At 33.7% G+C, this 144,179-nt stretch overlaps 9 protein-coding genes across 17 annotated transcripts; 7 read left to right on the top strand and 2 right to left on the bottom strand.

The window, feature by feature from the left end:
* Positions 1-16,470: 16,470 nt before the first annotated feature.
* On the bottom strand, positions 16,471-23,987 carry RHD2 (NADPH/respiratory burst oxidase protein D). 2 transcript variants are annotated; one of them, XM_020367928.3, is made up of 12 exons: positions 23,257-23,986; positions 22,744-22,906; positions 22,376-22,424; positions 22,096-22,209; positions 21,554-21,976; positions 20,942-21,325; positions 20,656-20,751; positions 20,412-20,527; positions 20,174-20,276; positions 19,891-19,964; positions 17,263-17,807; positions 16,471-17,012 (listed from the first exon to the last, which is right to left on the bottom strand). In XM_020367928.3, the coding sequence occupies exons 1-12, from the start codon at positions 23,840-23,842 to the stop codon at positions 16,903-16,905; spliced, it is 2,763 nt and encodes a 920-aa protein (XP_020223517.1). In that variant the 5' UTR covers positions 23,843-23,986; the 3' UTR covers positions 16,471-16,902. The 2 variants fall into 2 exon arrangements, 1 of the variants encoding a protein (XP_020223517.1); XR_002240342.3 differs by lacking the exon at positions 16,471-17,012 and having other exon boundaries at positions 17,666-17,807; positions 20,164-20,276; positions 23,257-23,987.
* A 34,112-nt stretch (positions 23,988-58,099) lies between these two features.
* On the top strand, positions 58,100-65,002 carry ERD1 (Clp ATPase). The gene is made up of 12 exons (XM_083076557.1): positions 58,100-59,035; positions 59,730-59,890; positions 59,986-60,215; positions 60,325-60,433; positions 60,541-60,671; positions 62,236-62,337; positions 62,426-62,707; positions 62,798-62,892; positions 62,986-63,280; positions 63,448-63,681; positions 63,863-64,096; positions 64,443-65,002. Exons 1-12 carry the CDS (start codon positions 58,353-58,355, stop codon positions 64,737-64,739), a joined length of 2,853 nt encoding a protein of 950 aa, XP_082932683.1. The 5' UTR covers positions 58,100-58,352; the 3' UTR covers positions 64,740-65,002.
* Positions 65,003-67,551: 2,549 nt separating this feature from the next.
* FRI (FRIGIDA-like protein) lies at positions 67,552-71,773 on the top strand. Its single transcript, XM_020358256.3, has 3 exons — positions 67,552-68,534; positions 70,492-70,667; positions 70,750-71,773. The coding sequence occupies exons 1-3, from the start codon at positions 67,562-67,564 to the stop codon at positions 71,545-71,547; spliced, it is 1,947 nt and encodes a 648-aa protein (XP_020213845.3). The 5' UTR covers positions 67,552-67,561; the 3' UTR covers positions 71,548-71,773.
* A 1,396-nt stretch (positions 71,774-73,169) lies between these two features.
* LOC109797726 (pentatricopeptide repeat-containing protein At4g21065) lies at positions 73,170-76,200 on the top strand. Its single transcript, XM_020357845.3, has one exon. The coding sequence runs from the start codon at positions 74,407-74,409 to the stop codon at positions 76,114-76,116; it is 1,710 nt and encodes a 569-aa protein (XP_020213434.1). The 5' UTR covers positions 73,170-74,406; the 3' UTR covers positions 76,117-76,200.
* A 6,419-nt stretch (positions 76,201-82,619) lies between these two features.
* On the top strand, positions 82,620-86,641 carry LOC109798106 (GDSL esterase/lipase At5g08460). Of its 4 annotated transcripts, none has more exons than XM_029271205.2 (6): positions 83,006-83,527; positions 83,625-83,740; positions 84,089-84,331; positions 84,445-84,700; positions 84,910-85,126; positions 85,879-86,637. In XM_029271205.2, exons 1-6 carry the CDS (start codon positions 83,281-83,283, stop codon positions 85,901-85,903), a joined length of 1,104 nt encoding a protein of 367 aa, XP_029127038.2. In that variant the 5' UTR covers positions 83,006-83,280; the 3' UTR covers positions 85,904-86,637. The 4 variants fall into 4 exon arrangements, with proteins under 4 accessions (XP_029127039.2, XP_029127038.2, XP_029127037.2 ...); XM_029271204.2 differs by having other exon boundaries at positions 83,015-83,527; positions 83,613-83,740; positions 85,872-86,636; XM_029271203.2 differs by having other exon boundaries at positions 83,016-83,527; positions 83,613-83,740; positions 85,879-86,635.
* A 4,399-nt stretch (positions 86,642-91,040) lies between these two features.
* On the top strand, positions 91,041-97,714 carry LOC109796094 (protein SUPPRESSOR OF GENE SILENCING 3). 4 transcript variants are annotated; one of them, XM_020355723.3, is made up of 6 exons: positions 91,041-91,199; positions 94,421-95,457; positions 95,613-95,907; positions 95,986-96,230; positions 97,028-97,188; positions 97,289-97,714. In XM_020355723.3, the coding sequence occupies exons 2-6, from the start codon at positions 94,438-94,440 to the stop codon at positions 97,485-97,487; spliced, it is 1,920 nt and encodes a 639-aa protein (XP_020211312.1). In that variant the 5' UTR covers positions 91,041-91,199; positions 94,421-94,437; the 3' UTR covers positions 97,488-97,714. The 4 variants fall into 4 exon arrangements, with proteins under 4 accessions (XP_020211312.1, XP_020211314.1, XP_020211311.1 ...); XM_020355725.3 differs by having other exon boundaries at positions 91,044-91,199; positions 94,426-95,457; XM_020355722.3 differs by lacking the exon at positions 91,041-91,199 and adding an exon at positions 91,532-91,674 and having other exon boundaries at positions 94,426-95,457.
* Positions 97,715-100,086: 2,372 nt separating this feature from the next.
* On the bottom strand, positions 100,087-103,390 carry SLG1 (Tetratricopeptide repeat (TPR)-like superfamily protein). The gene has a single exon (XM_020357241.3). It carries the CDS (start codon positions 102,986-102,988, stop codon positions 100,361-100,363), a length of 2,628 nt encoding a protein of 875 aa, XP_020212830.1. The 5' UTR covers positions 102,989-103,390; the 3' UTR covers positions 100,087-100,360.
* A 15,314-nt stretch (positions 103,391-118,704) lies between these two features.
* LOC109796958 (uncharacterized) lies at positions 118,705-126,852 on the top strand. Its single transcript, XM_020356828.3, has 12 exons — positions 118,705-119,036; positions 119,567-119,713; positions 119,834-119,948; positions 120,038-120,132; positions 120,886-120,995; positions 121,129-121,166; positions 121,727-121,962; positions 123,832-123,925; positions 124,035-124,225; positions 124,618-124,837; positions 125,455-125,622; positions 126,382-126,852. The coding sequence occupies exons 1-12, from the start codon at positions 118,839-118,841 to the stop codon at positions 126,537-126,539; spliced, it is 1,770 nt and encodes a 589-aa protein (XP_020212417.1). The 5' UTR covers positions 118,705-118,838; the 3' UTR covers positions 126,540-126,852.
* Positions 126,853-136,785: 9,933 nt separating this feature from the next.
* Positions 136,786-139,708, top strand: INH3 (inhibitor-3). Of its 2 annotated transcripts, none has more exons than XM_020355250.3 (3): positions 136,786-136,945; positions 137,037-137,139; positions 139,046-139,708. In XM_020355250.3, the coding sequence occupies exon 3, from the start codon at positions 139,163-139,165 to the stop codon at positions 139,496-139,498; it is 336 nt and encodes a 111-aa protein (XP_020210839.1). In that variant the 5' UTR covers positions 136,786-136,945; positions 137,037-137,139; positions 139,046-139,162; the 3' UTR covers positions 139,499-139,708. The 2 variants fall into 2 exon arrangements, with proteins under 2 accessions (XP_020210839.1, XP_020210840.1); XM_020355251.3 differs by having other exon boundaries at positions 136,787-136,945; positions 137,032-137,139.
* Positions 139,709-144,179: the final 4,471 nt, after the last annotated feature.

Genomic DNA, 144,179 nt, shown 5'->3' with positions numbered 1-144,179 from the left:
AGAGTTCTCATCATATTCCATAATCATCTGTTAAAGATTCAGATGAAAAAAGAATGTTTTAGACTAATAATTTTGTTTTGTTACAATCTTGTGCTGTGGATTTGAAATCCCTTTTCACCGCAAGGTTTCATCTTCAAAGCAAAAGTATCAAAAGTCAAAAAGATTTGAAATCTCTTTTTATGCACATAAGCACCATGGAGTAGCAAAGTCCGATCTGACAAGGATAATTACAGTACTACGAGCCAACGACTCAAGGAAGGGATGACACTTTATCTCTTTTTCCTCGACAGTGATGAAGATTAGGATTTTGGTAAAGATAGACTGGAGAGATTATGCGTACCAAGGAGAATGGGTGTCTGGGTGATGGTTGTCGAGGAAGAGAAAAAGGAATAGTTTGAGAATAATAATGAAAACGAAGATGTGGAGAACGCATAAGGGTATAAACGTCACTATTTTATTATTTTTTTAAAAACTAAAAAACAAATAAAAAATATTTTTTTATGGTTCACACATGAATCACTTGAAGTAGTTCTTCACCGTAGAAAACACCTTCTTATAGCATACATTTAGGTTTCAAGAAAATTTAAAAGTATAAATCATCTCTCACACTCGTATCAATATTTTTACTAAAAGAGTTTTCAATACATTTATAAAATCGATTGAAATGATCATTTGTCGATTTAAGGTCTAACATTTGACTTTTCTCCAACAAATTTAAAAGTCTACAATGTGATTCAAGGAAAACTTATTTTTTTAGCTTTAAAAACATATTAAATGTCATCAAACTCACCAATAATCATCTAAGAAAAATAATAAAGAAATAAATATAAGTTGAGTGACATTACAATAGACACCAATTATGTATATTGGACTCACATGTATAACTCATTAACTAACATTAGCAATGCCAAAAAAAATAACTTAGGTTATTGTTTGAAAAAACTATTAACTATAAAACAAGGAAAATTAGAATAAGAAGAAAAAACCCAGATGCTCCAAAAGTGGTCTCTTTTATTTTATTTTTAGAAGTAGTAACATCATAGTATCTTAACCTTAGAGAAAATTGCTTGTGTTTCATTAATAAAAAACCAAAGATGGCCTACATTTTGGCATAAGTTCTTAATCTAACCTTCTAGTTGAATATTTAAAGTTACCTTAATATTTCAAAAGAATAAAAAAAAAACTAGAAATTTCTTATGAAGTTAGAAAGTGAAAAAACGGTTTAAGCTATGATATAAATATCATAATGCATTCCAAATGTTTCCACCAAAGGAGTATCCACCACTATCTCCATAGCATTCGCCACCTGGCTTTCTATCAATTCCATGACAACTAGTTGTTATCTTTTATAAATAAAGACAATATTTTTTCCTTATCTTAGTTGAAGGTTAAAATTATATCATTTATTCGTGTCCATAATATTTACATAGCGAGTCATAATTACATCAGTAGTGTTTGTCTTAGGGGACCATTAATTAATCCTAACACTTACAATCAAATTTTAAACCATTTAGAATAATGATTTTTTTCTCTTTCGTGTCTTTATTTAATGATCTCGTGTAGGTTGACTTCAGGATGTAGAAACAACTGTATAAATGATCTTTTATTGGGCCAACTACATAGTTATTTCCCATTTATGCTCGTATTATTGACTTTGGAATGGAGTATCAGAATTCATACATACAATAATTATTTTGTGTACTTTACAAACTAAAATGCTAATTTTTGTAAGTGAAATAATAATGCTCTTACAAAAGAACTATTTATAATTGAATTTTGATTTTAAACATTTTTTTTATTTGCACATAACATTTCAGTTTGTGCAATACTCAAGTTAATTATTTATTTATATAAGTATAATTAAATTTGCAATAAAAAAATACATTTTTAATTATATATATAGTATTATAATTAAATTTATAATAAATAATTAGTTTTGAATATATAAATATATTTTATATTTATATTAATAATTAAAATAAGAGGAGGGTTCAAACGACACCGGTGTAACTTTTACTAAGTGTTACACTGCTCAATAACTTTATATTAAATGTGAATTTTAAAAATCTAACCGTTGGATTGAAAGTTCATATATCTTAGATCATATATGTCAAATTTTGTTAAATTTGAACCACAACTTGAAGGTAAACAATGTATTCATATTTTAGTATATTTTAAAATGAATATATTACGTCAATTTTGTTTTATGAGAATCAAGTATCAAATAATCTTGGGTTAATATAAAATTTTGTATATATGATCTAAGAGATATGAACTTTCAATCTAAGAGATATTATATTAAATCTAACTAATGCTGCATAACTATTTTAATCTGCCACTTTCAAATATGTTATTAGTGACTTAAAAGACTAAAATAATATTTTTAAAATTATAGAAATTAAAAATAACAATTTTAAATTTAAGAGATCAAAATAAATTTTCTTTAATAAAAAAAAACACATTTAAGCCATTAATTATCATATTGAACTAGCGTTTCAATATAAAATTTGTAATTAATATTCATTTTAGAATATATATTTTAATTATATTTAATATTTTATTTAATTTTAAAAGAAAAGATGTATACTAATCACTTTTTTTTTTGACAAAAACTATTATTTATTAGTAGTATTTTAATTTGTGCATCTCTCATGTTAATATTCATTTTATGTAACTAAAATTTATTAATAAATTATATATATAAATATTATATTGAATATATTAATTATATTATATTTAATTATTAATTATTGATAATTTATTTTAAGATTATTAATATTTAAATTTTAAAAAAATATTATAAATATAGATTGAAATAGATAAAACAAAGTTAAAAAATCTTTAAAATTATCTCATTGAGTAAATACATCAAAAAATAACCTCGTTAAAAATAATTTTAAAACTAATGACAATTATTTGCATTTAATATATAAGATGGATTTTAATAATATTTTGTATGCTAAAATTATATAAAGTAAAATGTAATTTTTGGTTGATTAGTGCACTCTCAATTATCATGCTTTGCTAAGACTCCACTGAACTTCTTTTCGAAGTTTAATCCGTTGAACCTTTTATAAGAGGTAGATAAAATCAGTATGATCCACTACCTTATAGCTTAGATCCTATTAATTTACATGATTTGCACTACTTCAATAAATCATAAAAATGTATATCACGATCAAAATTAAGGTTGATTTAATCAGTAGAAAACATGTTCACATCCCACAAATACGTGAATTTGACTTTTGTTAATGAAATAAAGATTTTGTTAGTCACTATTATGTACATGTAAGTGTTCCGTAAATGTATTTCAGATATTGCTCCAGGGGCGAAGCTCGTGAAGTTCATCATTCTTAGTCATGCATTCGGTGATATGGAATTAAGTAGATTTCACCAAGTATATATCCTGTCCTTACTTAGATTCAATATATATATGTATGTCCTCAACAATTGTATCTGTGATTGGAATGTTCAGGATGGCTTCTGTATCTTTGTTGTTGAAGATACTTGATATTAACTCCTTATTCCGGCTTGATTGGTTATGATCCATCAGTTGGCTAACCTTCATGTTATGATAGTTTTGATTAGGACTGGATTATATCTGAGGGTTGCCTGCTTCGTGAAGCCAAGAATCCTTCCAAACAAGAATGTTTTCATCATTTCCAACATGCCCCCTGTAACCATCACAAATTAGAACTTGGGTTGATCATATGCTATGCCATGTATAACTTCGATTGTTTTTTAAATTTAAAATTATTTTTTTAATTCTATAATTTTTTAAAATTTTATTTTAATTTTTCAGGTCACTAATATATATATGTATATTATAGAATCCCTTTTTAGTTGTTTTGGTTAGGTGTTTTTGTTTTCCTTGATGGTCAGTGGGAAAAGAGAGAAGATTCTTTGCAACCTGAGCTATCTGATTCTATTCTATACTGTGCAAGGGGGTTAGGAATCCCATACAACCCAAGGAAGATGGTTGTAATACAATAAGTTTTGTGGAATATACATATTATTCAATAACATAAGGCCCATAGGTTGTTCATATTTTTTGCTGCGCCGGTGGCTTATGCATACTGCTTATTAGTTTCGGTCCTTACTCCTTATCTTCATCTCCTCATCTCAAGAGAAGTCTTTCTGATTTCAACGTCGATTCATACTCCAAGATATCATTTTATATTTATAAGGATCTATCTAGTAAAAAAAGCTAATTATTTATTTTTTTATACAAAAAACTTCATCAGTAGTTTTCTCCTTGGAAAATGATATGGCTGACGTATATAAACAAATACTGCTATGTTTGATTTATGGTTTAGATATTTAAACGGATGTACACTTGTTAAATAATTTTAATTACTATTATCCAAATAAGTTTCTATTTTAATAAAAGTAATTTTAGAATAAAAATATTAAAAATTAAATTAAATTAAATTAAATTAAACTCAATTTAAATTAAACTTAAAATTTAAAAAATAAATTGAACTGAAATTAATTTTCTAATTATAATCTAAACACACATCTATACTTTTTACTTTTACCTCAGTTACATTTATGGCAATGTACTATCTATACTCCAACAATTTCATACTTTTTATTTTTGAAGTTTTTAAATAAGTATCGTAATTATATACTTCTTATATTTAAATTTTTATAATTTAAAAAACCCACTTCTATGATAATAGTTCTATAAAAAATTGTTATATGGGTTTAATAAATAACTCAATACTTTTTATATTTTATTAATATTTTATAATATATATATATATATATATATATATATATATATATATATATATATATATATATAATGAATGAGTCAATAACAGATAAGATTTTGTGATTATATAAACACCTAATATTTCACGATAAGAGATAAGATAAAATAAAAATTAAATTAAATTTATAAAAGTTCCATTGAACTAAAAAAAAGTTTATCTGAATTGAGCAATAATCTAAACGAATTAAATTTTTTTTTTCTGTTTCACTAAAATAAATTAAATTACATTTTAAAAATTCAAACTAAACTAAATTATATTGATGTTTTGAATTGAACCTGTTTTGACTCATTGGTCAATGAAAACAGGTTAAATTCATCCCATTTTATTTATTTTCTATTTTTATTTAAAATTTTAAAAATATATGAAAATATCAAATCAAATTGACCCAACAATCTTCAAGCATAGAAATTAGTGTCCAATCCAATGTAGTTGGCTTGCTAAGTGCAACTAAATTAGCACATTTTCTTTTACATATTTTTTGAAGCACAAGTTATCAAGTCATCAAATTAATTCATCGAAACAAAACATTTTTACTATTCTAATTTTACAAAAAATAATTTAATTTTTATAATTCAATCTAATTTAATTTATTTTTTTATGAGTACAGTTCACTTCAGTTTAATTTACAAGTAGTTCAGCTCATTTAAGTTTTTTTTTTCATCCCTGTTCATGAGTACTTGATAAAAATCTAATCGGATGGACATTTCTTAATTGACACCGGTGTTTATAAAATTTAAAGATGATTAGGGGGTGTTTTAGTCCATTATCGCATAAAGGATAACTTTTTTTTTTTTGTATAAATTGATTTTATCTATGTTATATATCATTACAAAGAAAGTATATGTTTTGTATAAAATATTTAAATAAGTAAATAATGTTCCCTGCCGATCATATATTGAGTAGAAACTTCAAAATAGTGGTGTTGTGGATTGGGTCCTTGAGCAAGCTCAATTTATTTGACAGGATATACTCATAAGGGATGAGTTATTTTATGGTATTTGTCTGAGAAGATATTTTATGAGGGTTATTTTTATAAGAATATTGCACACAAGTCTGCTTTGAATCTGAGTCTTCACGATTTTATTTTTGGTTATTATCCAAAATGTTAGGTAAGAAAGCAGAAACATGTTAATAAAACCAGCCATTTAGGCGGATCCAGCCATATAGGCGGCAACAAATAAATAAAACTAGCTAGATGATGATAGACAAAGAAAGAAAAGAAAGTAGACAACACAAGAATTTTACGTGGTTCACCCTTACACTAGGGCTACATCCACGGGACCAACTCCGAAAATATTTTATTACCACCTTCCACAAATTGTGGGAATACAGAACTCTTCACTCAACAAACACTCACTCTACAAGAGGAAACTTGTGTTTTTGAGTAATTTCTGAGTTGATTTACAAGTGAAATGGGGAGGCCTATTTATAGTTGAAGCTCCAAGGACAATCTCGTAAATATCCTAAAGCTTAGGGGCAAAATCGTAATTTTCCCTTTTGATTTTTTTTCACCAGCACCGAAAGTTGTTTGGCTGGTTTTGGTGGCTGGATTCTTCTACAAATCTCCCCCTCCAGCCACAGTCATCCCGACAAGCTCGATACATCGTCTGAGCTTTTCTCTGGTCACATTCTTTGTTAGCATATCAGCAGCATTTCTATCTGTATGAATCTTCTTTAACTGGAATAACTGCTTTTCAATGGCCAATCTGATCCAGTGATACCTTACATCAATATGTTTAGTCCGAGAGTGGTACATAGTATTCTTGCTCAAGTCTAAAGCACTTTGACTATCGCAATAAACTATGTATTCCTCTTGCTTCAACCCTAGTTCTTGAAGAAATTTCTTCATCCACAACATCTCCTTTCCAGCTTCAGTAGCCGCAACATATTCTGCTTCAGTTGTGGATAAGGAAATGCATTTTTGCAACTTAGATTGCCATGATATAGCTCCCCCTGAAAAAGTAAATATATATCCTGAAGTGGATTTTCTATCATCAAGGTCTCCAGCCATATCTGCATCTGTATAGCCTTCAAGAATTGGTTTGGCTCCTCCAAATCTTAAACACAGTTTGGATGTTCCTCTCAAGTATCTCAAGATCCATTTTACTGCTTCCCAATGTGTCTTCCCGGGATTTGATAAATATCTACTCACGACGCCAACAGCATGAGCGATATCTGGTCTTGTACACACCATAGCGTACATTAAGCTTCCGACTGCTGAAGAGTATGGAATTGTTGACATTTTCTCCCTTATTGTTGGACATGATTTCTTGCTGAGTTTGAAATGCCCAACAAGTGGTGTAATAACAGGCTTAGCATTTTTCATATTGAACCTCTCTAGAACCCGTTCAATATATCTTTCTTGTGATAACCACAATTTTCCTGCTTTCCTATCTCTGATGATGTCCATTCCTAAGATATGCTTTGCTGCGCCCATGTCCTTCATGTCAAATGCCTTTGACAATTCTACTTTCAGATTTTTGATCATTTGAACATCTTGGCCTACAATTAGCATATCATCCACATATAGGAGAAGGATAAGGAATTTACCATTTGGATATCTGTTGATATACACACAAGGATCTGCATCTGTTCTTTTGAAACCTTGACTCTTTATGAATGAGTCAAACTTCTTATACCATTGTCGTGGAGCTTGTTTTAATCCATACAAGCTCTTTTTTAACTTGCAAACCATATCCTCTTTTCCTTTGACCTCAAAGCCTTCAGGTTGCTCCATATAGATCTCTTCATCTAAATCACCATGCAAAAATGCTGTCTTTACATCAAGCTGCTCCAACTCCAGATCCATGCTTGCTACTAGTCCTAGTATGACTCTGATAGAACACATTTTAACAACTGGAGAAAAGATTTCTTCAAAGTCAATACCTTGCTTTTGGCTGAAACCCTTTACCACGAGTCTCGCTTTATGTCTGACTAGCTTATCACCGTCTTTCTTTAGTTTGAATACCCATTTATTTTTGAGTACTCTTCTTCCTTTTGGCAGCTGTACTAATTCATATGTATTGTTCCTTTTTAAAGAATCCATCTCCTCTTGCATTGCCTTCACCCAGCAGCCTTTGTCTTTATGAGACTGCACTTCTTGGAAGCTTTCAGGCTCTCCCTCATCAGCAATGAGGATGTATTCAGAACTGGGGTACTTTGTAGATGGTTGGCGTTCTCTGGTAGATCTTCTTATTTGTGGTTCTACTTGCCCAGAGGTATAGGATGGCTCCCCCTGCTCATTAGCCTCTGTATCAGGTACAACAACTTCTTCATCTACGCTTTCTTCATCCCCAAAAACTGGCTCTTCTGTCTCATGTTCTGGTTCTTGGGTTTGTCTTCCATCAGTGGCACATTCTGATGGAACATGAGATGTTGGATTAACACCATCTTCCATAGGTTTTGCAGCTTCCCCACCTTTTAGATCTTCTATCGTCTCGTGCTCATGGAATATTACGTCTCTGCTTCTGACAATTCTCTTCCTTTCTGGATCCCATAGCTTGTAACCAAATTCCTCATTTCCGTATCCAACAAAAACACAAGGAATGGCTTTATCATCCAACTTTGATCTTTGTTCCTTTGGCACGTGCATAAATGCTTTGCAGCCAAAGACTTTCAGATGAGAGTAACTTACTTCTTTTCCTGCCCAAACTCTCTCTGGAATATCAAAACCCAATGGTACTGATGGTAATCTGTTGATGAGATAGACAGCAGTCTGTACAGCTTCTCCCCAAAATGGCTTTGGTAGTTTAGCCATTCTGAGCATACATCGTACCTTCTCCACAATTGTACGATTCATCCGTTCTGCAATGCCATTGTGTTGAGGTGTGCCAGGAACAGTTTTCTCGTGACGAATACCATACTTGGAGCAATAATCTTTAAACTCCTTTGAGATGTATTCTCCACCATTATCTGTTCGGATACACTTCAACTGTTTTCCTGTTTCCCTTTCTACCATGGCATGAAACTGCTGAAAACATTGGAATACCTGACTTTTTGCTTGTAGCAGGTATACCCATGTCTTTCGTGAAGCATCATCAATAAATGTGACAAAGTATTTATTGCCACCAAGTGATTCTACCTCCATGGGACCACATACATCAGAATGTACTAGCTCCAACTTATTCTTTTTCCGATTGGAGCTCTTTTTGAATGATACTCTATGATGCTTACCGAATACGCAATAATCACAAGGGTTCAAAAAATCTCCTTTGGCTTGAGGAATAAGGGACTGCTTGGCCAAAAGTTGTAATCCTTTCTCACTTATGTGCGCCAGTCGTCTGTGCCATAAATTAGGTGAAGCATCATTTTCCACTGCATTTAGTTGTCCTTTACACACCTTTACATATGTCTTGTAAAACGTGCAACATAACTTCCCTTTTGCTACCACCAAGCTTCCCTTGGTGAGTTTCCATCTGCCACCTTTCATGGAATGTTCATATCCTTCCTTGTCCAGCACATTCACAGAAATCAGGTTCAAACGTATATCTGGAATATGCCGCACATCTTTTAGTATTAATGTGCACCCAACACCAGTTTGTAAGTGGATGTCACCAATTCCCACTATTTGTGAAGTACTTTTGTTCCCCATGTTCACGTGGCCAAAATCTCCTTTTCTGTAGGTGGTAAAGTATTCCCTCTTGGGAACACAATGGTATGAGGCAGCCGAGTCGATAATCCATTCCTCATCTGGTTCTGCAATATGACAACACTCTCCTTGATTACATAAGAGTGTTATTTCATCATCACTGGCTGATGTTGCTGCTGCAGTGTTTCTGTCATTTGCCTGATTCTTGTCCTGGATTTCCTTCTTCAGGAATCTACAATTTTTCTTGAGATGGCCTGGCTTGCCACAGTTGTAGCAACTGCGTCTCTCCCTGGACTTGGAATGATCTCTATGCCCTCTTGGTGTTCTGCTTTTACTTCGACTCCTGCGTTCTGTGACAAGAGCATGAGTCTCATTTTTGACAGCATCTCTTCTTCGGATCTCCTCATTGAGTATGCTATTTCTTACCATATTCAATGATACTTTGCCTTCTGGTGCAGAATTACTTAAGGATACTACTAAAGTATCCCAACTGTCTGGTAATGACCCCAAGAGTAGCAATGCTTGCATCTCATCTTCAAGCGTTAAGCCTGCTGAAATTAGTTGCATGACTAGGCCTTCGAAGTCATTCAGGTGCTCCGCTACGGCTCGTCCTTCTTGTAGTTTCAAATTCATGAGCTTTCGCATCATGAATATTTTTGATTGAGCATTCTTTGTCTCGTACATACTCTCTAGCTTCTTCCAAAGAACTTGGGGATCTGTTTCTTTGGACACTTGATTATAGAGAGTAATATCCACCCATTGACGGATGGTACTTAAAGTCTTCTTCTTTAATTTCTTCCAATCACCATCGGACATCTTTTCGGGCTTCGATCCATCGCCTTCAATTGGATCGTAAAGGTCCAATAAATTAAGACGATCCTCCATCATTGACTTCCACAATGAATAATTTGTTGCCGTCAATTTCACCATGGTGCCTGTGTTGCTCTCCATGACTTATCTGCTTCTTCTCGGATCGCTTCTGCAAACTTCTGCCAAATTGGTGATGAAGACCAATTTGCACTATTCACTATTCACGTAAATAGTATTTTTTTTTTTTTTCACAAAATACTATTTACTTGAACAGTACTCTCGCCAGCTGTTTAGCAGAAACAACCGGCTCTGATACCAGTTGTTAGGTAAGAAAGCAGAAACATGTTAATAAAACCAGCCATTTAGGCGGATCCAGCCATATAGGCGGCAACAAATAAATAAAACTAGCTAGATGATGATAGACAAAGAAAGAAAAGAAAGTAGACAACACAAGAATTTTACGTGGTTCACCCTCACACTAGGGCTACATCCACGGGACCAACTCCGAAAATATTTTATTACCACCTTCCACAAATTGTGGGAATACAGAACTCTTCACTCAACAAACACTCACTCTACAAGAGGAAACTTGTGTTTTTGAGTAATTTCTGAGTTGATTTACAAGTGAAATGGGGAGGCCTATTTATAGTTGAAGCTCCAAGGACAATCTCGTAAATATCCTAAAGCTTAGGGGCAAAATCGTAATTTTCCCTTTTGATTTTTTTTCACCAGCACCGAAAGTTGTTTGGCTGGTTTTGGTGGCTGGATTCTTCTACACAAAAGACCTCTCTAACATTAGAGTATATACATGTTTTATAAGTTGTTATTTTTTCTCTTATTTTATAAGATGTAGGACTTGTTTATATCATAACAATCCTCCCCTCAGACCTAATTTGTCTTTATATATCACATTATATGTTATGAGTTATGAAGGTGGGGCTCTGATACCACTAATGAAGTTATTTTATGATATTTGTCTGAAAGGATATTTTACGATGGTTCTTTTTATAAGATTATTGCACACAAGTCCGTTTTAGGCCTAAGCCCTCACGGTTTTACTTTTGGTTATAATTATTCAAAAGGCCTATCTAATATTAGAGTATGTGTGTGTTTTATAAATTATTATTTTTTCTCTTATTTTATAAGATGTGAGACTTGTCTGTATCCCAACAAAAAGATACACGTTTATTTGAACATATGTTTGAGAAATGTAAAATTACGTCTACTTCTTAATTTTTTTTTTCTTTTTTCCTTTCACTCTCCCTCTTGCATCTATGCAACTCCATGAATTTAAACCTTGACCCACCACTAACAACCACAGAGTGCTACCTAGATAAGACTTTGATCCATCAAGAAAACCACCATGTCATTATCTCACTATGAACTTGGAGCGAACAAAATTAGTTCAAGAATATAGAAATGCATATTACCAAAATTTGACAGGTATAATTGGCAAAAATGTTGTCTTTTAAGTTCGTGGTTAAAAGTAATCTGCATCTGTAAGAAAATATAAATCAAAAGATGCAAGTTCTTTCATAGATTTCAGTATCTCGTGAAATTATTCTTTGATTTTTTCGTTGAGAAATACCTTGAGTTCCTTTGATTATACAAACACATGAAATCTCGAATTGATGTTAATTTTTATTATTGAAAAATTAATTTGATATGATGGTATTCATTGCAAACATTTTTTATAAATTAATTGATATCATTTATTTTTTTAAGGGATCAAATTAATTTCGTTTTTTTTTTTTATGTTCAGAAAATAAGGTGGGGATTTATTTAAAAATGTACAGGATGGTCGCAGAAGCCCAAAACTGGTATTTACTACTTAGACAGGTAAAATATAAAAATTAAAATAAATATATATAAAAAGGTGAGAAAGGTCTTTGGGGGCAAACTCAATTTCAGGTTATGGAAATAATTTTTTCTTCTCATAACAACATTTTTATAGAATATAAGTTGTTTAGGTGTGAGCTTAGTTAGGATAGAGATGATTAAGATATTTAATTGTGTACTACACTAGAAAAGGGCCTATCATGAAAAAGTCTTTGTTTCTACTATTATGATTGCAATAATCGTGCTTAACTGCTTATTTCAACTTGCGTCACTTTTACTGGCCCGTTTCTACCACTACTCTTTCAACCTTTTGAATAATTAATCTCCTCTTTCATTCCGTGGAAAACATCATTACATGATAATATTAAATAAGATCATTTTTATAGCATCAGAAAAATAGAATTTTTTTTACGAGTTAAAGAGAATATGTCATTTTAAAAATACTTTTCAATTGCAAATATATAGTTAGTTTAAGGGTCCTCTTAATAAAAATATCATATTCAAGTAAAGTAAATTAGTGACATAGCTAACCTCAAATCCTTTTTAACCTCTCAAAAGATTTCTTTACGATTTATCGAATAATTATCTTTGTTATTTTCAGATATTATTTTGAGAAATAATTATTATGTAAGTTCCATTGGTATCTATTTATAACTCCTTATTCGATAGTCAAAATTTATTTTCAAAATTATTTGTATTTGTAAGATAATTGATTTATGTAAAGAGTTTACATTTAATGATCACTTATGTTACATGCATATTCTATTTGAATCATTTGTAACTGCTCTCTCTTTTATCGAATCATTTCTTAAAAATTATTTTGGAACATATGTATCAAAATAGTTTTTCTTCTTCTTATAAATGAGAAGATAGCAAATAGTTATTCTAGAAGCAAATTGAATCACTCACTAATCAAAGCCTCCACCACCACAAGTGGCTAAACCTAAACTAAAATAAAACTAGCCTATCTTGCTGGTGCTCGTCAAAGTCAAAAACCATGTTGACATGTCCATAAACATTTTGTCCTTAATAGAGAGAATCATTAAAAAAGGAAACCCACCTACCGCGGCAACTTCCTGGCTCCTATTCTTCAATCTCCTCAACTCACATTTTTCTTTATATCTCTCATTCCTTCACAGGGGCTGAACAAATCAATTAAGAGGCATAATGGAGGGTCTTCTACCTCTGGTTTTCAAAGCAATCAAGAAAAACAGAACACGACGCCACTACGAGTGTCTCTCATCAGGCATCAGCATGGCCGAGATATCCATGTACCCTCAAACTCACGACCCTACCCCACATGCCCACAACCACAAAGTGCCTCATCATAACGAACCTCACAAAGTTGGTCATAGAAGATATAAATCTGTCGAAGATTTCGGTAGTGGTTTCCAATCACCCCAGATGAAAACAGCTGTTGATTCCCCAAAACTTGTCCGGTTTAGGAGTCAGAGGATGTTTTCATGTATCACTGGTGTCTAAGGTATATAGTAGTATATGCATAATCTATAGTCACATATATGTAGTAGTTTTCTGGATCGCATGTTGCACAATGTTGTGGCCTTAATTCAAACCATGTTGTGATTCTTGATTTAGTCTTTGAATTTGCTGGGTTTAGGTGCTTAGGGTTAGGGGAGGGGTATGAATTGTAAAGCTTTATTTTTGAAAGAAAAATAAAATATTTTTCAAGAGCTTTATGAGAAAATGATTTTAATTTAAAGCATATGGTCTCTACGCGGGGTGGTAGGTTGCTGGCATTTATTGTCCTCTAGCAAGTAAGTCACCGACTCATGAGTCCTTTCATAAGTGAAATAATTCAAACTTAGGTACAGATGAGATTCGAAATTCATAATTCTAATCCTAAGCATATTTCTTTTTCATCTTTTTTTTTTTAGTCGTGTTAATTATCATATTTATTACTTTTTTTTGTTTCTTGTCTTTCTCTTCATAAACCATGTTTATCACCACTCATTTAAATAGTGATATTTAAACAATTACTGAACCTTTGCCAATAAAAGAAAGGTATCTCTGTACAGTGTGTAATTTAGCGTTTAGACTCCAGCTAAATTCAAGTACACTGCGTGTTTTGTTTATTTTCTTCTCGATGTAACTATATTTGGAAAATAAGTACTTATTTTTAGTATTACGTCCAAACACATAGTACGTATTAAGATATATGTTTGGCTGGATATGAATTTTAGAAAATACAGTTTATTTGGTTTGATTTAAAGTTTAAATGATGAATTCTCTTATTTGTTGTCGAGATTTTAAAACATGTTAACGTTTTTATTTTTTATTTTTTTATTTTTTTATAAAGCTTAACGTTTGTCTTTTCCAATGAAAAAATAAAAGAACAATACTAGTTGCATTGCTATATAACCGTTTGCTGAAAATATATTCTACAAGGAATGTCTTTATACAAGATAAGTGAGACTACTAGGGTTCGGTTGCGAAAAATAAAGAGCTCGAATATCTCTAAGTAGTGTAAGTGGATTTCATTAGAAGATTATATAATCATCCCTTTATTTTTTTTTTAATTCATAACATAAATATTATATATATATATATATATATATATATATATATATATCTTAAAATATTTATTTTACTTTGAATTTTAGAGTGATAAAAGAAAATTTTATTTATTTATTTTACATGGACCAAAGAAAAATGTTTATAAATTCTAAAAAGATAAAAAAAATATTTTTTTACTAGAATTAAAATAAAAATTCACTTATCTTACATTAATTAAAAATATGTTTAAGCCATAATTTTTTTTACTTATTTAATTATAATGGAGTTGAGAAATGGATCAAGAGATTTGTATCTCGAAGTATCAGACCCAACTAATTTAATAGTTAAAATCAAAGGGTGATGTGATATGAAACATTTATCCCAAATCTTCCAAGGGAGCCCAAAATAAAAAATCAAGTTGAATATAACAGAATCACTATCAGGAAGCTAGAACTGAAATTCATCCATGATCTAATGAAAAAAAGAAAAGAAAAAAGATGACGATCCTCATTTATTAATAATATAAAAATTACTTGCTATGCTACAATTTAAACTATTGGGGGTAATCTAGAGCCAAGGAAGTTGAATACGTTGCCAAAGACTACATACAAAAACCTATCATTTGAATAATTATGTTTACGATAATCATATATAAATCTTGCACATTTAATATTAAACAGGGTAATTGTTTGAGATAAGTAAGGTTGGATGCAACAACTTAAAATATGTAGATCTTATCCTAAAAAGAGTCATGGAACTTTGGACTCATGAAGAAGTAGCATACGTTGACCACGACACATGATTCGATTTGAAAGGGAAAATCCAGCATGGGTTGGGCCTGTGGAGTGTGTTGGGCACTGGGCTTCTCATAAAGCTTTGTCAAGCCCAACGTAAGGATTGGATCAGGTTACCAATTGGGCAGCTCATAAATGTAGCTTTTACTCAAGTAGGAACTGAATCCCATTATCTAGGAATAAACACATGATAGTTATCACTACACTAATCTTGATAATAATGAAAATTTTAAAAATTCTAATAGTAAACAAGTTTTTTAGTATGTGGACTTAGAATAAGGCATTGATTTCCTTATGCTTGAGTCTGTTCTAAAATGATCTAATGAAGGATGAGTAAGAGTTAGGGATGATAATCAAACATGGCATAAGAGAGTTTTGCCTAGTACAAGAAAAATTGAATTGGACCCCAAACCTGGTCAAATTAAATTTTCCCTATTAAAATTCGTGTGAAATGGAACAAGTAGTTTCAGACATGATCTATTTATTTTATTTTATTTTTTTATTTAATGTCTAGTAATAGTTCTCGAAGATAAGACACTGATGATTACAACTTAGTGACTTATATCGCAAGAGACCTAAATGTCAAAGGGATAATAAATTAATAATACTTAAATGAGATATCAAAATTGAATTTAGTAGTATGTGAAAGTTTCCATTCTTATAATCGATTTTTGTTTTACAAACATCTTTTTCTTATCTTTCTATTTTCGTCATACACGTTACATGATATTTTTTTTATTTATCAAAATTATAATGACGATATTAAAATTCAGATTTAAAATCTTACACATCTTACTCTGTCCAAACCGATGCCTGTGATTCATGTTACATGAGACTATCTCTTATTTGATTAAAAAAATTTAATTAAAAAATTTCAATTCCTTTTTTTATATAAAGTAAATAATTTTTTTTCTTTAGAAACTTTACCGATCATTTTTAGTTAAGTCTCTCTTCTGTTAATTACAATACATTATTATGTTTTTATGTTTTTTTTTCAAAGACTTCCTCTCAAAACAGTAATCTTCTTGTTGACCTTATCTTCGAATATCTCATAGACCATCCATCAATGGCAGTGCTAAAAAGATCTTTATATCTCCGTTTGGTTAGTCATCCTAGTCATGTATCATAACTAGTGATTAACATAGACTTTGCCCCCAAAACAAACAACTTTTCTCAATGCAAAATGTTACTTTCTACAATGGTTATAGGTCTTCATTTTAAGCCATAGATTGATTAATATTTAAACAAAATCAACCTGTAAGAGTTGATGATGCACTAATGCACTAATTCATTGGAATGTAAGTGCTGCCACCTACTCCACTTGGATATTTTATTTCCCCTGCGCGAAAGGTCCATGTAATCTTGTGATACATCTCGCTGTGATGCCGTTGCCATCCAAATCCAATCACACCTTTGGTATTACTATTTGGTCATCAACCCTTTGGTAAATGATACAAAGCCATAATAATTCACACATTGAAACACATGGATTAATAATTATGAACAAGGACATGGTGTAATAAAGTGGAAGACTCTGTTCCTCTCAATTGTCCTTTTGTCTTCAATAAACTCCATCTTACTAGAAATTTTCTTTGTGGAAATCATATTTGGTGGTTGTGTTGTGAGAAAAATCCGACGCTAACTGACGAAGCTGTTTGGTTAGAGCTGGTGGCCCACAGTAAAATACCCCTGCATTGCATAAACATGCTTTTGTCATTCGTTTATGTCCTTATCTTTGGCAAGTTAGATGATAATCATTCAAATTTTGGAAGACTTCATTTTATTTTATTTTATTTTGTGCTATTTTCAAATAGAAATGAAATTTCAGTTTATTAGTCTCGATCATTTAGAAAAGATAGCACTATATCATCCTTTACGTGACTGAACAAAAAAAAAGGAGAAGTGAAGCAATTATGTTGGATAAAGAGTGGGAACTCACCAACACGTGCACGTGGATGACTAACCGCAATGCGCTTGTAGACGTTGCGCCAATTGGGTTTAGCAAAGTGCGACTTAACTCGCGTGCCAGAGACTATGTCCACGCCATTCTTAGCATGGTTCAAAGATTGCAGCATAGCAATAAGAGCCGAACGAGCATCACCCTCTTCATACACACTAGTGCAATAGTTATGAAGCTCAATAACCCCCCTATGATCCTCTTCAGCCACTTCATTCATCACCCCTTTGAACCAATCAAAGGAACCCTGTTCCCTCGTGACCCAATAGAAGTAGGCCCTAGTAGTCCTAAAGTTGCTAGGAGCACTCTTTTTGTGTGGTGATTTGCCACCATACCCACTTGCTCCTTGTTCTATGTTGGTCCCCTCTTCATCCTCCATGGCCTTGATGTTGTTCACTATGTCCTTTAGAATGCTGATCATTGGGGTGGCTCCAATTCCTAGCCCCACCAGTAAAACCACTTCATATTGCTTGTAGTCTTGGGCTGGTGCTCCATATGCACCATCAATTAGGACTCTTGGGAGGCCACTACATAATATTATCAAAATTACTTGCGTCACTAAGCAAAGAATCTTGTCTATGAAATTATGCATCATTCGTTTGGGATAAGTCATGAAAAAACCCTTTGCACGATGGAATATGGAGAAAATGACAATTTGCAAGTCTCATTCAGGACATTTTAAATAGTTTGAGTTACGTGTTTAGTTAACACTTTCGTGAGTTCAAAATTAATTAAATAATAGTAGTACAAATTTTCCAAGTCCAAGATCTAAATCCAAATAATAACATTTGCGTACGAATAGGATGCCAAAATATCTAAGCGCGTGGGAAGGTGGCGTCCAGAATGTCGGCAACAATTATTATTGACACCCAAACAAAATAACCACCAAAAAATCAAGTTGATAATAGTTTCTCCAAAAATCTAAAGTTAGCTTTGGAGAATGAATTTCAGATAAGAGTTATGTAGTAGAAAGAGCCTCTTTATATCTAAACTGATATGAATCCAGTAGGGTAAATTTGAAGACTAACAAGTCCAAAGTCATACGATAAAGAAGAAGGATTAATGGACTGGAATTTAAGTAGTTTGAGGCCGAATAATTAAATAAGTCCATTATCTTATTTTTAATGTAATTTTCGTTTTATTTTATTTTATTAAATAAATCTGATGGATTTCCTTGTCTTTTAGGTTGCTAAGGGGAAATAAATGCTAGTGGGAATTTATTGCTTAGTTAGTGGGTTATTGAGGATTTAATTCTAGTAGATATTAAGTGTTAGTGAGAATTTATGTCATCTTACCCATCTAAGCTTATAAATAGGAACCTTTTGTAAAAATTTTAGAGGAAGAAAAAATAAATTATTCAGAATTTGGATATTTTTTCAACCGAGAGGATTTTCTCTCTAGGTTCTTAGGAATTACTTTTGATTCTTATCCTTGAATTTCTTAATTCAAAGTGGCGAATCTTCTTCAACTTATCAATCTTTAGGGATTGTGACGTTGTTCTTCCATTTCTTACCTTAATCCATATTTTTTTCTTTTAATTTCTTAATTATGAGCTTTCCAACCTAGATAGATCTGTATAATGAATTCATCCCTTTAGGTTCACATCATAAACTAAAAGAGATTTTGAGAATTTCTTTATTAAAAATAAAAATATTTTTTAATAAATAAATTCTCAGAAATATTTTTTAACGTACATTCGAACAGGCTAAAATTTGATAATATATATATATAGTCTTAATTCAAATTCTATATTCATAATTTATTCGAATAAAAAAAATGAGAAACTAGCAGGAGAGATGTATGTGCCATCTACAGTTTCACCTTGAATTTAAAAAATAAAGTTTTACCAAATTTTAGTTACTGCAAATATTTGATTTCGACTAAAAGAAATATTTTTATAATAATAAAGAGTCTCTTTATTTTGTTTAAAAAAATTATAAATTAAAAAGTAAGTCTAAAAATGAAAAAAAAAATGTAGTACTTAAAAAAGAAATTTCAAAAAAGTTATTTTGTTAGTTTTCATAAATTAAAAATTCAATATAATATTTTAAAAATAAAGAATATCATAAAAATATTTTTTAAATACAAACAAACTCATCGAAATCATGTGAAATGTTTTTAATATCCAATTCATGACTTATTTAAGGTATATTTCAATAAATTTATTCATAAACACCTCCTGTAGAAGAAAATATAAAAATGAAATAAATTTTTAATAAGTAAAAATTAACTTATACATACAATTGAAAAAAATATTTTGAAAAAGTTAATATTAAATAATTTTACAAATTATCTTATACATAAGTTAATTTTAACTTTTAAATTTTTTTTTACTCTTATTTTCTTCTTTGATGAGAGTTTATATAGAAATTTATCTAGACTAATCCTAAATCAAATACTGGGTTGAGTGTTAATTAGATTTTGACATGCCTATCTATCACTTTTTTTTAGTAAAGTTATTTTCATAATAAAGAGGTTAAAAAAAAAGGATTATACAAGATAAGGAAAATGATGTGATTACCCAAACAAAAAATAAAATAAAATAAAATGATGTGACCAAAAGAGAATTAAAAAGAAAATAATTTCTAATGTTAAATGTAGCTTAATTACCTCGGACTGCTATCTCCTTGCGAGTATTCAGCTCTTAGAAGTCCACTATTTCCGTTGTTAGGTGGCTGGCAACACTGAAAGAAACAACCTACCTAATTAGGAAGAAAAAAGAGACCCTCCATTTGAAAAAACATGAGATAACACGTAGAATTACAACTAATTAAAATTCTCGTGATATTGCACCCACATGAAAAAACATATGTAACAGTGTAAGGACTATGAGTTTTGCCATGTAAATTGTTGTCCATATAACATTATCCAACAAAAATTAACCTGAATTCACCTCTGAGAACTTCACTCTGAGGCTCCGAGTCCAATCACCAAGTGTTCTGATATGAACGCTAAGGTAATCATCACCAGGGGCTGAGGTTATAGAAAATGGATGCCTATCATATCACAAACAACATTTTACTATGAAGGACTTGACAGTGGGGATTAAGAGCAGAAAAAGAGTAGGGGGTCCATGCACCTTGAGAGTATTAAAATGCAAAGTTAGAGATATTGAACTTTCGAATTCATACCATTCAAATGGAGACACAGCAGCACAATTGAGAAACATGTATTGTCCACTCTTGTATCTAAATCCCTGAGGCTTTGACATATGAAGAGCCAACACATTTCCAGGATAAACAGCCACCTTCAAATTGGGCAGTGAAAATGTGCTTAAACATACATTTTGATAATCCTTTTATGTACCGAACTTTATCTAAAAAATATTTAGTGTATATTTTTCATATAATGAGTGATTAATCATTTGATGCTCACCTTTAATATTCTCACAGGCTTGATGCTTGATCTGAGTAATCTAGTCAGTCTTTCTGATACATAAATGATTATGGGGATAGCCAAATACATCCAGGTCTACAAAACAAATACAATAGGTTCCCACAATATCATTAAGAATAAACTCAGTGTAAGATTCTACCACTATCATTCGCTCAAAGACCGTCATATATGGTAAGTTTATTGAATTTTATAACTATCTTAAAAGTCATATCATTAGCTCAAAAAGAACCGGATAAAAAAGGATTGACCGAAGGAAGGTGCTAACCGTTTTCTTGTACCAATCCTTGGTCAAGTAAAGTTTGATTCCATGCACAATGAGCAGGGCGTAGACAAAGACAAAGAGATGATGTGAATACCAAAAGGCATTGAAGCCTGTTAGATTGTTGAAGGGTTTGGGTAGCTTGATTCGGCCTCTCCTGAACCAAGGGGTGGCTAGAGTGAAGGCTATTGCCATTAGAACAACCATTATAATCCCTGTTACTCCTTCCCATGATTTAACAAAATGCCAATAACTTGATGCTTGATCTCCGAAAAAAGGTTGCATGAGCTTGTACTTTTCACTACTTGCATGAAGAAGGCGAGGAAAGTCACAAGCCAGATGATAGATACCATGTATACCAACTCCAATTGTTATTGCCACAGCTATCAACTGCAAAAAAAATACTATATGTGATTACTGCTACAAATTTCTTTACCTTGTTCACTTATGAAAACTACGAAATGCTTTTGAAAATTTCTCAGTTGGAAAAAGTTTTTTATTTTCAATAAAGAAACTCTTCTAAAATTATATTCTAACAGACTCTAAGTCCAACAGCAAACATTTGAACAAAGTAAGTACCTTTTCTCTTCTAATAGCTCTCAAATCAGTAAAAATTACCTTGTGGAAGTTGAGGTTGTCATCAAAAGGAACCATAATGCCAAGCTTGGTCTTATTCCTGAGCCAGGTGATGGTGTTTCGGCAAACCGGTAACAAGATAATAGCCATGTTCAATTTAAGTGTCTCAGCTGCACCTTTGGCCATGCATACACAATGTCCCATCACCTCATATGCAGCTTTTCTCCGATACTGCACAAATTTGTAGGCAAATAGACCTAACATCACACCAATCCACAGCACCAATACCCAAGTTCTCTGCCAATTGTCCTCCAAGAAGTACTTGGTGAGTTTACCCCATCTTCTAATAGGATTTTTTTCATACGTAGGCTTAAGATTTAAGCTTAGCATTTGGCTGAGGTACTTGCTATCTCCTCTTGTAGAATGAGTTGGTCCATGCAGCAACAACATCTCTAGTTCGTTTACCTGTTTTCCCAGTAATAATCACCAAATGGCCAAAGAAATTTGGCTAAGATGAGAATCTACAATAGTAGAAGTATTTTGGTTTGTATGTTTGAGACTATGAAATAGGCTTATGCAATTACCATGATGAATCCTGTGTCATCAGGGTCTAGTTCTTCCATAATCAAAGCAGCATATTCCTCTGCCTGCTTCTGTATGTTTGAGAGTTTGTTCGTAGTGGCACTAAGGCAGATAATCTGAAACCAGAATCGATCACATGATCAAGGAAAATCCTATCCCAGTGGGAACAAAATGCAAACAAGAAAAAGCTTCCCATAAAACTACTATGGTAATTTTATCAGTTAATGAGACTAAAATGTAACCATATTTGATTTCCTGAGTGGTGAATTTATGATGGCATACCTCCTTAATTTCTTCCTCAGTGATTCTTCCATCCGCATCTTTATCAACCCTGCATTCCAAATTAATCTTGGTAACACACTTCAGGACATTCAACACATCTTTTTTTCGTTTACACTTCATAAACATCAGAAAAGACAAAGAACTAGCGCATGTTTGGACTAAAGTTTGCAAACTTGAGTTTGAATGAACTTCAATTTGCAAAAGCAACCCTCTCATTTCTTTTTTTTTCAGAACCGAGTTTTAAGGCAAAGTTAAAGCAAAACTCAGTTTACAATCGGGCCAACTGAAAACCAACCAAGAGGCTTTTTCAGCTTCATTTTCTGATCAAACATTGGGATCTACCAACTGAAAACCAAACATAACCTTACATGTCAAAGAATGTTCTGAGCCTAGAATCAAAACTCTGGTCAGAAATCTGGTCCCAAAAGTCCTTCAACTGGACCTTGTTAATAGAATCCCCCTGAATTTCCCTCTTCCTAGCAAGAGCATCAAAAAGCTCCCCTGCAAAGGCCTCAGACTCCTTGTTCATCCCTACAATCAAATCCAAACACATCACAAAAACCAATCTGCACACCAACAAACATTTGAACCAAAAAGGTAAAAAGCTTCTCCAAATTATTACGTAATCAGAACCATCACCAGATGTTCATGGTCCTCATTAATTTACATGTGACACATAACCGAAATTTCTCAATTCACAGGAAAGAATTTATAAAACTCGACTAGATATCATGTGTATGAGTCTGAGACCTTGTCATGTCATTAGTCTTAGAATTAATAAAACTTATTAGATGTCATGTGTTTGGGTCTAAGACTATGTCATGTCACTAGCCTCAGACCATGTAATGATTTCTTTCCATTCATGAAACTCAAATAAATACCTATGCATTTGGCAAAGAGAGAGCGATGCAGAAAGCCATTAGTGGAAGCAGTGAGAGCATCAAACTTCTTTTCAACCTCACCCCAGCCTGCACCACCATCAGTCATGCTGATAAACTTGAGACCCTTGAGAGCATGACTCGCTGCAGATTTGGTCCTATCATAGTGCACTCTCGCAGGTGCCGGTTGCTTAGAAAGCGAAGCTAAACGCTTGAGCTCCTGAGACACCTGCTGCATGCGAATGGAGGCACTTCTCACAACGGAGGCACCAAAGGACCTCTTCTTCTCCATGCCTTTGCCGAGCAAAACCAGTTTCTCATCTTCCCCTTCATGGTTGTTGCTCCCTTCCACGGCTGTCACACTGTGGAGAGCCACAGAGTCACCTTGGATGTCCATAGTAACCTCAACGTAGTCTCCATCCTCTTGTTCCTGAGACTTGTTGATGTCTGAGCCCGAGGTGGAGGCAAAAGAAGAAGTGTTCAACTTGGTGCTTCTTCTGCCAACCCTTTTGCTCAGTGGTCCACTGTGAGTGGTTACTCTTTCGAGTTCTATGTCTGCAGAAGATCCTCCAACCTCGTCTGTTCCCATTTTGTGATGAGGTTTGTAGATGCAGATTCTGATGCTGGTTACTCACTGGCTGAGATACTTAAGATCCTTCTTCACTCTCTCTCTCTCTTCACACCCATGGAGAACATGATAAGGTTTTTCTTTTCTATGTTGCATTTTTTCATAAATAAATATGCACTAGGCTAGACTGTTGTGCTTTAATATTAATGTTGTCCTTTTCTTTATAAAATAATATTAAAACAAAGACTTTGTAGTCATAAAAAAGTACACTGTTTTTTACTCAGAAATATCGAAAACTACAATAAAGAGAATGTATTGTTATATTTTTAGTAAAATAATTATTTTTAATTTCTTAATTAGTTTCATGTATGGATAGAGCTATTAAAATTGGTTCGGTCTTATGAGTCAATTGTCTCGTTTAAAATTAGGTTTGAGAGGTATCAACTTATTTGGTCCCATACTTTTTCTTTTTAAATTACATAAAAATTAATAAATAAATAAATAAGTGATCCAATCTAACAAATTAAGACAGACAAAAACAAATTAAAATTTGATAAGTCAAACTAATTTACTTTTCATACTATTTTCAGTGGATCCACCGATCTATTTAATATTATATAAAACTCCTCACAGTTGGAATGTTTCAAAAATAAAATAAAAAAAACTATAAAATTCGAATCAACCGATCTGTTTTATAAAATTTCTTCTGTTAATTGAACTGAAATAATAATTAATAATTATTTCATATCTATGTGGGGACAAATTAGTATGCGATGGACATAATGTGAAAGCAACGGTGTAGTATTTCTAGAGAGAAATGGTAGATGCATTACTTGTTGATTTCATTTGATAACACATGTGATCTCTCTTCTTGAATTCAAGACACAAGAGTGTGAAGTGAAAAGTGACATGAGATTTTGGTCAATTGCGTTGCTGGTTAGAAATGAGTTAAGATCGAAGACTATGAAAGATATTTCAGAAATTTCCAAAAGTACCAACAATGATATATGTCGCTGGCTACTAAGGATTAAACGCGTGGGTGATTTTATTTTATTTTGGTGAATTTAATATAAGCTATTTAGTAGCTTGGTGATGCTTAAAAAATGGTGAATTCCATCACCAAAACTACTGCTTTCGTCTTTACCAGTGACGCTTTCATTTTCTTTGGTGAAACTAACTTGCAACTTGGTGAACTTTCTCAATTAAGAACCTTACAACTTGATATTCTTAAATTTGTTCAAGAATAAAGGGTAGGTAGGTACTCGTACGTTTTATTTGCTTACTAATGTTAATCGTTTAATATATTCTTCTTTCTCTTCTATTATTTAATCTCGCCCTTACCAAAACGTGATGTATTCATAAAAAATATTACAGTTAACATTGAAATATCATTAGACCTGATAGATTCGTTAACTGAGTTGTTGTGAACTTGTGGTACATATGTATATTCTTTGGTATACATTCTTATTTAATTTTATCGTTAATTAATGCATATAAAAGAACATTTACTATTTAGTATTTTTGGATTGAGATCGGTATTTCAACTAGAAAGTATTCTGCCTCTCACATATGTTTTTAGACTATAGTAAAAATTAAAAATATAAATAAAAAAATAAATATTTGAAATTATATGAAAAATATACGTAATTAAATTAATAAACAATAGAAGTAGCTTAGAATATCTCCAACGGGAGGTTTTTAGCTGATTCTTAAGTTTAAGCTCCTATTGCTTATAAGAAAATTACATTGGAACATGTTGACATAGTAGTGTAAGTGCTTAAAATTTAAGCATCGTTCATTATATAAAACATTGTTGCTTAAGAATAAAAAAAATAATTTAATATCTACTTCCTTCCAAATTCAGTCTCCACACAAGTCATATACACACTTACTTTTGAAGAAAAAAGTATATGTTAGAGGGTCTGTGATATTTAGTTAGTGCATATTTATTATAAATTTTTTTTATTATCACGTTTCTATTTATTAGGTAATTTTTTGTTTTATATTTAATATTTCTTAACGCATTATAATGATTATTTTTTAAAAAAAATTATTCATATTTATATGTTATCAATGATAATTAAATTTTTTTAAATTTATCAAAAAATGAAGTATGAGTTGTCAAAAAGTGGAGGTGCTTATAAACAATTCTTATTGGAGAAAAAATTGTAAAAATATAATATGAATTGCTTATGAGTGATGTAACATAGTGGGACTCATTTAAAGTAGATGAGAGTTGCTTATATTTAGAAGGAAAATATTAAATTTAATAAATGGAAAAAAAAAAGTAAGCGCATAACTACATAAGTTGTTAAAAGTAATTAAAACCAAGATCGAAGGAAAAAGAAATCTTAAGATAAAAGAAAATTTTGAAGAAAAAAATAGTTTAAAATTTTAATATATATGACATTTCAAACGACAAACTTTTAAAAAATGAAAATAAGAACTTTCAATGATAAGCACTTTTACTATAATTTAATAAAAACAATTCTTATAATGTAGGGATTTTCTATGTCGATTATTTTTTATATTTTATGTTGGCTTAGTACATGACATAAATTCTAACAGCATAAAAAATATCCAAACATTTTTATAACGAGCGTTGATCATGTGAAATAGAATGTTACATTTTTTGTGTTGTGTGGTCAACTTCCGTTATAATATGAATACTAAATATGATGATTTAATCACATTGACACTCACATTTTATGATAGATGTCATCACATGTGACATAGAAAGTGTATATTTTATGTGTCGCGTGTAATCGTATCTGTCATAAAATATACCACATTTTATGACAAGTATAGTCATATCTGTCATAAAATATATACTTTGTTTTAATGTCATGTCTGTTTTCTGAATTTTTTCAAACCTATACAAAAGACATACATTCTAAATAGTTCAAAATAACATATTGATGCTCAATTTAATACAAACTTATACAAAATATAATATCTATCATTTAAATTGAAATAATATATAAATTAAACTACATAGTAATGAAAGAGAAATGACAATAAAGCTAAAATTAACAATAATCGTCATTAATTAATAATAATATACACAAATAAAACTAAAACAATATACACAAATATGTACTGAGATGATAAAACCAAAACAATATACAAAAGCATAAATTAATCCTCAAATTGACTTAAGAATGGCAGATCGATAGTAAATCAAGCAAATTGTTGTTAAAGTCAATTGATGGATAGAAGAAAACTCAGAAGATGTTACACATGTAATAGCAATTGTTTTCCCCTATCGAAAATCAACTTAAGCATCATAGAATACAAATAAATAAGTTAGCAAAATACAAATAATTAAGGACATCATTTAGAATGCACCTTAGGCAAATGATTAAACACAAATAAATAAGTTCATTGATTACTTTTGGCACATGGACTTTAATTAGCCTGCTCGGCCAAAGAATAAAGTTATCCAAAGTTTGTCCCACTATCTAAACCTCTATAGTGGGCACAAGGACTCAAAGGTTTTGCTCTCTAACATCGACAACCTCCACCCGTACCATATCATCTAGAATCATCTAGCGGTAGATGATTAACCTCAACATGTTACCTTACTTATGGTCACCAATTACTCTAGGGTGTCGTCAATTTATAATTGCACCTTCGATAGTGTCTCATCAATTGCATCCTCCTTTAATGTGTCAAGAGAAGCACAATTCTTCTAATAAATAAGCCAACATCTATCATAAAATATTTTAATATATTTACAAGTATATCACCGTAACATTTTAATAACATCCAACATAAAAAAAAAAAAAGCATAAGAAAGTCATCTTTTTTTCTAATGATTCCACTTCATGTTTAGGACTTTATTAATTAGTTGAACCTAGAGAAAAACAATAAGAGAAAAGTACTTCATGTGCTCTATAGTTGATATTCAAGCGTGAATACGAGATAATGGTGGGGTTTATCTAGCTACTACACTTCCAACCACCCAATCACGCATATTAAAATATGGAAAACAATGGAATCTAAATAATGTTTTCGTTATTCCTCAAAACTGACCTTAAATTATTCTCCATTGAAATTACAGAAATGAAGATGTACCCGTCTATTTTAAATTAAGTAAAGAGAATAAAATAAGCTCATATTTCAATATTTCATCTTATTCCATTTCTTGCTCGTAAGAAAAAAAAATATATATATATATATATAACAAAAGAAAAAGGTTTAGTTCAAAATCATGATTTTGAGACTTTTCTTTAACGGAAATAAAAATTACACCAAGTTGTATTTTCATTTTTTTTTTTGGGATTAAAACATTTCTAAACCAGCAAATCTTCGTCGGTGCAGACTGCTGAATGCCAAAAAATTTCACAGCCACGAACTTTGTTATAATATCACCAAGTGAAGATATTTACCATAATACCATGTAAATATCACGAGCAAATTAAAATGTGTACTAGATATCAGATATGGATTCTTTCCTAGATTGGCCCACACCAATTCATCGCATTTCATGCCATGATATTCGAGACACAGATTGAATATTAAATAACATCGAAGCATTGGAAGTTCTCCATTTTTTATTTTTTTTTGTACTCATAAAATGAACTTTTCAAATGTCAAATGTCATGATAGTACGAAATAAATAGCCAAAATATGAGACTCGTACAAAAGAAGTGTCCATGGAGACTAGGACATACCCAAAATTTTGGTTTCTTGTCCTTCTTATTGGCTGGAGTCTATGCTCATTAAAACTGTGTTGAGAAATTTGAATGTGAAACTTTGAAAGAAATGGACAAATTTTGTATATATGCATATAAATTTCCTCTAAAACGTTGGAAAAAAATAGAAAAAACATAAGAGAAAAATGGTCAAAGATATGTTAAATGATACAGTACTATAAATATTTTAATGATAAAGAAATACACTAGTGAAAAATCAGTCTTTTACGTTAGTATTTTTTCTTCGGTCATAAAAATATTCAACATAAAAAATACGCAATGACATTTTTGAAATTAATCCAAACTTTTTTACGTTGGACCAAAGGAGGTCTGACGTAAAAATTAAAATCTACGTCGAATATAGAGTACAGTCCGACGTAGATTCCAATTTTTACGTCGAACCTCCTTTTGGCTCAAGACTTGTTTTATACTTTTATTCCCTCTCAGCACCATTGTCTTCTTCGTGTGCGTGAGTATTTTTACATTGTTTTCCTCTCTAGGAATTTTCGGCGACAATGGTATGAGACCTCTAGGCGTTTTTGGGTCACGGTGAGCGGCGATGATAGCGGCAACGAGACCCATTTTTGATTCTGAACCTATCTCTCCGATTAGGTTAAAGCATTTAATTGTTTTCACGGATTGATGTTAGTGCTTTCATGCATGTATTGATCTTTCTATGTAAAAAAGTTATTTTATTCCTGCGCGAGTGTTTTGACACTGTTTTCCTCTCTCGCGGTTTCCGACGACAACAATGCGAGACCTTTGGGCGTTTTTTGTTCACAGTGCACGGTAGCAAGACCCATTTTTTATTTTGGACCTATCTCTCCGATTGAATTGAAGCATTTGGGTATTTTTTGGACGTGTTCACAGATTGAGGTTTTTTTTTAATTTGTTTTTCAACCATTTTACGTCGAACATGGAGGATGCCCGACGTAATTTTACATCGACTAAAATACCCAATGTAAATTTATGTCTCCCGCATTGACGGTAAACTTTTTTTCAACGTAAAAAGTTTAAAATAATAAACGTAAAATGTCTCTTTTATACTGGTGATATATACAAAGTTAATTAGGACAGACTTACATGAGAGGTAGTTTTTGCCTGAATTTTTCATAATTTATTTTTTTAATATATTATTATATTTTAATATTAGGATAATTAAGACAATTGTTTATATTTAATTTAAGAGTTTAGTTGTGAAGATAATGATATTAAAGTTTATATATATTTATTTTATATATTTTATAATGTATTTAATTCTCTTTTAATCATAATCATTTTGTAGATAATGAAGATACTGATATTTTTTTTGTTAAAAAAGAATTACTTTATTTTTATGGTCTTTGTTACGGATATAATTACATTTCCCCTTTGAGTTGTCTTTTGTTATGTCTCCATGAGATTTAAATAAACTTCCCTTTTGTTCATATTTCATAATCTTGCCCTTCACAATCATTTTCTCAACATCTTGATAATTTTCTATTGCATAAGTAAATCAAGCAAATTAAAATTTTATTCGATAGTAACATTAAATACATGGATGAACTAGTATGTGATGTTTTAAGTTAATTAATGATTTCGAATTTGAATATAAAATATATTTAACTACTTAATTAGAAAAAGAACTTCATCACCTATAATAATTATATTTTAATTATCTCTCTAATGAAGAATAATTATGGTCTTAAACTCAAAATGTATCTTAGATATTTTTTTTGTAAAACCATTAGCAGAACACTAAATTAAACAAAAGACTGAGAAACATAAGTTGAATAGGTGCCTTCTCAAAAGAAAAAAAGCTGAATAGGTGCAAAATCAGTATTCAAAAGTATTTATTCAACATATTTATTAAAATGGTAAATCATAATGAAACAAAAATGAGTAACGTGCATAATAACTGTACCTGTCTGAGGGCACACTCCTTTTCTTCTGGGTGAAAGGGGACCGAATAAGAGCTTCAACGATATCTCCAAGGGATGGGGGAGGTACCTGCAAAGGGTACTCCGACGCTCAAGTCAGTATATGCACGAATATCTAGGGTAAAAATGAACAGTGACATACCTCGTTATGTGTGACCTATTTATAGTGCCTGACGTGGGCCTGAGCATTGTGGGCCTTTTCAGGTGTTTACTAAATTAGGTAATACGATGTTAATTACTTACTTACTGTCTTAACCATGCGCTTACCTGCTAATCATAATTAATAGCCGTCCTTCACCTATCGGTACGGTATTTCGCCGATCCGATAGGTAAAGGGATGGAGCGCTATTATTAATTGGGTTGATCAACAGTTGTCTGACTATCTTGCCCTACGGGTGGACTCTTCGGCTCGGTCTTATGCCGAGCCGTTAGTAACATTCGTCTCGGACGTTGGCTGGACCGATGTTTCCGACATCATGGCGTAGGTGTCTGACAGAACGGCACGTGTTGGTCAACGTGACCGATAGGGACCTTCCGGTACACAAGCCCCCCAGCCTTGAGGAGGGAAGCGACGCAAAGGGTTAATTGTTCCGATTGGGATACGATGAAAGATTTAGGAATGTGAGGGGTTATGATTAAAGTGCCTCTCTGATGCGTAGCTGGCAAGCATTAATTTCTCTGGTGCATAACTGACAGACATTAATTACGCGTGAGGGGTTACAACTGCTGATGGGATGTCAAGGGTTGCCATCATTATGCATGGAATGGCGCATGCTAGGGTTCGCATCAAGTGTGGAACGCCAAAGGTTGTGTCAGTTGGGCTTAGGTGGAGCATACGAGGGGTTGCATATTGAGGATCGTTGGATTAAATTGATCCAACGGTTTCCCAAGGCTGCGACGTTTGAATGTGTAACATGCAGGGTCTATAAATAGGCATGAAGAGGGGGCTTCACATACGCGCACAATCATTATCTCCGGATCCGAATTAGTAAATCAGCATTCGAGTGTTCGTCGAAGGAAGATCTGTGAAGTTTAGCATTCAGGTACGTAATGGCAAATTTAAATATTGTTCATATCGACTCCTCCGGTGACGAAGGGGAATCGGGACGAAGAGTATCTCCGGTCCGGGACGCTGCCTCAGCTTCGGCCTCTAATGGAGATCGCACCGAGTCCTTTTCTGGATCTGAGCAGGCCCAGAGCGGTAGTGGAAGTGGTTCCGCCTCGGCTATAGGTTCTGATGACCGTCCAAGTGGGGGTGGGGGTTCATCAAGAAGCTTTCCTCCCGTATCGACTCCTGGATTTTCATGGGTACACGGGGAAGTTGGTAGTGTGTACTCCCGGTATACGACCAAGAAATCACTTGTTAACTTCGTATCGGCAATGAAATTTTTAAACTTTCCCGAAGACGAGGAGCCGTCTGCTATCTTTTTCCAGCCATGCCGAGGTGATGGGGTTCCTAATCCGGATTTTGTTTATCTAGACCAGGGGTCGTCCAAATACCCGTTCTTTTATGTGTATGACTAAATGTTTCGGGATTTGAAGATATCCCTCCCCTTTGATAATTATTTCTCGGGTATACTTCGTCTTCTGAACGTGGCGCCTTCTCAGGTCCATCCCAACACCTGGGCAGCAATGCAAGGATTTAGACGGTTGTGCTTAGCTCTTGGCCTCCAACCTACTCCACATTTATTTTTATATTACTACTCCTCTCGGCCGACGAAGAAGGCGAAGTGGTTGTCATTGATTCGACACAGTGATTGCTTGCTTCAGCCATTCACCGCTTCTTACAAAAAATTTAAAGTGGGTTTTATAAAGGTGATGATTCGACCCGAGACGGGGAATAAATACTTTTTTGACGATGAGGGGAACTCGGTCTTTCCCCTGTATTGGACCCGAAGGCCGAGAAAGTACGATACCGTATCGAAATCCCGAATGTCGCCGGAGGAAAGGCAGAGCTTGGATATTTTGGAGAAATTGCCACGGCCATTACCGTGTCGTCCCCTGGTCCGATTATTCGAATCGGCCAACGTCACCGAGGAACTAATCGGTATAGTAACTCTTGTTTGTTTAAATTCCTGCGTTACCATTGATTTTGACTAATGATGTGCAGGTATTATGGCGAACTTTGACCATGACTTGAACATCCGCAATCTGATCGGGAGCCGAGTGGCAGGGGTCACAGGAAACAAGACCCCGACCGAGACGCGTGCAGGTGGGAATCAACCGGCTCCACGACAGGGCGGAGCGGGGCAACCCACCAATCCCAAGAAAGGGGGCAAGGGTTCCTCTCGGCAGCCCGAAAAAAGAAAACCTACTGAAGGGAGGGCTGTGGAGGAGAGCCGCCAAGCCAAGCAGCAGCGGCTAGCCAATCCCAATGCCCCGGAGGGCTTGGTTGGGCCAAACTTCTTGGCCAGTAATGTGAACGCGCAGGATTTCCTAAGCCAAGACTTGACTTCTGAGGCTGGGCAGGCAGTTTTGGGCCGGATGAGTTCGGCGCAGAAGTGGAACTTCTTCTGTGAGTTCCAAGTTCGGGCTGTGGCTTTGGCTCAAAGCATCGTCATGGAACCGAATGGGGAGGCTGATGGGCTTCGCTGTCAACTAGCTGAGCAGGAGAAGTCGCTGCGAGAGACGCTGACGGCGTTGACCGATGCTCAGACGTCTAACGGCAAGTTCCAGGCCGAGGTTGACCGCCGGGGGCGTATGGTTGACGATCTCACCTTAAAGGTCCAGCGCTTGGAGACGTCTTTGAAGAATGAAACTGAGAAGGCTACCCTGCTCGAAAAGGAACTGGAGGCCGAGAAAATATCTTTTGGTTCCTTCAGGGAAAAGGCTCGCGACAAGCTCCTGTCCCAGCATGAGGCTGGCTTTGCCCAAGCTGCTCGGCAAGCTAGCTACTTTGGTGACTTCCCCCCTGACTTTCAACTGGATATGACGAAGGACTTTTTTCAGGGGAAGTTGGTGGACTTAAGCTCGATTCTGCCGGACCAAGAGGCCGATGCTGAGGCGCCAGAGCGGCCCGCCAGGCCGAATGAGGAGGAAACGGCCTACAAGGAGCCTGCTGCCGAGGATGATGCGAACCAGGGAGAGCCTGAGGTCGTGTCTTGAAATTTTTATTTTGTAATGCTGGGCCGATAGCGCCCCCCCCCCCTTGCATGTACTTCCAGGCCGATTAGGGCCTTTTGAATGAAATTTAAATTCTCGCAATTTTTGGGTAATTCTAAGTTAAATCCGTAACCGAGAGACTTCTCGTGAAGGAAGACGTAATTATTTATTTAAGCCACGTCCTTGGCCGAGAGACTTCTCGGGAGGGAAGACTTGTAATTGTTTAAGCCACGTCCTTGGCCGAGAGACTTCTCGGGAGGGAAGACTTGTAATTATATTTAAGCCACATCCTTGGCCGAGAGACTTCTCGGGAGGGAAGACTTGTAATTGTTTAAGCCACGTCCTTGGCCGAGAGACTTCTCGGGAGGGAAGACTTGTAATTAAATTTAAGCCACATCCTTGGCCGAGAGACTTCTCGGGAGGGAAGACTTGTAATTGTTTAAGCCACGTCCTTGGCCGAGAGACTTCTCGGGAGGGAAAACTTGTAATTGTTTAAGTCACGTCCTTGGCCGAGAGACTTCTCGGGAGGGAAGACTTGTAATTAAATTTAAGCCACGTCCTTGGCCGAGAGACTTCTCGGGAGGGAAGACTTGTAATTAAATTTAAGCCACATCCTTGGCCGAGAGACTTCTCGGGAGGGAAGACTTGTAATTGTTTAAGCCACGTCCTTGGCCGAGAGACTTCTCGGGAGGGAAGACTTGTAATTAAATTTAAGCCACATCCTTGGCCGAGAGACTGCTCGGGAGGGAAGACTTGAAGAAATAAGTGGAGATAATTAAGTGGGAGATGTATTTTCATTGATAAGAAGATGCCTCGTTAAAAACCTTGCTAATCAAAAACCTCTTTTCACATTTTTACAAGAGGAAAAAAGATCAGTCAAGGAAAAGAGTGCACCGCGATACAATTACATAGTTCAAGTATTACAAATTCGAATTTAACTGTAGTATGTCTTTAGGTGGGTAGAATTCCAGGTTCTTGGAATAACCTTGCCGGACAGCTCTTCTAGCTTGTATGCCCCATTGTGGAGTGCATGTCGTATCCGGAATGGTCCATCCCAATTGGCAGAGAGCTTTCCTTCAGAAGAGTTACGCCTGGCTGCCCCCGTTGCACGCCACACAAGGTCGCCCTCGTGAAAAGTTCTTGGCTTTAGATTGGAATTAAAGCGCCGAGTCATTCGCTGTTTGCATGCCTCGGCCACCACCTGTGCCTTGTCCCGCACTTCCTCGAGGACATCGAGTTCGGCTCGGAGTGCGTCGTCGTTAGATTCCTCCTGAAAGCTTTGTCGCCGGAAAGATGGTTCTCCAACCTCAACCGGGATCATCGCATCAGTGCCGTATGTGAGGCGGAAGGGTGTTTCTCTATTAATGAATTGTGGTGTACACCGGTACGCCCAGAGAACCTCTGGCAATTCATCGGCCCACACTCCTTTTGCCGAGCCGAGTCTTCTTTTTAATTCAGTCAGGATAACCTTGTTGGCTGCTTCAGCTTGGCCGTTTGACTGAGGGTGCTCCACCGATGTAAATCTGTGCCGAATGCCAAGGTTTTCGAGGAATGAGTTGAACTTTTTGTCTGTAAATTGTAAGCCGTTATCGGAGATGATGGCATATGGGATGCCAAAACGGGTGATGATGTTCTTCCATACAAACTTTTGGACGTTAGCAGCGGAGATGCAGGCGAGCGGCTCGGCCTCAATCCACTTTGTGAAGTAATCTACTGCCACGAGGAGGAACTTAACCTGTCCCTTTGCCACGGGGAACGGGCCAAGTACGTCAATGCCCCATAAGGCAAACGGCCATGGAGAGCTGATGCTGTGCAGCTCGGCGGCGGAGGCATGGATGAGGTTTCCATGTCGCTGACATTGTATGCAACGTTTGACGAACTCAGCGCAATCCCCCTTCAGAATTGGCCAATAATAACCGGCTCGTGACACTTTTGCAGCTAGGGTACGGCCTCCGGAATGGGACCCACAGATACCCTCATGAACTTCCCGCATCACATAATCCGCCTGCGAGTTATCAATGCACTTGAGCAACGGAGTGGAGAATCCTCGCTTGTAGAGGTCGTTAGCCACTATGGAGTACCGAGCGGCCTGAGTGCGAAGCTTTTTTGCCTCCTTCGGATCGGTGGGCAACTCTTGTTGGAGGATGTAGTTCCGAATAGGAGTCATCCAGTTCGGTGTGTCAGTATCGGCCGCCATGCATTCAATCGCCACACTTGGGGCAGGGATTTCCAGGTGAATGGTTGTTCTCAGCTGTCCTGGTTTTCGACTACTAGCAAGCCGAGCCAACTGATCGGCTCGTTCGTTGGTGCTCCTGGGAACGTGTCGGATTTGTACGTCAGTGAACTCCTCTTTGAGCTTCTGGAAGAGGTGGTAATACTGCAACAAATTAGCATCCTTAATTTGAAAATTGTCGTTGGCTTGTTCGGCCACGATCTTTGAATCGGTACAGCATACGACCTTTGTCACACCCATCTCAGCTGCTAGTCTCATACCGGCCAGCAGTGCTTCGTACTCGGCTTGGTTATTAGATGCCCGAAAACCGAACCGGAGTGACTGTTCGACCGTGATGCCCGATGGGCTGGCTAGAATTATTCCCGCCCCGCTTCCCTGCGCACTGGATGAGCCGTCGACATGCATTGTCCACGGCTCGTCGTGAAAACTACCTGCTGGGGTAAGCTCATTGACGAAGTCGGCCAAATGCTGTGATTTGATGGGTCCTCTCGGCTCGAACGATATGTCAAACTCTGAGAGTTCGACCGACCAGGCCATCATCCTGCCAGCGACTTCCGGTTTACGAAGAACTTTCGCAATCGGGCAGTCGGTTCGGACAACCACCCTGTGACTCTGGAAGTATTGCCTGAGCCTGCGAGCCGTGTAGACGAGCGCTAGAGCTACCTTTTCGATTAACTGGTAACGCTTCTCGGCTTCTTGCAGTGTTCGACTGGTGAAGTATATCGGCCTTTGATCCCTCTGTTCCTGTATTAAGACAGCGCTGACCGAATGCCCTGACACGGCAAGGTAAATGACCATGTCGGAGCCGGCAGTAGGTTTGGACAGTATGGGAGGTGAACTAAGACGATGCTTAAACTGTTGGAACGCTTCTTCACATTCATAAGTCCATGTAAACTGCTTTGCTTTCTTCAGCAGGGCGAGGATAGGTTGAGATATCTCGGCAAGCCGGGGAAGAAACCGTGAAAGCGAAGTCAGCCGCCCTGCCAACTTTTGTACATCTTTGAGAGTGGTGGGGCTCTTCATCTCCAGTATGGCTTGACACTTGTCTGGGTTTGCCTCGATGCCCCGGCTAGACAACATGAATCCCAAGAATTTTCCACCCGATACGCCGAACACACATTTTTCGGGGTTCAGCCTCATTTGGTGTTGTCTGAGTGCTTGGAATACCTCGGCAAGGTGGCGTACATGGGCAGAAACTTCATCAGATTTGACGACCATGTCATCAACATAAACTTCGAGGCACTGACCAATCTGACTATGAAAAATTTTATTCATCAGGCGCTGGTATGTGGCACCGGCGTTCTTCAGACCGAACGGCATTACACGGTAGCAAAAGTTGGCTGTCTCGGTGATGAATGCTGTTTTGTCTTCATCGTGAGGGTGCATGCAAATTTGGTTATACCCCGAATACGCGTCTAAGAAGGATAGGAAACGGTGGCCAGACGCCCCATCTACGAGACGATCAATATTGGGCAACGGGAAGGCGTCTTTCGGGCAAGCTTTATTCAAGTTCGTGTAATCGGTACACATACGCCATTTCCCGTTCGGCTTTCGGACCATGACCACATTAGCCAGCCACGTCGTGTAGTGGATCTCCCGTATAAACTGTGCTTCTAATAATTTGGCTACCTCAGCATCGATTGCCGCCTTCTTCTCCTCTCCGGTCTTCCGACGCCGCTGGGCGATCGGCCTTGCCTCCCTACTAATTGAGAGCTTATGGCACAAAAACTCTGGATCGATACCCGGCATATCGGAGGGGTGCCATGCAAATAGATCTCGGTTATCAAGTATTACCTGTCCGATGGCTGCTTTCTCTTGTTCCGTCAGAACAGTTCCCAAATAAGTCAGTTGGGTATCAAGGGTTCCAACTTGGAGTGGTTGCCTTTCTTCAATAGGCTCGACCCTTTCGTCGTGCCCGATTCGGGGGTCGAGGTCTATGGAGGACTGTTGGGTTACCGAGTGGACTTTCTGTGGCTCTTTGATCGTTTCGTCTTGCACTTTCGGTAGCCGCAAGCTGGCAAAGTAGCATTCGCGTGCGGTTTTTTGATCGGCGTGCACCGTGATAACCCGTCCTGACTGTGCCGGAAACTTCATAGCTAAATGAGGAGTAGACACGATTGCTCCGAGCCGATTCAGGGATGGCCGACCGAGCAGAATGTTATAGGAGGTGCTCGCATGAACGACCACGTATTTAACCGAGATGTCTCGGTATTCCGCCCCTTCGAACCCAAATCGTGTTGATAACTTGATATATCCTTTTGTTTTAACTCGTTCACCAGAGAATCCCACCAAAGGTTCATCGTAAGGGACCAGTTCGGACTCTGGAATTCCCAACTGCTTGAACGTATTCCAATATAGTATGTCCGCTGAACTTCCTTGATCAACCAATGTCTTACGGACGATGCAATTGTGAATTTCAACGCTGATCACCATCGGATCGTCCTGATCTGGGTCGATTCCCTTGAAGTCGGCCTCGGTGAAGGTAATGGTTGGCAAACGACAACGGTTTGTTTCCACGGCATGCACGTGTCGGACAGCTCGCAGGTGTCTTCGTTGTGCCGACGAAGATGAGCCCCCGCCAGCAAATCCGCCAGCAATGGTGTTAATAACTCGCTGTGGCTGTGTTGCTTGCTGTTCTTCATGCCTATCCCGTGACCGACTGCGCTCTCTATACGAGCGCGTTTCTGCTCTGCGATATTCGGAATGGTCACGTCTCTGTGATTGTTCGCCGTGTCGGGGCCGGTCGGGACGGTTCACAAAACCTTGCAACTGTCCTTGCTTGATCAAATCTTCAATTTTGTCTTTCAAGGCTGAACATTCGTCAGTTGAATGCCCACGATTGCGGTGAAATCTGCAGGATTTGGTTGTGTCGGCTCGGGGAGGGGTCGATGCTCTCTTCGGGATAGTCAGCACTTCTGAAGCCAATGCTTGTTCTAGTACTGCTGACCGGCTGGTGTTCAGTGGTGTGTACTGTGTATACTTCGGACCACGGGGTGGCCGCTCGCGGGGTACGAGTTCTTTTGGACGACCGCGAAAGTTGTTTTCTATTGGCTTTTTTGTCTTGCTCACCACTTCTGCTCTGGCCTGGTTGCGAAACTCGGCTAGTTCTTCCATCTGCATATACTTGTCGGCCCTGCGCCGAAGGTCATCCATGTCTGCCGGTGGCTTTTTACAAATACTGTTGGCGGGACCCGGCTTCAACGCGGTGGTTAGATGGTGTAAGGCGACGGCTGGGTTGAGGTCCCTGATCTCTAATGCCGCTTTATTGAATCGGCTCATGAACGCCCGGAGAGACTCCTTTTTCTCCTGGCGGATGCTAACTAGTGATAGAGAAGTCAACTGGTGTGGTCGGCTTGTAGCGAACTGGATGGTAAACTGAGAGGCTAAGGTGCCGAATGAGTCGATCGAATTGGCCGGGAGCCGAGTGAACCAGCTCAACGCTCGCCCTTTTAGCGACGTCGGGAAGATTCGGCACAGGGCGGCGTCGTCGGTGGTGCTTAATGTGACCTGAGTCAAGAACACGTCAACGTGTTCATCTGGATCGGTGGTTCCATCGTACTTGTCGAGAGACAAGGACTTCCAATTGTCAAGGAGGACGGACTGCATGATATTGGGTGTAAAGGGATGTCGGTGTGATCCTGCCGGCATGGGCTGTATCGGTCGACTGGCCGAGGCGTGGGCGGCAGGGGCAACAGAAGTATAAGGGACTGAGGTGTGCTGGCCATGCGAATGGAACGACCCTTGAGTGTGGGTTGTCTCGGAGGGCTTCCATGTAGGATCGTGGTACTGGTTCTTGAGGGCGGTATTTTCCGCCCGTAGCGCAGCCATTTCGGCCGCATCTCTCTCCCGCTGTTGCTTCATAGCGGCCATCTCCTCCTTCATTTGTCGCACCATACTGTTCAAGTTTGTCTCTTCCGTCGTCTCGGCCCCTGACTGATGCTCGTCCTCGGACTGGTGTTCTTCAACGTTATTCTTTCTCGTCTTCACCATTCTTTCGATAATAATCTCGGAATAGCTCTCGGTTCAGCCCCACGGTGGGCGCCAAAATGTACCTGTCTGAGGGCACACTCCTATTTATAATTGCTTAGAATAAATAGGGGTAATTTAGTAATTCTACATTGTTATTTTAGAAATAATCTGTCATAGGGAACCCGAAAGGGGCGCTGTGGGGTGCTAACACCTTCCCCACGCGTAACCGACTCCCTTACCCGACTCTGGTTGTAATGGCCGAAGTCGATTTTTGAATCGATTGCCTTATCCCTTTTTCCAATGTTTTGAGTAAAACATTGGTGGCGACTCCAAAGAACCCTCCTTTTGCGAAAACCACTAATCCATGGAGGGTCCCGCTTGGGATTAATATGGATTGGTGAATCATTTAATAAAATTGCTCGTTTGACGAGGTCTCAGTTTGAGAATAAGTCATTCTAGCAATCCATACTTTAAACAAATAAACGAGTCCAACCATCCTTCGCGAATGCCGAAAGCCCCGTTTCGGGCCGGTGGCGACAGATGGCGACTCCACTGGGGAAGCTTCGAGAGTCAGTCCCATTTAGTGACAGATTGTTTTTAACAAATAATAGTTAAAAATTACTTCGTTACCCCTTGCTTGTATGATAACATGATTTATTATATGGCTTTAAATAACTGTTGTATGTTTAAATTACGCAATTGTTTGAAATAAAAACTGCACACAAACCTTTGCACACAACAGTTCCCTCTATACCCGGGGGCATGAGTGATTAACCATAGGGAGTGGATGTTAGTACGGCCGGTTGTCGAATGGGTCTATAGGTGCCCGTAGACCGTTGTCGGAAAACATCACTCAAGGTGATAACCATGAACTTGAGTCCGACGGTGCGTTGGAGCTTTCCATCGACCTACGATGAGAGGAATTGGGTCCCTATAATGGGGGCACCTTGGGGGCCTTGGACTGGTGAGAACAGTTAGAACCTACCTTGAATATGCACCTTTCTGCAGGATACCCCTACCTCGTGATTCGCTCGTGACTGTTCGTGGATGAGTGAATTGTTTGTACATTGTTTATGTGAAATTGTTTGAGCATACATTGCATTTCTTTAAACATACAACATTCCTATTCTTTTAAAAATAAGAATAAATAGGAATAAGAATCTTCCATTATACGGTGTTAACATCTACCTTCATCACATTCATATAGGTAGTTTCCCTTTTCACCCAAAAAATACAAAAAAACAAAATACCCAAAAAAAAAAAGGAAAAAAGGGTTATTTATCCAAACCAAGCAATATCATGCATCATCTTAGGGACATCCTAAAAACATGATAATGCTTAGTTGAATAAACACAATGCATGCATATTCATCGCCATCATCTCATATCATGCATTCTTATCAAAGATCATGGAGGGATCTAGGTTTGCATTTCATACATCCCTCCCAATAAATCATTAATAAACATTAAATAAAAAGAAAGGATTAGTCGATGCGTATGTTCAAAGAATGGATCGCACGCCGTTCGTTATCAAGTGTAAGCCAACAACCGTGCCAAGCGAACGCACATCAACTCCGTTGTTGGTAATCAAGACGAATAAAGGGGAAGGTCCAACACCGTTAAGGATCACTACTCCAAGGCCTTTCCCTTACGAATCAAATAAGGCTGTGCCGTGGATATACGACATCCACTCTTCTGCCGACAGCGATATCTCTAACATCGCTGGACTTGGGGGCATGATTAGGAGTGGCAGGATCTACACTCCCGAAGATCTTCATGATAAAGCTCCCAAGAATAAAGGAATAGAAAAAGAAAAAGAAAAAAACCGAGGAAAAAGAATCCGAGGGGGAGACAGACGAGCTGTTAAAGTATATCCGACAGAGCGAGTACTCCATCGTGGATCAAAGGACGCCAGCAAAGATTACGCTGTTGTCGTTGATCCTATGCTCCGAACCGCATCGGCAAACTCTGTTGAAAGTCTTGAACGAGGCATACGTGTCGCATACTATCTCCCAAGACAAGTTTGAGGGGATTGTTAGTCACATCACGGCTAATGATCACCTCACCTTCACCGATGAAGAAATCCCCGCTGAGGGACCGAATCATAACAAGCCCTTGCACATCTCTATAAAGTGCAAGGAATATCACATCGCAAAAGTCTTGGTGGATAACGGATCTTCCTTGAATGTGATGCCCAAAAGAACTCTTGATCAAATGGCAATCAAGGGAGTCCAAATGCGCCCGAGCAACATGATCGTTCGAGCCTTCGATGGATCTAAAAGAGAAGTGGTGGGAGAGATCAATCTTCCAATCCAAATCGGACCCACTATCTTCGATGTCGAATTCCAAGTGATGGACATCACTCCCGCATACAGCTGTCTCCTCGGCCGACCTTGGATTCATGATGCGAAAGCTGCTCCCTCTACGCTCCACCAGAAAGTCAAATCCATTGTGGGTGACAAGCTGGTGACTATACAAGCTGAAGATGACATACTCATCAGCAAGCCATCCACCATACCTTACGTGGATGCAGTGGAGGAAGCTCTAGAAACCGCCTTCCAAGCATTGGAAATTGCCAATGTTGAAACGTTTCCCCGAGAAATGAAGAAGGTAGCCCATATGCTCATCAAGAACGGATACTTGCCAGGACAAGGATTAGGCAAGTACTCCCAAGGAATCCCGGAGCTACCCATTATCAAGGACAATCCGGGGAAACAAGGGTTAGGATACAACCCTAATAAAGATCAAAGGACGAAGAGGAACCAAGATCCTTCTCGACGTTCTTTAAGCCAGATCTTTAGGAAGGCCGGTTCACAAGCGTCAAGACCGGTTGTCGTCATCAAGTGCTCTTCTCCTTCTGATAGGGATGTATAGACCCGATGACTATTAGAGATTACTCCTCGGGGACAGCCCGACCCCCGAGCCTCGATAGGGCACATGTTTCCGCTGCGATTATAATAAAATCATTCTTCATTATTTCTTATTGCTTCTTTTCTTGCTCGCAATAAAATTCTAAACCACGTCATTTAACCCTGTTTGAATAAACATAAGTGAGGTTAAAATCGTCTTAATAATCAATAAACCCGCATCATTTTTATGTGGAAATGTGCATGACAGCTTGGAGCACCTTTTCTTGGCCTCAATAAGTGCCATCATGGATAAAGAAATCCTAAAGATAATAAGCTTGGCAGGAAACCCAAAAAGGGGACTGCGCAAAAATAAGAGCAAAAGACCCGCTAGGAATCCCATAAAAGGGTGACCTAGGCAAAAGTTAGGGTTACAAAATGAAGACAAAAACCCGCTAGGAATCCCACAAAAAGGGTGACCTAGGCAAAAGTTAGGGTTACAAAATAATGAACAAAAACAAAAGCCCGCTAAAACTCCACAAATGGGTGTTTTAGGCAAAAGTTAGGGCCGTCAAAAAAAGAAAAACAAAATAAATCCATGATGGTACCATCAATTGAATTCAACAAGGGGCTCAAGAAAAGCTATCCAAGTTGTCAAAACACAATCATTAATAACAAAGATGTGCTTAACCTCATAAGTGTTTAATCGAACAAACCTAAACACTTAAGCCTACCATTGGCCAGCAATTCTTACAAAATCCATTTTTCAAAATAAAATAATCCCCTCTAAAACACAAACTTTTGAAAATATATCCTTTCCTTCTTTTCTCTCTTGTCCCAACGATTTTTGAATAATCTAGTGGAAACATGGAGATATAGTGGTCAATAGGAGGGTTGACATATCTTTTAAAGGAAGGGAAGGATCATTTGGTTGATGACACCAAAATAACACGCATCATTCCTCGGTTACAGAAATCGGCAGAGCACAGTCCGTCTGGAGGAATGGCAAAATCCAAACACAAAAACGCATCGATTAATTCTTTTGAAAAAAAGAATCAAATAGAATTAGGTGCATCATACTGCATACATGCATACAGATGATAGGTGTACTGGAAGATCACTTATTCTCTGTTTATTGAAAAAACAAAAAAAATAAAAAATATAAATTTCAGAAAAAACAATGCGCCCGTACCATGTTCAGTACACCCGTACTAAAATCAGGGTTATGAACAAAATTTCAACTCAATACGGGCGTACTGAAATGGATGCGGCCGTATTGGCCATAAAGAAATTTTCAAAGACCTCGTCATGAGGCAACTACATAAATTAGAAAAAATAGGAAAAATTGCTTGTGTATGACAGCAGCAAACAAAATGCAAAGATTCAGAAAATCAACAGCGTCATACAGAATAACTAAGCCTGGAGAGGCTTGCCGAAAGAATACTCTCAGAATAACTGAGCCTGGAGAGGCTTGCCGAAAGAATACTCTCAGAATAACTGAGCCTGGAGAGGCTTGCCGAAAGAATACTCTCAGAATAACTGAGCCTGGAGAGGCTTGCCGAAATAATACTCTCAGAATAACTGAGCCTGGAGAGGCTCGCCGAAATAATACTCTTTCAGAATAATTGAGCCTGGAGAGGCTCGCCGAAATAATACTCTCTCATAATAACTGAGACATTTCTGTACAGAAAAAGCCGAAATCAACAAAAAAGGCAAAAACACAGAAAAAGCCAAAATCAATAAAAAAGGCAAAAACACAGAAAAAGCCAAAATCGAAAAAAAGGGCAAAATACAGAAAATCCAACAAATCATACAGAATAACTGAGCCTGGAGAGGCTTGCCGAAAAAATACTCGTACAGAATAATTGAGCCTGGAGAGGCTCGCCGAAATAATACTCTCTCAAAATAACTGAGCCTGGAGAGGCTTGTCGAAATAATACTCTCTCAAAATAATTGAGCCTGGAGAGGCTTGCCGAAATAATACTCCCGCAAAATAATTGAGCCTGGAGAGGCTTGCCTAAATAATACTCCCGCAGAATAATTGAGCCTGGAGAGGCTTGCCGAAATAATACTCCTTCAGAATAATTGAGCCTGGAGAGGCTCGCCGAAATAATACTCTTTCATCATAACTAAAGCCTGGAGAGGCTTGCAGAAATAATACTCTCTCAGAATAAATGAGCCTGGAGAGGCTCGCAGAAATAATACTCCCCAGAGAAACCTCAGCTTAAGCTCATGGAACAAATCCCCAGCGAGAGCTATCAAAGCAAGATCGTCAAAATCCCCAATGGAAGCGCGATCATCCAAGCAAAATATTCAGTCAAAGGACTTGAAACTTCCTCAGTGGAAGATAGCTCTCTGACTCAAGCGCTGAGTGAGGCTAAGCCTGCAGAGGCTTCCTAAATAATACTCTGGGATACATAAGATCCCTAAATCCCCAGTCGCCTACTCAAGAGGCACTCCTTCAAAAAGGAAAAACCCAAAAAAGAAATCAATAATCATTCCCCAAGCGGAATTCGGCATTCAGCCAATCATCAAACATCAAGATAATTCGCCTACTCAGAGGCACTCTTTCAAAAAAGAGAAAAATCGAAAAAATCAATAACAATTCCCCAAGCGGAATTTGGCTTTTCAGCCAATCATTGAACGTCAAGCTGATACGCCTAACAGAAGAGGCCAATCACAACCAATGACAGAATCCCCAGCGGATAACAGCCTACACAGAGGCAGTAAAAATCAGAAAATCAAAAAGAGATACCCGAATAAGGATAACCGGGATACTCCACCGACATCAAAGGACGTCAGCCAAACATAAGGCATTGCTCAATTCAAGAAGAGCATCTGTGTCTACACCCCAAGGAAACAAAAATTCCCCATGGGTACCAACTAAGCAATGCAAGTTGGGGCACAAAAACCTATGAATGACTGCACATCCCGTAGACGGATCCCTGCATTATCCAGCCCTCAGTGGCACCAAAATCAAAATCAAACCGTCGAAGCAGCATCGTGGACTGTGGAGGCAAAATCATCTCAAAGCCTAAAAGGCAATACTCAGCTACCCAGTTGTCGAGAGCACCGAGGTATGCACAAGTCTGGAGAGACAGTACTCAGAGTCTGGAGAGACGATACTCAAAGTCTGGAGAGACAGTACTCGAAGTCTGGAGAGACAGTACTCAGAGTCTGGAGAGACGATACTCAAAGTCTGGAGAGACAGTACTCAGAGTCTGGAGAGACGATACTCAAAGTCTGGAGAGACAGTACTCAAAGTCTGGAGAGACAGTACTCTGAGTCTGGAGAGACGATACTCAAAGTCTGGAGAGACAGTACTCAGAGTCTGGAGAGACGATACTCAAAGTCTGGAGAGACAGTACTCAGAGTCTGGAGAGACGATACTCAGAGTCTGGAGAGACGATACTCAGAGTCTAGAGAGACGATACTCAGAGTCTGGAGAGACGATACTCAGAGTCTGGAGAGACGATACTCAGAGTCTGGAGAGACGATACTCAGAGTCTGGAGAGACGATACTCAAAGTCTGGAGAGACAGTACTCAAAGTCTGGAGAGACAGTACTCAGAGTCTGGAGAGATGATACTCAGAGTCTGGAGAGACGATACTCAGAGTCTGGAGAGACGATACTCAAAGTCTGGAGAGACAGTACTCAGAGTCTGGAGAGACGATACTCAGAGTCTGGAGAGACGGTACTCAAACAAAGTCTGGAGAGACGGTACTCAAACAAAGTCTGGAGAGACGATACTCAAACAAAGTCTGGAGAGACGATACTCAAACAAGGCCTGGAGAGGCAATACTCAACTGCTGAATGTTAAGAGGCAGGGCCTGGAGAGGCAATACTCAACTGCTGAATGTTAAGAGGCAGGGCCTGGAGAGGCAATACTCAACTGCTGAATGTTAAGAGGCAGGGCCTGGAGAGGCAATACTCAACTGCCGAATGTTAAGAGGCAGGGCCTGGAGAGGCGGTACTCAACTACCAAGGTTGTCAGAAACGCCGAGGTATGCATCAACCTGGAGAGGCTACTCAACAATTTTCCACCGGAAGACATTACAAGTCAGAAGGTCGGCACATCACCCGGACAATTGGGTCAACTCCTTTACTTGTCAGCCGGTACACCAAAAGGCCGTCCGACTAAGTAAAGGGGGGGCAGCTGTAGACCCCTAAAATTGTCCGGGTCGGAAATAAAACTCGAAGACCCTCAAAGATCGAAGGAAAGTCAGCCAGAAGGACTCCTAGAAGACCATAGGATGGCTATCTGTAGATTTAGAGGTCTTAGAGTAGCTTAAAAATAAGGAAGTGGAGGGAATGAAGCCCAATACGGCCGTACTAAACTTAATACGGCCGTATTGAAGCTTCAATATGGCCGCAGTGAACTCAATACGGCGTATTGAAGTTTCTGAAACTTCAATACGGCCGTACTGAAATCAATACGGCCGTATTGAAGCTTCAATACAGCCGCAGTGAACTCAATACGGCCGTATTGAAATTTCTGAGCTTCAATACGGCCGTATTGATCAATACGGCCGTATTGAAGTTCAAAAATTTCAAAACGGCCGTATTGATTCTGTAGCCCGTATTGGGCCTGTTCCCTATAAATATGACGTCAATTGGACGTCATTCCACATTTTGGAACATAGTTTCAACCCTCTCCTTGAGTATTCTGGGGTTTTTGAGCAGTGTTCTGCCCTAGAAATCACTCGGAGAGTTGATCCGACGAAGTTCTTGAGCCCCGAGCCATTTTGCTTGAGGATCGAACCTAGTCGAAGGGAAATCCTCCGGATTTCCATAGTTAAAATTTTATAGGAGGGAGCGAGCGGGCTTGTAGAGCGAGGGAACGCCAAAAAGCTTCCCAGTTTTACGAAATATATAAAAGCACGCTTCAAAGGTTTCTTCTTAAATCCTTCCTTTTACTGCTTTCTGTGTGCATATTTAAACTGTCATCATGTAGATAGTTAATTTATAATTGCTTAGAATAAATAGGGGTAATTTAGTAATTCTACATTGTTATTTTAGAAATAATCTGTCATAGGGAACCCGAAAGGGGCGCTGTGGGGTGCTAACACCTTCCCCACGCGTAACCGACTCCCTTACCCGACTCTGGTTGTAATGGCCGAAGTCGATTTTTGAATCGATTGCCTTATCCCTTTTTCCAATGTTTTGAGTAAAACATTGGTGGCGACTCCAAAGAACCCTCCTTTTGCGAAAACCACTAATCCATGGAGGGTCCCGCTTGGGATTAATATGGATTGGTGAATCATTTAATAAAATTGCTCGTTTGACGAGGTCTCAGTTTGAGAATAAGTCATTCTAGCAATCCATACTTTAAACAAATAAACGAGTCCAACCATCCTTCGCGAATGCCGAAAGCCCCGTTTCGGGCCGGTGGCGACAGGGACCGAATAAGAGCTCCAACGATATCTCCAAGGGATGGGGGAGGTACCTGCAAAGGGTACTCCGACGCTCAAGTCAGTATATGCACGAATATCTAGGGTAAAAATGAACAGTGACATACCTCGTTATGTGTGACCTATTTATAGTGCCTGACGTGGGCCTGAGCATTGTGGGCCTTTTCAGGTGTTTACTAAATTAGGTAATACGATGTTAATTACTTACTTACTGTCTTAACCATGCGCTTACCTGCTAATCATAATTAATAGCCGTCCTTCACCTATCGGTACGGTATTTCGCCGATCCGATAGGTAAAGGGATGGGGCGCTATTATTAATTGGGTTGATCAACAGTTGTCTGACTATCTTGCCCTACGGGGGGACTCTTCGGCTCGGTCTTATGCCGAGCCGTTAGTAACATTCGTCTCGGACGTTGGCTGGACCGATGTTTCCGACATCATGGCGTAGGTGTCTGACAGAACGGCACGTGTTGGTCAACGTGACCGATAGGGACCTTCCGGTACAATAACAATAATAATTATATATATATATGTATACATTCACAAGATCATCACATTACATGCGTTTGTGTGCAAACACAAAAACTTGCATCAATCTTTTACTCCATGCCAAGACAAAAAGCATTAAAGTGGGATGAAGCCTATTCTTTTAATACTATGTAGATTTTAATATATACTTTTTCACTTTTTCATTTCTCTTAAGACTTGTAGTTAATACATTGTGATCGGGATGAAATAGTATATATAGGATCTTATCTTTGAATTCTAGTGTGAATTATAATTATGGTGATTAAAAGTAAATACTGCATTCTATGTAGTGATAGGAATGAAATAATATACATAGCATCTTATACTCGAATTCTAGTGTCAATTATAATTATGGTGATTAAAAAAAACACCACCTTTTTTTTCCCCTAATCCAGTGTTATAAAACATATGTATAATATATGGTACATACTTAGCAAAGTAAACACATCCTTGACATTTTAGAATGCTAATACGTTATTAGGGAATAGGGATCCTTGGTGGAAGGGAGGGCCCCTACTCCAAAATTGAGATATGGATCAACCTTCATGGATGGTTGCTTTCAGTCCTATGCATGATGTTGATGTCATATTTACTTGTCCATCAAATTGGACCACAAACCAATTATTTTCCACTACTAGTATTTCATTAGTTCCATCAAAAGCCACTCCCACTTGGGGAATAATGGAATATCTAGAACACTAACTTCAAATCCCATTAAAGCCTAATTGCTCTTTTGTCATCGATGGGTTTTTGGACAGGGTAAAGATGTCAAGGACTTTTGCCCAACATAACATTTTATTAACTTTTTCTAATTTGGACACTAATTGCTGCTCATAACAATTCGAGGGATTTAGTTTACTCTGTTCAAGGTCATTTTAATTTCAAGAACATCACTTTTTTGCAATGCAAAGGAGATGGTTTCTTTTCCTTTTATTTTTTAAAGGGTTTTAAACCTCCTTTGAGTTTGACTTTCCTAGAAAGAAAGACAATTCACATTACTATAATCTAAATAAAAATACTAATCAATGCATGAGAACACTTGTTCAGGAATGAAAAGTATTTTTTTTATTGAAAAGTGAACCAACACACTCTAGTATAACTTTATTATAACTATATCAATTAGCAGAGTCTTTATTTAATTAAACTAGTTTATAAGTCCTAATTGATCTCTATGAAAGTACTTTATAACATAAATTTAATTCTTTTACTCTCCCATCACTAATTAATATATATATATATATATATATATATATATATATATATATTTATTGGTTATATATGTAAAGAGTTAAAGATTTCTCAAAATTTTCTCAATACAAGACAAAGTTAGACTCACAGTGAATCCAAATCAATTACTATATCTCACCTATTATTATAAAACTTTGAGAATTTTTTAAAATTTAAATATATTTTTAATCTTTAAATATAAAATAAATCTACTTTTGATTTCTCAAATTCAAACTAATTTTCTTAATCCTTGTAATTTGTAAAATAAACATTTTATTTAAATTTATATGTTCTAATATTATTACTTGTTAATTAATGAATCAACAATCTATTATTGAATTTGTTGAAAAAAATATATCTATTAATATCTTAGTTAGTATAACTTAATGAAACACAACATTCGAATTAAATGATGTTGCAATTATGTTTCAATTTATAGTCATCGATTATATTATTGATAATTATGAGAGATTAAAATAATCATTTTTTAAAATTTTAAAAACTTAAAAGATTAATTTTAAATCTTGAGAGATAAAAATAAATTTATTTTAAATTTGTGAGACTAAAAATATATTTAAATAATTTTTAATAATAAAGATGTTTTTTGAAAAATAAAATAGTTATTGTAAGAGGTATTCTAAACTAATTCTTAAAAAGATGAGTAAATTAAAATTCTAATTTAGTTATCAAAAGGAACAGAAGGTGTCCATTGTGCTCCTCCAAATATTTATGTGACATCACATCAGTTATGCAGTTATAATCACATCAACTTAGTCTTCTAAACAGAATAAAACATAAAATTGGTCCGTCACTCGTCAGCGTCATGTTTCTGCAATCAAATTGATTTTTGAAGGATGAAAAAGATGGCATCGATTCTCATTGAATGGCCGATTTGATGTCATTAATAAATGGAGGATGAATGTTAAGTATATCTCTGGCATCAAAATAGGTACTATTTACTCGTATTAGAAATGTATTGAAGAGCCACTGTGTGTGGGGTAGTGTGTTAACTGTTAATGGCTTTTGGCACAGTTAGGAAAATGTTTAGCAGTTCAAGCCTCCATGCGATCATTCTAAAAAAATTGAAAAAACATATTAGTATAAATATTTTACACTGACAGTGTATAGGTGATTAACTCTATCTACATGATTAACTCTTAGTATCTACAGAAATTGTTTTTGTGCAAGTGTAGTGAAATTTCTTGACTCTAAGATGCACTTCCATTGGTTGGCACTTGGCACGAATAGCTTGGCTGGTCGGTCTCATGATTTTGGAAGTGCAACTGACTGAGGAAATGAACTTCCAATGCATCGTAGAAAAGCTGATGGAGCTTGAAAAGGAACTGTTAGAGGAAGAATTTTGTGCTTAATGAACTCAAGAATATGCAGGTGTTAGTCACAAAGACTAAAACTTAACTTCTATAGAATTAAAATTTTACAGATTTATTTTTCAAGAACTAAATGAGGACCTAGGAACAAGTAAATAATTTTACCTAAATCAATTAGGTAACCAGGTAGTTAATTCGTTCGAGAAGAGAAGATACTAGGTTAGAAAAATAAAATTTTAACCTAAAACTTTTAATAATAAAAAAGTACTTTTTTAATCATTACTACCAAACAACTAAATATATAATAAAGTATTTACATATTTAAAAAAGTAAAAAAAAAAACATTTTTTCATCTTAATTTTTCTTTAATTTTATAAGACAATAAAATACCACAAATTTCTTTATAAATATAAGATATTGGATATCATTTGGTTTTATTATTGAGATAGTCTTCAATTAGTTCCTTTATTAAGAACTAATAAAATATATTTATTATGACTACTAATAACTAATTTTTATTTTATGATAGCTCTTTATTATCAAGTAATTGATTAAATTAATTAGATAATTAAATCAAATATAAATTCTTATATAAATCACATAATATTTTTTCAACATTTTTCTAGCTACTTGACTCATATATTCTTTTGAAATTATCCCAATAACCAATACTTAAATATCGTCATTTGACTTAAAGTTTAAAGTTCTTTAAAATTAAATATAAATTATCATATATGAATCATGAAAATTATGTTTTAAGATAAAACTTTATTTCACGTATTGAAATGCGTAATACTTTCTAATAACTAAAATAAGTTCATACTATACTAATTCAAACAAATTATATTTTTATATGACAAACTTGATGTGCTAAAAGTCATAAAATCAAAAAGACAAACTGTAATGCAAGTTCTTGAATATATGATCCTAAAATATTGTAGCTAGTGATCTTTTATTGGAATAATAACCGATGAAGATTAACTCTCTTTAAATGTATATTTTATTTAAATTTGATTATCTTGACTTTCACCTTTAATATTTTTCAAAGAGAATACTAATTAGTTGGAAATTCTTAATTTGTCTTTAATAAAATTGACAACTTCAATAAAGACCAAAAACATTATGTTTTGATATAATCTCAAAGCATCCGATAAATATTTTCTTTAAAATGATTTTCAAGAGTATTATATATCTTCACTTATTTTCTCAAATTTCACTCATAAAGAATTTGCTTTTACTTTTTGAGATTTTGACTCCTACTAACTTGTAGAATGCTTGTATAAAGCGTTAAAATACACAATTTTTTGTAATATAATATTAATGTATAATAAGCCTTAAATTAGTAAATTTAAATCTTTTGATACAAAATATATACAAAATTTACAAACTTTTATATATGGACAATAAATATATATGACAATAAAATAAATCATGTTTATGAGTATAAAAATATTTTATCATGACATATCTCATAACTTTAATTAATTGTTTATTCTTAGTGAAATAATTCTTTTATTACACCGCCAAGGATTCTATGACTATTCTCAAACATGTAATTCATATATTAATTTGTGAATTAAGTTTTTTTTATCATAATTTATATTATATATATTTTCATATTGCATAATTGCATATTTTAAACATGAATGTTCATTATTTATAATATGAGATCGATGTAACTTTTTTTAAAAAAAATATATGAACCTAAGAACATAAACTTGTCTACGGACTAAAATTTTACTCAATTTGATTCATCACATAATCTTATGACAAAACTATTAAATTATGTTCCTTTTCTTAATTTCTATGGGTAAATTAAGAAATATAATTTGATATTTTATCCTAATTGATTATACAAACATAATAATAATTCACATGGGATTAAACTTATTATATTTAAGTATAATCAAGCACAATATTATATCTATTTATTTGTCATTTTAAGTGATAAAATATTATTTTCAATTAATTAAAGATGTTATGACTAATCAATTATTAATTAAAATTGTAAGAATCACTAGAAATTTTTTTTAAGTTCTCAGTAATAGAAAATTAATATAATTCTATAAACTTTATGACTTTAGTACAATAAAATAGATTTTTAGTGACATTTAATATGACTTTTAGTGGTAATAAAAATTGCTACAAAATCTTTTACCGACATTCCACAATAGCCATTGTATGCTAAAACATTTAGCGACAATTATTTTGAATGCTGGTAAAAATTCTTATAATGGTCAAAAAAAGTGTGAGGTATTTTTTACTTTCTAGTCGATGTGAGACTTGTAAGATGAATACAAATATTATTTAATTATCTTATCTCTAGTCGATGTGGGACTTGTAAGATGATGGCTGTCTTCTACTTATATATTCTTTAATTTTCTTATTTTTGTAATTATTTTATCTCCTAATTAATTATTTTATCAATAGTCAATGTGAGATTTGAATTTTTCTCAATATATCCCCTCAAGTTTAGGGACTATTGAGTTTGGTAATGGTGAGTAATCTAATACTAACTTAGAATAGTAAAGTATAGGTTTAACTCAGTCCTATAAAACAAACTTGTAAGGTGAGAGTTAGCATTCATTTATATTCCCTTTAATTATCTTATTTTTAGTCGATGTGAGACTTAAATTTTTCACAATAAATAATTATCGCTAATAGTAATTTTTGGTGTGATACAAATATATTTATAGTGACCATTATATATTAGTCTTTAATATTTTTATTAAATAATAAAATAAAGATAATTAATTTATTAACGTTAAATAATTTAAATTTTATTGTAGTGCTTTCACAATCATTAAGATTTGAGATCCATTATTCGGGAAAAAAATATGCACCAACTAAATTACTTGAAATAATCTTAATAAATTTTAATATACCCATAAATCAACAATCATAAAATTTTAAGATGATTAAAATAAATTATTAAAAATTAAAATTCATCTCCAATTTAATAATTAGAGAAATTAAAATTCACGTTCAATTTCATTGTCACAACAATAAATTAAAATAATAATAAATTGATCAATTGTCGAATGACAAAGTCAATCCATCAATACAATGAAGTTTAAAATTCTTTGTAATTCATTAGTCTAAGTCTAAAAATTATATATATTCAAATAATATTTTAATATAGTACCAAAATAATAAATACTAAATAATACATAACACATGTAAATTGCAAAATTATACGATAATATAAGTTCAATAACAATTATCATGATGATTTAAATCTCACGATCATATCTCAATTCAAATCATGAAAGAGTCATGATGGCAATTTTAATTAAATTAAATTTAAATTTAATATAATAACAATCATCGAAGTAAATTAAGGTACAACTATTTTTACAAAAACACAAACGTCATTACAAAAAATGTTACATATAGTGACATACAAAAAATGTTATTATAGATACAATATATGTAAGTATATGTTTATTTAACATATAATTATACATAATTTTAGTATTGATTTTAAATGAGATTTAATAACATATTTTGTGTGTCACTATAGTTTATACCCACACTTTTTAATAATATACCAATATATATTATAGTTATTATGTAAGTAAAAATAATTTTTAATGATATGTATAATATATTATAAGATGTGTCACTATATAATAATTTTGTAGTACTTAGATTTATAATGTAATAAACATTGAAAAAACTTCCAATAAATGGCTAGCATTAAACTTGCAGGTATGCGTGAATACTTTCTTGCACATATGAAAACCATTTTTTGTCCATTTACATGATGATAAGCAAAATATCGGAATGTCATTATATATCATCCAATAATTGAAATCCAATTTGTCAATGCTGAAACAGTGTATTGTAAAGCGAAAACAAAATCGAAACTCTAAAAAGTCTATATTAAGGGCTCATATAAATTTGGGAGAAAACAAACAAGGAGAAACATAATAACTACTATATTTAATATTTTTAGCAACATTTGCATAATTATATTTATTAAAATATTATTATATGTAAATTAAATTAATAGATTATTACAATATTTTTTTAAGAAAATATTATTATAAATAAAATAATATGTTTATCTTAAAATTATTTTTTTATAATTTATCTTTCAAAATTAAGTCTCACACTGACTAAAAAAATGTTATGTAAAAGTATGTCTTTTATCTCTAATTATTTTTAAAATTAAAGTCTTGCATTGAGTAAAATAATAATACATAAAAAATATATATAATCATATAGGATGTGATATACATTTAGTGGTAACTAATGATATATTTTCTTGTTAATTTTTTTTAAAATATCTTAAATCTTAAAAAATTTGTAGACAAGAGTCATGAAGTATAACTAGTGATACAATCTAATTATCATTTTATAAAGTTTATAAAAATTCAACAACATTATTAAAATGTTACAAAATACCACTTTGGTAATATTCTTTAAAATATTTTTATTAATATGTAAAACTTTGGTAAAAGTCTTTAATAACAAAGGCTTTATATTACATTTGCTAAAACTGGAACTATCAAAATGAAAAATCTAGCTCGACCCATCACAGGTTGGACAATAGGTGGGTGGGTCAACCTAATTCAACTCACATTTAGATGAGCTTTAAAAAAACCAATTTAGCTCAACCCACTATGATTTTGTGGGTTAAATAGGTTGGTTCATTTAAATTAAAAAATAAAATAAAAATATTGAACTTTATAAAATATATCATAATTTTATATTTTATAATTATAAATATATTAACAAATAGGACAAATAAAATGTTAAAAAAATAAACATTCAAACTAACTTAATTAACTTGTAAAATTAAAGTTGTTACATAAAATATTGACAAATAATATTAAATTTATACTAATTATCATAATTCACAAATAGTATGTACAAAATTTAGTTAATAATATAAATGTATAATCACAAAAATTAATATTTAAGAACATAAAAAATAAAAAAAAAATAAAAAATATATTAGGTGAGTCAACACGGCTCACCACAAATTAGCTTGTGGTGAGTCGAGTTGTAAATAAGTTGGACCAAATTTTTTATTACCAAAATAAATCAAAATTTTATAATCCAATCGAGCTTAAACTTGTGATGAACCGAATTGGCTTGCGAGTTTTGATCTACTTTGACAATTCTAGATAAAATGGTGCAAAAGTATACTAACAACATTTACTCATAATTTAAAAACATTTTTCTAATTTTAAAAACATGTTTTATTGTAGTGCATAAGATTTCATAACCTAAACTCAGATACTAAATGCTAGAAAAATAAAATCTTAATTTGTGATTTATAATAGAATAAATGTACCTCTTACAATTATTGCTACCAAACTACAAAATATATATTTAGATATTTAAAACTCTTCTAATCTTAGTCTTCCTTGAATTCATTAACTAATGGAATAAGTCCTTTTATAAGTAAAACTAGATATCATGTGTCTTATTATCATAATAAATTTTTATTAATTTCTTTATTTAAAATCAATAAAATATACTTTACAACAACTCCTTGATATGAAACATAAATTCTTATATCCTCATCACATAATATTTTTCAAACAACTCGGTGTATATGGTGTCAGATCAGAGATGTAGCCCAAGAGAAAAAAATGTGTTACTAATTAACTCTTGCTTCCTTTTAATGATACAATATAGCATAACCGGTAGTAACAAAAAACATACCAGTCGAACCAGCAATAGTAACTAATTGGTAGAAATTGATGTAGGCATGGTGTTATATATAGGATGCAAAATGATTTATATTGATTGGTAGCAGAAATTGGTATTTTTTACCTCTTGCGGTTTGGTCCATATCAGACACATGCATGATGACTGCTACCAAATTTTAGCCTCACATCACAATCTTGGTTTGTCGTTGTTCCCAAAACCTAGTGGCTTGGCCTATACCTCCACATGCCCTTGTTAAACTTACTCTGATTCTAAGGATGTCATTCATTCACTCTTCACTTTCCACTCATCTAATGCTGTTATGGTGGATATAGATCCTCTTCCTAACACTTATATAACAGGAGCTGCTATATGAAAATCTCTCTTACTCTGATGGAAGGAAGTCACTACAGAATGATTTCTTACTAAATTTGGTGCTTCTGACGGTACATGTTTGCCAACATGTAGGTCTTGTTATTTTATTATTATATGCTAAAAGAAAATCACTTTGAGATGTTCATTTATAGCAAGATTGTCAGACATTCTAAATATATATATTTTATTATAGACAATATAAATATTGGAAGGAAGAAACAAGTGTGAAAAGAAATTCTTTTTTTTGTATACATGGTATAGTCACCTTCCAAATTCCAACCACTGAAGCTGAGGGAATGACCAAATGGTGGGTCATGGGACCTATTGCCTATTGGTTTTGAAAAATTGTCCCTTTTAGACTATAGCACGTGCGTTTTCTGGATCCTTATAATCTCAGAACGTGTTTCGCGATATCAAAATGTTCCAAAATGATACTCAGAACTTTTTCAAACCTACCTTAGTTAATCACTGAAAAGTCACCCTTCTGAACTTATGATGTGTGCTGCATAGCACCGCAAACTACATAGGTGATTGTAACAAGTTCCGTGGCTTAAGGGAGAAAAAGATCACCATTATTTTCCAAAAAAAAATGAGTGGAGTGGAAGCCAATATATTTATCATCGATCGAGAAGTACGTGCTAAACTCATAAACCATTTAACTAGTACTACTAAATAATGAAACCTTGGTCTTTGTCCCAAGTCTCAACTCAAAACTTAAACATACCGTTAATAGTAGCATAAGGAATCTGGCTTCATTTATTAATTTTTGGATAGTAGTAGGATGAGTATTTCATTATTATTATTGTTATTAATTATTAATTACTGTAGTTTCTAAAAAAAAAGAAATTGTTGGCGGCTATAGGAAAAAGTTGTTAACGTTGCGGGAAGTGGAGGTTCTCTGACTTTTGGTTTTGGCGTTGCTTTGTTGATTGAAGAAAGCATTAGCCCTTTCCCAAGTGAGAAAGAAAGAAAAGTTGGCTTTTGCTCGCGTGACGTGTCCGCCATTCTCACTCCATTCCTTCCTTGCCCTTTCTTCTTTCTTCTAGTCGAAAACGATTTTTTTTTTTTAAAACTAAAACCAAAAATCAAATTACATAAAATAGGTTTGTTTTCCTAGTGAGTAGTCATCGACGAAACTCCGTGATCTTCGCCTCACAGTTGTTACATTTACACGTAACAACCTCGAACCTCCGAACTCACTTCATCATCTTTCGCAAACCAAACCCCTACGATGCAAGTTTCATCCTCATGGTTCCGAACATTACCCTCCAACCGTTACTCTCTCGAACCGTCTTCCACCGCAACCACCGCTACCTCCTACTCGCCATGTACAAACGTTTTATTCACGCGCCCCCATCCACCGCCGCCGCGTAACCTTAACCGTTCTCTTTCCTTTCTCGTCTCTCAGAGAAGAAACTTTACTCTCACCTCGCTGTCACCGATCGCCGGCAACAGACGCGCCAGGAAGAGGCGAAGAGCGCTCAGCGTCACCGCGGTGTTCGAGCGGTTCACGGAGCGAGCGATTAAGGCGATAGTGCTGTCGCAGAGGGAGGCCAAAGCGCTCGGAAGCGAATTGGTCTACGCGCAGCACCTTCTGCTCGGGCTCGTCGCCGAGGAGGATCGTTCCTCCGATGGCTTTCTCGCGTCCGGCGTCACCGTCGAGAAGGCGCGTGAGGTTGTGCGCGGCATTTGGCACCGGAATGGTTCGGGTCATGGCGCCGCACGTGTCGCACGTGGCGGTGTTGATGACAGAGCGAGTGGCGCGCAGGTTCCGTTTTCGGTTAACGCGAAGCGAGTGTTTGAGGCGGCGGTTGAGTATTCCAAGTCTTTGGGACACAAGTTTGTTGCCCCTGAACATATTACTGTTGGTTTGGTCAAAGTTGATGATGGAAGTGCTAGTAGGGTCCTTTACAGGTATAATTGCTTACATTCGATTGTTGTAGTAAGATTTTTATATTGTGGTTGTGATTGCAGTTTCGTTGTGATACTTATCGTGGGAAATTCGGGATAAATATGATTGATGCAGCTACAGTTGTGGTCCTGATGTGGTCACAAACACTAGGAAAACCTTAATGTTGCAGATGGAATTGCAGTCATGATCATGTGGTTTCAGTTGCAATTTCGTTGCAATTTTTTTTATTTGAAGTGTGTTTGGATATAAACTTAGATACTAAAAGGGTAGCTGAGAGTTTTTCTACAGGAAAAAAGCCATTTATTTTTAATAGACAAGCTCTCCTAAACTTATATTTAAACAGACTCATTATAAAAAATTGCGGACAAATACAACAGATGTAGCCACAATCGCGGTCATGATCACAGTTGCAATTTCATCTCAATTTTTTATATTAAAAAAATTAAGGACAAATGTCAAATATAACCGATGCGACCGCCATTGTGGTTGTGACATAGTAATATTGTGAAACCTTAATGTTGTAGATGAAATTGCAGCCTGAGATTTTAAATTGTGGTTAAAGTTGTAGTTTTGTCGCAAATTTTGGTATTGTAGATAAATGTAGAAAGCTATTGATGTGCAGGATCTGTTACTAAATTATTATGTATAACTATAACTTTTGCCATTGATATTGGTTGTGTACAAATGTGATTTCAGACTGGGGACAAATGCAAACCAGTTGGCGGCTGTGGCATTCGCCAGATTACAAAAGGAGATTGCTAAAGATGGTAGAGAACCGAATGTGATGTCCAAGGGTGTGCCTAACAAATCAATTTCTAGAAAAGGTTCTGATGCAGGAGCCTCTGCCACAACAGGAGGTAAGAAAATGGTTTGCAAGTTTGGTGTTTTGTACTTTTGTGTCTGAAGGCTGAGAACTGAAAAGAGTTACCTGTGATCATGCTCTGGTTGTCAGAGGAGAGTGCTCTATCACAATTCTGTGTGGATCTCACTGCCCGTGCGAGTGAAGGACGAATTGATCCAGTTATTGGCCGAGAAGTTGAGGTTCAGAGAATTATTCAAATACTTTGCCGAAAAACAAAAAGCAATCCCATTCTTCTTGGTGAAGCTGGTGTTGGAAAAACAGCTATTGCAGAGGGTCTAGCACTTCGTATCGCTAAGGCAGATGTTGCTCCCTTTTTATTGGTAGGTTTCTTAACAAGTTATTTATGTTTCTAAAGTTTTTCTTTTCTTGTCTTCAATTGTGCAATTGTGTGTGCTTTATTCATTGTAATTTTGCTTTGTGTTTCTGCAGACAAAGCGTGTGATGTCCTTGGATATAGCCCTGTTAATGGCTGGAGCAAAAGAAAGAGGAGAGCTAGAGGAACGTGTAACAAAATTGATAAAAGACATAATAAAGTCAGGTAAATATATTATAAAAAAAATTAATGTATATAAGTTAGGTGAAATACATCCTTGCCTTGCTAGAAGAGGATTGTTTCATCTCTCACCGATTATTCTTGAAATGTAGGTGATGTCATTCTCTTCATTGATGAAGTTCATATACTTGTTCAGTCGGGGACAGTTGGGAGAGGAAATAAGGGTTCTGGCCTTGACATAGCTAATTTACTTAAACCTGCACTTGGAAGGGGTCAATTTCAGGTGACTATTGGTCATGATTTGCATTTGCTAGTTTCTTCTATTCTAAATGACTCCCGAAGATAAACACGTGTTCAGTTTGAAGGCTGATGAAGTGTAAAAATTACTAATAACACAAGATTAGGGTAAGGGGTCAAAATATATGGTTATTACTTACTAAACAGCTACAGGTGTTGTTACCTTACCACTCTTTCAAAGTAATTTTACTGAGCAAAGTTGGCAAGATAAATTTCAGTGACACTCCAGCATTCACTTTCTAACACATTACTATTGACTGAAATTTATTAGAAATCACAAATTTGGTGGATCTCTTATATCATTTAATAAGTCTCTTTTGGTTTAGTTGCGGGATCCATCAATTTTTTTTAATAAATTTCAGCCAATAATTGAGAGAGCATTAGAAAACAATTATTAAAAAGAGCGTCACCAGTATTAGAAAGAGTGTCACTAGCATTCTTCAAGTTGAATATTAACATCTGGAAACTGCAATACAAGGTTGAAATTGGTAAGAAAGAAGTCTTCATGAAAATTGGGGAGGTTATCACACTTGTAGCTAGACTCAGCTTGGATTATATCACACGTTCACTCAAGTGGAGGGCATCAAGATCATTTGCAGCTGGAAGAGATACGGGTGTCAACTGTTAAATATCTTGCTTTTCAGTAAGTTATGGAATCAGAAGGGTACATGAACTAGACAAATTCTTTCATTAACAGGGCAACCTGTTTCACATGTTTAGTGCTTGAGTCTCTCTCCCAGACTCTACAATTTCCATCAAGCCGGGCCTGGGTCTTGATATTTTATCTTAGGTACACCGAGAATTAGTGAATATAAATGTTTTGGAGGAGTGATTTGTACAAAGTTTAACAGACTAAAAGTTAACCGGAATGTCAGAGTGGACTGGGCTTGCTGATCAGTTTTGACATTTCACTCATTCGTAAAGTCATCATCAGATAGCTAAGCTTTCTGATATAACGTTCTACTTTATGAAACCTTTCTGATCAGTGTGTGGACTTGAGTAAACCATCAGAAAAGTTATAATCATCAATTCAATAAAATTTCCTGTCGATCACAATTCAACCCCCTTACCCCGGAACTTGTCAGTGTCACTTAGTCAAAACTATGGTTGCTAAAGTTATCATTACTGATTTTAATTATATTCAATAATGCTAAGGCTATGTTGAGTGCTATGGGCAGGGCTACTGCTTTGCTTGGTTGATAAGTGATTCAATAACTTATTTTCTGTTAGTACTTTTCTTTTATTGGGGTTTTTATTTTTCTTTTTCTTGGGGAGGGGTTCATGGTGGAAGAGAGAAGTTCTGAATTTAAATTCTTTGGGAGAAGCAACTCACAACTGTGAAGTGTGAGAGAAACTAATTGTGCTCTGATGAATTTTTCTTTGTAGTTGGTTATCCATTTTATGGTGTATTTGGCATGTGCTTAAAAGTTATCATTTTTGTATAAGATGGGATCATCATTCTTTTCTCCTTTGCAAAAACTTAAATTGCAATATGTACGCACCATATCTCGTCTGCTATGCGTAGTGCAATAACTTAATCTTTTTTGCAGTGCATTGCATCAACCACCATAGATGAATATAGACTCTATTTTGAAAAGGATACGGCATTAGCTCGACGGTTTCAACCTGTTTGGGTCGATGAGCCAAGTGAGGTTGTATTCCATATTCATGTCTATATCACTATATGTTAGCATTTTAATCATAATTTGCTTTCTTATTGGAATATGTTTTAATATATAGGATGATGCAATTAAGATACTCACGGGTCTACGTGAGAAATATGAGGCACATCACAAATGCAGATACACAGCAGAGGCTATAAAGGCTGCAGTTGATTTGTCAGCGAGATACATAGTTGATAGGTATCTACCTGATAAAGCTATTGACCTTATAGATGAAGCAGGAAGTAGAGCTTGTATTGAAGCCTTTAAGAAGAAAAAGGAACAAGAAATTGGCATCCTTTCAAAGTGCCCAGCTGATTACTGGCAAGAAATTAAAGATGTCAAGACCATGCATGAAATGGTAATGGCATGGCTTACAGTATTTGCCTGTTGTCTGCATCAGTTGCTTACAGTTTTAATTTAAGATGACATTTCTTTCCCACTGGTTCAGGAGAGCAAGCTTAAATACTATGGCGCATCAAGCATTGAGGACACCAATGAACTCATACTGGACTCATATTTATCTTTTGGAGCCAACGATACTGAGTATGTTACTTCACCCTGTAATAAGAGGCCATTCATTTGTACGTATCTGGATTTGATTTCTGAGTGGCTAACACATTATTTTTTTCCTTTTAGACCTATAGAAGTTGGTCCAGAAGATATAGCAGCAGTTGCTTCCCTCTGGTCAGGAATTCCTGTTCAGAAGCTCACTGCTGATCAAAGAACCCTTCTATTAGATCTTGATAATCAACTTCAGAAGCGAGTGATTGGACAAGAGGAGGCTGTTGCTGCCATTTCTAGAGCTGTGAAGAGATCCCGGGTTGGCCTTAAGGATCCCGATAGACCAATAGCTGCAATGCTATTCTGTGGCCCAACCGGGGTTGGAAAAACAGAACTTGCAAAATCTTTGGCAGCATGTTACTTTGGATCGGTAAGACTTTATACAGTACATGTTAAGCAATAATAATTAGAAAATATTTTTTCTGTTATTTTTCTTTCTTTCAATAGTCTGCAGTGATTATTTTGTGGGCGGCACATGTCACACTTATTGTTCATCTTTTAATATTTAGCCTTTCATGTTCATGTTAATTTTTTCAGGAGGCAGCCATGGTACGATTAGACATGAGTGAATATATGGAACGGCATACTGTGAGCAAATTGATAGGATCGCCCCCAGGTTATGTTGGTTATGGAGAGGGTGGCGTTTTAACAGAAGCTATTAGAAGAAAACCATTCACACTGTTACTGCTTGACGAAATAGAGAAAGCTCATCCAGATATATTCAACATTCTTCTTCAAATTTTAGAAGATGGTCAACTTACTGATTCTCAGGTTTGTGAAGACGGATATGAACCTTAATCTATTAACAAAATTTCAGATGCAAAACTTTTTCTTTGAAGTTCTATTTCTTCCTTGCCAAGCGAAAGTGAACATTTGCATCAATGTAATGTGGACTCTATGCTACTGGTGTCCTAAATTTTCTGTTTAATGATTGTAAATCTGGCTCTAACAGGGTCGGAGAGTTTCATTTAAAAATGCATTGGTGGTGATGACTTCAAATGTGGGGTCTAGTGCCATTGCTAAGGGTCGACACAACTCCATAGGTTTCTTGATTCCAGATGATAAATCAACATCATACAATGGCTTGAAATCGATGGTAGTTGAAGAACTGAGGACATATTTTCGTCCAGAATTGCTCAACAGGATAGATGAAGTAGTAGTGTTTCAAACCCTTGAGAAGTCACAGGTTCGTGAAGTTTTGGTTATGATTTACATAGTTCATTCACGATAGTCACTTGGTAGGATCTTGGTATCACATGTAGTCGTGTTTGTTGGCAATAATTTTGATTTTCTTTACAGAAATCAACTGTTCAAGCACGCCAAGCATCTTAATCACAATTAATCTCTCTACACTTCAAAAAATATGACTAATACTTGGAAAATCTAGGCTATGACTAGAGTCCACAGTTATAACTACCAAAAAAACTAACTGATGTTGATAAGTTTTAAGGACAAATTTAGTATATTACTCAATTTTAAAGCAATTTATGTTATCCATTTCATTGATGGTATTGTTGTTATTTTTATTACAGTTGCTAGAAATATTAGATGTGCTTCTGCAAGACATGAAGAAAAGGGTCTTATCCCTGGGAATCCATGTAAAGGTGTCTGAAGCAGTCAAGAACCTTGTCTGCCAACAAGGCTATAACCCAACATATGGTGCTCGGCCTCTGAGAAGGGCCATTACATCACTAATCGAAGACCCATTAAGTGAAGCATTCCTTTGTGGAGAGTGTAAGCAAGGCGACACTGTCCTCATTGATTTGGACTCTAATGGTAACCCTTTTGTTACAAATCAGCTTGATCAGATAGTCAACTTATCTGACTGACACGTGTCATCCCTGTAATTAATTATTGTACAGTAGTAGTATAGTGCGATAGGTATATACACACTCAAAAATGTTTTGTCTCTTCATTAGCCTAGGTATTTGATTCTTATGTAATGAGCATACCACGTCAACCAACGAGCATGACAGCTCATGAGATGTCGAATTTGTTAAATGTGGCAACTTGTAAAACTTTTGTCGACAAACATTGTATTCAAATTAAATTCATTTATAGAAATAACTATATGATACTTTTAGTTGACAAACTCTTGATCAATTTTCTTTCTTTTTCTAACGTGCGTAACTAGTATCAAATATATTCTACTAATAAATACATCTAATTACTTTAAAAGAAAAATATTAAATATTTTTTGAGTTTTTAATAGGCAATGCATTTTTTTCTTAATTAGTGTTTTTTGTTTTCAGATATTGGTAAGAGTATTTACCAATTTCATTGAAAATTAAGGTTATCCTTCTTAGGGTGTTTTTTTTATAAAATCAAAATTGGAATTTGAGATTTTGAGGATTAATTACGGTATTAGTCACACCAATAAACAATGATAATTCTTAATTGGTGTTTAAAAGACATTAGAATTGTAATGTTCTAATGCTAATTAGTGTTTAAAAGACATTATAATAAAAAATTATATTGTGATGCAATATTATTTTAATTATTCTTGTTTCTTTTAACCATGTTATTGGTGGAATGAAATAATTTTATTGATATGTTACATAACTTTGTTGACCACCTTTAATATTCAAAGCTAATATTTTAATCAACAACTTATAACTTAATGATTATTTCTTCGTAATTGCGTATTAATCTAAAATTCTTCATCTCTTATTTAATTTAAATTCGTTCGCATCTTGTTTAATTTAGTTTTAATATATATAACAATATAAAAAAAATATTCTTATTATGGTTTTCATTTTTCTTTAGACCAACATATTTAAATTCCTATTATTTATTTATTTATTTTGAAAAATTTTACCCTCAACTAATGAGAAATGGCTCACTACTCTACTCCATCCTTAATTTGTCATGGTTATAAAAATGACTTTTTTTTCTTTCTTTTTTTCACTCTAGTAGGCTAAATAACATGTTTAATGCTTTATCTTATTTTATATATTTATTCTAATTTTTTATCTATTAAAATGTTTATTTTTATCCTTTATTTTTTATATTAAATTTAATTCTTTTAAAATAATAATAATTTTCAATTTTATAAAATAATTTTAAATCAATTCAATTGATGTTTGAAATGAAAAAGACTAAATAATAAAACGTGTGAAAAATATAGTTCAAAAGAAATTTTAAATAGTATGAAATAGATTTTTAAAAATTTTTGGTTGCTTTTTCAACTTATTTTATGTGATTTTCACTATGTTTATAACATATTTTTATTTGAATTTCAATTGTATTTGATAGTTTTTATATAAGTGAATCAAATGACATAAGTTTTTTAAAAAATATTCAAAATCATGCATCAAAATAAAAATAATAATAAAGGATCAAATTGACCCAAATTTATGAAATAAACAAATAAAATGAAAATTTTTAAAATAAATGATCAAAATAAAAAAATATATAATTTAATCACCCTAATACTATTATATGCAGTTGTTTACTCTCAAAATTTAATATTTTTTCTATAACAATTTCTCTCTCTCAAAACTCCTAAAAAGTAAATTAGGAGGCACAAATTGTCACTTTCTCCTACTAATATTATACGATTTTTAATTATTATTTTTATCATGATTCAAAATATATTTAAAAAATATTTTTAAATTTTTAATTTTTTTGATTTTATTTTGTACCATCCCGAATAACTTTCGAGATGGCTTCACTGAGAGGCCCGAGACATTATCTCTATTACTCAAGTCTTTTCACCTTCTAGGATTAGAGTTGGAGGGCTAGTGTATCGTCTCAAATAAATCCCGAGATGACTTCATTTAGAGATGTCAGGGCATTATCACTATTACTCAAGCCCTTTTGCCTTATAGGCTTAGGGCTAAAGGGCAAGTGTGCCATCTCGAATAAATTTTGAGATGGATTCACCAAAAGGCTCTAGCTGGAACTCTTTGTGCATCTCGGATGATGGTTAGGATGAGCTCATCGAGAGGCCTTAGATGAGACCCTCAATCGAACATGTTGAGACCTCGATTAAGAGGAAATATGAAGGGATCAGGAGTGGGCCAACAGCCCAGTATAGATGCTCTCACATGAAGGGAGGATCGGAGTGATCTCGTGATTAAGGGGAACGTACAAAGAATAAAATCTAATCACTAATGACCAAATATTTCAATATAAAAACCATCGTGAAAAATCTTGGTACTTACAAGATCCATGAGGCCCGCAAATAAATAACTATAAAATCCCGAATTTTAGACTAACGAGAGATAAGATATACACTCAAATATTCAGGTCTTGAAGGTTGGTCTAGAAAAAACCATGGTTGAACCTAAGACTGAAGCATATTTATTACGTATTATATAAACAATTATTATGTCATATACATTCGATGTTTTTTTATAAATAAATTTATTAAATATCATTAATATCATTTAATATATATTTATTTTAATTATATAATATGAATATTTTATTTTTATAATAAATAATTATAATTATAAAATATAAATTATTTATGTTAAACTTGTCTCTCTCTTTTTTTTTGTAACTATTAAATTTGTCCTTTAAAATACTAGTAATAAAATAAAAAATTCAAGTATTCATGGGCCATGACCAGTGTAACCCGTACAGGCCCGTTTCTAACCACACACACTTTCCACAATAGCACTTGCCATCCACGTGATCGTGTTTCATGCGCTGCACCGGAAACTATAATGCCTTTCTCTCTTCAGCACCAACTCTAGGGTTTTCTTTTTCACTTTCATCATCTTCCTTCCGCACACGCATGGCGACCACTGACACCTCCGCTCCGTCGTCACCACCGCCGGGAAACGAAACCAACGAAGGCGCTGCCAAATTGACGAAATCGGTCAACGAGCTCAACGACCTCTCCATCGCCATACAAACCTTCAAAAACCGGTACGACGAACTGCAGAAGCACCTCGAATTCATCGAACAAGCCATCGACGCAAGGACGAAGGAGCTCCAAGCGCTACGCTCCAATGTCGAGAACGGCGTCGTAGAGCATGACGTTAAATCAGATTCAAATCCGAATCAACAAGTTAAAGCGGAAGAAGAAGAAAAGGAAAAGGAAAAGGAAGAGGAAAAGGAGAAGGAGAAGGAAGAGGAGAAGGAAGAAGAGGAGCTTGTTTCGCTCTGCAAAACGATGAACAGCCGCGGCCTGCGGAAACACGTGTTGTCGCATCTGACCGAAACGACGGCGCTTCGGGAGCAGGTTTCCGCGGCGCTGAAGAGCGCGCCGAAGCCGTCGAGGCTGGTGTTTGAGTGCATTGGGAGGTTTTTCCTTCAGGGGAGCAAGGCCTACGCGAAGGACTCGCCGATGATTCCTGCGAGGCAAGCTTCGGTTCAGGTTTTGGAGTACTACTTGCTCTCTGGCTGCGTCGGCGGCGAGGAGGATGTGGAGGCTTCGCTGAAGAGAGAAGCGGAGTCGGCGGCGGTTGCGTGGAGGAAGAGGCTCATTGTTGAGGGTGGTGTGGCGAGAGCCACTAAGGTTGATGCCAGGGGTTTGGTTCTCTTCGTTGCTGGCTTTGGGATTCCTGATGTTTTCAGGGACGATGATGTATTCAACTTGGTTCGGTTGAGCAATGTTAAGGAAATCTCCGATGCACTTTGCAAGTCTAAGCCTTTTCTTAAGAGGGTTTCGGGTATGTATATTTATGCTTTTGTGAATTCTACAATCATGGTGATGGTTATGCATGGTGTTTACACTTTATACTTCTGCTGTTGAAATTTGGAAGTTGTGATAATGATAAGAAATTTAATGGTTTTGGTTTCATCATAGTAGTCAATTGCACGATATAGTGGAATGTGTTGCATGGAGACGGATTAGGTACAGGTACGGAATCTGGGAGTTAAAAATTTAGAATACAGCAAAGCTCCTGCTTGGATAAACTTTTCTAGAAGTACCTTTAAAAAGAAAAGGAAAGAAAAATGAAACAAACTTTTCTATAAGCTAAAATTAACTTGTGTATAAGCAAATCTGTATAAGCTCTCTTGTATAAACTTTTTCAGAAGTACCTTTAAAAAGAAAAGGAAAGAAAAATTAAACAAAATTTTCTATAAGCTGTATAATACAAAATTTTTAATGAATGCTCAGCCGTATCCTTTGATACAATTTTTTTTTAATGAATGCTCAGCCGTTCCCTTTGAGTTTAATACAAAATTTTGGCTATAAATTGCACCCTAGGAAGCACCACCATGGCTAGGAACCTAGGTGTCAAGATGTCCGACACTCCTCGGATACTAACACACTGCTGACATGCTGCGGACACATGTCAGACATATTTTTGCAGTGATCCTTATTTTTTTTTCCAGCTTCAACAAGGTCCGAGTCTCGGACACACTTTAAATAGCTGAATACTGTTATAGACACGGTTAGCTTATTTTACCAATTTTTTTAAAATTAAAAATAGAATCATAATACATAAATTTTCTATTTTCCTTTTTTTAAGTTTTAACCTATTATCTTAATAACGTGGTATATCCCTTTCTGTAAGTTGCTACAATTGTCTCCATCAACACTAGTTTGTTTTCCTATACATATGTCATATTTCCGTGTCCCATGTTTTAGACTTTAGTCGTGTCAAGGTGTCTGTGTCGTGTCCCGTGTTGGAGTCAGAGACCCTGCAAGTTTGCAACTATCTCTTTTTATCTGATGATCAATTGGTGTGGATGCTTGTTTACAGCATGTTTATGTAGTTTAGGGGGTTTGGTACACCAATACTGTTTGGAAGTGACATTTGATTTTCTATTCCCAGAAACTTTGTAGCCTATTTTAGTTATTTATTATCATTTCACATTCATTTTGCAAGTTGTATCCTATTAACCAATATATTTTTTCATCGTTTTAGGTGCAAACTACAATATTTTTTCTTTACCAAGTTTTCTCTCTTTATTAATCTGCTGAGATGACTTTGACTGAAATTATACTTAGGATCTTTTCCTTTTCCGACATAATTTCTACTTTTTTTAAGATACTGGATTAGCTTGTGACAATTAGATTTTTTCTGCCTAACTCTCTTAGTTAACTTGTCCTAAAAGTGCAATCCACCCCATATGTGTTATAAGGAAAGTTGATCAACCTAACAATTGTGCTGTCTGGATTAACTTCGCATTTTCACAAAAAAAAAAAACAAATATCTTCTCCTGAATCACATTAACTACATACATATGTATGTTTCTCACAGTTCCTTAGAATAGTTTAAGAAAATTGTTAATTAAACTACTAATAAGGATCTTATACTTTGGTATGCAATTTACAATTATTTAGGGTACCTGTTTACCTTGAAACATTGGTGTGTGTTTCTTTAAGATGTGTCTGTTGAATGGTTGTAAATAATTTGCAACTCATTGAAACCATTCTCCTTTGGTATTGTAAAATTGAATTGAAATTTAGTGTCTACATTTTACCATTTATCAAATTATTGAAAATCAAAGCCTTTTCTTATACTCTAATTTCATGACCCGCCTAATTCTCCTCCTTCTCAATCAAGAATGTCATCCTTAACAAGGATGATGAATATGTTGTTGCTTTTTATATGTTGCTTTCTCATACTCCAAAAAAGTATTCACTATCTCATTAAGTATTTATATTTGTGACAGATATTGCAGATGGGATGATGAAAAAAGGCATGGTTGTTAATGCTGTTGATTTAGGTTATACCTTTGGGTTTGAAGAGAAGTTTTCTCCTCAGACAGCTCTAAATTCATTTCTACGGAAGTCTGAAGAAACCTGGAAGAAAGCCAAACAAGATGCACGGAATTTTCCTAGCATGCTGGTATGTTTTAGCTGGATAGCCAATATATATTGAGTAATTTATTATGAATATTAACTTTGCCTATATATGTTATCTTTCGCAGAAGGAAGTACATGAAAAATATTTAACTGTTTTGAAATCTGTTGTCAACTGTTTGGAAAGTCACAAGATTGACTTTGTTAAACTTCTTCCTGGATGGCAACTTAAGGATAAGATTAGCGACTTGGAGAAAGATATTAGTGATGCCAATAAAAAAATTGAAGAGAAGTCAGCGCACAAGAGAAAAATGGATAAAAGCAATTTATCTAACAAAATGAAGATTCCAGAGACTAAACGATCAAGGTTCGTCGGGAATGGGAAGGATGCATCTATGTTATCACCTTCACTCACTGCCCTGCAAGAGCAAAGACTTCTCAGTCATATGGATGGTAATAGCTCATATGATGGTTCATTGTCGGCACATTTGCTGGACGGTAGATCCTATGGCTATCCAAATAATTATCTCACTGCTTCTGCACAAGTTGGATCTGTTTCAGATTCTTTGGCTGAAAAATATCTTGGAAGTGCATTGACAAATGGGACTAATATGCTTGGAGGAGCTATAGGTGGTTCATATTCTGGCTATCAGGGGGGTGTGATAAGAGACAATGTTGGGACAGTGTTAAATAGTAACAGTCATCTGTATAGATGGCATGGAATTGGGGAAGGGGCATTATCTCATGATAGGCCTGTTGGGCAGAGTTATGTGGGACAATCTCCATCAGCACTAGTAAATAATTTATATGGGAAAACACCCACAGATAATTTTTCAGGTGTTCCAGAGCATCTCTCAATCGGCGCTTCTAGTCGCACTGGAGGTCCTGATTTGTATAGCTTTGCTGATTCTGTTTTTGATTCATAGTCTTTCCAGGTCAGCAGTTCTCCAAATTACTGTTTTGATCAGCTGGAAGCATGGGGCTCCCTACAGATTTTTTATCTGCCCATGAAAAACAAGCTGCAGAATTGTATGATGTTACATTTTATTTTCTCAACTTGGATTTAATGTTTATAGGAATACCTCCTGAAAAATCACTCAGCTACTGATCCCGTCTGGTTAATTTTATCAAAAATGATTAAGTGTTAAACAAGGGTAATTTGAGATTTTTTTAATTTTTGCATTAAAAAATACAACAGATTTGAAGTGTTATATTGATAATATTGTAGAAGTGGTTTTATTTTATCATTTGTAGGAAATAATTTTGTAAGTCTACCTTTAAAATGTTATGTTTGAACGGAAAATAATTTTTTCATCTTGATTTTACTGTAATTTAAACCAAGCTGTAGCCTATTGTTGTGGGCAGGAAACCAGATGTGTTTGTAAGTCTATATTTTGGTAAGTTAGTGTTTTAGTCCATTATTCATCTCAAACAAATGTATTATTTTAGAAAATACTTTTTTGGAACAAACATTTTGAAAAGTAATTTAAAACTACTCTCTGGAGAACAAACATGCCATTTTGGGATAGTGGAGAGGAGACAGGGGAAGAGGAGGATGAAGATTCACAAGTTATGAGTGAGTGTATTTGAGAATGTTTGAAAAAAAAAGAGGTTAAAACCCTTATTTGGTCCCTTATAATATTTTTTTTGTTTTAATTTAGTCTTACTTTAATTTTTGGTTTCAATTTGATCCCTAATAATTTAAATTATTACAAGTTGGGACTTCCGTCTAAATGATTTAAACGGAATTAACTGGGGGGCCACGTGGATGCCACGTGGGTGGATCCCAAAATGCTTGAATATACCTGGAACCAAAATGGGCCGTTCTGGTTATAGAATTTCGTGCCCAAAAAACACTCAAGGTACAAAGTATTTCAAACACTAGATTTGGTAATACATTGTCAATGGGGATTGATAACTTCAATTGTTAAACATTTGGGTATACAATGTATTATTAAGGATGATGCAGTGTATTATTAAGGACAATGATAGCAGGTTTTATTTCATTGTTAGTCAAACTGGAGTGAATCACTTATTACTAAATTGACACTATACAGTTAAGGATGAAACGAAACGGTATTTCTCCTTGAAGTCATTGACGATGTATCCCAACAATAACAACCTGTTCTTGAGGAGGTACAACCTGAATTTTTGTGGTTTAGGGTTTCTCTTCAGCGTACCCAGATGATTTCCTTTCTCAGTAATTTCTTTGAACTTTTTTAGAATATGTTATGTTCTGAATTTTTGTTTTCAGTTTCTGAACCATGTTTTTGTCTTTGAATTTATGATGTATTATGAATTTTTATTATCAATTTTTGAATCACATTGCGGCATTTTAGTCAAGATTTTGAATCGGATAAGTTCAAATTAAAGAAGAATTTTAGGTCTTATCTTATTTGATTCTTTTTTTTTAGTTTTATTCATAAATGAATATTAATTTATTGTATTTTTTATTTATTATATTTTATTAATATAGATATAATAAAAAAAATACAATAAAAAGCATGAAGTTGGCGATTTGGAACGGGCTGTTCTGAATTCAGAATGGCCCGTTCTAACAGCAAAACGACCCGTTCTGGTTTCAGAACGGCCTGTTCTGCTATACTAATATTGTGTTAAATTTGCATTTGGAACGACCCGTTTCAGTTGCAAAATTAACACATAACATGTGCATGTAGAACGGGCTGTTCTGGTTTCAGAACGGGCCGTTCTGGTTCCAGGTGTATTCATGGAATTTGGCATCCACGTATGCATCTATGTGGCATCCACCTGACCAACAGTTAACTCCGTTTAAATCATTTGGACGGAAGTCCTAAATTGTAATAATTTAAATTATTGGAAACCAAATTGAGACTAAAAATTAAAGTGGGACTAAATTGAAACAAAAAAATATTATCAGGGACCAAATAAGGGTTTTAACCAAAAAAAGAAGTTGCATTCATAATTTTTTTTTTGTTAAAAGTGATTTTAAACTGATATAAATATACACAGTATTTGTAAGAGAAGGAATGACCACTATTTTCACTTGTTCCTATCATGTTATGAGTGGCACCATTGCGCAAAATCTCCTCACTGAACCTTTAATATCAACCGGAGTAAACCAAAATCATGTGGTTAATGTGAACATTAAGTATAAGGGTATAAGTAGCGTGACAAATTATATGCAGGGCATGACACATGAAAATCTTCTTGTAAGGAGTATGTCTCGTGATATATTTTCTCCTGTTATGCATTCTAAAAGTAGGTAGATACGGTCAAGGTTAGTCGAATCATTATATTTTGAGTTTTAACATCCAAAATTTTACAAATATTTAAGTGACACTTATTTATTTTTATCTTCTTTTTGTCATGGTACATTACTCTTCTTTTTTATTATCTCTCAAGGTCTTTATATTCCCTATTTCCATGTCTAAGAATATTTTCCAAGTTAGTGAAGCTGTACTACTTTATGGTGGGTGGGAGCAGAACCGGAGTTGCATGTTATCGCCCTCTACATTCTTGGGTCAACAACCGAATTATTTTTGTATGACTTTTACTGTAACTAAACTCGACACAACTTGTAACGAGTTCTGGCTATTGTTCCTTATTAAATTCACTTTGGCTTATAAAAACAAAGGTCTAATTGCCCACACTTCCCTCTAAACATGGCTGGAAATATTGCATGCATAAACCAAGATCAAACACTTGATGAAACTATAGCCTGTTTCAATACGTTCGTGCTTAGCCACTTCTGAATGGGTTAGGAGTTTAAGAAATAAGAAAATGAAGAAAACAGAAACCTGGTGATGGCTCGATATTACACCAACATGAAGAGAGTGTACAAGCTCCACGCCACGCTCATCACAAGCGGGCAACACAACAACCCTCTCTCCCTCCGCACCTTCATTCTCCGCTGCGTCGACTCATCATCACCATCACCCTCCGACGCCGCACGGTACGCCGCCGCCGTGCTCCTCCGCTTCCCCATCCCCGGGGACCCTTTCCCCTACAACGCCGTCATCCGCCACGTGGCACTCCACGCCCCCTCCCTCGCCCTCGTTCTCTTCTCCCACATGCACCGCACCGGCGTCCCCTTCGACCACTTCACCTTCCCTCTCATCCTCAAAACCCAAACCCTAAACCCCCATCAAATCCACTCCCTCATTCTCAAACTCGGTTTCCACTCCAACATTTACGTCCAAAACGCCCTCATCAACTCCTACGGCTCTTCCAGGTCCCTCCGCGTGTCCCTCCAACTGTTCGACGAAATGCCCCACCGAGACTTAGTCTCATGGTCCTCTCTCATTTCATCTTTCGCCAAAAACGGCTTCCCCACTGAGGCCCTTACCCTTTTCCAACAAATGCAGCTCCGCGAGAGTGCAATCCTCCCCGATGGGGTCATCATGTTGAGTGTCATTTCAGCTGTTTCATGCTTAGGTTCTTTAGAATTAGCCATTTGGGTTCACGCTTTTATTACCAAGATTAATCTTAACCTTACTGTTCCATTAGGTTCAGCGCTCATTGACATGTACTCCAGATGCGGTGACATTGATCGTTCTGTTAAGGTGTTCCACGAAATGCCTCACCGGAACGTTGTCACGTGGACCGCCCTTATCAATGGGCTCGCTGTCCATGGACGTGGTGAGGAGGCTTTGGAGGCTTTCTATAAGATGATGGAGTCTGGTTTGAAGCCTGATCGCGTCGCCTTTAAGGGCGCGTTGGTGGCTTGTAGCCATGGCGGGCTCGTGGAGGAGGGGCGGCAGGTTTTCGATAGCATGTCGAGTGTGTACCGTGTTGAGCCGGAGCTTGAGCATTATGGTTGTGTGGTTGATCTTCTTGGCCGCGCTGGCATGGTGCTTGAGGCTTTCGAGTTTGTGGAGGGGATGCGTGTTAGGCCGAATTCGGTTATTTGGAGGACCTTGCTTGGGGCCTGTGTGAATCACAATCATCTTGAGTTGGCTGAGAGGGCCAAGGAGATGATCAACGAGTTGGATCCTCGTCATGATGGTGATTATGTGCTTTTGTCGAACGCTTATGGTGGAGTTGGTAAATGGGTTGAGAAGGAGGGTGTGAGGAATTCAATGAGGGAGAATAGAATTGTCAAGGAGCCTGGAATTAGTTTGGTGCATGTTGATCAAGTGGTTCATGAGTTTGTGTCGGGAGATAATTCTCATCCTCAGTGGGAGGAGATTACAAGGTTTTTAGGCTCGGTTATTGACACTGTAAAACTTGGAGGTTACACCCCTAATACGTCCAATGTGCTGCATGACATTCAGGAGGAGGAGAAACAGCATTGTCTGGGCTATCACAGTGAGAAATTGGCAGTAGCTTTTATACTTCTTTATCATAGGAATAGAAAGACCATTAGGGTAATTAAGAATCTTAGGATTTGTTATGACTGTCATAGTTTCATGAAGCACGTTTCTGGTTTCTTTAACAGAGACATAGTTATTAGGGATAGAAGTCGGTTCCATCATTTTAGCAAGGGATCGTGTTCTTGCCGAGATTTTTGGTAAATCATGCTACTTCGAATGTCAAATATTGTGTGCTAACATTCATTTATCTTAAATCAATAAGAATTATTTCTAGCCTTACATTCAGTTAGTTTCTACCGGTTATATAATTCATGCAATGTCAAATTTTAGTTTGAAACCACAAGTATCCTCTAGCAATCCATAACAACGTCAATTTGTCAATGCAATTTGTTTAGGTTATTCCATAAATTGCAAGGCCAATAATGGGACACCTTCACATCTTAATCACTCAAAACTAGTGTTTAGTATTTCGAACAGAATCTAACCTTAGTTCAAGGTTTTGTTAGCAAATGCTAACCTACTTTTAAGAAAACAAGTAAAAGGAGTGTGTTTATTAGAAAAGAAAGTTTACATTAAATTAAAGAGAAATTCTATGATACTCTTATTGTAACGACCCGCCATGATCTCTATACTTAGTAGAAACGCACAACTACTAGCAAACTAAGAGAAATATTAAGCTGGATAACTCATACATACAGGTATAGGTAAGAATAAAAATAAATAAGTTTCTATATGTAAAATAGAACACCATATATGTACAATCATCTCAAAAATAATATTTCCTAGTGCCGATCAAGCACAAACAAAACCGTTATCCAAAATGGTAACTCTAACACGAGGATCAAACTCCCCGTCTCGCAGCGGTCACCTCAACTCCAAGTTATCTCTGACCTGCTCCCATACCAAGTATGATCATCGCAGTCCCACCACATAGAAACAGAAGGATAAGCTAGAGTTTAAAAATCAATCATACAAGTACAGAATAAAATCTATACTACACATGCATCCAAATCAAGTCCCAAAGGAACTTCCATCTCAATCAATCATCCATTCATCAAACATGAAGTCAAACATCATACACTTCATCATCATAACAACCATCCAATACATGCAACTCATGACGGATATCAATGCATATCAATCATCTAATGCATCGTCACGCATACACCTAGGAGATCTCCCTAACAGTAGAGCAGTGTAAGTGACATCCCAATCCTACCGAAACCACCCCAACCGTTTTCACGCCCAATGCACCCGCTCAGTCACAGCTAAACAGGATAAAAATCCTCACTCGAGTTTACTCGGATGATATCACTTACACAATTGGAAGTCCGGATCCACCGTCAGGTATAGCACAACTGGGTATAGGCTTACCACGACCTTGGCATGCATTACCAATTCAATTGTGGAATTTGCCCACCGACTATCCGCAAGGAACCATGCACCTTCCCAAGTACTTGGTTAAGGGAATAACCCTCGACCTCATATTCCGCTCCAACACTAGCTAAAGACTTAGAGAAGACTCACCCAACCTAGTGGCCTACCTGAGCACCACTCTCATATATCAGTGGTCTATCTAAGCACTACTCTCAAGAGACTTTATGTGAGTTCTTCCAGTTCGAAAATATTTTCCCTCTCCTCAAGTCCTAGGCTAGACTCATGCCATAAGGCATCACATGCAATTATACATCACACATCATACATTGTCTGCCCACCATCATGATCAACAATTATACACATGCCATAAGATATCACATGCAATAATGCATCATACATCATACATGGTCTACCCACCATCATTATCAATAACCATACTCATGCCATCACATGCAATAATACATCATACATCATACATCATACATGGTCTACCCACCATCATGATCAATAATCATACTCATATGAACATATACTCATGTCATATCATATTTAAACATTCATATATATCATCACCAAGCATACATATGAATCAAACCTCACCATACATCATATATCATACATACATGATCTAAAACTTCAACTTTAAACATGTATAAGCATCAATTTCAATCCAAAAACATCAAACTCACTCACGCCTGACACAACCAAATCATGCCCGGCCTAACATCCAACCCGAGAGCCCTAAGCTCTTCCATGCTCGGCGCACTCAACTTGCGCCCAGCCTAATCCTAGTCAGAGAGTTCAAAAACTCGTCCAAACCAGCAAATCTAGTCACATGCAAACACAAAAACACAATGCACAGGCTCCACACAACACAAAAACAAACTCAAAATCAACATGCACCCATCCGATGCATCAAAATCACTAAAAACCCCATTTTTTCCAAAATCTCAAAAAAATGAGCGAATTCTCCGATCCAGCCATGGATCCTCAACTTTCATGCATCAATTGAGTCAATAAACTCACATGCAAATAAACGACAAACATTCTAGCTTCCCTCACCTGAAAATTGGCTCAGAATAGCCAAGAACTAAGAATAAGTAAAATTCCCTTTAGAAGCTCAATCTGGAAACTTCAATCCACCCAAAGCAAGCTTCCTAGTCTGAATTTCAAGAAAAGACGAAAGACATTAGTGATCTAGAGGAGAAGAAGAATCATACAGAAATTTGGGAAAGAAAGGAGCTCACAGACCCAGAGTCATTCTCTCTAAAAATTCTCTCTAAAACCTCTCTCTAAGTTTCCTTCCTTTCTTCTCCTCAACCACATGCATGACACCTATTTATAGAAATCTGGAGTGGCCAGAACGGCCTGTTTTGAATCCGAAACGGCTCGTTCTGGACTCAAATGTCATGTGCAAAATTCACATGCAGAACGGCCCGTTTTCAAACCAGAACGGCCCGTTCTGGGGTTGCCTTTTACTCATAACGACCCTGTTTGAAACAACCCGTTCCCAACAAGGATTTATAGGCCTATTTAGTGGTTCGGAACGGCCCGTCCCAGTTTGGGAACGACCCGTTCTGGACTACTAAATCACCCTTGTTTTAGTAGTTTAGAACGACCCGTTCCAATTTGGAAACGGCCCGTTCTGAGCTACTAACTACGTTACACTTATAAAGTTGCGGGATTTTGGTACTATTAATTTTTAGACAAATGACATTTAAATTTCTATCATGTTAGAGTTTTCGTATAATTTATTATAGTATCTACAATTGAGTGTCTTAATAAACTTGGTATCAAGATAGGATACTAATAAAAGCAAATTAGCAATCTACCAAATGTTAGACACATATTCCAACAGTTGGATCGGTTATGCAGTCGACCCGTTTCAAACTGGATTGAACCGATCAATTTTCCGGTTCAACCGGTGAACCGGTGGGTCAAATCGGTTCAACCACTTTTTTTTTTTAAATTTTTTTAAGGGACCATAAATCACAAAAATGATAATGAAAATTGAATCTCTTAATGAAAAAGCAAGGAGTCTTATTAAATATAACAATGACTACTTGTTCTAATATATTTGTTTGCAATATATACAACTTAAATAACTTTTATAGTATATTATTAATTTTAAATTATATATTTAATAATGCAATATCTATGTAAATATTACATATATTATTTTCTGATAATAATTGCAAGCATATTATATATGTACATATTATTTATATTTTTAATTTGTATTAATATACCGTTTAACATGTAATTTTTTTATGTATTTTTTTACAAAATAAAAATAAAAATAATTTTAAATAAGATAGAAAAATTGAAATTTAAAATAAGATATGAATTTATTAAAATTTATAAGTATAAAATATATTTAATATGAATATAAAAATCGAGTCATGCGGTTCAACTAGTGACCCACCGGTTTAACCATTGACCCACTGACCCAGTACCTTAACCGGTTCGATGACCGATCAGGTTTTTAAAACTATGACCTAGATACACATACGTGAAGACCCACTGAAATGACATGCAATTCATATTTGACAATGGAGCACGAGCCAAAGATACCAATTCTTTATATCCTTACATAGTAAAACTCATATGACTAGACAATTACTTGTATTTTTATCGGTTTAAAAAGTGATTGTTCCAAGACACCTCTATTTTTAGAGGAACTATAATTATCCCTAAATAAAAAAAAATTCAAAAAAATACAACAATAAAATACAATGAAGATTACATGCAAGTTTTTTTCGACTAGTTTTTCATGCTTTTCTTTGAGAAAAAACTTTTGGTCCATCAAATAGTGTAATTTCAAGGTGGCTACAAAAGCGAAAACAATGGTTGCAAAGGGGGTGTGGCAATAGATTGTAGATCATAAATTTCAAAATTAATTAGATACCCATCACCCCATTAGGGTTAATAAGACTCGACCAAAAATTCAAAGGCAACCATGACATGGACAACTAAAACATGTGCCCAAATGCCATTGGTACTTTTTAAAGGGAACCAAAACCCTTTATTTGAAAAGGGTACAAAAGGAATTATCTTTCCTCTTTGCCATGTTGGCTATGTAAGAAGACAAACCAATTTAATAGCTCACAATTTAGCTAGGGCTTCTAAAAACTTACCTTATCTTTACTCTACCAATCATGTGTCATCATGTATTGTTGAACATCTCTTTATAGAAATAATATAAGTTTGTTTCTTTCAAAAGATTATTCTCTTACTAATGACCTTATGGCACTTTATAAGTTACATTCCACCACATGTGTAAGTATCATTTGCTCCATCTATTTTATTAACAAGAGGATGCCTACAAAGTTGGTCAAAACTAAGCAATGGGAGTAACTATAAGGTTGTGTTTGATTACCTATGTTGGGATACTAACCAAACCCCACATCATTAGAATAAAAAGAGAAACAAATGTTTATAAAAGTGTACACATACTCCATTGGAAAGAAGCTTTTTTGGGTGATAACCAAAAATAAAATTATAAATATTTTGGTCCAAAGTGGACAATATCTTATCATAATAGAGATGTGTGTGCCAATACCCCTAAATATACTTGATATACAATAAAAATATATTATACTCCCCTTAAAAAAATATATCCATAACCCAAAAATAATGACCAAATAACCTAAACAAATAGACCACATATTACTTGATATAAATAAAAGAACTCAACATTAACTTAGCTTATTTTTCCTGTCTAAAATCATTAATTCGTAAGAATTTATATACAAGTTAACTTGAGTTTGACAATTCTATTTTTAAGAAATTAAAAGTAGAAATTTATTATAAAAATATATTATTAATTTTATTATGCTTTTAATAATAAAAGAATATTTATTAATTTCTGAACAAGTGTCTTAAAATATTGTATATTCAACTTTTTTAAGATTTATCTTTTCGAGTTTCATGATCATATACAATAAATATAATTTTTTTTACATAATTAACTAATAAAAAAATCATTGATAAGAGATGTTACTATAAAAGTCAACTAACTTAAACTACACGGTAATTATGATTAGATGTTAGTATAAAACTAGTTTGCAATCAAATTACATAACTTTTTTCTCTTACTTTTTAAGAGTGATAAGGAAAAAATTGTTAGATACTTAAGGATCACCACTAGTCTATGGTTCTAGTCAATCACTATACAACATGCATTTAAGTTTTTTAATTAATGAGAAGAAACTAATAACATTTGATTATGTCATATAAATGCTAGTTAAGGACCATGAGATTTAGGACTAGAGATGAAAATAGGTTAGGTTAAACTTTTAATATATAGGTTGGACCTATTTTACAAAATTAAAACTTAAGTTTGACTTATTTTCTATCATAAGTTTTTTTTATAGCTTTGACATGACTTATTAATCTATTTTAAACTCTATTTATATTCATAATATTAATTAGACCAATAAATTTAATTTTTAATTTTACTCAATATTATTAAAATTCATATTTTAAAAGAAATATAGTAGAAAAAAGTGAATCATTTTCTGTTAAAGAGACAATTTATTTGTAGACATGTATGTTGATATACACTCATGCAAAAGTCGTAAGTTTATAAATATATAATAGAAAAAAAATAATTGTATAAAAAATATTTTAAACATAGATAATTTGGTCTTGTTTTATAAATTTATTTGTTTTTTTTATATTTTTAATAATATATGTATATTACTTTTTTATTATATTATATAAATAAATTTATTTTTAAAATATAATTTACTCAATATTATTAAAATTTAAATTTTAAAAGAAATATAAGAGTAAAAGTGAATTATTTTATATTAGAGGGACAATTCAAACTTATTTGTATGTTAACATACATTTGATGTTAGATCATAAGCTTATAAACTTATAATAAAAAAAGATAATTGTATAAAAAAAAATTAAATATTGATAATTTATTTTTATTTTATAAATTTATTTGTTTATTTATATTTTTAATAATATATATATATATATATATATATATTAATTTTTTATTATATTATATAAATAAATATGATGACATATAAAGTCTAACAAACTTTTTTTATAAACTTAAGTCTAATCTTTTTATATAAATATTTTTTTTTAAAACTTGACATTTTTATTAAACAGGTCAAGTCAAGTCAAACTTTAAAAAAGATAGATCATAGATCCATATTTAAAACTTGACTTATTCTCATTCCTAATCTAAACTTAATATTAATCATATAAGCACCTAGTATAGTCTTTTTATATAAATAGATTAGTTTAAAAAGTCTAAATTTGATATTTTTATTAAACAGGTCAGGTCAAGTTAAACTTTAAAAAAGATAGGTCATAGGTCCGTATTTAAAATTTGACTTATTCTCATTCCAAGTCTAAACTTAATATTAATCATATAAGTACATAATCTAAAGAATTTATATACTACTTACTTAATATGTGGATCAACTAATACAAAGTTGTTCTAACGTAATCAATTATTTCAAATTCAAGTTTTGGATACACAGTTATTTTAAATATTTGAAAGAAATTTTGTCATCCATAATGATTTTAACTGACTTGAATAAGATTGTCTTTTTATATAAATATATATTTTTTTAAGTCTAAACTTAATATTTTTATTAAATAGATTAGATCAGATCAAATCAATCTTTAATTTCTTATTTAAGATCTAACATTTTCTTATCTCTATTTATGACCATCTATTAATTTCTTATGATAAAAAGGAGTTTAAAATAAAACTATCCAAAAGTGTCTAATTAAACCAAAAAAAAAATGAGCAAGATGGGATGTAAGATGGCGTGACAATACTAAAGATGGCATACATTCAGGAGGCATTCAAGGCAAAAACTAAAAAGAGATCAAAATGGGAGAGAACTCAACATGTCATGTGAAGCACACATGCATATAGACCTTTACCTCCTTACATGCTTAAAATAAAGCTTCCTTCAGCTTAATTTCCAAAGCACCAAGACAAGACTCGGCAAAATGACCCGCTCCCTAGTGATTTATTTTTCACTTTGGACCCTGCTTTTGATACGTTTCTCCACAAAGGGTGTTCTGGGGGAGCCACCATTTTCTGCAATGTTTGTGTTCGGAGATTCATTGGTGGATAATGGGAATAACAACTACCTCATCACCTTAGCAAAAGCAAATTTCAATCCTTATGGCATTGATTTTTCAGAGGGTCCAACTGGAAGATTCTCTAACGGCAAAACTGTCACAGATATCCTAGGTAACTTGCTTCTGCCTTTTTTTTGTCATGTCACCAAAATCATAAAGACACAACTCAAGTTGTTAATTTTGCACTGATATTACAGGGGGAATTGTAGGTCTTCCTTTGCTACCAACTTTTATTGATACCATTAGACAAGACAAAAACATTTCCTGGGGTGTCAACTATGGTTCAGCAGCTGCTGGTATAATGGAAGAGACGGGGCGAAATTTGGTAACCTGTATTCTAAATGCCAAGTATCGAACAATTATACTCATAAAAGAAATATGAATTTAAAATAAATTGAGCTTATCGCATAAGCTATCTTATCCACTCAACTTTTATAAAAGTTTTTTTTTTTTTATAACTTTTTTAAATCTTAAGGTAGATAATTTAATTTTAGAATATAAAAAAGTTAAGAGGTGTTAATGGTGAATATAGTGTTTAAATTGTCAATGTATTATCTATTTTCTCAAAAGTTAAATGTATTATACTTTTTTATTTCCTTCTCTCGGAAGTTCTATCAAAAAGTTTGTGCAAACAAAGCCTTTGTCTTTATTAACTAAGGATCAAATGAAACAGGGAGAATGCATTAGCTTTAGTCAGCAGGTGCAAGACTTTAAAACAACCGTAAGCCAGCTGAAGATCCAAATGGAACCCAGGAAATTGAGTAAACACTTGGAAAATTCACTGACAGTAGTGATCCATGGCAGTAATGATTACATAAACAACTATCTCGTGACTGAGCAATATACATCAAGCTCCCTCTATAAGCCACAAAATTATGCCGAACTTCTCATTCAGCGTTACAAAAGCCAAATTTTGGTAACTAAATTTACTATTAAACATGTATATTGTTACAGATACTAACAAAATAGTACTGCTAATACATATGTAGGGGATGTGTAAAAATAATGAATATGCTGCTAACTTTGCAGATTCTGCATGGTTTGGGACTCAGAAAATTCTTTCTAGCAGGACTTGCCCCACTTGGTTGCATACCTTACCAATTATCCAAAGAATTTGCCCCTCCAGGAGAGTGTAGAACTTATGTCAACGACATAGCAGACATGTTCAATGTTTTGTTGAGATCTCTGGTGGATCAACTGAATGCTGAGTACCATGGTTCAATTTTTGTGTATGGTAACACTTCCGGAATTTTCAGGGAACTGATTAGCAATGCAAAAACATATGGTAAGCAATGTTCAATTAATTTTCATATTAATCATATAAGCACTGCTAGTCTAAAGAATTTTTATATTACTTAATATGTGGATTCACTAATAAGAAGTTGTTCTAACTTAATCGGTTATTTCGGTTTCAAGTTTTGTCATTTATAATGATTTTTGATTAATTGAGTATGAGGATGATATTCAAATGTTATGTGATAATTCTTTACACAGGGTTCACGGTAACTGATAGTGGGTGTTGTGGTATTGGGAAAAACAAAGCACAGATAACATGTTTACCTGAGTTTGTTCCATGCAATGATAGAGACAAATACGTGTTTTGGGATGCCTTCCATTCCACTCAAGCAGCTAACAAAATTATTGCTCACAAGGTTTTTACTGGATCACCTTCTGATTGTTACCCTGTTAACGTCAACCAGATGGCACAAATGTGAGTGCTACCATCTGATCAAAACAAAACTTCAGTGCCTTCCCGTGTGTCAAAAAATTAGTTTTGTTGTCTAAACTTTTCCTTGTTATGAAGAATTGTTCAATGAATTTCAATGTCAAATATAATGATGAATAATAATATAAGAAGATTTGTTATGAAAGCAGTCAAAATGTCCATCTCCAATGATGTAACTAGAAGGTACATTAGGGTGTGGGAAGACTAGCTTGACTCTAGTGATCAATGCGATTTTTAACTTTGAAAAAGTTAATGATATGATGCAGGGGCCTGATTAAGGTTGAACTTAACCAAAACAAGATGAAAGTTTTTTTTTTAATAAAATATTATCAAAGTTGACTCAAAATGAGCTATTTAATTAATAAGGAGATAATAATATTATTAGTTATTTCTTATAGATATATTGTTTGAAGTGTGTGTTTGATTGTAACTAAACAGGTGAGAAATGAATAAGAGAGGAACTCATGGAGGAAATGAATAAGAAATCAATATTAAACTCAAGTTAATTTGTGCACAGAAAGTCACTGCATGTGTTTTGTAGCCTAGTATTATATTAGTCATTAAAACTAAGATTTGTTAAAAAAAATCTCTTTAATATCAAATAAGTTCTTAGATTTAGTTATTTATTCTTTTTTATCATTAAATATATATCAATAATATCATTTTAGTTATATATTTTTTAAATTTTGGACTAATATGATTATTATTATTTTTTTGTTCGTCCCTGGAGTATTCAGGACCGATAGTGATAGCAGTGACTAATCTCCTCGCTACGTTAGAGGCACCTCAAAGTATGGAATAGCTGATCCCAAGATTTAATGTGGCTGCATACACAAGGCAAGATTTGAACCACTGACCTTGCTTAAGTGTGGATCAACCCCTACCGCTAAATCACATTCTTGGAGTTTTTGGACTAATATAATTATCAATTCGTACTTTTAGAAACGTATTTTATAATTTCTTAGTTTCTGGGATTAATATGATTTGTTTTTTAAATTTAGATACAAATTTGTATGTTTAATCCCTAATTTTTAGTATTAAATATTTGATTTCTACTACTTTAAATAATTATTAATTTTAGAAGTTAGTTATTGTTGAAATCATGCAATAATTTTTTGCCCCCCTCACATTTTATTTCTGGTCGTGTCCCTGGTTGTAAAGAAATAAGAATAGATAAAAATAAATAGGTATTGACACAGGAAATAAGCAAGAAGTAGTTATTTGTGACGCATACGAATTTTGTGTCCTTTTTTTTCAATTCAAATCACAAAATATTCCATTTTCTTTTTTGTTTCTGATACTTTAGAAACGGACACAATTGATTTCTCTTGATATATGTTGGCTATTTAAAAATTGTTACAATTGATTTTTTTTAATAGATATTTTCAATTTAAAAACCACCACAAAGCATAAAACCAATTAAAAAGAATCATAATAGATAATAAATTATTGAAACGTATATAAGTCGCGCACAATCAATTTTGATAAGAAAAATTGATTAAAAAGTAATTTTTTTATTTATTTTTATCTTCTCAATCTTCCCTAATTCTTCTTTATTTTTTTCTTATTTCTCTTGAGTCAAACACTCATAATTTCACTCTATTTTCATTCAATTATTTATGTCTTTTTTTATTTTTATTTTCATCCACTTTATTTCTCAATTATTTATCTACCTTTTTTCTTTTAATTTTACAAGACTCAAATGAATCAATCATCCTCCACATTAGCCCTAATAAATCGAATGGCTTTCCTCTTATTGCGCATGAGGCTATTCTTTTAAAAATCTCGTACATTTTTATAAACAAATTATTAAATAATAAACAAATATATATTTAAAATATTGAAAAGATAAAACATATTTAATAAACTGGCAGAAAAAAAAATATTATAAGGAGACTTAAATGTTATTCTATATTATGTGTCATCAATATATGGAGAGAAAAAGACAAACATTCGCGTTGGCACAGTGCAACAGTTGGGAAGGTTTCGGAGTTTTGGTAAACAACTTGGAAAAAAAAATGAGACATTGGTTTTGGTCCCTACATTGTAGGTCGGACACTTTGAGAAGGATTATGAAATTTCTATATATATGGCTGAAATTCAAGTATTTATATGGATTTAAAGAAATTAATTTTTATTGATTATATCAAAAATATGTATTTATTTTTTAATAATTCATTATATAAGAATTCTACAATTAAACATGTTTGACTTACAGTAATTTAAAGATATGTGATTATTTAAAAAATTTCTTAAAAAGTGTGCAAATAAGGATAAAATATACCAAAAAGTCTTGTTGATTTATGAGATCAGTTGTTAATCTTAAAAATAAATGCACATTTCAGAAAAGAACTACTCAATGAGAGTTCTGACTGGTGAAAGATTTTGACTAACGAAGAGTTGTGTAAAATGTCATTGTGTAAAGTATTATGGAGTGAAATCATTGATCTAATATATGTTACAATTGAAATTTTAAGGACGATCAATTCGTAATTTACTTTCGTTTTTTAGTTTGGATAATCATTTTCTTACTTTATGTTTCTATAATTCCTTATTAAAGAATCTTCGTTAGATGATAAGTATACTTGAAATTTATAAATTTGTTTTAATTTTTTTTTCTCTTGTGTGACCTCATTAAAAGATGATTATATTCAACTGTGTCGACTTAGTGTTGTAGGTATTGGACTTACATGAGGAGAAACAAAAATTTATAAAAACACATATAATTTTCATTAATACAAGACATTTTGATAGATAAACCAAGAGTAAAACCATAAGAGATACTAATTTGAAGACATATGTATGAATTTTTTATGTTCAATAATAAACATCTCTCTCAATAGTGATTTAAACCTTAATTTGCTATATTGTAGGAGAGTAATCTTTTCACTTAAATTCAATCTCATTGATTGAATGCTTATTGACTAATATATTGAATCAAGGAAAAAAAAATTGGTGGAATATTTGCAATTAACTTTAGTTTTTTATGAACTTTTAAATTGATGAAATTAGTCTTCCATCTATAAACTTCAACCAACACTGTCTTAAACATTTTGGTCAAGATTTAACCATAATTTTTTTTTCATTGAACATCTCCTTAGAAAATGGTAACAAACTAATATTATAATGAAGGTGAGTAGATACATCTTTTATTTTAATTAAATTATTAGTATATGTTTAAAATACTATAAAATACCCTCTTAATTTTATATATTAAATTTAATAATGATTATTTTTAATATTTACGTTTTTATTCTTTATATGTATGATAATTATAATTATTTATTTTTATTTTAAAAAAAAAAGTCTCCATGCTGATCCATTACTTTCAAAAGGCTTTAAGAGGGTGGGTGTGGCAATTGTGGGCACGAAGTCACCATCACTATTCGACCATTATGAAATCAAGCCTACCATCCTTCTTGGACTTAGTAGGTTTCTTCCATTTTATTTGGTGCATTTTTGTATCATTCAGATTTTGAAGAGCCTACCCGTAAGAACATTACTATCGTGTCAACTTTTAATATTACTTTCAAATCAATACCAAAACTTTTATTTCAATATATTTTTTTAAAATGCCAGTTATTAAAGTTTTATATCATAATAAAATATTGAACATCTGATGATTTTCTTCGATCCTCTCCTATTATGACCACCTAAAAAGAATAATTACAATTTTTTTATCATCTGTGTTTCACAATTTCGTAAAGTTATTTAACTTTTAAAATTGTATATTTTGATATCTAATTTTATAAAATACATACATTTTGTTACTTATTAGTTAATTATATAACGTTGTTAATTGATTATTAATGTGATATATTATGTCGTATCATATATATTCTTTTTATTAGTTTATTAGTTTATGTAGTTTTATAAACTTTCTTTTCTTAAGAGTAATTACGTTACTTTTTTTTTGAGACAGAATAGTATTGCATTGGTCTTCGTTAGAGTATATGATTTAGTTTATTTAATTTAACATTGTAAATATAAATTATATCTTTCTCTCTTAAAAAAATATAAATATTATGCTATTCACTCTTTATATGTTAAAAATATCAAAGATACAAATATTATACTATTATTTTTTCATTATATTAACTTAACATCGTTAAAGCATAATCATTATAAGATTCATAAAGATGTATATTTTTAATTCAATTATTCTTCCAAAAAAAAAATTAAAATATATTTTAAAATATTTATAATTCATTGTCACTCATTCACTTAAATAAAAAAAATTATAAAATATATAATTAAATTCAAATTATTCTATTAAAATAATAAATAAAATAGAAATTATTAAAAAATTATATATATATATATATATATATATACACTCTTATATATACGTCAATATCAATATATATATATATATATATATATATATATATATATATATAATATAAATTAACGTGTATATCTATAAGTATTAAACTATAATAATTATATTTTATTTAAGAACAGATTTTTAATATACATATTTATTTTAAAAAATATATATTTAATATACATATTTTAACATGCATTAATTAAATATAATAAATAATATTTATCATAAAACACTAATTTATTTATATATTATTAAAATTGTATTAATAACATCAATTAAATAATTTTTAATATATAATTAATACTATATAACAAAAATTCTATTTTATTAATTTTTTATAAAAAAATATTACATTATAATAATATTTAATACTAGCATTTGATTTTGTTATAGTTATATATATTATTTTTATTTTGATATATAATTTTAAAAATATTTTTTAAGAATATATATAATTAATTTTATTAAAATTTATAATTTTTAAAATGAAAATTAAATATATAAATTAAAAAATAAATTCTTAAAGTATAACATGTTTGAATTTGTTTTAAGAGAAGAAAGTATTTATTTTAATACCATAAGGGTGGTGCAGTATTTATATTTTTGAGTGAATAATATAAAAAAGTGTGTTGGTAATAATTTTTTTGTTTTGTAATGAAAAGTATCAGAAAATTAAAAAAATGGATAAGGTTTCATAAGTTGGAATCTTTTGAGAGAGAGAGAGAGAAATGTGATTTTTAATATAAGAGAAAAAAAAAATATAATATTCGTATTTCTCGAATAAAAATAGTGTAATTTTCTCCTTTTTTTTTTAATTCATGAAACAATAGACAACATAAACTAAAAGGAAACAAAAATAATATGCATAAAAACTAAAAACAAAAATATAAAGTTAATGAAATTATAAAAACTAAAAAAAGGCATTCAAACCATAAATCAATTTATAAGTTACTCAATGAATTTATAAAATATACGTAATTACACTTTTTGTCACTCATTTTTGGTGAATTTTGTCATCTAACTTTTAAAATCATACATTCTAAACTAAATTTTTAAATTTTTATATATTTTATCATCTTAATATTTGACTGAATGACGTTATTAATAAATTATTAACATAATATATTAATCATTGATATAAAAGACCGATATAATATACATATAATAACACATTATTGATTAATGTATCACATTATCAATTCTTCAATGAATTAAAAAAGTATAATCAATTAATAAAGTGATAATACATATAAAAATTTAAAAATAAAAAAAATAGTATTATGATAAGCTCTAGATTGGTAAGCAAAGATGGACGTTGATTCCCATACATATGTTTCTGTTCAATAGACTTGAAACGCCTGAGAAGTGAGAAGTGAGAAGTGAGAAGTGAGAAGAATAAACCCAACCAATCAGATTCAGAGGCAACAATTCTTGTTTCCTGAGTTGCCGTTGGATGGCTCCTTCGTCCTTAAGTTAATCCGTACGTGCGATATTTATTTATTTTCTTAATCCTATAATCCTATGCCTATGCCTATTTTTATTTTATACTGTACCCAATAAATCACATTCTATTAAATTTTCAAGTCCACACCAAAGTGTACCTATAAGTCCAGACTCCAGACCTTGGTCTTCTTCTCCTTCCTGCACTTACACACTCTCTCTACTCTCCGTGCTGGCGCGTGCCTTTCAACCGCCACCACTCTCCCGCCTTTTCTTCGCCCGATCCTCGTATGATCACTTTTCCTTCCTTTCTCTTTTCCCCATTTCCGCTTTTCTTTCTCTCGTTATTTCCGGCGCCGTCGTTTTCTCACGTGTTACCATTTCATACCTGCATTGCTTCTTGCCTCTTGGACGAGTCTGTTTTTGTAAAGATGGTAAATTTATTCAAACTAAAAGGAAAAAAAGGGAATAAAGAATAAGTGGGTTCATCATCATCATCGCACTTGCCACGTACATGCTTTGCTTTGCTTTGTTTCTTAGGAAGGATTTTGGCATCTTCTTAGGTTAAATTAACCGCATTTCTGTTTTGGTTGGATGTGATGATGCAGAGTAAAAGAAAGCCAAGAAAAAGAAACACTTGGGGTTTCCAGGAGGATACAGCTAGGTTTTAGAATTTTTTATGTGGGTTGGGGGGTTTCAAACTACCTTAATTTTCTGCGGTGAATCTTCCCTGAGTGCATTTGCAAGTGTTGGCATTTCTGCGGTAAAGAAGCATGCTTGGCTACACCTTGTTATGGTTTTGTGGAATTACTTTTTCCCTGCCTTATTTTGTTATGATGTGAAATGTTACATGATGGCAAGCTTCACCTATCTGGAGCTTTGGCTGTTGCGTGTTTTGTATAGTAAATGCTTTCCCCTGCTTGTGATTCATATTAAAGCATTATCCTAAAATGTACACTGTGTTGGTGTTTTATGTTATGTGGTATTACATTGAGATTCTTGCCTTCATTTGCACTGCCCCTTCATTTGATTTATGTAAAAGCATTTCATGCCCATTGTGGTGGTCTTTAGCATTATTACATTGCGATACCTCTTTTTGTAGCAGTACAATGAGATTCCTTCCTTCATGTCTATTGCCCCTGCACGTGATTCATAATAGTCAATATTGCACCCATAGCACCAGTATAGTGACAATGCTTTCCAGCGCACATGCTACCACTTCTGCATGGTCTGTGGTGGAGCAGTTAGTGTCACGGTTATTGTGGTGTGGTTCATGGGCCATTTTTGTATAGAATCATGCCCATCCTTGCTGTTATTTTTTTCCATGTATAAAACCTTGTTTGTTTGGCCCTTCATATGTTGTCGTTTGGTGCTGTTTTTTTGTTGCCTGAAGTGAAGCAGAACATTGTCACGGTTATTGTGGTGCAAATTGTGGCCACTTTTGTGTAGAATTGTTTTCATCCTAGCTGTTATTCTTTCCACTTGCTAAACCTCATTTGTTTGGCCTCTCAAACATTGTTGTTTGGTGCCTGCTTCTATGTAGCCTGTAGTGGAGCAGTTTCATGTCACTGTCATTGCGATGCAAATTGTGGTTACTTTTGTTTTGCATAGAGTCATGGTCATCCTAGCTGACATTCTTTCCATGTAATAAAACCCTGTTTGTTTGGCCGATCGAACAATGTCAATTGGTGCTGTTTCTGTGTGGCCTGTAGTGGAGCATTTGAGTGTTGCAGTTATTGCGGCACAAATTGTGGCTGCTTTCACATAGAATTGCAGCCTTTCCCCTCTGTTTAATCTTTCCAAGTAAAAATCTTGTTTGTGTGGCCCCTCCGATGACGTTTGGTGCCATAAGGTGGACAATATTGGGATTTTGTCCCCTTATTATTTCATTAGAATACAAAACCTATTTTTCTCGCCCAGTTCAGTGTTGCAGTATTGTGGTGCTTGGTGGACAATCTTGTATTTTTTCCCCTCTAACAATGTTGTTTGGTACCATAAGGTAGACAATCTTGGGATTTTGTCTAATTATTTCATCAAAATGCGAAACCTTTTTTTTTTCCGCCCAGTTCAGTGTTAAAGTATTGTGGCGCTAGGTGGACAATCTTGCGATTTCCCCCCTTTTTATTCCATCAGATTACAAACCCCTACTCGGTTCTTTTGAAGACTAAACATTTTCACTACTCTCATTGGTGTCTTCTGTCCGTTCTCTATTCAATGGAAACCATCTGACCCAGAGCTCTCAGCTGCGTTTCTGACGAACCTGTTGCACTCCAGTTAGTTTCCAGCCAACCCACAATCTGTTTAACTTTGGCACACTGTTCTGTGATCTCTACTTTGATCACACATACTTTGAGGTCTTTACTGCTGACATCAAAGAGGGATCTATGTTCTGTTATGTAAATGTGTTTATGTTTTGTTTCATCTTTCTTTCACTGTTGTGTTCAGATAGGTAACTCCATGTTGCCCTTTTTTTCACTGTGGCTTTTATTTTACTCTGATCACTTCCTTTGTGGTCTGTACTGTTGAAATCAAAGAGGGATCATTTTTCTGTTATATATGTATGTTTATGTTTTGTTTTCTCTTTCACTATTGTGTTCACATAGGTAAACTTATGTTGCCCCCTTCCACTTCTTTTTTCTTTGGCTTTATATTTCTCTGATCATATCCTTTGGGGTCTTTACTGTTGACATCAAAGAGATATCTTGGTCTGTTATAAATGTGTGTTTTTGTTTTGTTTTCTCTTACTTTCACTGCTATGTTCAGATAGGGAACCTTTTTTCTTTTATATTTCTTGGCTGTTATTAACTTCTGCATTTGGCTTAAAATTATGATTTTTCAATTATTATGAATGTCTTTGCTTATGGCTAATTTTTTATTTGAGTGCACACACACACACACATACATATATATATGTATGTGTGTGTATGTATATTAAAATGTGCATTGCATTGGTCTCCTTTCTTGCACATTTTGTTGGTCTTTTTGTAGTTTTATTACATTGGGATTCCTGCCTCCATGTGCATTGCCCCTGCATTTGATTCATGTACAAGCATTATCTTTTCACACACATTGCGTTGGTCTTTTGGTATTATTACACTGAGATTCCTCCCTTCATGTGCACTGTCCCCTTCATTTCTCTTGTATATGCATCATCCTTTCACACGTATTGCTGTGGTCTTTTTGTAGTTTTACATTGAGATTACCTCCTTCAGTTATACTCTATTTATGGTGTGGCTCCTTCTTTCCATGTTCTGAGTTCAGAATGAAGTGTTGGTTCTGGTCTTTATTTGAGAATGGAATATGTGAGTGAATGAATTTCTTATAGTGCAATGATTTGCTTGTGTCTGCAACTGTTAGCTAGAGTAAGACTTCCGTTTCTTAAGTTTGAGTAGGTCTTGTAGTTGATGAATTAACTGATATTTTCTTTGCAAGTTCCTTCAGTTTTAGGATTCTTTATGCAGTTTACCTTTTTCATCTATTATGCTTAACTGGCTAAAATAATGATCCAGAACAGTGCACATACAAAATGAGTTCAAAAAGAGGGGGTGGAAGACCTGTAACTTCAGCTAACAATGATATGTGCAAAGGGAAAAGCATATCAGAATATCAGCCAAAACTTGAACAGTTGACTCAGGGTATTGCTGACACTAAGTTAAACTCTGGACAAGATGATGGTGAATGGGAGGTATATGCAAGGAAACCCAAGAACAAAGCTGGAAGCAGTGCTGGAAAACCATGGGGAGGGCCATCGCAAAATTCCAATCCTAGGGCATGGAGTAATGCAGATATGGCTCCAAAGCCAGGCAACCGGAGTCATGGTGGAGTTGGAAGATCCACTGGAAATCCCTGGCAGACACAAAATGCTAACTTTAGGAGACCAGCTGGCAGAGGAAATGGAAGGCCTCAGGTAGCAACAAGTGGATATGAAAGCTACAGTGTGAATCCAAATCCTTTAATTCGGCCTCCCCTCGAGCATGGGTGGAACTGGCAATCTAGACCTGGTGCAATGCAGTCCAATATAACTGATGAAATTGCACTGGAGGACCTTGAAAAGAATGATGAAGATGATGTTGATGGGGAGGAGGAGGATTCTGATGCTTTGGAAGATAGTGATGATGATTTAATGAGTGATGACTATGATTCTGATGCTAGTCAGAAGAGCCATGAGACACGTAAGAAAAGCAAATGGTTTAAAAAGTTCTTTGGGATTTTGGATAACTTGACTGTTGAACAGATAAACGAACCAGAACGACAATGGCATTGTCCAGCTTGTCAAGGTGGTCCTGGAGCTATAGATTGGTACAGAGGACTGCAGCCCTTGATGACACACGCCAAAACAAAGGGATCAAAGAGGGTGAAGATTCACAGGGAGCTTGCTATCCTTTTGGATGAGGAATTACACAGAAGGGGTACTTCAGTAATTCCAGCTGGGGAAATTTTTGGTAAATGGAAAGGCTTAAAAGAAGAAGAGAAAGATCACGAAATAGTTTGGCCTCCAATGGTTATCATTCAGAATACGAAGCTTGAGCAGGATGACAATGACAAGGTACAGTTCTATATTTTTATTGGTGTCAAATGATGAATAACTAGTCATGTCATTTAATATTTTGGCTACTCGTATTTATGGGGCACAACATTCACAATTTTTGTATAAGCTTACTGGTATTTGTGCTAAACTTTGGATTTGTTCTTTGTATTTAGTGGATAGGTATGGGTAACCAAGAACTTCTTGATTATTTTAGCACATATGCTGCTGTGAAAGCACGACACGCTTATGGCCCACAGGGTCATCGTGGGATGAGTGTTTTGATATTTGAAGCCTCAGCTAGTGGCTATCTAGAGGCAGAGCGTCTTCACAAGCATTTTGCAGAGCAAGGAACTGATAGAGATTCTTGGTTCATTCGCCCCATTTTATATCTCCCTGGGGGGAATCGCCAGCTCTATGGATACATGGCTACAAAAGAAGATCTAGACTTTTTCAATAAGCATGCCCAAGGTTCCATTTACTCTTTCCTGGTTACATTTCTTCTCCATAATTGCATTATGCAGATTTTTTGATGTTTATCATATGCAGGTAAATCTCGGCTCAAATATGACCTGAGATCATATCAGGAGATGGTTGTACACCAAATTCGGCAAATGAATGAAGACAACCAGCAACTTATCTATTTTAAGAACAAGGCTGTCAAAGGAGCAAAACATACAAAAGCTCTTGAAGAATCCATTGGTATGATGTCTGAGAAGCTGCGAAAGACAATGGAGGAAAATCGCATTGTGAGGAGGAGAACAAAAATGCAACATGAAGAAACGAAAGAAGAGGTAATACTAACATCAGAATGACTTTATGGTTGTTAATTTTATTGAAAAGTGGTAACTTTGCATATTTGCTTGTGGAATGTACTTATGGGATATTATTTCTGGAGCCAGTGAGTTGAGGTTAGGATATGCTTCAGCTTGATTGTATTGTTGAAAAGTTTTAGCTATAATTTATATTTTTGCAGTACAAGAGTGGATAAGCTAAAGTTACTGTCACATCCTTTATCTTCCCCGTATGAGATGTTTTGCATATAAAAAATGTGATTCATGTATACTTTGAACTTCAGTTTGGCGTGTCATCTGTCAAATTAGCTAGCAATGAATAAGAGATACAGTTGCATATTTGCATTTGTCGCCCACCTAAATGTTATGTTGTCACTCTTGTATCTTTTTCCTTTTCAATATAAGTAAACAAATGAACGAGCAATACTGGTCCTGGGCAAGATTGCATTAGGTTATATTTATCAAGATGGGTTATAATGCCGTAAAAGAAAGGTACAAAACTTGTAAAGATTGTGCCTTGAAAGAAAGGTACAAAATCTTGCAAAAGATTTGGATCTAGGTTGATTGTTTTTGCTTTGTTGTGGAGGTCTGATGCTTACTATTAGCCCAATTTTCCAGAACAATTTGTATTCATTAATAAATTGATTGAATATTTTCATCCAAGGTCAATCTTGCCTTCTTGGTTTTACTATTTTGACTAACCAGTGTTAATTTATTTTCTCTTCAACAAACAAAATTGATTTTCCCTTTAATTGTTACATTTTCTCACTAATGTATCATCTTGTCAATCATGCAAGATGTATATGCAAGAAAAATTCTTCAAGGACCAGATGAAAATCATTCATGAGTCAAGGGATGCAAGTGAAGAAGATTTTGAGAGGAAGCAACAGGAGGAACGTGAGAAGGTTAAGCAGTCAAGTACTACTGGTCCTGTAAATTCTGAGGAATATAGACTCAAGTATGTATTTGTCATTCACATCTAAAATGGTAGTGTTTTTAAAGTGTAAGAACTATCTACATGTGCAAAAAAAACTCTTATTTGATTTCTTTGGATGTAGGGTGGATGAATATTTAAAATTTGTTGAAGTCCAAGATAAAGAAATGGAAAACTTTGTTGCTGAGAAGGATAAACTGTGTTATGCTCATGATGCGAGTATTGCTGCAATGAGGCGTAGGCATTGGGAGGAAGAGATGCAGTTGGAGCAGAAGTTTGACGAGGAACTAGCCAACCTCATGGAGAAGTACTCCCCGTCGTAGAACAAGTCCAATGGTAGGGTGTTGAGAGACTCATACTAACAGATAAGAGATAGCACATCGGCATTCTAGAAATTGAGACTTTTAATACTTGAGTATGCCATTTTCTTTTTTTCAGTACTTGTTTACATTTAGTAATGCATGGAGATAGAATCTTTGGTTAAAACTTGCAAAGGTGTTGTATGTGACTTGTTTAAAAATTTAATAGCAGCAGGGGTTTTTACAGTAAATATTTGATAAATTTTTAAGAATCAACCGCGGATAAATATTTGATTATTCATGGCACTATTGATAATCTTTTGAACAAAGTTGGGGTGCAAGGGAATATCCAAACTACATGGTTAGTCAGCTATTTCTTGAGTTGGCACTGTGCCTTTTGGGCGTACTCTGTCTCTGGTGAATGAATGGCTACCATTGGATTTTTATAACGGAGGCGTAATGTAGCGTCTTTTTTTTGTTCAACTCTATTTTGGGCTTTACTTTTAGAATATAGAGTTTTTATTAATATCTGTTTTGTCATCAATTTTAAAAGAATGCTTAAAAGTTAAGAATTTCAAAGAAAAGGAAAAAAAAAAAAGAACATGTTCCACTCCGGCAAAAATTAGTGGGCCAATTCTTGATAGTTGGCAGCTGCGGCCCAAGATTAGGAAGGCTCTATTATTAGATGTGAAAAAAATTAGAAGGTAAGTTTTTTTAATGTGCTTAGTGTTTGTTATACTCGGCATATTGATTTGTTTATAATGAAAATGGTTGGAAAGACAATAATAATTGATTACAATTAGTTGTAGGAGAATAATTAAAATGTTACAATTTTTTTTAGATATATCGAGCTCAACCAAGCTTTAATTAAGTTATAATAGATATTAAATGTTCCTATTTCTTGATGAAGTGTTTATCTACTTCAATGTATTTTGTTTGATTATGTTGAATAGGATCGTGATTATGCTAATTGTTGACTTATTATCATATTCATAGTAGAGCTTCATTCGAGATAGAGATAACATATAATAGTCTTACATTAAAGTTTTATTGTAATATTTTTTACCGATTAAAAAAAATAAAAGTAGAGCCTTTTCACCGACAAAAAAATAAACAATAGAGTTTTAAATCATTCAATCTTTGACCCATGTTTGTTTAAGTAAATTTTGAGAAGAGAAAAGTATAAGAGTAAATAAAATTTGTGGTTGTTTGGAAGAAGAGAGAAGTGGGAGAACAGAGAAAAGAGGTAGTGGGATACATGGGGAAAAAATCTTTTCATGGACGAAGATATATTACAAAAATTTAATAAAATTGTGACTTACTTAAATAAATAAATAAATATATATATATATATATATATGTATATAATTTACTTCTCTCTTTACTCGAACAAAACATTCAAGAATATTGATGTGTATAAACAAAAAGAAATTCTGATTCCAATGAATTTTGTTTCTTATTATCATTTTTTTCTTTTATCCTTTTTTATAAAGAAGGGTTCTTTTAATAAAAAGTAAACATAAAATTAAAATAGAATGATCTATTATTAATTATTATCCATCTTTGTACAATATTTTAAAAATATTACAAAGTATAAACTTAAAACGGATAAATAAGTCTTTTGAGATAAATTTTAACCAAACCAATGCTTCAGCGCTAGATATTACTGTCACTGCATAATAATCTGCATCTTTGAAGGCTATTTCGTATTTTATACATATAGAATTCCTCTTCCTAGTATTCCCTAAGGTATTGAATAATTCTGTAAATGATCTATAAGTAGATTTCTTTTAAATAACTTCAAACATATGTTCTTACAACATATAAAAGTTTGTTTGAAAAAAAAACGTTTTTATAAATACCTCTAGTAGAAGAAAATAAAAAAATAATAATAATAATTTTTTTATAAGTTAAAATTAATTTATACATAAATAATTTTTTTTAGAGAAGTCAATATAAAATAGATTTTATAAATTAAATTTAGTTTTTAGAAAAACTTATTTTATTTTTCCTATATCTATAAATACTTATGAAAAAATTTTGTTAAACATACTAAATTTTGGCATAAAAATTTTCCTATTTTAGATATAAGTTTCTTAAATTACGGTTTTCTTAAAGTTGATTTTAAGGTTTTATTTATCAGATAATTTCGATCATGTCGTCTTGATATCAGATAAGAAGTCTCACGGTGTCTATTATAAGTTCATGGGAGTTTTTTCTTCATTCCTTCTTATTACAATTCAATGATACGAACTTCTTTGATCAGGTTTTGATCAAACTGTAATAGGACTTGATAAAATGAAAAGCTTTTGTAAAGGGAAAATAGGACTTGATAACTTTGCTAAAAAGAGCATTGTATATTTTATTTTATTAAATTTGATTGTGCGAGGGACAAAGACAATATAGGAAAGTTCAAGTGTCTAATTCATGTACAAACTATTACCTACTGTAAAAAAAGATACCAAACTGATCAGTTTTATTAATGCACTTCATACTTCTTGTCCATTAAACAGCATTCGACCAATTCAAGCCATGCTTTTAGCCGAGCCAACATGGATCCAAACACGCACTTACTTTTATCTTTCTCTCAACCAGGTCATAGACAATTAAATGAGGCATAAAGTGTTTTTGAACTGCAAATATCAGCCATGTGATAATTTGAGTATACATACTAAATAGCAATGAACACATTATCGCTTTATATTCTGTAGTCATATAAATCCTTGCTCCATGAAATAATTTATCTATTGCTAATTCGTTTAGTCTACTCAATTTATGGAGTGGTGATTTATACAAGTATTTTTCATCCTATTGAAAGAAAATTAATTCTTGCTGGGTTGGGTCAACAAATATATCTATAAGATGTGTCTTCACAATACCATGATACATATACAAGATCACGCTAAAAACTCCACGGGTTCTTTAACTTGTTGATCCAATGTATGCAATGTACTGTAAATAATGCTTCTTTGAGGGTGGGAACAGTCTCCAGCCACAAAAATGTTATTTGTTCTTTCAACTTCGATCCAGCTGCATCCAGCTGGTTTTTTCAAATCTCTGTTCCTCATCGTTCTTCTGACTTCCATCACCCCATCCCATCTAGCATCGGCTGCATACAAATTTGACAATACAATGTAGTTTCCTATATCGTTAGCTTCAATTTTGAAGAGTTGGTTGGCTACAACACGCCCCAATTCTACTTCATGGTGGATTTTGCAGGCACCAAGCAATGAACCCCAAAGATTAGCATTGGCTTCAATTGGCAAACTGGTCACAAGAGAGTATGCTTCACTAATGCGGCCGCCTCGAGCCAGGAGATCCACCATACAAGCATACTGTTCCATAGTTGGTTTCATACCATGAAGTTTCTCTATTGAATAAAATACCTTCAGTCCTTCATCGATGCGGCCAGCATGACTGCAAGCAGATAATACGGAAGTAAAGATAATATGATCTGGCTGGATTCCCAACTTGAGCATATGAGAAAAAACCCAAAGTGCTTCTTCACTCATGCCATGCATCGCATACCCACCAATCATTGCAGTAAACATAACCAGATCCTTATCCATACTTGATTGAAATATCTTATATGCGCGGCCTATGACGCCGCATTTGGCATATGCATCTAAGAGGGCTGCTTCAAGGTGAAGATCCTTAAAACAAGATCGAATAATATACCCATGACACTGGCTCAGCAAGTGTAATGATGCCATTTGTGTGCATACTGGAAGGAGGCTCATGATAGTCACTGCATCAGGTTTCATCCCTTGAGCTTGTAACTCGTGGAACAACCCAAGAGCTTGTTCTGAACAATCATTTTCGGCATATACTCGAACCATAAGATTCCATGTAGTAAGGTCTGTCTCTGACATTCCACTAAATATTATATTTGCATCATGATGTGATCCTAAACCTACATAACCAGATATCAGTGAATTGCATGTGACTAGATTCCTTTTCTCTGAGAGATTCTGAAACATTTTGTTAGCATACTCCATGTTACCACATTTGGAATATGCATCGAGTATTGCATTGCCAACTGTTGGTGCAGTATCACTTAATAAAGATCCTGTTCTAATTGAATAGTTATGTATTTCTTTAACCTTTTCTACTCTCGAAAGTGAAACACAAAAACGGATTATGGTCAATATTGTAACTGAGTCAGGTCTAATTCCAAGTTTAAGCATCAAATGTAACAAGCTGAAAAATCTTGAATGATGCCTCTTCTCTCCAAAGGCATCAAAAATAGAATTCCATGAAATCAAATCTTTCCTGAATATCATAGAAAATGTACGATACGCTTCTTCTGAACAACCACATTTTGCATAGAAACTTACTAAAGCATTTCCAACAGCAGTATCAAAAAAAAGGAAAGGATGTCTGAAAATATATGCATGGATTTGTTTCCCCACCTGCAAGTTTTTCAACTGTACACAAGCTGGAAGTATGCTGATCATAGTCACAGAATCTGGCAATAACATATCTAGAGATGTTAAATTACCAAACAGATGCAATGCTTTTAACCATTCACCATTTGATGTATATCCCGCGATAACAGCATTCCAAGAGACCAAATCCCTTGCATCCATTGACCAAAACAAAGATTCTGCTTCCCTCATCTCCCCAACTCTCAAGTAGAAACTAATCAAAGCATTACAGACAGAAACATCAGCTGACAATTCAGGCCACTGCAGAACATAAGAATGGATCTGCCTTCCACAACGGTACGCAACACTCTTATCAAATGATCCACAAACAGGAAGAATATTTGCAACAGTTGCATAATTCGGTCGCGTAGGTCCTTTCACCATTGAACTGAACAACAAAAATGCATCTTCCACCAACCCATTCTCAGCCAGGCCAGCGATCATTGCATTCCACGAAACAACATCTTTGTGAACAATATTATCAAAGACAGCACACGCATCGCGAGACACCAGCCCACACTTTGCATACATTGAGACAAGTGCATTTCCACCAAGGGTGTCTTGCTCAAAACCAGACTTGATAACATACCCATGCACACACTTTCCAGCATCCAGGTCCCCCAAACGAGCACAAACAGGAAGGACAATAGCAATGGTAACAGAACTCGGCATAGCCTCCCCACTCGAATGCATCAACCTAAACACCCTCATCACATCAGCATCACATTTGTTGGACCATGAAAACCCAGACAAAACAATATTCCAAGTTACAGGATCTTGATGACTAATCTGATCAAACAGCTTGAGGCACTCATCAAGCATGCCACACTTGGCATACATGTTGAGCAACCCTTTATTGGTAACCTGGCAAAAACCATGGCCTTGTTTGACAACATAACTGTGCAAAGCTCTGCCCAATTTGGGAGCCAAAAGGATAGAACAAGACTTTAGAATAGAAGCAAGGACACTGTGATCGGGTTTGAAAGCTTCACAACCCTTTAAGCAGTGATGGAAAAGGGACAAGGCTTCATGGTGCCTTGCGTCTAAACATAATCTACAGATGATGGAACCCCATGTCTTGAAATCGCGTCCAAGCATAGCTTAAACGTTAGACTAGCGTGTTAAAACAAAATGATGTGGAGAATGCTAAGGAAAGCTCAACATTTGAGTTCTCAAGTTCCTCTTTCTTGAACGGACGTAGAAGAAGGAAAGTAGTGCTTGTTAACATTTTCACAAACAGTGAGCGTGCAATATGAAAAAGTGGCGTTCAATGCGTTGGTTTGAGCTTATTCAATAGGTTAACAAGAAGATTCTGGTGGCGCGTGTGGCTGAGTTTTTGTTTATATGGACCACCGCCGCTGCCGGAGGGGAAGTGACCACCAGCAGCACCACCTAAATGGGATGAGTTTTCTTTCTTAAGTTGGAAGCGAAAGCTGCGAAACACTCTCCTTAGACTAGTGCGCTCATTGTCATCTTCCATTAATTTTATTTTTCCTTTTGAATAAGTGTAGAAACTCAAATTTATATATGCTAAAAAAAATTCATTATACCATTGTTATTTTAATATAATTAAATATCTATGAATATGGGAATTATATTCTATATCTATCTATATTACATAAAGGGATTTTTTATTTTTATATTTTTTTTTACATTTATAATCTTTTACTATATATTAATCATTTTCTTAATATTATATCTCTTAGGGATAAAATAGAAGAAAAATATGTATATAAAAAATTAAATGTTCACTCTATCAATAGCAATTACTTACTTATTTTGTAACCATCTTTTATTTATATTTTTTGTTTAAGATTATTTTAATATTTTCTAATTATAGATTATGCCATTTAATTTAAATGTTGTAACTTTTTATTTTTTTTAAACAAAATTTATTAAGACAATACCTCTTTTCCACTTGTAACAAATAATTTAAATTATGTATAAAACGAATAACATTTTTATAATTTTTTTTCCAGAGAGTTTTGAGGGATAACTTCATATATCTAATTCAGTTTTTCTATGTCATGATTATTTATGAATTAAAGTTAATATTTTTAAAATAAAATATCAATAAATAAAAATAATATTATGTTATGATATAAATTATTTATCATAAATTTAAAATATAAATTATATATTTTAAAATGTTTATTTATTCAAAAATTTAAATATAATTTATATATACAAATCTAGTATTTTTTATATTCATAATTTATTTTAAATTTTACTTATACATAATAAATATTTTACATGTGTATTACATATGCTAAAATACTAATTATTATTAATTATTGATCAATTTTAAAATTTTATTAAAATTTAATTTAAAGATGGCTAAATTATATTTTTGCCTTTTATCTTATTTTTTATATTCAGTTTGAGTTTTTTTTTTTTATAATCTTTTTTAAGAGAAACAAAATTAACTCATATCATTGATAATGTGATAAATAATACAAGGAAAAATATGACTAAAGTCACAAAGACCAACTTGAGATTAGGTTGCCTTTTCCAAATTATGGGCTACCAAGTTTACTTGCCTTGGAATAAAATTCATCTCATGGATTTTTAACATTTAATAGGAGCTTACATTTACTAATGATTGACCAAACTTAGAGCAATCATTTAAATGTTTATTCAAACAACTTATTACACGTTGGCAATCTATTTTGAATAAGATTTCTTCCATATTTAGTTTTAATGCTCGACTGACAGATTCTTGGAGGGCAAGAGCTTCACATTCGTATGGTTTTGAAAGAGGAGAGAATTTTTGTGTTCTAACTTTACAAATTGTTCCTTCATGATCACAAATGCATATCTTGACGTTGAATTCTCGCTTTGCAAGGAAAAAGGCAACCTCCATGTTGTAATTGAGCCATCTATAAATTGTTGGAATCCTGTGTTTAACGAGAAGCTTTGGAATTTGGTTGTCTCCTTTTACTTGTTGACTAACTTGCAACTATATTACAAGATTATCTTTTGTTGTGTACAATGTGTCATTGTTGTCTCAATCCTTTCCTCCCTAAACCTTTTTTATTTCCTCTAGAACAATTACTCCATGGTATCATTGCGAATTCACTTGCTTGTTTTTTATCCTAGTTTTGTAGTGTTGCAAAAATAAGATTTTTCAAACTATCAATATTATCTCAAGGAATTAATGTGTACCTAGCACTATTGAACGACATTACATCCTATGAGGTGCCATGCATTTTCAAACTAGTTATCACAGAATACACACGAAATTGGATATTACACTCCCTTTAACTAAAGGTTTAATCTCATGGGGAGTGCCTCTCGACTAACCCTACCACAGAAACGATTTTACTTTGGCAAGAATAAAAAACACCCTTCCAACATTCAATTAGAGATTTTGGCTCTCAATTTTACACCTTACTTGGTGAGCATTGATAACTAGTATAGCTTAGTATGTACTCCATATTGTTTTAATTTAAAAATTTAGAGGAAACAACTTTTAAAACAACTTCTCACTTAGAGAGCAACTTTCATACTGAAGGGTTTCAATACTAGGCTCATAAAGTACAACAACTTATATCTACATAATGGAATATTTTTATTTCTAAAATAACTTTTCTCTCCTCTAATTTTTATGTAACTTTCAACTTAAAATATGCAATACAAACATACAAAATAACTTATCATCATTCAACATATAACTTTCAACCTAAGCAACATATATATCTTTATACACATCATACATCATCATAATATACAAAAAAAATTAACATGTATTACTTAAAACATGTAATAATCAACTTAAAGTATCAACATCTCATCAAAAACCAACTTCAAAAGACATCAATAAAATAGAGAAATCTTGTTGGGTGAATGAAGTCTCACTCATCAAAGAAAGTTTGATCTAGGTCCCTTCGTTGGGTGAGCTTAACCCACTGAGGAGCATCATGTTGGGCAGCCACAACTTGTTGAGTGAGTTAAACCCCACATGGGTTCTCTCACCAAGCAACTATAGCTCATTGAGCGAGAAGAACTCTTTATGGATCTTTTGTCAAATGTGCTTTGACTCGTTGGGCAAGCTCTAAAAAGTCATCCAAGATTCATTTTCTCATTGGATGACAATCCCACTCTTGGGCAAGAATTTAGAATGATGATCAATTATGCATGCACGCTATGTAAACATGAAATCTTGTTGGGTGAGAATGCGAAATTCCACCATGGAAGTTGACCTTCTCTTAACAAATGCAACCAACATATACTTTTTCTAGCACAATCAAACCATCAAACTCATTCTCAACATCTTAAAAAACAAAAATCCATCCTTGATGAGGACATGACCATGAGCAAAGGAGCTTGAGGAATTTAAGGACTTGGAGGACCTATGACAAGGGCAAGGACAAGGAGAGCTAAGGAAGCTATGCAACAAGTATTGACAACCCTTATTCAAAAAGAACCAAACCTTGAAGAATTGGTGCTTAAGTTGAACAATTACCTCATGATTAGAGAGAGGTTACTTGACCTTAATGGAAAAGTAGTTTGGAATAAATTGAACTCATTTTTTTTAGTGTTACTTGGCTGAATGGTGGGCGGTCAGATTACATAAATATTGGCTAAGTTGTTATGCCAATTACAATTCATTTTTAGGTGTTACTTTTCTTTTCCAAAAAAGGGGCAGCCAACTTAGTACAAATAGTTGGCTGATTTTTTAAAATCCTGGGCAATTACAACTTTTATTTTAAGTGATAATTATTTGGTTTAATTAGGAGTTTCATTTGTAACCATTTTGAAAGGTGGAAGGGCTATATAGGCAACGCCTAACACATGAGACAATCATAATATCATTTTTTTTTAAAAAAAAAACTTGTGAGTTCATTCTCCTAGGTGTTTATCCTACCAATAATTGAGTTTAATTAAAGGTCCTTCATTCATTTGTGTGTATAACTCAGGGCTTATCTTCCATCCTTGGAAGTATGACGCCTCTACCATTTCCTTTTTATTTTTTGTTTTTTTTATTCACGCATATTTCTGTTCAATTCTTCATGTATGAGCGTTGATTTGTGATTAAAATTTTGCACCTTGATGAATTTCATTTAAGCGCAAAAGTTGGCATACAACTCTGAACCTTAATTTTGAATGTCTTATATTTGTCAACTACAATTTCCTAGAGGTCCTTACTCAGAATCCTAACTATCAAGAGGATTCACATCAAACCTCAATTTCACCATGCAACGAGTATATAACACAATTAACATTTTTGAATCTTAAGTTTCCTTCACTCAAAATCCCACCTTCTCAACTTAAACAATCACTATTTAATCTTACCATATAGATCACCAATGGGCTAAACAACAACAATTTACAACTTAAAAAACCAAACAACAAACTTTCCTTACCTTGATAGCTTCTCAAAAGTAAGGGGAAAAAAAAAAGAAGAAAGAGAGAACTCCCGAGGATTAGTATGTTCTTTTGCTTATATTTTTTTTCCAAGGATTTTATTATCCATGTGTTTTGTTGGTGAAGTTACTTAAGAAATGCAATTAAATTCAAGATATAAATTTTATTACTATTGTTCTTTATCCTTTGTGTTAAAATGTTGGTATATTGTAATCATAAATGATTGTTTTTTTTTATATCTTACCCTTTGTTGTTCAAGGATTGCATAGGAGCTTTTGATGATACACATGTTTCACACATGCATTCCAAAAGATAAGTAAATTTTGTATCATAGAAGAGAAATTAAACCAACTAACAATGTAATGTGTTGTTATTTTCCTAACAAGTAGTTTAGATTTGTAATGGCTAATTGCAAGAAATAACTCAAAAATATTTTTAGAAACTATTCAAAACTCAAATAATCATTTTTCCTATTTATGTGAAGGTAAATATTTTATAATAGATTATTGATTCACCAAAAATTTTAGAAGAAAAATTAAATCAACTAACAACTTAATGTGTTGTTACTCTTTTAATAAGTAGTTTAGATTTATAATGACCAATTATAAAGTACGATGAATAAAATATTTTTAGAAATTATTCAAGCATGTCATGAAAAATGTTACCACTTACATGATTATAAAGGCCATCAAATACTTCAAGATTCAAGAAACTTATTTAATTATATGCATTTTTCATTAGGTAATGTGGTTGAAAATTGTTTTAGAAGTTTTAAAAGGTCATTTTATATCATATATTGAAAAATAATTGTTGAATTACAAGTTGAAGAATCATATGAGAACAATATAACAAAGCAACGTGAGTTTGGCAGATACCTGTCAAAATGACAATATTATATATATATATATATATATATATATATATATATATATATATATATATATATATATTAAACTCAATAATTATGATATGCAACTCATGTAACATAATAATTATATTTTAGTAAAATTTTATTATTATCAATCTTTATTTTGCAAATAAAATTTTAAAACAAAAAACAGAAATAAATTGAAACTCAAACATCAAAACTAAAGCTAAGTTTAGTTTTTAAAAATTTCAAAACTAAAAACGAAAAAACCACCCGCGAACAGGCACGAGGGTTTGTTTACCATAATCGTGAAAATTGATTTATCTATGCAATATATAAAAGAAATATAATTTTTTGATTTTTTTAAGATACATTTACCTATTAATTTATTTATTTATATTAGTTTTAAATATTTTTAATTTTACTTTTATTTTTCATTTTGTACATCCTCTCTTTTAATAACCGAAACTCTCAATTAAATAAAATCATAGTTAATTGGTGCAATATGTGTATGACTCACCACCTCTTTTATTTTAAATTTATTTTTTTTTCTCACATTTTACATTTAAATTTTTATTTAAATAAAATACATACAGATATGAAATTCTTCGACTCTACTAATTTTTATGACTAGTATTTTATCTTGTGTATTGCACATAAGAAATATTTATCTTATCTATAATTTATAACAATATATAAAAGGAGTATTGGATTTTGGTACCTACTTTTGTTTAAGATATTTATACTCTAATTAATAGGTTGAGACACTTCATATCTCTATATATTTTATTTAAATAAAAAAATAAAATATAAAATAACTCAAATAGAATATAATGATAAATAACTAAAAATATAAATAGAGAATGCTAAGACAAAAAAGCATCCACTTGTTATTATGGTTAAAAAATCATGGTTAGTTTACGATGTTAGAATATTAGTAAGTGGAAACTAAAATGTAAGTTAAAGTTATTTTTGAGATTAAATAGGTAAGATAATTAAAAAAATAACTATAATATTAAGCAATAAAATTGATTAATAAAAAGTGAAAATGAAAAATCTATATTTTTTTTCTTTATATATATATATTATATATATATATATATATATATATATCATATTTCAATATTTTCTTACTAATGTATCATTAAAGATAAAATAGAAAAAAATGTGTATACAAAATGATAACTACCCATTTCATTAATATTAATTGTTCACTTTTTTTTTATATATATTTATGTTTTAATAAGGCTCAAGATATTTTTTTTACTAGTATAACTAAAACTTATAATAAAAAATAATTTTAATTATATATATGTATATTTTATATTATAATTAAAATTTGTAAATAATAAACAGTTTTGAATAAATAAATTATATTTTAAGTTTATAATAAATAATTTGTATTTTGATATAATTATTTTAATGATTAATTTTTAAAATATTAAAATAAATATGAAAATGATATATGTAAAGAGATAAACGTTAAAAAATATTGAAAAACATTACCAAAAAAAATATTGAAAAAATATAAAATGATATATTCAAGAGATAAAAAGTTAAAAAATTAAAGTAAACATAAAAAATTGATAGAGAAGAATAATATTTAAATTTAAAAGTAAAAATATTTTTTTAATATTTAATTACTACTAATTAAATAAAAATATTATTCATTTGATATGAAAAATATAAATATATTTTATTTTTAACTATCGATAATTTTAAGAGAGTAACGGTTCATCTCTTAATATATTATCTCTCTCCTAAGTTTATTAATAGTTAAAAATAAATTATATCTATTTTTTATATCAAATAATGATTTATTATTTAATAAGTAGTAGTCAAATATAATATTATTACAATTAAATGATTTGATTGATTAAATTTATATTATACAAAATATTATTAAAAATATAGAATATAGTATAAATTTTTAAACTTATATTTGGTATTAATGAATTTTGTCTCATTTATATATATATATATATATATATATATATATATATATATAATCTTTCTGGATTTTTTTTATTTTTATCTTAAATATATAAAAAAAAATTTACTTTCTATCTCTCAGAATATGTTATTCTCATATTTATTTTTATTATTTTCATCTTATTATCTTTTTTTTTTATTAACTTCATATTTATTTCAATATTTTTTAACTTATTACCTCTTTTAAATATATTATTTTCATATCTATTTTAATATTTTAACTTTTAACTCTTAAATATGTTATTTTATATGTATTTCAATATATTTTAAAAAATATTAATAATATTTAAAAATAATTTTATGTCATAATTTAAATTATTTCACAAATCTACAATAATATTTATTTATTATAAATATAGCCGTATAAAATAAATAATTATTTTCTGTATTGCAGAAGTAAAATGCTGACTTTAAATGTGTAAAAATAACTTATCTCATTTCCGAACACTCAATTTACTTCACAAATAACTTTTTTTTTTAATTAAGAAACAGCTTAAATTTCCGATTTTAATATGTTCAAACATGCTCTAAAGTATATACTATATTGGACTTTTTTGACCCATCTAAATAAAAAAAAAAAAAATACACGAAAAAAATTAAAAAAAAAAAGTAATTACCAAAATAGGTAGTTTTGGACACGTAGGCGCCAACGTGGCATTGAAAATGCCTGGGGGGTGGGCGTTTTTTAGAAGACGCCTCCACCCCAGGCGCCATGTATGCTGACGTGGCACGGTGAATAGAAAACGCTGGGGGGAGGCGTGTTGTACACGTGGCAGAATTTCGTTGAAGGCGCCCCACCCCCAGGCGCCAAGTGTGCTGATGTGGCACACACTGAAGGCGCCTCCCCCCAAGGCGCCATTTGTGTACACTGAAGGCGCCTCCCCGCTAGGCGCCATCTGTACCTCCTTCCCTCTTTTTGTGTTTAAATGGTGTTGCTGGGTGGTGCTGGGAGAGGATTATTTTTGTGGAAAAACGCTTGAGGTCCCGACGCTTTGAGAATACGAGTGTGTTACCAGTGATTTTTGCCCACAAAAGTATATTTACATGGTGTTATCAGGTATGTTTTGAATTTTAATAATTTTAAAGTAAGAGAAAAATTTAAATAGAAAATGTTGAGGGATATTCGTCACTGGTTTGTGGGTGTGGAACGGCCCATTCTGTTTTTGGAACGGGCCATTCTGGATAAAGTAAATGGGTGTTATTTTGGATGTGGAACGAGCTGTTGTGAAATCAAAACGGCCCGTTCTACTTTCAGAACGGCCCGTTCTACTTTCAGAACGGCCCGTTCTACTTTCAGAACGGGCCGTTGTGGGGCCGTTCTCGTTGTTTCATTTAGTGAAGTATGGAAGGGTTCAGAACGGCCCGTTTTGCTTTCGGAACGGGCCATTCCGAAACCCAAATTTATACACTTTTTGTGCAATGAAAATGGCCCGTTCTGAAACCAGAACGGCCCGTTCTCATTGCAGTAATGAATGCTTTCAATTCAAAATGTTGAATTATTATGAGGGTTTAAATTAGGTATTTAGGTATTTCTAAAATTTAGAAATAAATTGTTGTTTGAGTTTATTTAATTTGTTTGTTTGTTGAATTATATCAGGATGTCTAGACAGATTATTCATGCAGGACCTATGGATGATTCATTATTAAGGCTTCAGCCATTCCATATATCTGAGCATATATGGAATGGAGCTGAGGATAGGGTTCTGAAGGTTAGGAGTGCAAAACAATCAGAGTTGCGTGGTGGTGACATTCCAGCTGCTGTTCAGGATCTTTTACAGAGGGCTGGTTTTATGGGGATGGCGCAGATTAGTTACTTTCCTGTGGATAACCATTTAATATTTGCGTTAGTTGAGCGATGGAGACCAGAGACCCACACGTTTCACATGTCCTTCGGCGAGTGTACTATCACGTTGGAGGATGTTGCAATTTTACTTGGGTTGAAGATCTCTGGGGCACCCATTACTGGATACGCAAGTATGGATTGGGGAGCTCTTGTGCAGCGCCTTCTTGGTATGACACCCCCTGAGGCAATGCTTGTTGGGGGTAGATTGAGGATGAGGTGGATTGACCAGCACTTTTCGGATGTTTCTAAGCATATACATAGCCAGGAACAGTTGGAACGCTATACTAGAGCGTTCATTTTACGTATGATCGGGGGATATTTATTAACCGATCACTCTAACTCGTTTGTATCCCTCAGATACCTGAGTTTCCTCGAAGACCTAGATGTTTGTGGTCAAATGAGTTGGGGGTCATGCGTCCTGGCAAATATGTACAGGGAGTTGTGTGTGGCGACGAATTATGATCACAAGGAAATTGCTGGGTCAGGTATTTTATTGCAATTATGGGCATGGTATCGGTTTCCATTTATTGCACCACCTCATCCACCTTTATCTACATTTCATGTTCCTCTAGGGGCAAGGTTAGTAACTATATTACTTGTGATCGATTTTAGAATAAATATATTTAGAATTAATTTGGAAATTGAAGATTTAATGGTTTTTTTGTTTTTATAACAGGTGGAATTATGGCTTGCATAAACCTAGAGAGGAAACAAAAGAAAAAATTGTGAAGTATAGAGACTATTTTGACTGTTTAAAAAGAGAGGATGTAAGGGCCGTTCGTTCTGACCCATGAACAGTGACAGATTTAAAAAATACATGATCTACACCGTTCATTCTGTCGGTGCGATCAGGGTCGTTCGTTTCCCATGCTACTAGGAGACAACACATCTGACCCATGAACAGTGACGGATTTAAAATCGATATGATCTACACCATTTAATCTGTCGGTGCAATCAGGGCCGTCCTTTTCCCCTACTACTAGGAGACAACACATCTGACCCATGAACAGTTACAGATTTAAAAAATACACGATCTAGACCGTTGATTCTGTCGGTGCGATCAGGGCCGTTCGTTTCCCTTGCTACTAGGAGACAACACATTTGACCCATGAACAGTGACATATTTAATTTCGAGATGATCTACACCGTTGATTCTGTCGGTGCGATCAAGGTCGTCCGTTTCCCCTGCTACTAGGAGACAACACATCTCACCCATGAATAGTTACAGATTTAAAAAATACATGATCTAGACCTTTGATTCTGTCGGTGCGATCAGGGCCGTTCGTTTCCCTGTTACTAGGAGACAACACATCTGACCTATGAACAGTGACGAATTTAAATTCGAGATGATCTACACCGTTGATTCTGTCGGTGCGATCAGGGTCGTCCGTTTCCCCTGCTACTACGAGACAACACATTTGACCCATGAACAGTGATAGATTTTAAAAATACATGTTCTACACCGTTGATTCTGTCGGTGTGATCAGGGCCGTTCGTTTCCCCTGTTACTAGGAGACAACAAATCTGACCAATGAACACTGATCGATTTAAATTTGAGATGATCTACACCATCGATTCTGTCATTGCAATCAGGGAAATTCGTTTAACCTACTTTATACTTTACATTTTCAAATTTTATTTTTCATTGTAACCAATATATTATCACATTTGTTAATCACAAACGTAAATATTATTAATACTTCAACACTTTACTACTACATTCAAATTAAGACAATACTTTTAAACTTCAACAAATACTTAACTATTGTTTAACAACAATGACAACAATAACATGAAGTTAACAAAGTAAACACTGACTGTTTACAAAATAAACAACGATACAAACAAGAAAACATTGACTCCACACTTATACGGTAACCTACATGAAGTTTAGTTGTCTTTCAAATGAATTGACCATGTTCCACATCTGCAATTGTGGAGGCTCAAGATCTTCTAAAGTAACAAACAAATTCAGTAGTAATTCATTCGGGTCTTCTGCAAATTTGTGAAACATGAATGCCACATCTTCATCACAGGTTAAAGGATATGGAGTGTCGCCACCGGCCCGAAACGGGCTTTCGGCATTCGCGAAGGATGGTTGGACTCTTTTATTTGTTTAAAAATATGGATTGCTAGAATGACTTATTCTCAAACTGAGACCTTGTCAAACGAGCAATTTTATTAAAAGGCTCACCAATCCATGTTAATCCCAAGCGGGACCCTCCATGGATTAGCGGTTTTCATAAAAAGGAAGGGTTCATGGAGTCGCCACCAATGTTTTACTCAAAACATTGGAAAAAGAAGTTTAAGGCAATCGATTCAAAAATCGACTTCGGCCATGACAACCAGAGTCGGTTACGCGTGGGGAAGGTGTTAGCACCCCACAGCGCCCCTTTCGGGTTCCCTATGACAGATTATTTCTAAAAATAATAGTGCGAAATTACTAAATTACCCCTATTTATTCTAAACAATTATAACTTAACTATCTACATGATGACAGTTAAATATACACACAGAAAGCAGTAAAAGGAAGGACTTAAGAAGAAACCTTTGAAGCGTGCTTTTATATTCAAGTAAAACTGGGAAGCTTTTTGGCGTTCCCTCGCTCTACAAGCCCGCTCGCTCCCTCCTAGAAAATTTTGACTATGGAAATCCGGAGGATTTCCCTTCGACTCAGTTCGAGACTCAAGCAAAAAGCTCAGAACTCGAGAACTTTGTCGGATCAACTCTCCGAGTGATTTCTAGGCATAGCACTGCTCAAAAAAACCCAGAATACTCAAGAAGAGGGTTAAAACTCAGTGTCAAAGTGTCAAATGACGTCCAAATGACGTCTTATTTATAGGGAACAGGCGCAATACGGGCCCTGGAGTCAATACGGTCCGTATTGAAGTTTTGAACTACAATACGGCCGTATTGAATTCAGTACGGCCGTATTGAAGTTCAAAAAACCTCAATACGGCCGTATTGAGTTCAGTGCAGCCGTATTGAAGTTCAGAAACTTCAATACGGCCGTATTGAGTTCAGTGCGGCCGTATTGTAGTTTAAAATGTTCAATATGGCCGTACTGAACTTTTGGGAGGCCGTATTGGGCTTCATTCCCTCCACTTCTTTATTTTGAGCTATTACAAGACCTCTAGACCTACAGAGAATCCTCCTAGGGCCTTCCATGAGTCCTTCTGGCTGACTTTCCTTCAGTCTTCAAGAGTCTTCAAGCTTTATTTCCTACCCGGACAATTTTAGGGGTCTACATGGAGTATATTGCTTTCCTCCATCTTCATATCTAACTGGACAACGATAATGAACTTGACTTATGCGTTTGCTATCCCCTTTGATCAACCTCCTATGTACCTCATTCAACAAATCAACAAGTGTCATGTCTTCGTTAAGTTTGATAACTCTCTCACTAGATGGCATTTGTATGGCATAATCAAGACCGTACTGAGTTTGAAATATCTGAACATTTTGAAACACAAGAGCAAACACTGTTGTTGAACCCATTCTTCGAACTCACTACTACAATATTTCTATCTTAAGTTGAAGAGAAAGTGTCTGAACATAAAACACACACACACACACTTATATTTATAGGCAGATGGACCCTAACTAAAATAATAAAATAATATGAAGTGCATAATTTAACAATTTTTTTTTCATTACAAAATTATAAAACAACAACAACAAATACATATAACTAAAGTGCACAATAAATATTTAATAAATAATTTTTTTTCACGAATATTTAATAACAATATTATCCAAATTTAAATATTACAATTCACAATAAAATTTACATTACAACCATTTGAATTAACAATAAACCTAAAACTAAATTACAAATACTTTTTGTCATCAAATCAGATATTCTTCGGAATAACCTGAAAAAATTTTAACATACATTTGTTAAACAATATTACTTACAAAATAAATTTTATTTAACTAATACTACTCACCCGTTTTATATTATTTTTAGTTATATTGAGGAAGTAAGGATCACGGAAACGCCTAGGGGAAAACACGACAACCTAAACAAAAAACAAACAAATTCAATTCAACACATAAATAACATATAATTTCATTTTATACAACAAATTTTACCTGTTTCAGAATTAACACACACCCCACAACAATGTCTTCCCCATATTGTCGGTGTTGCTTAACTTTGTAATGTAAGCTTGCACCAATCGCTGCAGTTGGGTCCTGAAATAAATATTTACAATTAATTACAAAACATTTTCTTTTAATGTATAACAAATTCACTAACCATACCTTTAAATTAATAGTATAATTTCCCTGTCCAGTTGGGGTCATAGACTCCACAAAAGCAACAACTGTTGGGACTCTTTGTAAATTGTGGTCGATATTAATCAATGGAGTCACTTCAGGTAGACCTATTGTTAAAAAAATACAAATTATAGTTAACATTATTTGCATCATTAAATTTACACACATCAAACTTAATATGCTAAACAAACCTCTAGATTTCACATAATGCATAGCATAGCGCCACGGGTTAGAGTTGAACACCAACATCGCAGGTCCATTAAGATCAGCCAAAAACTCTTGTGTTGGCAACGGATTTTCAGCTTCCCTGTTCCTCATTGTAGCTTGGACCAAACCAGCTGGTCCAGGAATAACACGGCCAATGTCACGTGTACTCGATGTCTCTTCGTCATCATCCCCAAGTTTTGGTGTAGGGGGTGACAACGGAGACAATGGCTCCTGTTCTCGAGCCTCTTCAGCCTGTCTTGCTGCCATTGCACTTCTCATTGACGCCAAAAATTGTTCATTTGTCCATACTTCATTTGATGGAACAATGTCTACTTCTTCATCACTATCAGGTACGTAATCAATACCTCTACGAGACATTCCTAATCAAATACAAATCAAATTAAATATTTCATTCATATTGTGTCTCAAATTTTTAAATTTCAAATATTCAGTATAATATCACAACTTTTAACATTGCAATAAATACATATATTCAATTATAAAAATCAAATTAAATAACTTTTTCATTTAAAAAAATTTTAATTGGGCCACTGGAACGGCCCGTTCTAATTCCAGAACGGGCCGTTCTCATCGTAACAAATGTGTTTGTTCTGTTAACCCAGAACGGGCCGTTCTGAATTCACAACGGCCCGTTCTGATTTCAGAACGGCCGGTTCTGAATTCATAACGGCCCGTTCTGAGGGAACTAATCACAGGTAAATTTTTCATTCAGAACGCCCTGTTCTAAAAAGAGAACGGGTCGTTCCAAACCAAATCTTACCAACCATTCTTTAAAAACAGGAACGGCCCGTTCTGAATACGTGCTTTCTCAGAACGGCCCGTTCTAGGTGTTTCATTCTCGTTTTCAACTTCAAACTAAAAAAAAAATTATCTTTTAAATTTTATACCACTCTACTATACAAACCTAACAATGATACATACATAGAACATATAAAATTTAAAATTTAAATTTACAAATATTTAAAAACTCTTACTTACTTGAAGCACCTGGACCACCAAATAAAAAATACGTTGGACCACAAACCGAACAAATGAATCTTGTGCAACCCAATACATTTAACTAATTTGATAGCGCCTGGCCCTCAGGCGTTTTTGTAAATCTGTACTGATGTGTGTACAAGGCGCCCAGGGGAGGGCGTTTTCTCACCCACACATGGCAAAACGCCTGGGGGGAGGCGCTTTCAGTGTGTGCCACATCAGCACACTTGGCGCCTGGAGGTGGGGCGCCATCAACAATCTTCTGCCACGTGTACAACACGCCTCCCCCCCAGCGTTTTCTTTTGACCGTGCCACAGCTTACATGGCGCCTGGGGGGAGGCGCCATCAACAATCTTCTGCCACGTGTACAACACGCCTCCCCCCAGCGTTTTCTTTTGACCGTGCCACATCAGCTTACATGGCGCCTGGGGGGGAGGCGTTTTCTAAAAAACGCCCACCCCCAGGCGTTTTCAGTGCCACGTGTGTGCTGACTTGTCCAAAATCACCTATTTCGGTAATTAGTTTTTTTTTTTTTAATTTATTTCGTGTATTTTTAATTTTTTTTAATTTACTTAGGTCAAAAAACCACTATATTGCGTGTAGCTTTCGCATCATTACACACTTTATGAAAGAAAAAATACTAATTTTAAATTTATTATAAAAAAAAAAAACTTATCTCATTTTTGTCGACAGGTTAAACTTTGGATATTATCTCAAACACTCAACTTACTTTACAGATAACCTTTTTTCTTTAATAAAAGAAACAGCTTAAATTTCCGATTATATATTCAAACATACTCTAGTATATATATAATATAATATAGTGCGTGTTGCTTTCGCATTATCATTTATCACACACGTTATGAAGTTTTTCACGTCCAAATAAAAATTTAAGGGAAAGCCAGAAAGAGTTGCTTCTCTAATACGTGATTAACTGCGTTAAAGACAACTCTGTTTGGGCCTTATGATCCAATATTCACTTTTAAATTGGCACAAATATGATAATAAACACTAAGGTATCTTTTCAAATATTTTATTTTAAATTTCGGCTCATCAATATTTCACTCGATTATTTTAAGAATTATAATAAAACTCATAAAACGTTTTTTTTTATTTAAAAATTTATAATTAAGAAATATTATGCATGGAAAGTTTTAAAAAATAATTAAGCTAAGGTGGTTTAGTGTAACTGTAAATTGCATAAAGTAGGGGTGGAGAAGATTGCGTGGCCACCGAGTTCTAAAATAATTCGTTTTATTTTCTTTTTCCCTTTACTAATATCGTATACACCGTCTCTCACTCGTAGTAGTATTCGTTTTCAAATCTTCGATTCCATCACTGATTTTTCTCTTCTCTCTTTCTCTCTCTCTCTCTATCCTTCTCCGCCGAAGATGGCGCCGCCTGCGGCAGCAGTTGAAGGCGGTGGGGCACCGCAAGGGAGGCAGCAACAGCAGCAAGGAGGGTTTGGCCTCACCGGAATCATTCGCATGGTCGTTTTCTGGTACTTCGCTTCCAAATTCTTTTCCCCCAAAAAACCTACCGAACCTTCCGCTCTCATCTCCAATCTCTTCCACAAAGCACAGCCTATGGTACACACTTTCGCCTCTGCTAACTCAACTTCAATCGCATGATCTCACTTCGATTTCTTTTTTATTATTCTTATTTATCTTAATCCACTTCTCTGGTCACTTCGATTTACTTTTGAGCCTAGGTTACTTGTTTATATTATTTCGACGATACTTTTAGGTCACGATTTGTGATTTAATGAGATTACCTCGTCGCGTGGTGTGAAGAGTTTTGTAGTTATGATGTTAGCTTTGTTCAATATCGGAAGTCTCAAAATAATCAACTTGTACTGAAAAAACTTTTTTTTTTTTGGCGTAAGAGCAGTCAGTTTATCAGAAGGCGAGAGTTTGCAACACTTCTCTTCTGATAAATTTCGTGATATCTAATGAATGTCAGCGAATAATAAATAATGTGTTCAAAATAGCGTGTTCCTAGCATGTCTTTATCAAAATTTTCTTACTAGCATGTCCTACAAATGATTTCCTAGTTGGTGTTGCGTTGCCTTTTGTTTTTGTGCTAATTGAAGTTCCTTTTGGGATGCTATTTTGTTCAGGATATGTGGCTTTATCTTTCTGAGCACGAGAAGTTTAATGATTTTGGTAGTGAAAGTTCTCTTGTATGGCATGAAACCAATATTCCGTATGCTGTTTGGGGACCTGAGAGTACCAGGACTCTTACTTTGAAGTATCATCCATCTGAGGTATGACTGACTGAAAATGCTAGTGCTAGCTCTGTGTGATTTATTTAAATTGGTTCTTGAAGAAAATTTAAAATTAGTTCCCATAACACTGGACTTTTTGGTTGCTTATTCTTTTTTCAGTCTTTGAAGCACAATGGGAGTCTATATGCTCATGTTTTCTTTGCACACTCTGGCTTTTCACCTGACCCAAGCGATCCGGAATACCAGCCTCAGGCAGCATTCGGAAGGACACATCGTATGACTTTTAACTTTTTGATATTTTAGGCACTTTAAATATTTGAAAGAAAGTTATTTATGAGATGTCTTTGTTTTTATTGGTCTCAGCTGTTGTGACACACTTGCCCAAGTCAAAAGCAGATAAAAAGAAAAGTCTGTTGGGAAGTTCACCAGATTCTAGTGAGGCTCAAGTGACATCCAAGGTTTGTTATTTGCTCTCATATTTTTATAATTAGCTTTATGCAAAATTGTTATGATGGTACTTTGGCTCGAGTTAAGGATGTTTATTATGGTGAGTTTTGAAACATTAAAACTATCATATTATATTATGTTTAATGTCTAGATACCTTTATAAATATGGTATCCCATCTTACCTTGTAAAGCCGTAGACCCGTAGTAAACTTATAATATTTTATAGTAAAACATAAATTTGTGTTTTTAATTTTTTTTTGTTTATAAACTCCTGCTTAACTATGACATGGATGTACCTACAGAGACATAAATTAATTTTGAAACTTTTAAAATATTGGGGGAGGGGAAAAGTGTGGAATGTCATTTATATCTATGCAGCACAAAGTGATAGAAACTATTTAACATGGGAATTCATCTGTCTTTTCCTCCCTCTTCATTGAGCCTTTTGAAGGAGCATATAGTTTGCTATCCTTAAGTCCATAGTTGAAACCAGTGTTTAGAAGTTCTAACAATAACTTGTGGTTAAAATCTAATTCCGTAAATGCTATATCTTATTGGTCCAGAAGTGCTGTGCCCCTAGATCTGTTCCTTAAGATTTGGCTCGGTATGTTTACATGGAATTACTTGCACCAATCCATATATTTTAGTAGTGTCTGTATCAATAATGTCAGTTTTTCAATTGGTTAGTGTTCTATGCTTTACTTCATGATTTTACTTACTGTTTTCATGTTGGTCTCAATATTGTTCTCTTTTGGTTGCGTTAGGTGGTTGATGAAACTGGAGATGATGATGATTCTAAGGATGATGGTCCTGTGGAGTGGGTTTCATATTGGAAACCAAACATAACGATAAACTTGGTTGCTGATTTCACTCAGTATGTTTCTTGGATTATGTACAATTAAACCTATAAATTCTACTTCTTAATTTGCCTTTAGCAGAGGTAGTTAATTGATGTATATTTATTTTTGGCAGTGCTTATTTTTATAATATACTTTTCCTGTTTTCAGGTACCCAAAATCAGGCGTAGCACCAAATATTGCTCCCTGTATCCTTGTCATTTATGTTGTTTGCTATTATTATTTCCTTTTTATTATTTATTATTCTCCCCTTTCTTGGCATTGGCTTCTGGATGTCATGTCTATCATCTATAATCTATAACAATAATAAAGGCGATAGGCCTTTTTCATGTATACATTTTTGGACCATTTTACCCTTTTGTAACTCCTTCTAACTCATTCACATAGATTTCACTTTTTAAACTTTTCTCACTTCATAACAACCTTTGTATTTTTAATAACCACCTACTATTATATAATTTTTATTATTTATTATTTATAAAAATAATTCATGGAGGCACGGAGTCCCTTTTGTACGCTTATTAAACATAATATGGTCATATTATGCAAGATTAATAGTTTAATGTAGAATAATGGAGAACTTATATAGATGGCAGTGCCTTATGCAATTGAATATTTTTTGGGTCATTTCACTTTCAGTAATGTCTCTTATTTTTTGAATTTCAAATTGACACTGAGTAACAAGTGTATTCATGCAAGTTAGCTGATTATATGATATGTCCAAGTTTCCTTAACTTGGGGTGCCCAGCCTTGAACATTGATCCTTTTACTGGGAACTACTATCCAATTGTATTTTTCAACGAGTTCTGGCTACTCAGGGATAAGTTGATACCTTTGAACGAGACAATAACTGAATTATCACTTAACCTGGAAGTTGGTCCCATTAGTATGACAAAGTGGCAGTTATTCATGCAGATCGACCAGTCCTTCCAGATTCACCGTAATTATGGAAGCATGCTTGAAGGCGAGGCCGATGAACTCAAGGTTTGTAGTTTTAGAAAATTGTCTCAATTCTACATAATTTTTTATTTATAGCATAGACTGAACTTATTTGATGGAACATGCATGTTGAGTACTTTGTTGAATTATGGTTCATTTGAACTCTGAGGCCTTGTTTTTAGCTTTTTTTTCTTTTCTTTCACTGCATCCTTCTCCATGAACTTGACATCTTCCAGTTGTGATATCATGTTATTTAGTTCTTAAACCATTATATTTTTTCCTGTTTGGTTGTAATAAGTGGCTGTGTCATGTTCGATTGCTGAAGTACTTCTTAATTGAATATTACATTTAAATAAAATCTTGATGAAAATAGCTCTTTTTTATGTGTTGGGAGACATTTTAATAAATATGGTATTTGGTGCTTGTACAAAATCCTGGTGTGCTTACCTCTGATTTACTATGATTTTGACCCTTCGTTTCCTAGTAGTAAATCTTGTGTTGTAGCATCCACTATTGAGCTATAGCAAATGAAATGAAGTCTTGCAGTTGCACATCACCATACTTTTCACGTAGCAAGAATCCTTAAAGTGTATTTTGGTCAGCAGAATGCCCACATTGTCAAGGATATGTCTTTACCCTCAAACTTGTTATAGAGTGGATTATGCTTATCATAAAAGCCATTTCTATGCTTTTGATCCTCAAAGTCTAAATGTGTGTTTGGTTCTGCTTATTCAGAAAAAATAGTTGCTTATTTTTCCAATTTTCTGAAAAACTTTTGAGAAACAAACAATTATTTTGGATTTATATACATGACTTCAACATACAATGAAATTATTTTGAGAACTTCTCAGCTGTTGGATTGTATCTATATATGACAGCAATTTGTTTGTTTTATTTTCTATATGCGGATGTATGAGATCCTAGTACCCTGGATTGATATTTAAAACAAAATCTGGCTTTGGAAATCATCAAATATTTTGTCCTTTCGTATTTGAGCAATATGTTATTTAAAGCCACGTCTTGCTTGAATATTGATAATTCTCGAACCATCTCATCCTTGATCATTGTCCTTTATTACTTTATGTTCTGAGTTTTGCCTTTTCTTCTGTTATTTTATGGCATCTCAGTGTTGTAAGTTAAAACAAATTTCATAGTATTCTATTCAAGGTACACCTATCTTTCGGTACTTATAATGTTGGGAATAGTGATTACATTTTTTAAATAAAATAAAAAAATGGATGGAGTTGTTGGGTTCCTCCAAAATGGTGGTTCCCATGCATTGTAAATTGCCACGCTCTGGAATCAATCTTTGACTCTATAAATGATATGCATTCATCTCTGAAAAAGTGAGATATTAATCTTCAATGGTGGTTTATGTATTTCTCTTAACACATCCCTTCACACGAGCCTTTAGGCTTGAAGTGTGGATAATGCATAAGCCCACTTACCTTGTGATAGAATTTAACTTTTTTAATTAGAAGAATGAGGCTGGTATGTGTCCAATTCTAATGTACTTGGCCATATAGGATATTTATCTCCCTTAATGATGTAATGTGCTAACAATCCCAATAGTTTAAGCTGTATGGTGAAAATAGATGAATTGTCTTCCATTATTTTCTTGCAATGTGTTTTGTTTGTGTTCCCTTCAGCAACCCTTTGCTTGTGCAATATTTCAACTCACAAGGCTCATCTCTATCATGCCCTTTTATTGGATTTGTCTTTTACCAGCTTTGCATTTGAACCATAAAGCACTGCTTATTTATATAATTTATATTAATGCTCTTAGATTTTTTTTAAATGGAATTCCAAAATATAAGAAAGTCCCCTGTTGTGCATCTGTCTCTCTCCTTATGAATTGATAAAGTGCCTTGTTTCTCTAGTTGCCTAACTATTTGATTTTGATAATTATATCAGAGGGTATTCTTGGAAGGAAATCCTTACCTCTTGGCAATTACCATGGTTGTTTCTCTTCTTCATTCAGTCTTTGACTTCTTGGCTTTCAAGAATGGTAAGTGAATTGTACAAGTAGTCTTTTAAGAAAGCACCTCTAATAAGGAAATACATATGGATTTGGTTAGAGACACAAGTTATCATCTAATTATTTTCTTTCTATCCAGACATCCAATTTTGGAACAAAAATAAATCTATGGAAGGACTCTCTGCAAAGACTGTTGTTGTGAGCTTTATTTGTCAGCTTATTATCTTCCTTTATCTGCTTGACAATGACACCTCTTGGATGATTCTTGCAAGTTCTGGAATTGGTTGTGTTATTGAGTTCTGGAAAATTGGAAAAGCCATGCGCATAGAGGTATTTTTTGTGATCTTCTAGTTTTTTTTTTAATATGTATATGTTAACATATTTGATAGATGTGCTTTATGAAATTTTTAGTATAAAAAATAGCATGTTCTTGAGATAATAATTGCTGTTGCTGACATTGCAAACTCGCATACTAAGTACTGTTTGCATATGTAGAACATGTGTGAAGATTTTTCATGTTTACAAATACTGTATAAACAGATAACGTATATGTATACATGGAATATGTTGTTTGGACCTTCCTTTTTACTGTTTTGACACTTCTTGAGTGAGGGAGGGGGCATACATGTTGCATTTACATCCCAGCTTTGTCTACTACAAATTCTGATTCTCTTTAATTTTTAATATTTGATATCTGCAATCTGTGATTTATTTTTTCCCAGATTGATAGGTCAGGGAGGATACCTATGTTAAAGCTCCGAGATCGAGAGTCATATGTACGGAATAAAACAAAGGAGTATGATGATATTGCAATGAAGTATTTATTCTATGTTCTATTTCTCCTTGTTGCTGGCTTTTCTGTTTACTCGCTGATGTATGAGCGTCACAAGAGCTGGTATTCTTGGATTCTGTCTTCGCTCACAAGTTGTGTATACATGTTTGGTAAGCACTCTTCTAATTTGGTTGTGCTATGATTATGTTTTAGTTGATACTACCATTTATGATCACAGCTATCTAAATTGATTAAATTAAACCGAAGTGCTTTGACTTTGATAAATTTGGCATGCCTTTAATTGCCTGAAATTGTTGTTTATGCTTCCCTAGCAAGAATGTCCTGAATTGAGGTGATCCTTTTTTCCCATAGTTGTTAGTCCCAAGTGCTGCTGGGGTAGCAGAGACTTGTAACTGAATGAGTATTTTTTCATTTGTATGAGTTAAACCTTATCTTGCTGTAAGCATGGTTATTTGTCTTCCTAAAAAATAAATTAAAAAAGATTCTTCTTACTATTATGCTGTATTTTGGCTGAAATAGAACAAACATGAAATTCACCTATGGGGAACACACTGCTATTTTTCTTGCCAGCACTTTTACTTTTCCCTTGTTGAAAAAAATCATCTTCTTAGTTCTTACTTGCCTCTTTCTACCATCATTTTTGTCTTGTGGGAAAGAAAAAACTTTCGTAACAAAGTATTTAACCATTTTCAATGCCGATTATCATGATCATTAACCTTTTAAGTTTTGTAAACTTTGTACTTATTATACTGGGAAACTGTTGCAGGCTTTATTATGATGTGCCCTCAACTGTTCATCAACTACAAGCTCAAATCTGTTGCTCATCTACCTTGGAGGCAAATGACATACAAGTTTCTCAACACCATAATTGATGACCTTTTTGCATTTGTCATAAAAATGCCAACATTGCATCGGCTTTCTGTCTTCCGTGATGGTAAGATTGGGATCATTACCACCCGCTATTCTGTGTAACTGTTTTAAATACCAAGGATAGCCTTGTTTTAAGATTAATATGTTTGTGGTGCATGAAATGTTGATTTGTTTTAACAAAATATGTCTAAGACCTGATGATTAGAGGTGGAAAGGTTGTTTGTAGAATAACTGGATAAAATCTGGTATTTCTTCCCAAGGATTAGGAAGCTGGGTGCAACTAGGCTTACAAAGCCCATGGCATTTGAATGCTTGATAGTGGAAGATTTGTCTCTTGTATTTATAGTATAAGGAGAGTTTGAATCCCAGCTTACCTGAGAGCCAATTAAGTGAAATTTGAACTTCATGGTTGTGTGTTAGCAAGATGATGGTTAAACTTTGTTACTCCGTGAAGGATTTCCCCGAAGAAAGGTGTTCCTTCTCCATTGCGATTTTGAAGCTGATAGTTTTAATTTTTAGAGAAGGGAATGAAATGAACTTGCATTTTATGTTATAATGTTTTCTGAGATTGCCTTGCATTCACGAACCTTCATGCTGCCATTTAGATAAAAGGATCATCATTCTTGAATCCAGTCCTTTATTCCATAATTCGACAAATTTGAATGGGCTAATTTATGAAGCAGTATTCCAATTTTGATTTATTGTTTAAGCCATGTAAACGTAACATTGAATTTTCTCAGAGGATTAGGCACTTTGCAAGTATCAGTTCATTAAATCACCTTTGTCATTGTCTTAACTTCTTTTATCCCTCCCTGCCTTGCAGATCTTATCTTTATCATATATTTGTACCAGAGGTGGATTTATCCAGTGGACAAGAAACGTGTAAACGAATTTGGTTTTGGGGGTGAGGATGACCAGGTTGTGGATTCTGCTTCAGCAGTGACAGATGCCGCAAAGGAAGAAGAGAAGAAAACTAATTGATGTGGTTTTCTCTAAAAAATTTCAGAAAATTTTACAGTAGATACTTAATACTGTAGAATTCAGTGGGGATTAATTTCTTTTTCCACCCCTTTTGTTACATATTTGCAATTAGATTTTTGTTGAAAGAAATTAGTTTTGCCTGCAGGATGGAGGGTATCTAACTACTAAGACCTTCATGGTTGACTGTAATGGTCTTACAGCTTTTTATTTACCCTTCTGTAGTTTTTATTTATTCTCAAATATATCTCCTTTATTTTTGTGATAGATGACCCGTTTCCACTCTTTAATGTATTTTTAACTAATTTATCCTTGATTTTGATTTTTTTTTGTAATTTGTGTTGAATATATTTTTTTTAATATTAAGCAAATCAATGTTTACCGTTGCACTAGCTGGTGTGCAGATTTATAAGTACAAGCTAGTATTTGATAGTATCCAAAACGTGTTGTAATCTTATGCACAATGTACTCTTCCAACTCAGTGAGAGTATTGTTCTTCATAGTAGTCTTTACCGAATAAAATTTAGTTGAAATGAGAGAATTGCATCTTAAATATCTGTAACAACCCGAAGTTTTTGTGAAATTGCATACAAATTCTTGTTCTTTTAACATTTATGACATTCTTCTTTATAGGGAATTTAAGGGCAATATATTTTTTTGAAAGGGGAATTAGGTGGCTAGTGCATGTCTAAGAAGTGAGATTGTAGGGCAATATTTTTTTTAATGTTTAAATATGTTTTTAATTTTATAAATTTAAAGTAAATTTTTTTTAATGTTTTGAATTTAAAATTAGTGTTTTTAGTTTTTATAATTTTAAAAAATTATATTTTAATCTTTATATTTAAATTTTATTAAAGAATTTGTCAAATACTTTTGTATAAAATTTACTTATTATTGTTTCTGTTAGTGAAAATATTTTATTTAATGAGATATAATTATTTTAATATCATTTTTAGATATATTATTAGTTAATTAAGAGATTAAAATAATATTTTTAAAAATTATATTTAAAAATAATAGTTATAAATTAGAAGGTTTAAAAATAAATTTATCTTAATTTTAAAGGACTAAAAATATATTTTAAGTTTATTTTTTAAAACAGTTTAAGGGTAAAGAAGTATATATGTGTAAAAAAAAAATATCATTTCATGTAGATAATTACATGAACAAATAAGATATAAAAGTGAAAGGTAATAACTATTGATTATCTAACTATCAAATATATAAGGTGGTTATGATCAAGTAAAGCAAAAACAAGGGGAAGTGAGCAAGATTTTTATCGGTCTATGTCTCGAAGATTTTACTTGGTAGTTGAAATGTTAAATTGTATTTTGATCAATATTTATTTTTGTTAATCTATAAGTTTAGTTTTTTTATTTTAAAATAGAGATATTTAGTATCTAATTTTTAAAATATAGAATTTTAATTTTGTCATCAAATTAATATCTACTATGGCCAGGAGCCTTAGAGATTTATAATTCAGTTACTTTCATATAAGAATTTGCTTACTTTATTTTATCCCTCGCCTACTTTTTTCAGCCTCTGTCTTATATCAGGCAAGTTTATCATAAGTCCTAAGGACCAGAAATATTGGATCAAGGTTTCATAGCGTTCTGTTGTACAAGATCCTCTTAGAGAGGCGAGTACAGAGCATACTTGCTTCAAGCATAATACTGAGATCATAATACTATCATAGTATCAAGAGCTTTCGAGAGAGAGAAAGAGAAGTGATTTAGAAATCCATGAGTAAAGAAACACAAGAGATTTTATTTCGAACTCAACTTGATTACAAACTGAGAGGATGCCTCTTTATATAGACTCGGAGGAGCTCTCAAGTGATTGACATTTTTTACACATGGGCCAATTCTCATTGGCTAATTAAAAGATAAGCATAGAAAAGGACCATCATGGGATGTAAGACGATAAGAACGAATAAAAACAGGGGGCCTACATGGTCATGACTCACATAAAATACAAACTAACGTACACTTATTATACAACGAGTGTCAGCCAGCTCATAAAGTAGATTCCCATTATTATTTCCCTTTGATGATAGGTTCGTGACTAGGAGAGAGATTTGGATCTGAGGTGTCTGAATCAGAACAGCTGTTCATCATCAAATCAGCATAGTAGAGGTCCTCGTCGTTTTTTCCTAGATCATTAGCTGTCTGAAACTGTTCATCAGGAACGTAGTATTCAGTTCTGCTCATGAAAGCGTTGATACCTTGTTGGCTTGTCTGAGAAGGGATTAGACGACTGTGTGATGAACTGGCTTCATCTTGGCTCCTCTAGTGGATCCTTGTTTCTTTGAGATGGTTGATCAACTGTGTCCTGTAACTTTGATCTGGAGGATATGTCTCAAAGGTTCCCCAAAAATAAGCTTTATTTTTGGACCAGAGTTGTCCTGTAAGTTTCTGAAAATAAGGGCGACTGATGATGGCAATGGAGGTTAAGGACTCACATTGTTCCCTAGTCTTTCCCTTTTGGTTTCTTTGAAAATTGAGGATCCTTTTTAACTCACGTCTCCACCATGGGAGAGGCGAGAACCATTCTAATAAAGTCCAGAACAAATAATTATCCTTATCTGGATTTATCAGAATATCATAGGCTGACTGTGTTCTTAAGGCAATTGGGATTGGATGTTGGACTGTTTTACACCATATAACCCAAAGAGTTGGTTCACACAGATCCCACCCAATTTCACATAATAATTCAAAAATTATGGGATGTTCTTCTGTAGGATCAAACATGGTTGGAGGAACTATTTTATATCTTAAAGTCTCATGAAGATAATAATAATAATGTGCTTTTGCAAATTGGATGATTTCTTCAGGACTTTTTGGATCAAGACCAGGAGGATATAGCTTTCTAGTTTTTGCTATATTAGGTAAAGGTTTTACCATGAAGATCAATGGAAAGCTATGGGAAGAAGATATAATAAAAACAAGTTTTTGAGGCCTTGAAAGGAAGTCAGGGATGAGGTTGTGTTTTCCTTTAATGTGTTTAATAGTGAAATCATACCTGGAAAACCAATCTTTCAACCTCAAGATCTGAGGTTCAGGTGGCAATTTGTTCTTGAAGTCTAGGATCTTTGGAAATGAAGAATTATCCATTTGAACTTCAAAATGAAGTCCTCGCAAGTGGAAATCAAACTTCTTGATACCATTTTTTACTGCCAGTGCTTCTTTGTAGGTGGTGTAATAATGCTTTTCTGCTTCTTTGAATTGTCCACTAGCATATCCACAATAGAATTTCTTTCCTTCCATTTCTTCGATGAAGACTACGCCCCAGTAATGATCACTTGCATCAGTCTGGATGATTCTCTTTCCATTTCCTGGGATTTTTAATGCAGGAGGATCTGAGCAATCTTTTTTATCTCTTGGACATCTTGTGTTTGTTCTGGTCCCCATGGAGGGGAGTCTTTTTTCAGCATCTTTGAGAGAGGACTGATATATCTAGCAACTTTGGGAATAAAATCCCGAATGTAATTTAGAATTCCCAGAAATTGTTGAATCTACTTGACAATTAAATTTTCTTCAAGAAAGTCGAATAATTCTTTGGCAATATGGGGTTGAGGCTGATAAGTCCCCTGAGAAAACTTCATACCCAAAAAATCAATTTCCTGTTGGGCTAACTGTATCTTCTTTTCTGAGAACATGATTCCATGCAGATTTGCTCTTTCAAAAAATTTGTTCAAAAGCTTCTTGTGGCTCTCCATATCTTTGGAAAACAAGAGGATATCATCGATGTAGATGATAACATTGTCTAGGAGAGGTTCGAATATCTTTGTCATAGGTCTTTGGAATAATCAAGGTGCTACCTTCAAGCCGAAAGGTAAGACAGTTCACTGGTACTGTGCATTGGGGATGCAAAAAGCTGTCTTTTGTCTTTCGCTGGGTTCAATTCCTAACTGCCAAAATCCAGATTTGAGATCAAATTTGGAGAAGATGTTGGATTCTTTTAGCAAGATAGGCAAAGAAGATGTCTTAGGAAGAGGAAACTTATCATCCTTCAAGAAATGATTGAGGGGTTTGTAGTCAATGACTAATATCTTTTTTCCTCTGAGTCTTTCTGATCTTTTTTCTACATAGAAAGCTTGGCATGACCAGTTTGATTCTGTATGCTCTATGAGACCTTGTCTGAGCAATTCTTGGCATTCTTGTCTAGCTAGCTTAAGATCAGATGGAGACATGCCTGGATGGGTTGCTTTTGTAGGATTTACATCTTCATTTAGCTTGAATGGTAGTTGTATAAAGAAATCAGAATTTTTCCAGAGTGGATTTGGATGAGTGAAATCCTCATGACTGTCAGAACATAAAGATTTCAACTTTATCTTGATTTCTTCTAACTCAGGTGGAGCTTATGAGAGAGAATATAGCTTGTTGGTTAGCACGAAAGGCTTGAATTCTCTTTTGAATTTGAGTCCAGTAGGATGGATGAATAATTTGTGTGCTAAACTGAAAACATCCATTCCTATTAGAAGGTCTTTGTTGGGTAATTTACTTCCAATGACTTTGGACCAAATAGTCTTTAAAGAGTCGGATACCTACCGGTGCTTGGGAAATGACCTCTGTTTTAAAGGTTTTTCCATCAGCGGCTATGAAGTATGTGGTCTCCTTTTTCCAGAAATGAGGTGACAAGATTTCTGGATTCATCATAGTCTTCTGTGCTCCGGTGTCAAGGAAACCTATTACCTTGATAGGCTTCTCATATTTGGATGGTAGTATCTCAATCTCCACATTGGGATGTGGAGGAGCAACAGTTGTGATATTATCAATTTGATCAACGGCGAAGACTGGGACTGGTTCTTCCTCTTGGCTAGAGTCATCTGTATCACTACCAGAATCATCTGAGAAAGATTCTTGTAGGGCAAACACAGTGTCTTCATCTGCGAAACTTTGTTCTGAGTAGAGAGATTCTACTTCATCTCGGTCATCCAGGTGTAACAATGTAATCATCTTTATGGATTTATGAGCTTTGTTTGGACAGGACTTAGCAAAGTGTCCTGTTTTGCCACAAATGTAACATCTTTGGCCTGGGTTTCTTCCCCGAGTTTCTTTCTTCCTAAAAAACCTATAAGGCTTTTTATGCTTCCTCTTCTTGAAGTGAGATTTGAATTTTTTGCCTTTGAATTTCTTCTTTGAGCAGTGGCATCTGTCTTTATCTTTGCATTTTATCTCCAAGAAGGGTTTTCTACAAGCTCTAGCGTACTTCCCCTTATCTCTTAGCATGTTTGAGAAGTACTCATGCTGGCGGCAGAGCTTATCTACAGCTTCTTGGGTCATCCGACCCATTGTTAAGGCTGTAAAGTCTTTGTTAACGGCGACAGCCATTCTGGCGAGTTCTGGCTGGATCTCTGCCGGAAGTGAACTTACATAAGTGCTTTTCAAGCTTGGATTATTGAGACCATTGAGAAGGTAGAATCTTTTAACCATCCTTAGATAATGTTTATCCAGATCCTTCATTTTTAATGAGCAGGATTTCATCTCGAAGAATTCTTGTCTTATTTTTCTGTCTGTGAGCACTCCATCTCCTATGAATTCTTCATGGATTGCGCCAAGGACTGCAGCAGTGTTTCCAAGGTCATGGAATGTGTTCTGGCGAACTGGTCCTAAATTGGCATACCATTCTTTTAGGATTCCAGTCATTCTGCAACCAAATTCTTCAATGATCTTGTAGGGTTCAGCATCTCCTTTCATGAATTTGGTGTCTAGCCAAACACCAAATTCAATCAGTCGGGATCTCCATTGGCTTGGTTCAACATCATCAAGAGTGAACCAAGGTCCACTAGTTGGTTTGGCGACCCCATTTCTAGGTCTCTGCCTGGGACTTTCGTCAGGTGATTCATAGATAGGATCTGGTCCAGTGGATGATGCCATTAATACAGAGAGATCTGTCAAATGAGCTTCTGATGAAGCTGAGGTAAGAGAATCTTCATCAGATGAATCTGTGAGAGAATTATCATCTGATTTGGAGCTTTCAGATGATTCTGAAATGGCAGGTTGTTTATCCTTTCTGACAGATTCAAAGTGTTGGTTGATGGGCATCTGAGAATAAGGATCTTGGAAATCTTGAAAATAATGACCCTTTCCTGAATCATGCCTTTTTGGAGATGAAGTTGGGGTTGAATGAGAAGACTTGAGAGCGTCTTCTGTTGATTTGGAAACTTTCCTTGAACTGGATTCTGTCCTTTGCCATTGCCAATTTGCAGAGGCAGTAGGTATGTTGTAATGTGGTCTTTCAGGTCTAGACCATGAGATGGATGGTGTCTGGAATAGAGAATGAGACACTGGTGCAGGAGAGTGTAAGAACACGTAAGGATCAGCAGAAACTGGCTGAGGCTGCGAGGCCTTCTTCTTTTGTTCTATTAATTGGTAAATCTTAACAATAACTCATTTAAATAATATGATATTCAGTAGAAGTATGATATTTGAAAATTACAAATTAAAAAAAATAACTCTTAAGATATATTTCAACTTAACTAAGTCTTTTTGTCTTTGAAATATAGTAAACTGTGATTTTAGTCTTTCAAGTATTACAATTGTGTAATTTTACTTCTTTAATTTTTAATTAAGCAATTTTAATCTCTTAAATATCAAATTTTTGTAATTTTAGTCTCTCAAGTAGGGATATCAACAACGCAGGATGAGTACAAATAGTAAAAGCTCGCTACCTATCTCGTTAGATAAATATCTGTCCTTACCCATCTTCATATCTGTGTTGATATTTATTAAGTAGGTACTCGTGTATTTTTTCAATATTCGCAGGTATTTTTGGGTATTTATTTTAAAAAAACATCTTAATAATTTTTTTTATTTATTCTAATAATTTATTTAAAAATAATAGTTTAAAATTTAAAACTTAAATTATTCAAATATTATACACAATTTCATTTATCAAAATTCTTCAATTTAAAAACTAATTTTAAAGTACTCCATTCCTATAAGTTTAAACAAATTTATAATTAATTATATAATTGAATATTAGCAAGTATTCACTAGTACAAATACATACTTATACCCATCTTGTTAACATGCGAGTATAGAAAATACTCGTACACACTACCTATGAGTATTCATTTATAATATTCATTTTTTACTTGTAGTGAATTTTATCTACGGATATTTGTGAGTGAATTTTTATCCCTACTCTCAAGTATCACAATTATACAAATTTTTATCTATTTAAATTACATATTTTAGTAATAATAAATTTAATTATTTAATAGATGAATGAAAATTATAATATATGAAACTTAAATGTATCAAAAGTTATATAATTATGATACTTGATAGATTAAAATTGTATAATTGTGATATTTGAAAAATTAAAACTATTTAAAATTTAAGAGATTAAAATCACACAATTATAATTTTTGATAAATTAAAATTACTCAATTAAAACCTTAAAAATCAAAAGTTATACAATTCTAATTCTATAAGACTAAAAACACAATTACAATATATATATATATATATATATATATATATATATATATATATATATATATATATATATATATTATCAATAAGTTATATTAATTTCTTGGTCAAACTTTTTCTCTCTATTTAAAAAAAATTAATCAAATTATTAGCTTTCTTCATCTTTGAACAATATCTAAAATAACACATTTTAAAATGTTTAATTTATATTGTTGCCTTCAAGTTGGTCATGAGTATATCATCAACTATTCAACCGTAAGTGTTTAGACCATTTTACTATATAAGTTTTACTCATTAGTTAAGCCCCAATATATAAATAGTTATAATTTCGTGCATATTTATTTAAATACTTACATGATTATGTACTTAAAGTAAAATGAAAAGTTAAGAAGGGACGTCCTATTTGGTTTATTCATTTCTGATTTTATTTTTAATGGTGTTATTGTCACTCATAATTTTTTGAAGCATTAAAATTGATGGTTATTCAATTGATTAAAATAAATATGATAGAGGCCCTGAATTTGAGTTTAATAAAGTATTAATGAAATTGGGATATGAGAGATTTTGAAAATAAATTTAAGTATGAGGCAAAGTTTAGATGTCTAAGCTAGAGTAAAAACAATTTGCAAAGTGTGGAGCGCTAAAAACGTTGTCATTTGACAATTGTTATCAACTGTTATCATATACATGTACAAACAAAATCAATAAATCTTAGATGCTCAATCTTATGTAAATATACATGCCTGTGATCTTTATTTTTTTTGACTGTCAAGACAAAAAATCTACAAACAACAACTAGTCTGGCCAATTTTAATTTTAATTTTTTTTAAAACTCTTATACCTTTATAATACCTATCACATTCTTTGTCTTTAAAAAAAAAAATACCTATCACACTCTCACTCTTTGCAAAAGAACCAACTTAAAACATTGAAAAAAAATTTTACAATGGATGGTTGAAGAAAAAAAAACTAAAAGAAGAAGAAAATATATATTGTTCTTAATTATTCTAATTAATTCAAAATAATATGAATATCAATTTTAAATAATCTTAATTACCTTAATGTGTATATATATATATATATATATATATATATGATCAAAATTAATTTAAATCAAAACATATACTTTTTAAACACCTTTATTACTACATTTATTTATTTATTTTATGAATTAAAAAAATAACTTACATATAAAAAAATAATTAATATGGTGATGCCACGTATTTATATAAATTATTATAAAGGAATAATAATAAATATAAAACATGATTGTAAGTTTAATTTTTTTTTTATTATTGTTGTTTTTATTTACAGAGAAAAATATAAAATCATGATAACAAATAAAAGATTATCATCATCATAAAATGCTTTCTAAAATATAATTTAATAAATTAATTACCATAATCTCAAAATATTCTCTCATCATTTAATAGATTAATTTACTTAAAATATATCATTGTTATAATCATTTTAATTACTTGCTTAATCCATACTTAAGTAAGGTCAATGGTTCGAATCTTGTCTTGTGTAAGCAGCCCCATTAAATCTTGGGGCCAGTTATCCCACCCTTTGAGGTGCTTCCAACGTAGTGAAGAGATTAGTCACTGTTATCGACGATGGATACTCCAGGGACGAACTAAAAAAAAATTACTATAATTAAATATAATAATATATTTTAATGAATTAATAAATAAAAAATAAAATGAAACCTTTTAAAAGAAAAATAAATTAATAGATTTAAGTGATAAAAGAATGAATATAATAATCTCATATACGTAACATAATCTTTCTATAATAAATATTCCCTCCGATTTTTATTCATAATCGTTTTGGTATTATTATTTTTTGTTCTTTTTTCATTGTCACTTTTTTAAAGTTAATGACTTATTAATTTTTTTTTCATTTTTATCGTTAATAATTAATGTGTGTTTACTAAATAATATGTTTATTCATTTTTAATGTATCTATTTGTTCTCTAATCATCTAAAAAGTATAACAGGAAAATAAGTAATAAATATTTTAAAAAACTAAAATATCAATCATTTTTTTAATTCTTGTACATAAACCTTAAACGTCTAACAAAAAAACACACGAAGGAAGTAATAGATAATAAAAAAGGTAGATAGATAATAGATTTCCAATTCATTACCATCGATTAGTATCTCCGATAGGTGTATAATCGGGTCGGGTTGGATTGAATTTGAGCAGATCTGTTACCTGATCTAATTAAAATTTAACAGGTTGAGTTGAGTTGAATTTGTGCAATTTTCTTTTAAACTTAACCAACCCAATCACCAGCGGATTGAATTAGATTGAGTTAATGAGATCAATATAATTAAATTTATTTATTTATTATAAAAATTTAAATATTTTAAAATATATACAAATATGTGATACATTACTTTAAATATAATGTTATCAACTTATAAAAGAAACAGTGATACAAATCAACTCAAAAAGTCAATATTTATAATATAAAATAAAATTTAAAATAAATATATTATATTATTATAATACTATAAATTTAAAACAAGTAAGAATAAAAATAAATATTAACTTAAACAAATCATCGTTGAAACATTATTATTATTGATATATTAAATTGGATAACAAATTAAAAATACAAAATTTGCGTTGTAACAAATTTTAAAAAATTAATAGAAACACTAAAAAAAATTCAGTCTATACTCATTGAATGAATTTAGATCGCTTCGAATATTGAAACTTTCCGTACACACTTACGCCCATTCCCGTAATATGCGATTCTATTGTTTTCTCATTTGTATTTATTTTTCCATACTTTTAATTTGATACGATATTTTCTAAGTTGGAGTGATATGCAATTAAGAATTAACGAAATGAACAGAACCTCATCAAATGTATTGTAACTACTAACTAATCTCACTTTGCCTCATATTGTTCTTCCCATTCTCTCCCAAATTAAAACCCTAATCGCAACTCAACCAGGTTCTCATTTTCTCCTTTTTCTGCTGCGATTCTCATTCTCTTCGTTTTCCAATTCTTCTAATCATTTTTCCATCTGTTTCATTAAGTGCAGGGACAAATCAAAGTCGTTGATTCTGTTACAAAACGTAGCTCCGAGGACAGAACAATAAACCAGGCTACGGATCTCTGATTCTGATTTGATTCCTTCTAACAAGGTTTGAATGATTTGTTTATATTCTATAATACGCTCATGATGGTGTCTGTTCCTTAAAATTTCAACGTGAATGCCCAAAATCGTTCTGGAATACTCCTGCATACAGCAATGGATACTCGACTTGTGTAATCTCTACATGCATCCTGTTTTGTTCAATTGTTACATGAATCATTTTTTTTTGGGCGTCCTTGATTCACTTATGATGGAATATAAAGATGGGAATAGTGTTTTTTAGTTTGTTTTTAATTATTTCTGTTTGTGAACTATGTGGTTTGTGTAAATAAGAGGGCTCTGTTTTAGATTTTCTTATGTGCTTTTTATTCCCCTTTCATGTTTGGATTAACTATATTGATTGAATGTCTTGGGAAAAAATGTTAATTAGGTTAGGATATGACTCCCGGTTTACAGTGCTTTCTCCTTGGATTTATCTAGTTGAATGGATTCTGCGGTATTGTTGTATATGACATGATTTGGGTGTGCTTTAACAAGATTCTTGGCGTTCTGTGAGATTGTTGTTTTCCCTTTTGATGCTTGTTTGTTTTGATATTTTTATTGGCAGAATTTATGTGCTTTTGCTGTCCCAAGGTGTGAAGATGATTATTATTTCAGGAATTGGGAATTTTGATCTTTTATCCATCAACTATGTTGTTTCTCAAACAAAGTAGAAAGCTACTTCCATGAGTTTATCAGGATTCAGTTTTTGAGAGCTAATTTGGTTTCATTGCTACATATGATAATTTTTGGCTCAATAATAATTTATTTACTTGGTGAATATGTTTGTTTTAGTTTTTTGCAGAAGATTTTACTTGCATTTGGCCTAAAATGTGAATCTGGACTGGACTATCCTGTGATATGTAGACTGAACTTTTATTCTTTTTGGGTCATGTCTTAGGGGATTTGGGAGTTCTTGTCTTTTGGGGACTGAGTTCAAGCTATGAATATGTTTTGTTTTGGGTATCTTAATAGCTTATATAGGCCTGTTATATGGTAAGTTGGTAACAACCACCACCGTGTAGTTCTTTACTTGAAACTTAGGAGCGCTAGCTAGATATTGGTACTGCAAGTAAATGATGTTTCTTCTGTATAAATGTTAAAATTAAACCCTTGGTATTTGCAACTCTTGAAAATATTTTTCTTCTTCTTTTGGGGTCCCTTGTATGTCTGAGCATCAACTTCCTTGCAATGATATTTTTGGGGGTAACCCATAGTTGTATTCTTGTGTTTGAATAAGATGCCTTCTTTTTAATTGAACTTGATTGATGAACCATCTCCTTGGATACGAGGTAGTCACTCTCTCCGAGTCATAGGTGATCATTCTTTAATTCATGAATAATTATCTTATTAGATAAGGAGTTGAATGGAATCTGTCCTGTGGTTAGATGCCTTTCCGTATCCAAAAAGTATTTATGGATAAAAGTTGGATGTGCGTACAGAGTTCCCTTGGAATTTGGATGGATATAAAGTTGCTCCTTTACTTTTTTTTTTTTTGGCATACTCCCTACAGTTATCGTATCGAGTTTCTAGTTGGTGTATCTGAATAATAATGCTTTATGTTCCTATTTTGCTTTCATGTAGTAGTAGATGTTTGTGCTTGTTCAGTTATGATTGTTGCTTAATATCTTTCTTTCATGTTTTTAGGTACTTATTGTACTCTGTTTTGCATGTTATTAGACTATTAGATTCCTATTTACATTCAGAAACTGCTTTTGCATCTTCAGCCCTTTCCTTGCATCCCCTCAAGATTTTTTCTTTTTATAAAAAACATCGTTTAGAGTATCTATAAATGCTGTTGGAATATAATAATTAGGCTTTTATGATAATACAAAACACGACATACTTGAGCATCATATAAGTTTGTCAAACCAAATATTTGTTATTATTCATTAACATTGATTCATATTTTTTAGTTGAAATCGGATTGAAGGGAAGTAAAACAGGAACAGAGCAACCTGAAGAATTACACAATCAAGATCCAATAAACCGGCTATATTTGTCTCTCCAATATCTTGAATTGTAGAACAGCCATGGACAGACGCACAAACGCTACCAGGCCAACAGCGTTGTCTTCTCCTTCTATCACTGGTACCACCACAATAACTATAGAGAACACTGAGCCATCATCCTCTTCATCTCAGCAAGAACAACAGCAACCGGAAGTCCTTTTCCTCCCCCTCAATCGCAAGAAGAAGAAGGTCAGTTGGAAAGAGGGCACTGTAGACAATGAGTTTATGCAGAAGAAGAGTTCCAAAAAGTGTTGTATTTTCCATAAACAGAAGCCCTTTGATGAAGATGATAGCGATGAAGATGAACACCCTCACGATTGCTGTAATAATCATAATGAAGCTGGTCCAAGCAGTTAGGAATCTGATCAGAGCGGTGGTGATTGATGAACCTACGAAGGCATATATTTTGTAGAGTAAATGATTCTAGAATTCATTGAACTTAAGTTTGTAAGACAAATTAATTATTTTATTTTGGTTGCAAGTACAAAATCACGACACTGGAACTGGAGGAATGTTCGGTTTAAATTTGAATTCCAATAATTTGCGGTGCTAGTTTACTATGGAAAATGGTTTGACTAACTTTTGTCATGAACTTAGTGGTTAAAGGATAAAAAATTATGTTCGGTAAGGGGGAAACAGTTAGTTAAGTTTCTTTTTTGTTCTTATTGTCTAGAATCTCAAATTGAATGACTTTTCTGGTATTTGATACTCTTAATAAAATTGACTCTTAATAAATATTATTATTTTAAAGTAGTTTTTTTAATCAATGAAAAAATCTTAAATGTTAATTACTTAGCCTCAATTAACTTAAGAGAGAGGATGAATTAAGTTTTCCAAATTTTCTTCTTATAAAATCTTTTTCTAAATTACTTTCTTACAACTTCAATTCCTTAGATAAATTTATATATAAAGATTGAATGATGTATATACTACTTCAACACAATTAAATATCAAGTATTAAAAGTGTAGGGAAAGAAAAATTGCAAACTCAATTTTATACTGGTTCGGTCAATCTTGTCTACGTCTAGTCCTCAAGTCTCCCACTTGAGATTTTTACTATTCTTGTAAACCTTACAAGACTTGAATCCTCCAACACCTCTGAACTCTCTTTCCTTGTGTGGAGATTCAAAAATCAACAAGGAGAAAAACTTTTTCTCCTTCACAGATCCAATGATCAATTGTGTATTACAAAATGACTCTCTTTGAAGAGTAGATATTACACTTTCTAAGAACTTGATGAACTCTTTAGAGATTTTTGCAAATGATTTTGGCCAAGTAATTTTTTGTAAATAGATTTTCACATTAGAGTTTGTTTTCCTTATTCATTGAGTTATAAGTGCTTGCATTTAATATTGTAATGACTTAAAACAAAGAGTTTTTTTGTAATAAAATTTGAATTAAGAGTATTTAATAGGATAAAATTTACTTGTAGTATTATATTTTCATTTTTAATATCTTAAAAGTGATAAAATAAGATAAAAATGAAATATTCAAGAGGTCTAACTTACTTTATTGAGTAAGGTGTATGAATGTTATAAACTTTTTTAACACGTATTCAATTCGCATAAATAAAAAATAATAAAAAAAAGATGAAAATAAAATAAGTAAAAAAGTAATTTAATTTAAATATTATTAATCATTAATTGTTATGATCATCTTAATGATATATTATGATCAATATTACAATTTTAACGATTAATGAATGAATATTTAAGAAGTTAAAATTGTAAAAAAATAATAGATTAAAATTATAAAATAAAAAACTAGAAGACTAAACAATGAACTAAATACTTTTGAAAAATGTTAGCAATTCATTTTCAGTCACCTCTTTTAAAAAACACTTCTTTTCATTGATTAAAAATTATTTAAAAAAATACATAATTTTATAGAGATATAAAAATGCAATTTAGTAAAAAGAATTAAAAAAAGGAAAAGGTATATCTATATTAATATATGTGACACCCTTACTACCCCAACACATATATAAATATTAATCATATAAATAAACTAAAGAATAAAAATTTTAACGTTGGTAAAAGGGTTCACATAAAACCTTCATATTCATTTATCAATAACCAACATAATAATTGAAAATAAAACTTGAAAATTTACAAATTTTTTTCAAAATCATATTTACAATTCCAAATCCATATAAAATCTATGTCCTAAAAATTCTCTGCCCCGATGTCACAATATCAGAGCATACCCACAATTCAACTGTTGGCATTCTGCTCGTAGCCGGATCTTCCTCACCTAAAACATCCACAATTTATACGGTGAGAAAAGAAAATATTTATATGCAAAGTACATACAACCACATCATAATGAAATCTCATCATAATTCATATATATAAGCATGTATCATAATTTATCAATCAATCACCATCCACACAATTTTACGATTAACAATATCATTTCCACATCCATAATTCAAGTCAATCTTACAATTAACATTATGCCAAGACCTCGCCACATCTGACACAAGTGATACGGGTTAATTGCCTCACTCAACCCACATCATACTAGGGTTCGTATCATCCCTGATCATCCCGGAGTACGCTCGTCCCTGAAGCATCACCTACCCAGGGTTCGTATCATCCCTGATCATTCAGGAGTACGCTCGTCCCTGAAGCATGAGTGTGAGGAACCACAATCACATTACAATCCATACAGTCTCTTGCAATTAACCCTATGCCAGGGCTGCCATAATCGACATAAGTGGTGTGTGTTAACTGTCTTACTCATCCCACACCATGCTAGGGTCACGCCCTCCCTGTAGCACCACTTACCCAGGAGTCGTGCCATCCCTAGTCATTAGTGTGAGGAAACACATCGCAATCACATTCTTAATCATGTCCATACAACATCTCATTTCATATCACGATTTCATATCACATACACAATTCCATATCACATACTCAACAGATAAGTCTAACAAAATAAGAGTTTACACATCCCTCAAGCAATTCACATCTAGATCATCAATTTTTATTAAATAATATAACAATAACATTCATAAATTAATATAATAAACAATAGAATTATCAATTTAATATAATTTTAACATAAATAGTAAAATCCCCAATTGTTCCAAAACCTAGCTCACAGGCACTTTTCTACAATTTCGTTCTCTCTCAGATCATCATTCTTACAAATTATTAGCATATTTATAATCCTCAACATATACAAAATCTAATGGGATCATCAATTCCTCAAACAGAAATCATCCAATTTTTCACAACCTAACTTACAAACACTTTTCTATAATTTCGTTCTTTCTTCTAGAGCATCATTTTTACAAATAAATCATATATTCGTAGTCTTAAAGATACAGAATCACATAAGACAATTAATTCTCCAAACAGAAATAATTATAAATTACTCATAACCCTAAGGACTCTTCCTCTAGCCAATTCCCTCATGTAACTCTACATATAAATAATCTCTTTTTCCCCCGTATCTGGATAAATAGGAACTAGGGCAGAACCTCCTCCTCTTTTTCCTTTAACAGGGACCGGAACTAAAACTAGGGTAGAACCTCCTCCTCTAGATTCCTCTTGGTCTTCAGAAAGAAGGAGAGGGAAAGAAGAGAGAACAGAAGAGAAGAAAGAATGAGAATGAGAGGTGTGTGAAAAATGAGAAGTGAAGGCCCCTATTTATAGGAATTCTGGCTCACCTACCACTGCGACCCGTTCTAAAAGCAGAACGGCCCGTTCTGAGCCCTTCAAACCTACGTAAATTTCTCAACTGAAACGGCCCATTCTAAAACCAGAACGTCTCGTTCTCAATCCCAGCAGAACGGCCTGTTCCAGTTTCAGAACGTCCCGTTCTCCAAACCAGAACGGCCCGTTCTCAACTACGTTTTTAGGCAAATTCTTTATTCCAGAACGTCCCGTTTCACTTTTGAAACGGCCCGTTCCGGGCAACGAATTGGGCCCAAGGCCTAGTGAAAATTGGGCTGTTACAATATATAAAGGGATACCCTTTTGAGTAACCACCTTGGTCTCTATTTTTTTGGACCATTATACCTTTTTTATTTTAAAAAATTAAAAAATATTTTTTAATCAAATTTAAAAATTTGAAACTAATGAATATATACTAATATATACTATATCAATAATTATTTTTGGTTTTTACTTTTATATGAACCATTTTATTATTTGTTTATTTTTTAACAACTACCTTTTTTATGAGTAATTTCTCTTTTTTTTTTCTTTTTTTTTTCTTTTTTTTAATACAATGCAGGCACGAAATGCCTTTTTTCTACTAGTTTATTATTAAGAGAAGGCAAAAACCCTATTTTGGTTCCTTATATTAATTGTTTGTTTCAATTTAGTCCCACTTTTATTTTTTGTTTCAATTTGGTCCCAAATTAATTAATTGGTTTCAATTTAGTCCCAGATTAATTAATTGGTTTCAATGTGGGACTTCCGTCCGAATTATTTAAACGAGGTTAACTTTTGACCACGTGGATGCCACGTAGATGCATACGTGGATGCCACGTGGCCGACAATTTTTTTGAAAACACATGGACCCAGAACGGCCCGTTCTGAAACCAGAACGGGCCGTTTCGGTTTCATCCTTTTTTTATGTATAAAATATTAATAATTTTATAAAAATATATATTATTAATTATATTTTAATTATGTTGTTATATCTAATAAAATAAATATATTAATATTTTTTTATATTTTATTTTATTATATTTATCTTATTAATTTTTATCATTTTATTCCTCTAATTTTAAATAAGTTGCAAAAATTTATAAAGTGATACTTAAATATTTCTTCAAACAGAAAGAGAAAAAGAAAAAATTATTACTCTATTTATAAGACAATTGTATTTTATAAAAACAAGTAATTTTAAAATTTTTACCATAAGACAATTGTATCTTATATATTTATATTTTTTGTAAAAGTATATTAATATATATTAATTTATATTTATCAAATTATTAGTTTATTTATAAATATAATAAAAATATTATTAATATTAATTTATCAGTAATATTAAAATACTAATAATAATATTAAAAAAT

Source organism: Cajanus cajan, chromosome 6 (genome assembly GCF_000230855.2).
Source record: "Cajanus cajan strain Asha chromosome 6, NIPB_CcT2T_4, whole genome shotgun sequence".
Classification (NCBI taxonomy): domain Eukaryota; kingdom Viridiplantae; phylum Streptophyta; class Magnoliopsida; order Fabales; family Fabaceae; genus Cajanus; species Cajanus cajan.
Note: the sequence above shows the minus strand (reverse complement) of the source record. Positions and strands in the feature narration are given on the sequence as shown.

What these genes read in the sequence shown, in the direction of transcription:
- RHD2 (XM_020367928.3), bottom strand. Translation starts at nt 23,842, where the DNA reads ATGGGAACAGACGAGGTTGGAGGATCTTCTGCAGACATAGAACTCGAA. An exon ending in AGCCTGTGAGAATATTAAAG is followed by an intron (nt 20,528 to 20,655) that starts GTGAGCATCAAA and finishes CCCAATTTGAAG; the next exon opens with GTGGCTGTTTATCCTGGAAA. An exon ending in TCATCCACGTGCACGTGTTG is followed by an intron (nt 17,013 to 17,262) that starts GTGAGTTCCCAC and finishes TATGCAATGCAG; the next exon opens with GGGTATTTTACTGTGGGCCA.
- ERD1 (XM_083076557.1), top strand. Translation starts at nt 58,353, where the DNA reads ATGCAAGTTTCATCCTCATGGTTCCGAACATTACCCTCCAACCGTTAC. An exon ending in AGCCTCTGCCACAACAGGAG is followed by an intron (nt 59,891 to 59,985) that starts GTAAGAAAATGG and finishes TCTGGTTGTCAG; the next exon opens with AGGAGAGTGCTCTATCACAA. An exon ending in TTGGAAGGGGTCAATTTCAG is followed by an intron (nt 60,672 to 62,235) that starts GTGACTATTGGT and finishes TCTTTTTTGCAG; the next exon opens with TGCATTGCATCAACCACCAT.
- FRI (XM_020358256.3), top strand. Translation starts at nt 67,562, where the DNA reads ATGCGCTGCACCGGAAACTATAATGCCTTTCTCTCTTCAGCACCAACT. An exon ending in TTTTCTTAAGAGGGTTTCGG is followed by an intron (nt 68,535 to 70,491) that starts GTATGTATATTT and finishes TATTTGTGACAG; the next exon opens with ATATTGCAGATGGGATGATG. An exon ending in GGAATTTTCCTAGCATGCTG is followed by an intron (nt 70,668 to 70,749) that starts GTATGTTTTAGC and finishes TATCTTTCGCAG; the next exon opens with AAGGAAGTACATGAAAAATA.
- LOC109797726 (XM_020357845.3), top strand. Translation starts at nt 74,407, where the DNA reads ATGGCTCGATATTACACCAACATGAAGAGAGTGTACAAGCTCCACGCC.
- LOC109798106 (XM_029271203.2), top strand. Translation starts at nt 83,281, where the DNA reads ATGACCCGCTCCCTAGTGATTTATTTTTCACTTTGGACCCTGCTTTTG. An exon ending in AACTGTCACAGATATCCTAG is followed by an intron (nt 83,528 to 83,612) that starts GTAACTTGCTTC and finishes CTGATATTACAG; the next exon opens with GGGGAATTGTAGGTCTTCCT. An exon ending in TAGCAATGCAAAAACATATG is followed by an intron (nt 84,701 to 84,909) that starts GTAAGCAATGTT and finishes TTCTTTACACAG; the next exon opens with GGTTCACGGTAACTGATAGT.
- LOC109796094 (XM_020355722.3), top strand. Translation starts at nt 91,591, where the DNA reads ATGTGGGTTGGGGGGTTTCAAACTACCTTAATTTTCTGCGGTGAATCT. An exon ending in CAAGTGTTGGCATTTCTGCG is followed by an intron (nt 91,675 to 94,425) that starts GTAAAGAAGCAT and finishes GATCCAGAACAG; the next exon opens with TGCACATACAAAATGAGTTC. An exon ending in TCTGAGGAATATAGACTCAA is followed by an intron (nt 97,189 to 97,288) that starts GTATGTATTTGT and finishes CTTTGGATGTAG; the next exon opens with GGTGGATGAATATTTAAAAT.
- SLG1 (XM_020357241.3), bottom strand. Translation starts at nt 102,988, where the DNA reads ATGCTTGGACGCGATTTCAAGACATGGGGTTCCATCATCTGTAGATTA.
- LOC109796958 (XM_020356828.3), top strand. Translation starts at nt 118,839, where the DNA reads ATGGCGCCGCCTGCGGCAGCAGTTGAAGGCGGTGGGGCACCGCAAGGG. An exon ending in TTGGTTGCTGATTTCACTCA is followed by an intron (nt 120,996 to 121,128) that starts GTATGTTTCTTG and finishes TCCTGTTTTCAG; the next exon opens with GTACCCAAAATCAGGCGTAG. An exon ending in GCGAGGCCGATGAACTCAAG is followed by an intron (nt 121,963 to 123,831) that starts GTTTGTAGTTTT and finishes TAATTATATCAG; the next exon opens with AGGGTATTCTTGGAAGGAAA.
- INH3 (XM_020355250.3), top strand. Translation starts at nt 139,163, where the DNA reads ATGGACAGACGCACAAACGCTACCAGGCCAACAGCGTTGTCTTCTCCT.